This window comes from Mauremys reevesii, linkage group 14 (genome assembly GCF_016161935.1).
Source record: "Mauremys reevesii isolate NIE-2019 linkage group 14, ASM1616193v1, whole genome shotgun sequence".
Classification (NCBI taxonomy): Eukaryota; Metazoa; Chordata; order Testudines; family Geoemydidae; genus Mauremys; species Mauremys reevesii.
The window spans coordinates 25,482,191-25,625,388 of NC_052636.1; the positions used below are offsets into that span (position 1 = coordinate 25,482,191).

A 143,198-nucleotide genomic window follows, 5' to 3' on the forward strand; every position below is an offset into this window, starting at 1 on the left:
GAAAGAGGAGCAGAATTCTCAGCCTGAAAATGTTGAGCCAGTGGGTAAAAACAGAGCATTATTGCAAAGATGGAAAAGGAATGTGTCCAGGAGTCATGAGCAGGGAAAATCCTGGGAGATTCAGCACAGACCAAAAACAGATCAAGGAAACCAGCCAGGGAAGAAAGTGGATAAATTTATTTCCTGTTGGGGAACTCAGAAGGTCCTCATGGAAACCACAACACAGCAGGATATCCTCAGGCGAAAGAGAAAAAATAGATGCACTGAGTGTGGAAAAACCTTCTCTTGCAGCTCAGCCCTTTCTGCACATCAGAGAATCCACACAGGGGACAGGCCCTATGAATGCCGTGATTGTGGGAAAACCTTCAATCGCAGTTCGCACCTTATTAGGCATCAAACAATCCACAGAGGAGAGAGGCCCTTTGAATGCCGTGAGTGTGGGAAATGCTTCACTAGCAGCTCAGACCTTTCTAAACATGAGAGAATCCACACAGGGGAGAGGCCCTTTGAATGCCGTGAGTGTGGGAAATGCTTCACTAGCAGCTCAGACCATTCTAAACATCAGAGAATCCACACAGGGGAGAGGCCCTTTGAATGCCGTGAGTGTGGGAAAACCTTCACTAGCAGCTCAGACCTCTCTAAACATCAGAGAATCCACACAGGGGAGAGGCCCTACGAATGCCGTGAGTGTGGGAAAACCTTCACTAGCAGCTCAGACCTCTCTAAACATCAGAGAATCCACACAGGGGAGAGGCCCTACGAATGCCGTGAGTGTGGGAAATGCTTCACTAGCAGCTCAAACCTTTCTCAACATCAGAGAATCCACAGAGGGGAGAGGCCCTATGAATGCCGTGAGTGTGGGAAATGCTTCACTAACAGCTCAAACCTTTCTCAACATCAGAGAATCCACACAGGGGAGAGGCCCTTTGAATGCCCTGAGTGTGGGAAAAGGTTCACTCAAAGATCAGACCTTTCTAAACATCAGAGAATCCACACAGGGGAGAGGCTCTATGAATGCAATGAGTGTGGGAAATGCTTCACTAGCAGCTCAGCCCTTTCTAGACATCAGAGAATCCACACAGGGGACAGGCCCTATGAATGCACTGAGTGTGGGAAAACCTTCAATCGCAGTTCGCACCTTATTAGGCATCAAACAATCCAGGGAGGAGAGAGGCCCTATGAATGCTGTGAGTGTGGAAAATGCTTCACTAGCAGCTGAAACCTTAGATTTAATTTACCCTGGTTCCTCAACTGTTGCTACAGCTCTAGTACCCATCAATCCAAAGACTGAGAGAAATGGAGAGTTCCAACCATTGTCCTTTTAGTATCTTATTGTTCCTCTCTCTGTTTTTTGTGCTAGCCTTTCTATTCTATCATTTTCTGCCTTTGTTTAGTTGGTAACAGTTGGTTTCCATCACTCACGTTTGTGTGTTTAAATCTCTATCCATTGTTAAATAAATTTTTTGCTTGTTTGATAACTGTACTCAGGTGCTGTGTGAGATACAGTAGCAATGGTCCACAGTAAAACTAGTAACCTGGGATACTTGGGGAAGAGAGGATCTGGGATTTCACCGAGTATATGGTGATCTGGGCTGGACCCCAGAGGGGGACACATTGAAGGAACTCAAGGGTTAAGGTGGCTGCTGTAACTCAGAGGAGGGTCCTTGAGTTCCAGCAGGCTGGTGAGTTTGGTCACTAACATCCAGCTGCCAAATGCAAAACTCCCTCTTCCTTGTGGCAGGTGGCAACAAGGAGACTCACAGTCCTCAGCACCCTGAGAAGGGTCAGTGTGTCTCTATGTTGATCCACCTGTCAAATTCACACAGGGAAAGCTCCCGATAGCACAAAACTCTGCCCTATGAAATCATGGAACATGTGCTCTTTGCTCTGTGAAAGCATGTAAAGAACCCAAGCGCTGGAGGACAGGGTTTGGGTCCAGAGTGCCCTAGACAAATTGGAGGATTGGGCCAAAAGAAATCTGAGGAGGTTCAACAAGGAGAAGTGCAGAGTCCTGCATTTAGGACGGAAGAATCCTATGCACTGCCACAGACTGGGGACTGACTGAGTGAGGGGGGTTTGATAGCAGCCTTCAACTACCTGAAAGAGCAGCAGTATGGGCTTTCTCCTTGCCACTTTACTGGGCTGGGCAGGCATCCTGGAGGCCTTTCTAGAAGAGCATTGGGAACGGAGTTAGAAAATCCAATGTGAAAACCAGAACCTCAGGTTTAGACTCATTCATTTATAATATTAAATCTTCAATTCTAGTGTCACAGTCAATACAATTGCTTCAGCCTGATAGTTGCCCAAAGGGAAACTTAACGTCTCTCCAAGGGGAGTGGAGAGAAAGCACTTTTCAGAGTCCAAGAGAGACAAGGTGGGTGAGGGTAAGAGCTTGCAGAGGACCAACCTCTGTTGGTGAAAGAGACAAGCTGTGGAGCTAACCCAGCACCCTTCTTCAGTTCTGTGTAGCCTGGAAGTTCGTCTCTTCCATAACCAGCAGTTAGAACATAAGAACAGCCACACTGAGTCAGACCAGTTCATCTAGCCCACTCTCCCGAAAGTGGCCAATGCCCGGCGCCCCAGAGGACCCCTGGGTTCAACATGGATACAACACCACCACAAACAAGGTTAAAAGTCAATGCACAGGGGAGAAGCATCTTGTGTTTCATTCCTTATGTCCTAGTCCCATCATGTGGCCATTTCCTTTTCTTCCTTTCTGTTAAAAGCTTTGGTATTTTGCACAGAAACATTATTTCCCCAGGAGAGACCCAGGAGTGGGGGCTGCATTCCTGTACCAAACAGTCACTGGAAGGGGGTAGACAAAGGCCTTTAGGACGAGGCGTCCGTCACTGCCAAAAGATCATCTCCCTCCTGCAGGTCACTGGCAGCCTGAATTTGTTCCTTATCCTCCCAGAGTCTGGGGGCTGGAATCAGCACTACCCAGCCCCTCCGTATGTAGCAGGAACAAACACAAACCTGGTCTTTAAAACAAGCTGTCCCCTTCCTTCTCAGGGAAGATTTTTCTGTGATTGAAGTTGAGCTTCAGTTCCCCTCTCCTAGGGGCGGGGCAGGTGTGGGGCCAGCTCCCAATGAGATCTGTTTTCACCATTGCCCCCTTTCAGTCACTATGGGATCCTAACTCTGCTCCCAGCTGTCAGGCAGCTTCCAGCCCAACCACCCTGCTCACTAACTCTGTGGTCATGTGTCACTCCCTCTGCCAGCACAGAGCCTGCAGGAAAGCTACTCCTGCCAGATGCATTGGTGGTATAGTGGTGTGCATAGGTGCTTTCTAAGCAATTCATCTGGGTTTGATTCCCAGTCAATGCAATAATGGCTTTTCTCTTCTGTTGTTTCCTCATCTGGAAGTGGTTTAATTTCAGTCACATTGTGTTACAATCACATTATCTATAGAATGAAATAATAAATGTGTCAAAGTCCAGCAGGTCATACAGGATGGAGGCACACAAGGGGCTGGAATGTGTCATCTGAGAAAGACAGAACCCTTGGAAACCTGCATCTCCCATCCCCTGGCCTTGCGTGTTATGGTTCCAGCTGCGTGAGCTGTTTGTAGGATGTTCCGGCATGATGGGGAAATGAAGTTTTGAGTCAGTTTTTGCTTCTGCAGATTCCTTTGCTGTTACAGTTATAATGACATGAACAAAAGGGAGGCAAAATAAAAATAAACTCCAAAGTACAATACAGGTGGGGAAAGAGAAGATCACAGTTAAGCCAAACACTTCAAAATAAAAATTAATACTAAAACAGGGGAGGGGGGAAGAGATCAGGTATGTGGAGATCCCCTTGATATTTCAACGCACATTGTTAGAATCAAAGTTCAGACTTGACACTGGAAAACCTGCAACTACCTGTCTCTCTGAACACCTATGATGAGCAAGATGGAGTTGGGACACCTGTTCTGCTTCAATCATTTATTGTCTCTCTGTTCTCTCCTTCTTCTCCCCCCAATTCCTCGTCTCCAATGTCTCTGCCTCTCTCCTCTTGCTCCCTCTCCCCTGCCCTTTCCAGGAACTCACAGTCTACAGCATTTAGGACAAGCCAGAGCTCCCATGTTCTGCACATGAGCCTGTGTCAGAGGACGTGTGATCCAGGTCAGAACCAGTCACCAGAACAATATGACCCTTTATGGGCGACTTCTCTGCCTGCTCGGCAATTTACATCTCCCCCCGCCTGCAAACAGGGTGGGGTACAGCTCTGACAGAGGCCTAACAGGAGAAATTTCAGCTCAAAGACAAATTTGTGTGAAATGCTGAGAAGTGAAGAGCCCCTTCCTCCCCCAAATCCCCAGAACTCTAGTGTCACCCCATGGCACCAGCACAGGGAACCCAGTGAGATGGGGTTACAGAATACAAGGGGAGAGCAGGGAGAGAGGTGACAGGAATCTCTCTCTTTCCTTCTCTCTTCACTTTCTGTTCTTCTCTTTCCTTCCAGGAACTGCAGTCACAGCAGGGAGGGGTTTGTCTCTTTATTAGGGATCCCTCTGTGTCACGGAGGCTGCACAAGTCATAGATTCTGTGGCTTCTGCAGTGGCCACTGTGGCTGACTCCATCGCTGCCCCAGCAGCTGGCCTGGGGACAGCCTGAGCAGTGCTTCAAGGGTGGCAGGAGCAGCCACAGCTCAGTGGCTCCTGGCACCTGTCCCGAGGTGGCCGGAGCAGGGCTGGCCTCTGGGGCTCCCCTCACCTGGCAGCCTCTGAAGTGGCAGTGGGTCCCCGGGGCTTCTCCCCCAGTACATGGTGCCACGGGCCCCCTGGACTCCCTGCGCCCACAGCTGGTGCCACGGACCCCCTGGGCCTCCCTCCCCACGATTCAATGAGGGGTATTTATGGTATAAGTCATGGCCGGGTCATGGGCAATGAGCTTTTGGGTTTTGCCCGTGATCTGTCCATGACATTTACTAAAAATACCTGGGATTAAATCTTCACCTTCCTCATTATCGATCAAATAAATCGAAACGCCTCCACCTGCAAGTGGATTTAGCCCAGGAACCTCAGAGTCAGCAGCTGTTACGCCCCCACTGAGCTCTCTGGTCAGGTGTCCTAGCGCTGGAAGCCTCCTGTTTAGATCCTAAAATAGCGTTTTTGCACCAGGGGGGCTGAAATTTTGGACCGGATATTGTAGCTCCACCGTTATTTTACTGAATTGCTTCAAAACAGCAAGTCAAGAAAAGCAGCAAAGAATCCTGTGGCACCTTATAGACTAACAGACGTTTTGCAGCATGAGCTTTCGTGGGTGAATACCCACTTCTTCAGATGCACCACTTGCATCTGAAGAAGTGGGTATTCACCCACGAAAGCTCATGCTGCAAAACGTCTGTTAGTCTATAAGGTGCCACAGGATTCTTTGCTGCTTTTACAGAACCAGACTAACACGGCTACCCCTCTGATACAAGTCAAGAAAGTCTCCTAAGTGCCAGGCTCTCTGCCATGGAAACAGCTGCCCCTGCTCTGCAGGAGTCTGTGCGTTCCACACAGCAACGTACACACCTGCTCCGCACTGAAGGGGGGTCAGACAGTGACAGGGTTGGTAACACAAATACTTCAGACTATTAACTCCAGGTCCTCCCTTTCTTTAACCCAGGATGTGCCAGTCACCTGGTAACCATGGTGTTATCTTCACCTTAAAATACCTCTCAGTACATTTTCAGCAACCCTCCACCCCCTGCCCTCCCTGCAGCCAGCCTCTGTCTCCAGCCAGCCCCGCACGCCCCGGCTCCAGCCAACCCCTGCTGCATCCCCCTGCCCTGCCTCCAGCCAGCCCCGCACCCCCTGCCCCTGACACGGCATCAGTGAGACTGATAATGGACTACAGCCATAAGTTGTGGTGTCCGTGTTTGGAAAAGATGTTGTGACATTGGAGCTGGGGCAAAGAGCTACCAAATGTTCTGAGGGCTGGAGAAAAATGCCTTCTAGTGAGCTATTGAAAGAGCTCAACCTGCTTAGCTTATCAAAAGAAGATTGAAAGGTGACTTCATTGAAGTCTTGAAGTGCCTTAATGGAGAGAAAATACTGGGTATTAAAGGACTCTTTAAAATAGCAGAGAAAGGAATAACAAGACCCAATGGCTGGAAGGTGAAAAGAGACAAATTCATATTACAACTAAGGCACAAATATTCAACAGCGAGGATGATTCACCACAGGAACAAGCTACCAAGGAAAGTGGTGGATTCTCCATCTCCTGATGTCATTTCATGAAGACTAGATGCCTTTCTGCAATGTGTTTGCCCCCAAAATAGCTCTTGTGTCATACAGGAGGCCTGTGATATGCAGGGGGTCAGATTAGATGCTCTAATGGTCTCTTCTGGCCATAAAGTCGACTCATTTCTGAAAAACTGAGTGTAGCATTGGGAGCAGCATCTGATGTTTCCCTGTCTAGCCGGCTTGCTGCCTAGAACGAACGCTCCTTGAGTGGGGTGATCCACAGGGAGTAGCTCAAACCTGCAAAGTGCCTGGCCAGGGGCAGGACATTGGCACAGCAAGGGAGGGGTGTGGCAGTGACATCACAAAGGCCTTTTGCAGGCCCTCAGACTATTGGTCAAAGGTGGTGGGAAGGTGGTGACCTCACAGAGAGATGCTGACATCAGCCAGGCAGGACCGGGACGAGGGGCCAGGGAAACCTCAGAGACCCCTGTGGCTTTGCTCCAACAAGTCTCCTTCTCCAGGTCTCTCTTTGAGGACTGAGAGAGTATTTGGGTTCACGGACGTGAGCGCCAGGAGGAACCTCTTTCGAGTTTTCTCCTTCCCTTTTAGTGATTTTACTAGAAAACAGCCGTCCCTGTTTAGAAGGTAAGAGCCTCCTGGAGGTTTGAAACCTGTTCAGTCTGATCCATCTGGTGACAGGTCACTTCCCTTCTCTATACCTCAGGCTCCTCCCCATCTGCCCAATGGGAACAGGGAGAGTTCTCAAACTCTGGGCAGTCCTGAGCCTGAGTGAGATAAGGGGCGATAAAACCCTCTGTGAAGGAGAAAGGGGAGTTTCACGGTGTTTAACACCAAGGAAATCTAAAGTTTGCTAAAATGTCTAGTCTGCGGAAACAAGAAATGGTCGGGGCCAAACTTTTAAACCACTGCCTTTTCTAAAGCACATTCAGGGTGTGAGTCCCTGTCTTTTAGGTACCTGGGGTTCTTTGCCAGCAGGAGAGAAGAGGTTCCTGCCTCCATTTTTGTGGCCTTAACAAACCAGGTGTTGTGCCCCAGTTCTCATCTGAGATCCCTGAAAAAGAACATCTTCCCATCCATGAACAAGACAGGACCTATCTTTCAAAGGGGAACAAAGAGACCCCTGGGACTTACAGACTAGCTAGCCTCACTTCCATAGCTGGAGAGATACTGCAATACATTCTTAAACAGTTTGTCAGCAGCACCTACAGGATAATTTGGTTCTTAGGACGAGGGAGCATGGATTTGTCAAGAACAAATCATCCCAAACCAATCCTCTTTCCTTCTTTGGCAGGGTTCCGGGCCTAGTGGAGGTGGGTAAACAGTAGATGGGATCTATCTTAGGGTCACTAAGGCTTTTGACACAGTCCCGCAGGACATTCTCACAAGCAAATGAGGGAAATGCGGTCTAGATGCAATAAGTGTCATGTGGGTGCAGAGCTAGTTGAAAGCCCAGACTCCAAGGGCCCTTCTCCAGGTTTGGCTGTCCAAGGGAGAGGGGGCACCTAGTGGGTCCTGCAGGGATCAGTCCGGGGTCGGGTACTATTCAATAGTTTCATGAATGATTTGGAAAATGGAGTGGAGAGCATGCTTCTAAAATGTGCAAATGACACCAAGCACTTTGGAGCTCAGGACTGGAATTCAAAACGCCCTTAACAAATTGGAGACTTGGTCTTCTTGAGCCAAACCCCATGGCTAGGCCCCTCTCTCTAGACTGGGCTGAAGTGAAACCCCAGAGCCAAACACTCCTCCTCCTGGGCAGTGCGCTCTGACCTTGAATGGTCAGATGCTGCTTAGCGCTGTCAGAACAGCTTTGGCTGGGGGATTCTCCCAGCACTTTCCAATAGCGGGAAGGTACGAAATCCCCATTTGCCTGCTGGGGACGGAGCCCTAGAGGGGGGAGCAACTTGCCCAAAGTCCCACCGGAAAAGGAAAACAACCAGCAGTGGAACCAATACGGGTGTCAGGATCTTGGAGGCGCTGTCACCCCCACACTAGGGCGGTGTTATGCACCCCCTGCAGCTGGCCGAGTTTCTCCGTCTCTTGGCAATAAGACAGCCTAGAACCCCAACCAGGGTTATTCTATCTGCTACCCAAGATCCATAAACCTGGAAATCCTGGATGCCTCATCATCTCAGGCATTGGCACCCTGACAGCAGGATTGTCTGGCTATGTAGACGCTCCATCATCATTCCACACAAAGATGGACTACAAGCCGTCAGGAACAGTATCCCCGATAATGTCACAGCTGAACTTTGTGACTTTGTCCTCACCCATAACTATTTCACATTTGGGGACAATGTTTACCTTCAAGTCAGCAGCACTGCTATGGGTACTCACATGGCCCCACAGTATGCCAACGTTTTTATGGCTGACTTAGAACATTTCCTCAGCTCTCGTCCCCTAATGCCCCTACTCTACTTGTGCTACACTGATGACATCTTCATCATCTGGTCCCATGGAAAAGAAAACCCTTGAGGAATTCCACCATGATTTCAACAATTTCCATCCCACCTACAACCTCTGCCTGGACCAATCCACACAAGAGATCCACTTCCTGGACACTACTGTGCTAATCGATGGTCACATAAACACCACCCTATACCGGAAACATACTGAACGCTATACTTACCTACATGTCTCCAGCTTTCACCCAGACCACATCACACAATCCATTGTCTACAGCCAAGCTCTAAGATACAACCGCATTTGCTCCAACCCCTCAGACAGAGACAAACACCTACAAGATCTCTATCAAGCGTTCTTACAACTACAGTACCCACCTGCTGAAGTGAAGAAGCAGATTGACAGAGCCAGAAGAGTACCCAGAAGTCACCTACTACAGGACAGGCCCAACAAAGAAAGGAACAGAACCCCACTAGCCGTCACCTTCAGCCCCCAACTAAAACCTCTCCAGTGCATCATCAAGGATCTACAACCCATCCTGAAGGACAATCCCTCACTCTCACAGATCTTGGGAGACAGGCCAGTCCTTGCTTACTGACAGCCACCCAACCTGAAGCAAATACTTACCAGCAACCACACAACAAAAACACTAACCCAGGAACCTATCCTTGCAACAAAACCCGTTGCCAACTCTGTCCACATATCTATTCAGGGGACACCATCATAGGACCTAATCACATCAGCAATGCCATCAGGGGCTCATTCACCTGCACATCTACCAATGTGATATGTGCCATCATGTGCCAGCAATGCCTCTCTGCCATGTACATTGGCCAAACCAGAGAGTCTCTACATAAAAGAATAAATGGACACAAATCAGACATCAAGAATTATAACATTCAAACACAGCCAGAGAACACTTCAATCTCCCTGGTCACTCGATTACAGACCTAAAAGTCGCAATATTATAACAAAAAACCTTCAACAACAGACTCCCACAAGAGATGCTGAATTGGAATTAATTTGCAAACTGGACACCATTAAATTAGGCTTGAATAAAGACTGGGAGTGGGTGGGTCATTACACAAAGTCAAACTATTTCCCCATGTTTATTTGTCCCCCTACTGTTACTCACACCTTCTTGTCAACTGTTGGAAATGGGCCATCCTGATTATCACTACAAGTTTTTTTCTCCTGCTGATAATAGCTCACCTTAACTGCTCACTCTCATTATAGTGTGGATGGCAACACCCATTTTTCATGTTCTCTGTGTATATATATATCTTCCTGCTGTATTTTCCACTGTATGCATCTGATTAAGTGGATTTTAGGCCACGAAAGCTTATGCTCAAATAAGTTTGTTAGTCTCTAAGGTGCCATAAGTACTCATTATTTTTGCAGATAAATTAATGGAGGTTAAGTCCATAAATGGCTATTAGGCAGCCTGGGTAAGGAATGGTGTCTCTAGCCTCTGTTTGTCAGAGGGAGGAGATGGATGGCAGGAGAGAGATCACTTGATCATTATCTGTTAGGTTCACTCCCTCTGGGGCACCTGGCATTGGCCACTGTTGACAGATAGGATATGGGGTTGGATGGACCTTTGGTCTGACCCAGTCTGGCCATTCTTCTATTCTTATGAAGGGAGGGGGAAAGCTCTGTAACAGAGTTTCTGTAGTGTAGTGGTTATCACGTTTGCCTAACATGCGAAAGGTCTCTGGTTCAAAACCAAACAGAAACATGATGGCTTAATTTTTCCCAACTCCAAGTGGCCTGTCCCTGCTGTTGTAGGAGCAGCAGTGATTTCTATGCTTAATAGGTCTGTTATACTTCCCCCATTCCCATTTTTGTCTCCTCTCCCTCTCTGAATGCCTGTGAAGTGGCTTTCCCCCTCTCCCTCCCGCTCCCTCCTGCAATGCTTGTGGGATGAATGGGCTCGTTGAACGGCTGGAAGATCAGAAGAGCTCCTAGATAGACAAGGTGTCTGGGACTCTAATTAGGCAGCGATCGCACACCCAGAGCATGGACACTACATGGACACTGGCTGAGGTGGAGTGTGACCCACCAGATGCAGCCAAGTCATCTCCAGTCGCAGGCCATGAGGAGCAGGTCCTTAAAAGGGGAAGGGGCCCTGTGCTCAGGAGTCACTCACAAGCTTGTACCTCCAGTGACTACCCTTCGCCCCGACCACCTGGCCAGTGGTTCGCTGCATTGCAGTTCATTGTGCCTCAGGAAGACTTACCTTCATCACACCGTCCATCGCGGTGCTCGGGGACACTTACCTTGCAGAATCCTGTGCCTGCCTCTTGGCTTCCCAGGGGTGGCTACTTGCAGCCCAGGAGAAGAAGGATGGTTCTGGTAAAAGAAAGACAAGCAAAGCACTGGGAGGAAATTTGGGTGTGGGCTCTGCGCTGGGGGTGGGGTGCAGGAGGGGTGGTGCAGCTCCCAAAGTGACCAGTACACACAACCCTCTGGCAGCAGCTCCTAGGTGGGTGGGGCCAGGGGATCTCCATGTGCTGCTGTCTGCAGGCGCTGCCTCCAGAGCTCCCATTGGCTACAGTTCCTGGCCAATGGGAGCTGCGGAGTTGGTGCTCGGGGCAGGGGCAGCACGTGGAGACACTCCCCCCCACCCCAGGGGATGCTGGGACATGCCAGCCACTTCTGGGAGCGGCACGGAGGGACGGATGTAGAGTGGGCATGGAGCCACCTTAGTGCTGCTGGCACATCTCTGCACACCCCTTGTGGGGGGAGGGGAGCAGAGGGCCTCCATGTGCTGCCTGGGGTAGGGGCAGTGCACAGAGCTGCCTCCCCTCCCGGGTCTATTCCAGGAGTGGGTGGGTGGGGTCTTTTGGCCTGCAAGGTGCAGCAGGTCGGACTAGATGATCACACTGGTCCCTTCTGACCTTAAAGGCTCTGAGTCTAAAAGGGAGAGGGAAGTAAAGGAAATTAAAAAAAAATAAACCAAGCATTGTAATACCAGGATGACTCCAACTGCTCATTATATAGTCCCACCCCTTTCTTCCTCCACTGGGTGTTTAATGACCTGTTGGGATTTGGGACACTGATTCTCTCATTCCCTTGATAAACTGATACAATATGACTGAAATTAAACCAATTCCCAGTGGAGGAACCATCATATCATTGCATTGGCTGGGAATCGAACCCAGGTCAACTGCTTGGAAGGCAGCTATGCTCACCACTATACCACCAATGCATCTGGTGAAAGTCTCTGATTTTTCACACTTGGTGATTGGTCACCTTACTTCTCAGCATGAGGCAAATGTCTCTGTGGTCTCTGCCATTCATTGTGGGGAGTTTCCCCACTGATAACAGTTCTTGCTGGGTTGGGGATGGGAGACAGAAGAGGCGTTTATTCTGTTTCATTCCTCTCCATTTTCTGTTCCTCCCCTTCCCTTCCAGGGTCCTCCCTTCCATTTCAGACTGTGCAGTGACACCCTCCCTGCACCCAGGACTCTCGAGCCTCTGGAGCAGCACGATCCCATGAGATCCTCAGTGACCAAGGGTCTTTTCCAACTTCCAGGAGACCCAGCTTGAATCTAAAGGAAGCTCTGTTCCTTCCTGGGGATCCTCTCTCCCTTCATGGAGATCAAGAGCATGAAGCCTCTGCCTTGCCTCCTGGGTCTGAATTAATGTCCCATTTCCCACTATGTGCTCGAAAGAAACAAATGTTTCTAACCCAGGTGAGCGGCGTTAATTCAGCTGGAATCCTTCACCCACATTCCTTAGGAGATACAGACTCTCTGTGACACAGACTGACTGGGGTTCATCTCTGCATGTCCCCAATGGGGAAGGAAAGACACTGAGGGCGAAGGAAGAAGATGAACAGAAGGAGTCAAATGGGGCTAGACCAGAATAGGACATTTTCTGCCTGTTAAAATGTACTAGACTCTAATTGCTTAAAACAAAACAAAACCCCACCAGCTTCTGTTTGAACCATCAGCTTTTCACAGAGCAGCCAAAGTGGTGAAGCACAGACACACATAACCACCTACAGCCCAAGTTTGTCTAAGAAGCACCTATAGTGGCTCATGCAGGGGGAAATACAGCTGTGGGTGTGAGTTCAGGCCTCACCCAGAGCATTGGTTTTCATTAGCCACGGAGCTTCCCTACTTGCTTTGTCTCAGTCACATGGAAAGTGCCATAAGGGGTGATGAGAGTAAATTCTAAACTCTGAAATGCGGAGGTTGGCCCAGAGATTGGGATAAGGGGTTTGAAGAGAAAAAGCTCTAAGAGTATAAAACCAGACAGTCTCCAGGGGCAGGTTCGGTACAACGCCTCAACAGGGAGCCATTCGGGGGGAGGGGGTTTCACTCCCTCTGTTCAATGTCCTGAGAGGTATTTGAAGATGAAGATAACACCATGGCTAACAGGTGACTGGCATGTCCTGGGTTAAAGAAAGGGACCTGGGTTAATAGTCTGAAGATTTGTGTTACCGTCACTGTCTGACCCCCCTTCAGTGCGGAGCAGGTGTGTACGTTGCTGGGTGGAACGCACAGACTCCTGGAGAGCAGGGGCAGCTGTTTCCATGGCAGAGAGCCTGGCACTTAGGAGACTTTCTACACTTGCTGTTTTGAAGCAATTCAGTAAAATAACAGTGGAGCTACAATGTCTGGTCCAAAATTTCAGCCCCCCTGGTGCAAAAACGCTATTTTAGGATCTAAATCGGAGGCTCCTGGCACTAGGACACCTGACCAGAGAGCTCAGTGGGGGCGTAACAGCTGCTGACTCTGAGGGTCCCGGGCTAAATCCACTTGCAGGGGGAAGTGTTTTGATTTATTTGATGGCTAATGAGCACCAGCTACCAGGGGAGAAGCCCTGAGAGTCGCTGCCACTCCAGCTGCTGCTAGGGCAGGGGGGAGCCCCAGGGGGCCAGCTGCTGCTCTGGCCACCCCAGAAGTGCTGCCAGAGGCCACCAAGCTGTGGCTGCTCCTGCTGCCCTCGGGACCACTGGTCAAGTGGTCCCCGGGCCAGCCGCATTGGCCGCTGCTTGGGCGGTCCCTGGAGCCAGTTGATTGAGTGGCCCTGGAATCAGCCACTGTGGCCACTGCAGAAGTCACAGAGGTGGCAGGAAGTCACAGAATCCATCACTTCCACCACCTCCGTGACAGACACGGAGACAAACCCCTCCCTGCTGTGACTGCAGATCCTGGAAGGAAAGAGAAGAACAGAAAGTGAAGAGAGAAAGAAAACGAGAGATTCCCTGTCACCTCTCTCCCTGCTGCCTCCCCCCTTGTATTCTGTAACCCCATCTCACTGGGTTCCCTGTGCTGGTGCCATGGGGGTGACACTAGAGTTCTGGGGATTTGGGGGGCTCTTCATTTCTCAACAGTTCATACAAATTTGTCTTTGGGCTGAAATTTCTCCTGTTAGGCCTCTCAGTCAGAGCTCAAGTATCAGAGGGGTAGCCGTGTTAGTCTGGACCTGTAAAGCAACAAAGAATCCTGTGGCACCTTATAGACTAACAGATGTTTTGCAGCATGAACTTTCGTGGGTGAATACCCACTTCTTCGGATGCAAGTGCTTGCATCCAAAGAAGTGGGTATTCACCCACAAAAGCTCATGCTGCAAAACGTCTGTTAGTCTATAAGGTGCCACAGGATTCAGTCAGAGCTGTACCCCACCCTGTTTGCTGGGGGTGGGGAAAGAGGGGAGATGTAAATTGCAGAGCAGGCAGAGAAGTCGCCCATAAAGGGTCATATTGATCTGGTGACTGGTTCTGACCGGGGTCACACGTCCTCTGACACAGGCTCATGTGCAGAACATGGGAGCTCTGGCTTGTCCTAAATGCTGTAGACTGTGAGTTCCTGGAAAGGGCAGGGGAGAGGGAGCAAGAGGAGAAAGGCAGAGACACTGGAGATGAGGAATTGGGGGGAGAAGAAGGAGAGAACAGAGAGACAATAAATGATTGAAGCAGAACAGGTGTCCCAACTCAATCTTGCTCATCACAGGTGTTCAGAGAGACAGGTAGTTGCGGGTTTTCCAGTGTCAAGTCTGATATTTGATTCTAACAATGTGCACTGAAATATCAAGGAGATCTCCACATACCTGATCTCTTCCCTCTCCCCTTTTTTAGTATTAATTTTTATTTTGATGTGTTTGGCTTAACCGTGATCGTCTCTTTCCCCACCTGTATTGCAATTTGGGGTTTATGTTTATTTTGCCTCCCTGTTGTTCATGTCATTATAATTATAACAGCAAAGGAATCTGCAGGAGCAAAAACTGACTCAAAACTTCATTTCCCCACCATGCCGGGACATCATACAAACAGCTCATGCAGCTGGAATCATAACACGCAAGGCCAGGGGATGGGAGATGCAGGTTTCCAAGTGTTCTGTCTTTCTCAGATGACACATTCCAGCCCCTTGTGTGCCTCCATCCTGTATGACCTGCTGGACTTTGACACATTTATTGTCTCATTCTATAGATAATGTGATTGTAACACAATGTGACTGAAATTAAGCCACTTCCAGATGAGGAAACAACAAAAGAGAAAAGCCATTATTGCATTGGCTGGGAATCAAACCCAGATGAATTGCTTGGAAGACACCTACGCACACCACTATATCACCAGTGCATCTGGCAGGAGTAGCTTTCCTGCAGGTTCTGTGTGCTGGCAGAGGGGGTGACACATGACCATGGAGGTAGTGAGCAGGGTGGTTGGGCTGGAAGCTGCCTGACAGCTGGGAGCAGAGTTAGGATCCCAGAGTGACTGAAAGGGGGCAATGGTGAAAGCAGAGCTCATTGGGAGCTGGCCCCACACCTGCCCTGCCCCTAGGAGAGGGGAACTGAAGCTCAACTTCAATCACAGAAAAATCTTCCCTGAGACGGAAGGGGACAGCTTGTTTTAAAGACCAGGTTTGTGTTTGTTCCTGCTACATACGGAGGGGCTGGGTAGTGCTGATTCCAGCCCCCAGACTCTGGGAGGATAAGGAACAAATTCAGGCTGCCAGTGACCTGCAGGAGGGAGATGATCTTTTGACAGTGACGGACGCCTCGTCCTAAAGGCCTTTGTCTGCCCCCTTCCAGTGACTGTTTGGCACAGGAATGCAGCCCCCAACTCCTGGGTCTCTCCTGGGGAAATAATGTTTCTGTGCAAAACACCAAAGCTTTTAACAGAAAGGAAGAAAAGGAAATCGCCACATGATGGGACTAGGACATAAGGAATGAAACACAAGATCCTTCTCCCCTGTGCATTGACTTTTAACAGTGTGGCTTGTGGAGAGATAGGAGTATTACAAGAACTAATAGTGGGAACAATAATACCCTGTTGCAATAAAGATTCTATAACCGGAGCTATGCCTGCCACTGCTTCAGGACGCAGTGGGTATTGTGGAATCCTCGGCAAAAGCTTAGTAGGGTCCACAAGAATCTTAACCAGTTCGGCAGTTCTAATCTGTCCCACTTCATTTGCATGACGAGACCAGAGATGGGGGGGCACTTGTGACAACAAATGTACAAGGTCAGGGCTGAGTGGAGACTTCGACGCAGCTGGCTCGGATATATGGAGTGTGGCCAACACCAGGTTAGTATTCTCACCAGGAACCTGTAAGAATACGCCATCTGGTGTACAGTAAATGGTACAACCTAATTTACACAACAGATTCACAGGAGAAGTAGAACTGAGTAGAAAGGAATGTTTATCTTCTAGAGGGCCAAGACAAATTTCAAGGGGTACTGAGACAGGATGCGAAACAGGACAGTTTGAAATGCCCACAGCATTAACAGACAAAGTGGACAAAGGAACAGAGGGAAACTCTGAGGATTTCAGAGCAGATCTACTAGCCCCAGTGTCCACAAGACAAGTAACAGATTTACCAGCAATAGTACAATCAACAAATGGACCTTCTTGATTAATAGGAATTAAAGGATTCATGATGCAGTTACGTTTCCTCAGGCTGTCCTAGTAAGGGGTTCCTTGTGGGGAGAATACAGGAGCTTCAGGATTTGGGAACTGAGTAGGATTTTGAGCTAACCGATTTGGACACTCATTCCTCCAGTGACCCTCCTGACCACAAAAGTGGCATGCAGTGCTCCCAGTCGGGGCAGGATTCTGGGCAGGATATGAGGAACCCCTTCCCATATCTCTCCCACGACCTCGTCCCCGTCCTCTTCTCATTCCCCCACGACCCCTAAGCTGATAAGTTTGTAACTGTAAAGCCATAAGTTTTGTTTCACTAGTTTCTTTCTTCTGGTCTATGCAAGCCGTACAGTGATTTGCAACTGTCACCAATTCTGAAAGGGGTTTAGTCTGCCAGCCAATACAAATAGTTCTCAATGGTTGCTGAACCTTCGGCAAGAGTCCCTGAACAAAAGCAGCTCCTACCGCTTCCCTGGCATTATCAGCTGGATCAGTAATTCCTGAATGCTGTTCAAAGACCTTTGTTAGTCTATCAAGATAATCAGCAGGGGATTCTCCCTTATTTTGTTTACAATTTGCAATCTTGGTCCAATCTGTTTTCTTAGGACAAACTTCTGAAATAGAGGTCAAGAGACGATTCCTAGCCTCTGTCAAAGCATCCGCAATACCAGGGTCGGCATCAGGCCAAGCAGCCTGTCTATTAAGGCGTTGTTGAACTTCAGCGGGCAGGACAGCTCGTAAAAGCTGATTAATATCTGCCCAAGATGGATTATAGCACTGAATCACTGTCTGGAGCTCCTCTCTAAACTTTACCGGCTCCTCCCTGATTTTAGGAAATTCTTTCACCAAGTTTCTAAGATCCCCAGGCGTCCAAGGGGCATGGACCTTAACCAACCCCCCTACAGCCCCAGCTCCAGGCAAGTCTCTTAAAGGAGCCTGGAGTGCCTGTGTCGTGCTTCTAAGAAAGTAGCCGGCATTGTTACCAGCAGAAGCAGGGTTAATCGGACTACTGGTGTCAGTGAGCAAGGAAGAAGATAATTCTTCCGAAGAAGGAGAATGAACAACTTGTGCCCTTGATACTTGTGGCTGGGAAACAATCACTGCCTGCACAGCCCGAGAAGGGGTGTGGGGGCGGGCAGCGGCTGTGGAATGCTACTAAAAAAATCCACTATGTCTTCTGCAGTCTCTTCTTCACTGTCAGGCTTAACTAACTGAGGATAAAGAGAAGCAGAGGGCTGCACTGAAGCAGGAATACCTTTGGATGTCTTACATTTAAGTTTTAAATCCTGTACTTCAAGTTTTAATTTATCTTGGGAGTCCTTCAGACTCTGCACTTGAGACTCATGGAGCCTCTTTGTTGCTTCCTCCCACCAAGACAGAAACTGCTCGCACTGCGCAGCAGAGGCGTGTGATTTAAGGGTTTCTCGGAGGTATGTAAGTTTACCTAAGTCAAAGGTACCTTCTAATGGGCATTGTTTAAATGAATTTTCACGCGTGTATAGAGTCCAATCATTTAAATACCTGCAGGTTTGAGGACCATAATGTACGTACATGTAATATGCAGGGGTACCCTTAGGGGGTAAGGTGGAAAGTTTAGACTGTCCCTCCCCCATGTTCCAATCACACAAACTCAGAGGGGTTCCCTGTCCGCGCTCGCGGACCAGAATCTAAGGAGTTCTCCCTACAGGGTACTCACATACAGGAGAGACTCACAAGAAAGACTACGACCCTCGTACACGTCCTTTCAGCAAAGAGCGTCGGCTAAAGACTCCATTTCCGGGAGATAAAGCCGCATACTCTAATTGCTTACAGGGAAACGATCAGATTGTCAGTAGCCCACACAGAAGGGAAAGGGAGGGAAGATGGGTTCACACACTCCTAGACCCAGGCAGCTTCCTCGCCGGACTATGCCAAGCTGAGTCAGCCCACCGTGGGTCGGATCTCCTACAGATCCACTAGTTACTGGGCTTGCATTAGACTACTCCTGATCATTAGCAATCGCTTCACAGGGCAATCTGGGCGTCTTCCAGCAACAAACACTCACACAGGTAAACACACACACACACACCAAGGCCTCTTATCCCTTTTTTTTTAACCCTTTTTTAACCTTTTTATCTTTTTTTAAATTTTTTTTAACCAAGATGCATCGTTACCTGGTCCGGACCAATACTATGAGGCGGTATGACAACCCCTCTTGAGGCAGTAAAACAAAACCCCTCAGCACCGGTGCATTCTAATGCATTACCTTATGCATTAACTCATGCATTACCTGTTGGCCAACTCAGCAGTTCCCAGTACTGCTATAAACTAACCTTATTGGGGCCTCTCCCCAATACCACTCTGCATTTGATCCTGCTGCACAGTCAATAAGTTCAGATGGCGTGAGCCCAGCAGAAACAGACGTCCCCCACAGACAGTCCTCCTCCGATACCCCAATAGAGATTTCAAAAGGTCTCTTACCTCTATTGTGGCGCCATGGGGTTCGAAGGGGAACGATCTGTAGCAGCCGTCTGTGTGTCCGTGGGCGTTGCCATCCCGGACGAGCCCCCAAATTGTCGAAGAAAAACTCAGTTCTCACTTTTATGTTTAGGTGCAGAAGAAACAAATACTTTATTATAATACTCTAGTGATCACAAGAGGGAGAGAGAGTCAGGAGCTAGGTTTGCCCCTTGCCCTGGACGGATCTCTCACCCTTAGTAACAATCATAACAATCTTTATACCTTTCTAGCAGACCATGGTTAGCATACTTGCAGACAGTCAAAGTAAACATTTGCATTTGTTTCTACATAAGCCTATTCGTTATCTTATTTGTCTGCAATACTTAGAACAGAAAACAAGACTGCAATTCACAAGGTCGTAACGACTTTTCACACAATTCACTCTGCACCAGATACAGGGTAACATCTTAACCTCTGCTAATTAGCTAACATACATTAAGATCCCTTCAAACCTCTATTAATTAATTCTTGGCCTCCACAGGCTGTTCTTATGTTCTAACTGCTGGTTATGGAAGAGACGACCTTCCAAGCTACACAGAACTGAAGAAGAGTGATGGGTTAGCTCCACAGCTTGTCTCTTTCACCATCAGAGGTTGGTCCTCTGCAAGCTCTTACCCTCATTCGCCTTGTCTCTCTTGGACTCTGAAAAGTGTTTTCTCTCCATTCCCCTTGGAGAGACGTTAAGTTTCCCTTTGGGCAACTATCAGGCTGAAGCAATTGTATTGACTGTGACACTAGAATTGAAGATTTAATATTATAAATAAATGAGTCTAAACCTGAGGTTCTGGTTTTCACATTGGTTTTTCTAACTCAGTTCCCAGTTCTCTTCTAGAAAGGCCTCCAGGCTGCCTGCCCAGCCCAGCAAAAGTGGCCAGGAGAAAGCCCACACTGCTGCTCTTTCAGGTACTTGAAGGCTGCTATCAAATCCCCCCTCACTCCGTCAGTCCCCACTCTGTGGCAGTGCAAAGGATTCTTCCGTCCTAAGTGCAGGACTCTGCACTTCTCCTTGTTGAACCTCCTCAGATTTCTTTTGGCCCAATCCTCCAATTTGTCTAGGGCACTCTGGACCCAAAACCTGTCCTCCAGCGCTTGGGTTCTTTACATGCTTTCACAGAGCAAAGAGCACATGTTCCATGATTTCATAGGGCAGAGTTTTGTGCTATCGGGAGCTTTCCCTGTGCGAATTTGACAGGTGGATCAACATAGAGATACATTGTGACCCTTCTCAGGGTGCTGAGGGCTGTGAGTCTCCTTGTTGCCACCTGCCACAAGGAAGAGGGAGTTTTACATTTGGCAGCTGGATGTTAGTGACCAAACTCACCAGCCAGCTGGAACTCAAGGACCCTCCTCTGAGCTACAGCAGCCACCTTAACCCTTGAGTTCCCATCAATGTGTCCCCCTCTGGGGTCCAGCCCGGATCACCAGATACTCGGTGAAATCCCAGATCCTCTCTTCCCCAAGTATCCCAAGTTACTAGTTTTACTGTGGACCATTGCTACTGTATCTCACACAGCACCTGAGTACAGTTATGGAACAAGCAAAAAATTTATTTAACAACGGATAGAGATTTAAATAGATAAACATGAGTGATGGAAACCAACTGTTACCACTAAACAAAGGCAGAAAATGATAGAATAGAAAGGCCAGCACAAAAAACAGAGAGAGGAACAATAAGATATTAAAAGGACAATGGTTGGAACTCTCCATTTCTCTCAGTCTTTGGATTGATGGGTACTAGAGCTGTAGCAACAGTTGAGGAACCAGGGTAAATTAAATCTAATGTCTGAGCTGCTAGTGAAGCTTTTCCCACACTCACGGCATTCAAAGGGCCTTTCCCCTGTGTGGATTCTCTGATGAACAGAAAGGGCTGATCCTTGAGTGAAGCTTTTCCCACACTCACGGCATTCAAAGGGCCTCTCTCCTCTGTGGATTGTTTGATGCCTAATAGGGTGCGAACTGCGATTGAAGGTTTTTCCGCACTCACTGCATTCATAGGGCCTGTCCCCTGTGTGGATTCTCTGATGTACAGAAAGGGCTGAGCTGTGAGAGAAGGTTTTTCCACACTCCCTGCATGTATTTTTTCTCTTTCGCCTGAGGATATCCTGCTGTGTTGTGGTTTCCATGAGGACCTTCTGAGTTCCCCAACAGGAAATAAATTTATCCACTTTCTTCCCTGGCTGGTTTCCTTGATCTGTTTTTGGTCTGTGCTGAATCTCCCAGGATTTTCCCAGCTCATGACTCCTGGACACATTCTTTTTCGATCTTTGAGATAATGCTCTGTTTTTACCCACTGGCTCAACATTTCCAGGCTGAGAATTCTGCTCCTCTTTCTCACATGCTATTGCATCACCTGCTGTGACAGAGACAGAAACCTCAAACAGGGATGGAAAGGAGAAGACCAAACAAAAACAAGTGCTGAAGACAGGTCAAATAAAAATCAGGAGCTGAACTCCCCCAAACTCTTCCCCCAAATAGGAGAGAGGAGGGGGATGAATTCAGCCTACACATCCCATCCAAATACGCAGGGGGAAGGGAGGAAGCTACTGCCTGGTGTCTGCTAGGATCTATAGGATGCCATGAACTATATTTACCCTGAGGATATGACCCCTGCTAGGGACAATAATGAACTGAGAGATCTCCCCAAGAGCTTTTTTGGGAATTCCAGATGTTTCCTTCAGGCACTTACAGATTCTGAGGTGGTTTAATGTTTCCTCACCTGTGCAGGGAGATATCAGGATCTCTCTTTCCTCTGAACCCTGGAGGTCTGGGACCCATGGCTCTTCCCCTTGTTCCAGCTGGGAGATCACATCACGTTGGAAAACTAGAAACCCTGCTCAGATGAAAGAAAACAAAGGAGTTCAGTTGATTTCATAAGACTTGGTCATAAAAAACCAAACATTCTATTAATTTAACTTCAGTGCCTAGTGTGACCTGGTGGGCCAGGGGCAGTTCTCACTGAAAATGCCAAAGTTCTTACTTCTTACACCTAACAATGAGATAAAAAAAAGAGCACAGACAAACCTTGTCAGTAATGGCTAATGTCCCAACTGGGAAGCATGTGAGCTTGTTGCAGAGCTGCTGCTCAGGGACGGGAACCTCCTGGCACCCCAGCCTCCAAAATCTCTCAGGCTGCACTTTCTGCACGACTAGGTGCTGGCTGAGGGGGGCGTGGGAATTGGTGGCCTCTGCTGCAGGTGATGGGACTCTCTGGTATTTAAAGCCATGGCCTAGAGGAGGGAAGTGCCTAACTCCAGAGTCTGCAGCTGCCTAGGGCCAGGGCTGAGGATTTAGAGTCCCTAGTGCTGCCGTTGCAGGTTCAAGCATGCTCAGCCCTGGCATTGCCACCCCTCCTGCGGCTAGTAGCTGCAGCTGGCTAAGGCTGGCCTCTGGGAACTGGCCCCATGGCTGTAGCCAGAGAAGCTGCAGGTGGCTCTGTGACTCCTGGGGCCATTAAGCTAGAGCAGCTAAAGACACTGGAGTTCACCTCAAGAAACAGAGGTCACCAGTAGGACAGGAATGTCAAGGGGAACAGGGAAGGAGGGAGCAGGTCAGGCTGGCAGAGGGAGCTTCCAGCTGGGTGGGAGCATGTCCAAAGTGGAAAGGAAACAAGTGTGGGGAGAGGTGGTGGTGACCAGGTAGCAGACTAGCATGTAGATGGGAGCAGAGGGAGAGAGGCTGGTGGCTTCAGATTCCCAAGGGCTAAGTCCTGACTTTGGGGAGATGGTGTTTGCAGGTGGCTGGCTCACATGGCAGGATGGGGGCTGCGGGGAGGGATCTGTCAGAACTGATCAGGTGTCTGCTGGCTTTAGAACTGAGCTGAGACTAGGACCACATGCCGTAACTGGTGACATGGGGGGTACTGGAGACATGGCTAGAGAAGGTCTGAATGAGAAAGGAGATAAATCTGCGGGGAGTTTCCTTGATCACTATGAAAGTTCTGCTCACTGTTGACACTGGTAAACCCACATGGGTGTACAGCTCAATAAGAAAACCCGGGGGTTGAGGGAGCTGTGTAGGGCAATGCATACAGTCATCGAGAGGTGTGTGATCAAAATGAAAAATGTCTCTGAGGTTCAGTACCGGGTATGCTATGGAACCAATGGCTCTGCCCCACCAGGCCCACACTCGGAGCCCACAGTGACTACATAGGGGCCCACAGATATGTTTGGTGCTGGGACCCACAGAAGGTTAATCCGGCCCTGAGTGCCTGAGCACTGTTTCAGCCCCACATTTTTGGGTGGACCTCCCACAGTGGGAGCTGTAGAGCACTCCTCCGCAACACACACACACACACACACCTGCTGTTGGGAGGGGAACAGGAGAAAGAACAAAAGAAGCAAGAGACGAAGAGAAAGGAGGGAGGGAGGAAAAGGTGAAACAAAAAGGACAAACCCTAATGTCCCCGGTGATTCTAAGGGACAAAATCTCACGAGCACAATAAAATTCTGCCTCCTTAAGCTCATGTTTTCCATGCCTAGAATCCAACTGTCACCAGATGGATCAGACTGAACAGGTTTCAAACCTCCAAGAAGCTCTTACCTTCTAAACAGGGATGGCTGTTTTCTAGTAAAATCACCAAAAGGGAAGGAGAAAACTCGAAAGAGGTTCCTCCTGGCGCTCACGTCCATGAACCTGAATACTCTCTCAGTCCTCAGAGAGAGACCTGGAGAAGGAGACTTGCTGCAGCAAAGCCACAGGGGTCTCTGAGGTTTCCCTGGCCCCTCGCCCCTGTCCTGCCTGGCTGATGTCAGCATCTCTCTGTGAGGTCACCACCTCCCCACCGCCTTTGACCAATAGGCTGAGGTCCTGCAAAAGGCCTTTGTGATGTCACTGCCACACCCCTCCCTTGCTGGGCCAATGTCCTGCCCCTGGCCAGGCACTTTGCAGGTTTGAGCTACTCCCTGTGGATCACCCCACTCAAGGAGCGTTCGTTCTAGGCAGCAAGCCGGCTAGACAGGGAAACATCAGACGCTGCTCCCAATGTTACACTCAGTTTTTCAGAAATTACTCAACTTTATAGCCAGAAGAGACCATTAGAGCATCTAATTTGACCCCTGCATGTCACAGGCCTCCTGTAGGACACAATAGCTACTTTTGGGGCAAACACATTCCAGAAAGGCATCTAGTCTTCCTTAAATGACATCAAGAGATGGAGAATCCACCACTTTCCTTGGTAGCTTGTTCCTATGGTGAATCATCCTCGCTGTTGAATATTTTTGCTTTAGTTGAAATATGAATTTGTCTCTTTTCACCTTCCAGCCATGGGGTCTTGTTATGCCTTTCTCTGCTAGATTAAAGAGCCCCTTAATAGCCAATATGTTCTCTCCATTAAGGCACTTCAACACTTCAATGAAGTCACCTTTCAATCTTCTTTTGATAAGCTAAACAGGTTGAGCTCTTTCAGCTCACGAGAAGGCATTTTTCTCCAGCCCTCAGGACATTTGGTGGCTTTTTGCTGCCCCAGCTCCAGTTTCACAACATATTTTTCAACTGAGGACACCAAAACTGGAGGCTATTCCAGTATCAGTCTCACTGATGCCGTGTCACCTCCTGTGACGTTATTGACATAATCTGTAACTCTATAGATCACCGTTGTGACTGCTGTTCTATATTTGCAGCCAATATTGTAGAAAGGTTGTCGTGTAAGGGGTCTATGGAGAGGTTCTGATTGGCTGATTATAATGATGCCATCTCTAGATGTGTATCATTTTTGTAGTTGACCTTATAAGTATTGGCTCTGTTCTGTCCATATTTCAAACTTGTGCTCTGCTTCCGGGGAACACCCCAGACAAGTTGGTGTCAGTTCTGCCTAGCCTGCTTGATGGCCCATTAAGGACCATCAGCTACACAATCGACCCACTGAGAGAAGGCAGATACGCCTTGTGACTCAGCAAGGTATGCAGGGACCTGCCTATGGAGAGAACGCTAAGGTTTTTCTATGCCACGTGCTGGACAGAGTGTCCCTGGGACAAAGAAAGCAAAGACCACATGGCAAGAGACTATAAAGGCTGATGCCTCATCTCCATCTTGTCTTCAATCCTGCTTCATACCTCTGGAGGGACTTTGCTACAAACTGAAGCTCTAGACAAAGGACTGAATGGCACATCCCAGCGGGGGATGTACTCCAAAGACTTGATTTGAACCTGCAGTTTATTCCATCATTGCTACAAGCCTGAACCAAGAACTTTCCCATTACTGTATGTGAAGGGTTAAAATCCATGTGCATTTTATATAACAACCTGGTCTATGGATTGTGCCAGCTCTTTTCCAGACCCGAAGTCCAGACTATGGTCTAGCCCACTATGACTCTTTTGATGGTTTAAATTACACTCACAGGCACTGATGATAGAGTTACTGAAAGTTTGGGAGTTAGGAGCTGGTAGGTCAGTGGCCCAGTCCCCTCACAGATGACCCCGACCCTCTGGGACAGGGGCAGGTCTGAGCTCTCACACCAAATGTTCATTGTGGCTGCCAGAATCTATGGGCTGCTCATTTAGTTTACACTGAGGGTTGAGTCCTGCGTCGTGCACCATGTGTGAGAATGAAAATCCTAAACCGCCCTTTGAAATAACAAAAGCAGCAGGACATGTTATTGTCCCTGCCCCAAAGCAGACAGACCGATGGAGAAATGCCATTGAGACCAGGGTAATACTCCACTGCCGTTCTACCTTTTTTACTTGCTAAGCTCCCTCCCAGCCTGGTGGGGTCTCAGAGCCCGGTATTGAGCCTGAGCCGAGATGTCTACACTGCAAATTTACCACCCCACAGCCCAAGCCCCGGGAGCCTGAGCTGGTATGGGGCAGCCCTGGGTGTTTCATTGCAGTGTGGACATAAGCCTGTTGTGTTTCTTTTCTTAGGTTCTGCTGCCATCGTGTGGCCATTTCTTTCCCCTCCTTTCTGTCCAAAGTGCAGAGCCCAGTTCCTCCAGAGGGAGAAGGACGTCTTTCTTCTTTCCTTCCTCAACAGCCCCCTTCCCTGGAGAGCCTTTTGCTGGGGTCTGTGGGGGGAACAGCCGTTTCTGAGGATTAATTTCATATTAATGGTGTTGATCTATAGATTTTACAGCCAGACTAGATCACTAGGTACCTCTGCTCTGACCTGATTCAGAACAGAGTCCAGAGAATTTTACCCAGTGACTCCTACATCCACCCCAAGATCTTCTGGCTGAAGGAGGAGGGTTCATTCAGAAAGTCATCGTGTTTGGGTGTAAAGGTGTGAAATGATGGGGAAATTGGCCCCTCTTTCAAGTTTAAATGTTGTCACTTCTACACCTAGACCGGGGTGGCCAACCTGAGCCTGAGAAGGAGCCAGAATTTCCCAGTGTAAATGCCAAACGTGCACCTTTGTATGCAACTACTGAGTCAATTGTGAACCTTCCCATCATTGTCCTTTGCTCTTAATCCCGAGGCTATTGCCCCATCATGGGGCCATTTCCCGCCTCTCTTTCATACAGAAGCACAATTTTCTTTGCACAGACACAGGAACAGCAAGATCTTTCTCTGTCCCTTGTGCAAAGACGGGGGCCAAATTCCATGGAAACAATGGACAAGCAGGGGGCTCTGGGCACATCCAGCCCTGTCCGTGAGATGTTCCCTCCCCTCTTTCTTTATGCTCCTGTTGTTATTTCATGGATTGTCTGGGATGGGGAAAAGCTGAGTTCACTGCAGGTGGAGGGGAAAAGAACCCTGAATATCTCAGGACCCAACCTTGCTCACAGGATCACTGAGGTGCTGGGAATCTGCCTGGGAAAGGGACTGTGTGAATTGTCAAGGTGGGGAACGAATAACAATCTACAACTAGATCCACCTCATTAACCACCGACACAGGCTAATCCTGCTGGCAATAGAAGGAAACTGGGAGTGATTCTTTGCTGTTCAGCCATGGAAACAGTGACCCAATTGCTCCGCAGTGAATGTGCTGGGGAAAGCTGGAGTTTACAGGCAGGTGGAAATAGCAGATCCTAGAAACACCTGGAGCTCCCCACACCACTTCTGCCACCAGGGTGAGGTGTTGAGCTGCTCACAGCATCCCCCACTATGACCTTGCAGCAGGGGATTGCCGCCCCCCCAACCCAATGCAGGGGAGATGGCTGAGTGTATCTCTGCACCCTGAGACCAGGGCACCCACACTCTGTGCCCCACACATAGAATCTGGCCCTGCTGATAAGTGACCCCTATGAACAAGTCACCTCCAGAAGAGCAGGATTGGTCCTCAGAGAGGGGAATGGGCTTCTCGTGAAGCTTATAGGTCACTGGATGCTCTGGAAACAGGAGGGCTCTGAGTGTAACCCATAGCAAACACAACCTGCTAGGGGATGTAGCTCAGTGGTTGAGCACATGCTTTACATATATGAGGCCCTGGGTTCAATCCCCAGCATCTCCATGATCATTTTTTCACCCTGCTACTTTGCTCATGCCCAGAGGGGATGTGGCCCACCAGTCTCCCTGCACCAGTTTCAGTCCTGCTCAGTGAGGGGCAAGTGACAATTGCATGGAAGGTCTGGGGGTGGGTTCTGCTCCTAAGTCACCTCGGTACATTTAAGATTCCCACCCGCTGTGCTGCTTGGAACAATGGTAGATGAGAAGGGCGAATCGTCCAGCACTGGAGGGAAAGGTCCCATCTGCACAGACTGAGAGGCAAGGAAACAGAGGGGCAGGGTTGAGAGAGGTCAGTGATTTACTCCCAGCAGGGGACACTGTCTTTTTGAGTATCAGAGGGGTGGCCGTGTTAGTCTGGATCTGTAAAAGGCAACAGAGTCCTGTGGCACCTTCTAGACTAACAGACGTATTGGAGCATGAGCTTTCGTGGGTGAATCCCCACTCCGTCAGATGAATGAAGTGGGAATTCTGTGCCTGGCTTGCCAACTACAAAAGCAGTTTCTCCTCCCTTGGTGCTCACACCTCAACTGCTAGAGGAGGGTCTCATCCTCCCTGATTGAACTAACCTCCTTATCTCGAGACTGCTTCTTGCCTGCATATTTATACCTGCCTCTGCAAATTTCCACTACATTCATCTGACGAAGTGGGATTCACCCACGGAAGCTTATGCTCCAATACGTCTGTTAGTCTATAAGGTGCCACTGTACTCTGTCTTTTTGAGGCGACTGCTGCTGGCTTGAGATGGTGCTGACGATGGATAGAAAAAAGGCTGGAGTCAATGGCAGATGGGACCACAGAAGGGGAAGGGGAATGGCAGCCCCACAGAAGGTCCTGGGTGCTCAGATGCCCCCAGTTATTGCACCCTGGCCTGTCCTAGAGAGAGAAAAGACATAGAGGGACCCAGCCCCCCTACAGTGATCCCATGGACAAGAACCTGGTTAGGAGTGGGGTGAAGGTTCCCTCTGGGCAAAGGGGAGCTGAAATCCCTCCGTGTCCTGGAATTTAAGCAATGAACGCTTCAAACCCTGCACGGGTGTGGGCTGAGGTGCATCAGCAGAAGGTTGGGCTGGACAGGGGTGGCAGGTTTGCATAATTTTTGGTGGTGCCCAGAATGGGACCAAGTCCTGCCCCACCTGCCACACACACCTGCCTAAGGCTCTGGGAAGGAGTTTGGGTGTGGGAGGGAGAGGGGTTGGGCTCTGGGAGAGTTTGGGTGCAGGGTCTGGGCTCAGTCAGAGGGTTGTGGCGAAGGAGGCAGTGTGGGGGGCAGGCTCTTGGAGGGAGTTTGGGTGCAGGTGTGGGGTCTGGGCTGGGGCAGGGGTTGCAGGAGAGGGTGAGGGGTGCAGCATTTACCTCGGGCATCTCCCGAAAGCAACCCGCAGCCCCTAAGCTGGAGGGCCGGGGGCGTCTCTGCGCACCGCTGCCCGCAGACTCCACCCCTGCAGCTCCCATTGCCACAGTTGGCAGTTGGGGCGGGGGCAGCATGTGGAGACCCCCACCACCACCACAGTTGTTCTCACAGTTGGCTGATTGGGGGCAGCAGGGGATCTCCCAAATCTGGGGGAATCTCTCTGTGCCCCACTGTTAGTTCTCCATCCTTTCTCCCCCTAACCACACACACCACTCCCCTCCCCATTATCAGTGTTTTAAAGGAAACCCTCCCTCCCTTTATGGGATACAGACTCTGTGACAGAGACTGACTGGGGATCCTCTCTGCATAGCCCCAGTGGGGAAGGAAAGAGACTGGGGGAGCGGGAGAAGATGGTCAGAAGGAGTCAAATGGGGCAAAGCCAGAATAGAGATTTTCTTCCTGTTAAAATGTACTGGAGTCTCATCGCTGAAAAGCCGCATCTTGACTTAAGTTTGAACCAGCAGCCTTTCAATTACCAGGCAAAGGTATGAACCACAGAGACTGATAATTGCCTGCTTCCCAAATGTGTTTAAAAAACATCTTTAGGGGTGCAACTGGTTAGTGCAGAGGGGCCATCTGTTGGGGTTATGAGTTCAAGCTTTCTCGCAAGACCTTGTTTCTCTTACCTGTGTAGTTTGTTTTGCCAGTTCATATAGAAAGTGCTATACTAGAAAAAGGAGAGTAAGTTCTAAAATGTAGAGGTGGGTGCATACTTTAGAAACATCCCCCCTGTGCTGCCATTAGTTCCAGTAGATTGTTCACTGGAAGGGCAAATTCATTTCTTTGCTGCTGAGAAAGATGCCAGGACAGGTCTGTGGGCACCAGATCTCTCTGCTTCTTCCAGCTCCTTCCCTGCTCCAGTCACTGCTGTAGGAGGATCCTATATGCACTGAGCCTAAACATTTTCCTGGGCCTTCTTAGCATAGTTGGCAGCATGTCAGTCTCATACTCAGTAGGTCCTGAGCTCACACCTCAGAAAAGACAATGGTTTTCTGCTCCCTGCTTCAGATTTTCTAAAGGAAATCAGAAAAGAAGCTATAGGAGAGTGGTTCCTAGACACTCTAACACACACAGATTTATCTAAGGCATTAACTTTTCCTACTCTGTGGCGTTTGTATTCTCCATAGAGCAAAATAAAACAAAAACATGCAAGTCTAAGACTAATACAGTATGAAACTCAATACAGATAAAATCTCACCCTCAGAGATCTTCCAATAAGCTTCTTTTGCAGACTAGACTTATTTCTTGTCTGGGCCCAATCTTTTCACCTGGTATAGTCCTTGTTCCAGCTCAGGTGGGAGCTAGGGGATTTCTCATGAATGCAGCCACCTTTCTTTCTGTTCCACGCCCTTAAACAGCCTTGGTACAAGGCAGGAATCTTTTGTCTCTCTCCTGGGGAAAACCCCCAGGTTTAAGATGGATTCCTGTACCAGGTGACATGGTCACATGCCCTGTGAGACCCCAAGCCTTCATTGTTCCTGGCCTGACTCACAGATGGTGCAGGACAGAGCCATCTCCAGTCAATTGTCCTGGTTAATGGAAGCCATCAGGAGTCCAAACCACTATTAATGGCCCACACTTTGCATCATTACAACAGGACCTCAGAGTTATAGTTCATATTTCTAGCTTCAGATACAGGAATGATCGGTTCATACAAATAGGCTGAACACACACAGTAGATAATAAGCTTTGTAATGATACTGCACAAGAGACCTTTTGCATGAAGCATGTTCCAGTTACATTATATTCACACTCATTAGCATATTTTCATAAAATCATCAACATCACAGCAGGAAGGGTTTACTGCGGCACCTGGGAGCAGTTGAGTTTCATGTTCAGGCTCTGCTATGAGTTCCTCCAGGTTTCCCATAAGCACACAGGGCCCTTAGCGGGTACTCTCGATACAGGAATGGCCCAGATACAATGAAGTGATGGGAATTGCATTTTCCTTTTTCCTTTTGAATTTCCAATGACATTTCTATTTGTGATTTCGTTTTGCTTCGTATAACTGTGTTTTCTCAGGGACTTGATATTTACCAGGCTAACTAACAGCTAATAACGGAGACTTCCAAGCAGGGTGTGGGCGAGCGGAAAGAACTGTAAGAGACGCTGGTTTTTGACCTTGTGTTAGATAAGAATAGAATGCAGACTGTAGCAGAAATTGCTGAGAGAAGTAAGCTATCAGAAAGGAATATGTACAAACAAAATGCAGTTGTTGCTCCTTACTGTATGTCACAAAAGGTATAAATGCTTGCCTTAATTGTTTATCTAACCGAGACCTACCTCGGGAGGAAACTCTGCCTGTCTGTACTCTCCCGAATAACTGCAGTTGCTCGAAATAAACGGCATAATATAATAACATTTAACATCTCTGTGGTGGGAAGAACATCTCAACAGCCCAACACTGTGGCATTTGATTTCAAAAAGGAGAACTATACAAAAATGAGGGGGTTAGTTAAACAGAATTTAAAAGGTACAGTGACTAAAGTGAAATTCCTGAAAGCTGCATGGACACTTTAATGACACCATAATAGAGGCCCAACTTAAATGTATACCCCAATTTAAGAAACACAGTAAAAGAACTAAAAAAGAGCCACCGGGGCTTAACAACCATGTAACAGAAGCAGTGAGAGACAAAAGGACTTCCTTTAAAAGTGGAAGTCAAATCCTAGAAAGGAGCATAAACATTGCAAAATTGTAGGTGACAAATCTGAGGAACTGTCACAGACTGAAGTGTCACTAGAGGAGGTTTTGGAATTAATTGATAAACTCAACATTAACAAGTCACCGGGACCAGATGGCATTCACCCAAGAGTTCTGAAAGAACTCAAATGTGAAGTTGCGGAACTATTAACTAAGGTTTGTAACCTGTCCTTTGAATCGACTTCGGTACCCAATGACTGGAAGTTAGCTAATATAACGTCAATATTTTAAAAGGGCTCTAGAGGTGATCCCGGCAATTACAGACCAGTAAGTCTAACATCGGTACCGGGCAAATTAGTTGAAACAATAGTAAAGAATAAAATTTTCAGACACATAGAAGAACATAAATTGTTGGGCAAAAGTCAACACTGTTTCCGTAAAGGGAAATCGTATCTTACTAATCTATTAGAGTTCTTTAAGGGGGTCAACAAATGTGTGGACAAGGGGGATCCAGTGGACATAGTGTACTGTGACAAAGTTCCTCCTCTCCTTTAGTAGGTCCTGCGCTTATTGGCGGATTTCCTCCCCTCAGTGGTTTTTCCCCACGGATGAAACCGACAGTCTGGATCAACTCCTCCTATGTCTGATTAGGAGTAGCGAGGCTAGGGGAACCGGGCCCGCCCTATACTCCGGGTTCCAGCCCAGGGCCCTGTGAATTGCAGCAGTCTCTATAGTGCTACTTGTAACCGCTGCTTTGACCGCTACAGCTCCTGGGCTACTTCCCCATAGCCTCCTTCAAACACCTTCTTTATCCTCACCACAGGATCCTCCTTGTGTCTGATACTGCTTGATTGTATGATGTTTCCTCAATCCTCCAGTAGTAACCCGCTCAGTTCTTAGCTCCTTGTGTCTCTTGCTCCCAGCTCCTCATACGCACTTCCTTCCTCTGGCTCCTCCTCCTCAGACTGGAGAGAGTTCCCCTTTTTATACCAGGTGCCTTGATTAGCCTGCCCTGATTGGCTGCAGGTGCTCCAATCAATGTAGCTCTCTCCGGTGCCTTCTAGAAAGTTCTTAATTGGCCCCAGGTGCCTTGATTAACCTGGAGCAACTGCCATTTTGGTTCCCATGGTACTAGGGATTTGCTTAGCCTGGGGCTAACATACCTGTTCCTCAGTACTTTCCTGTAGCCATCCGGCCTTGCTCCATCACATAACTTAGATTTCCAGAAAGCCTTTGACAAGATCCCTCACCAAAGGCTCTTACATAAATTAAGTTGTCATGGGATAAAAGGGAAGGTCCTTTCAAGGATTGAGAACTGGTTAAAAGACAGGGAACAAAGGGTAGGAATTAATGGTAAATTCTCAGAATGGAGAGGGGTAACTAGTGGTGTTCCCCATGGGTCAGTCCTAGGACCAATCCTATTCACCTTATTCATAAACGATCTGGAGAAAGGGGTAAAAAGTGAGGTGGCAAAGTTTGCAGATGATACTAAACTGCTCAAGACAGTTAAGACCAAAGCAGACTGTGAAGAACTTAAAAAAGATCTCACAAAACGAAGTGATTGGGCAACAAAATGGCAAATGAAATTTAATGTGGATAAATGTAAAGTAATGCACATTGGAAAAAATAACCCCAACTATACATACAATATGATGGGGACTAATTTAGTTACAACAAATCAGGAAAAAGATCTTGGAGTCATCGTGGATAGTTCTCTGAAGATGCCCACGCAGTGTGCAGAGGCGGTCAAAAAAGCAAACAGGATGTTAGGAATCATTAAAAAGGGGATAGAGAATAAGACTGACTATATGATTACCCTTATATAACTCCATGGTATGCCCACATCTTGAATACTATGTACAGATGTGGTCTCCTCATCTCAAAAAAGATATACTGGCATTAGAAAAGGTTCAGAGAAGGGCAATTAAAATGATTAGCGGTTTGGAATGGGTCCCATATGAGGAGAAATAAATGAGGCTAGGGCTTTTCAGCTTGGAAAAGAGGAGACTAAGAGGGAATATGATAGCGGTATGTAAAATCATGGGTGATGTGGAGAAAGTAGATAAGGAAATGTTATTTACTTATTCCCATAATACAAGAACTAGGGGCCACCAAATGAAATTAATAGGCAGCAGGTTTAAAACAAATAAAAGGAAGTTCTTCTTCACAGCACACAGTCAACTTGTGGAACTCCTTGCCTGAGGAGGTTGTGAAGGCTAGGACTATAACAGGGTTTAAAAGAAAAATGGATAAATTCATGGAGGTTAAGTCCATTAATGGCTATTAGCCAGGATGGGTAAGGAATGGTGTCCCTAGCCTCTGTTTGTCAGAGAGTGGAGATGGATGGCAGGAGAGAGATCACTTGATCATTGTCTGTTAGGTTCACTCCCTGGGCTGCTTCTGCTCTACAACTATAATTGTCTTTTTATACCAGAATCACTAACTTGAGCACCCAATTCCATGTACAGTCCTAGTGGATGTAAGGCACAGGTAACTTTTGCCTCAGGGTAGCTTGTTGGCATCAACCCTCTCTCCCCCACCTGGAGCTGATGAAATTCCTGGCTGGAGGGACACACGCTCCTACAAGTCAAAAGGAAAGGAGCTGATAGAAAAGATCACAGGACTGACCCCAAAGAAGGGTGAGCTGCAAAAGGCAGAGGCAGGCAACTCATCCGGCAGAGCTGAGAGACCACAGTGAAGATGGTGCAAAGATCACTATATTGGAATTAGCAAATGTGGTTTTTTTTTAAACAAATCTTTGGGAAGCCCTAATAAAGGCATTTATTACAGTTCTCTCCCATTTGGATTTTCTGATATCTAATAGGGAATGACATCTGATTGAAGCTTTTCCCAAATGCAGAGCATGTGCAGTGTCTCTCTCCACTGTGGATTCTACGATGTCTGACAAAGTCTGAGTGCTCAGTGAAACTTTACCCGCACTCAGCGCACGTGTAGGGGATCTCTCATGTGTGGATTCTCTGATGTGTGATAAGGATTGAGCGCCGACAGAAGCTTTTCCCGCACTCAGAGCATGTGTAGGGCATCTCCCCTGTGTGGATTCTCTGATGTGTGATAAGGGCAGAGCGGTGACTGAAGCTTTTCCCGCACTCAGAGCATGTGTAGGGCGTCTCCCCTGTGTGGATTCTCTGATGTGTGATAAGGGCAGAGCGGTGACTGAAGCTTTTCCCGCACTCAGCGCATGTGTAGGGCTTCTCTCCTGTGTGGATTCTCTGATGTGTGATAAGGATTGAGCGCTGCCTGAAGCTTTTCCCGCACTCAGCGCATGCGTAGGGCGTCTCCCCTGTGTGGATTCTCTGATGTGTGATAAGGTGTGAGCGCCAACTGAAGGTTTTCCCGCACTCAGCGCATGTGTAGAGCGTCTCCCCTGTGTGGATTCTCTGATGTGTGCTAAGGTTTGAGCGCCGATCGAAGCTTTTTCCACACTCAGAGCACGTGTAGGGCGGCTCCTCTGTGTGTATTCTCTGATGTGTGATAAGGTTTGAGTGCCGACTGAAGCTTTTCCCGCACTCAGCGCACGTGTAGGGCGTCTCCCCTGTGTGGATTCTCTGATGTGAGCTAAGGTGTGAGCGCCGATTGAAGCTTTTCCCGCACTCAGCGCATGTGTAGGGCGTCTCCTCTGTGTGGATTCTCTGATGTGTGATAAGGTGTGAGCGCTGACTGAAGCTTTCCCCGCACTCGTGGCATGTGTAGTGTGTTTCTTCCAAGTTGATTCTCTCATGTGTAATAAGGTCTGAGTGGCTACTGAAGTTCTCCTCTGGCCTCTGCTGAGTCTCAGAGGCTTTTACTGTTTCTCGGAGTGCACAACTCCTGGAAACATTCCCTTTGGGTCTTCCTGATAACGTCCCACGTGGTGCTCCTTGCTCAGCATCTTCCTGCTGGGGTTTCTGCTCCTCATTCTCACGCACCATCCTATCACCTGATGGGAGACAGAGAGAATCCAGGCATAGGTCACTCCCTATGCCTGAGAGAAAGGAAATCTCAGAGACAGGAATTTTAAAAGGGATGAACAAACCAAAATACGTGCAGGAGAGATCAAACCTATCAGGAGCTGATTTACCCCAGAGGCGAGAGGAAGGGATCAGTTTTGGTCTGCATTTCACCAGAACATGCAGGGAAAGTGGGATCAGGTAGGGATCTGCTGCCAGTTGTTAGTCAGGATAGGTGGGAAGCCATGAGTGACATCTGCCTAATTATTCCACATCTGCAGGGAACAATCCTGAACTTGGAGAGCTCACAGGGTCTTTGTAGGGCATCCCAAATGTTTCCTGTATTCATGGACAGTTTCTGACTTGCTTTAACCAAGTCCTCACCTCTGCAGGCAGCTCTCGGGAGCACTTCTTTCTCAGAACCCTGGAGGTCCGGAACCCAAGGCTCTTCCCCTCGTTCCAGCTGTGAGACCACATCAGGTTTGGAATTTAGAAACCCTACACCAGGCAAAGAAAACCAGGAAAGTCAGTGGAATTTGTGGGATACTTGTCACAAAGAATAGTCCATGGTTTTAAGCTCAGATCATTTTTAAGCAGTAACATCCCAAGACCAGATTCCTTGGCTCCAAGTGGCAGGAGAGTTATTATTATTATTAATCATATGCATTACCTTAGTGCCTAAGGACCAACTAACAGTGTGTCTCCGTTGTGCTAGGCACAGTACAAATGCAGAATAGTAGATGGCCCGTGCTCTGAAGAATTTACAGTCTAAATAGACAAGACAGACACAGCATGGGGGAAGGGGTAGAACCCTCTGTTAGAATAGAGATATTCAGGCCTGCCTGCAAAGCCTATATTTTAAGAACTTAGGTGTATTTTTATCACTTAGCTAGTTACAGGAGTATGAAAACAAAGAATCAAAATCACAGTCTGCCTGTGTCTGGGCCTTCTCTCACTAGGATAGTCTGAGGCCTTGTTCTTAGGCTAAGGCCTTTGGGTAAGCACCAGGGGCAGCCATAAGCTGGGAAGCGAAGGGTCACATCCTCACATCCCAAACCAGTCACACTGAAATAAGGTGCTATTGGGCTGTTAGGAAGACAGTCCTGTCTGGATCTTAAGATGGTTAAAGAAACCTTAATTTGATAGCATTCTGTCTGGCAAGAAATCACTTATCAATGCTTGTGGTTGTGAAACCCTCATTTCTGTATTGCTTTATCTTTATGGCCACCACTTTTACATTGTTAATCAGTCTGGTTCTCTAATTGTTTCTCTCTCCTGTATAATTAATGTTGCCAGGTATAAGTTAATTAGGGTAGTGGTTTATAATTGGTTAGAGCAGGAGTAGGCAACCTATGGCGGCACGAGCTGATTTTCAGTGGCACTCACACTGCCCAGGTCCTGGCCACCGGTCCAGAAGGCTCTGCATTTTTAATTAATTTTAAATGAAGCTTCTTAAACATTTTAAAAACCTTACTGACTTTACATACAATAGTTCAATTATGTATTATAGACTTACAGAAAGAGACTTTCTAAAAACGTTAAAATGTATTATTGGCACATGAAATCTTAAATTAGAGTGAATAAATGAAGACTCACACGAATTCTGAAAGGTGGCCGACGCCTGGGTTAGAGAATTATGTCACAATATGTTAGAATTGGTTAGTTAAATTTCAGCACAATTATTGGTTAAGGTATAGCTGAGAATATTACTCTATAAATGGGGTCAAACTGGAGGAAGGAAATTGGAATAATAGAATATCAGGGTTGGAAGGGACCTCAGGAGGTCATCTAGTCCCACCCCTGCTCAAAGCAGGACCAATCCCCAACTAAATCATCCCAGCCAAGGCTTTGTCAAGCCTGACCTTAAAAACCTCTAAGGAAGGAGATTCCACCACCTCCCTAGGGAACCCATCCCAGGGCTTCACCACCCTCCTAGTGAAATAGTGTTTCCTAATATCCAACCTAAACCTCCCCCATTGCAACTTGAAATCATTACTCTTTGTTCTGTCATCTGCTACCACTGACAACAGTCTAGGCCTGGTCTACACTGGGGAGGGGAGTTCGATCTAAGGTACGCAACTTCAGCTACGCGAATAGCGTAGCTGAAGTCGAAAACCTTAGTTCGAATTACTTACCCGTCCTCACGCCGCGGGATCGACGTCCGCGGCTCCCCCGTCGACTCCGCCACCGCTGTTCGCAGTGTTGGAGTTCCGGAGTCGACAGGAGCGCGTTCGGAGTTCAATATATCGCGTCTAGATGAGACGCGATATATCGAACTCCGAGAAATCGATTGCTACCCGCCGATAGGGCGGGTAGTGAAGACGTACCCCTAGATCCATCCTCTTTGGAACCCCCTTTCAGGTAGTTGAAAGCAGCTATCAAATCCCCTCTCATTCTTCTCTTCTGCAGATTAAACAATCCCAGTTCCCTCAGCCTCTCCTCAGAAGTCATGTGTTCCAATCCCCTAACCATTTTTGTTGCCCCCCGCTGGACTCTCTCCAATTTATCCACATCCTTCTTGTGGTGTTGGGCCCAAAACTGGACACAGTGCTCCAGATGAGGCCCCATGAATGTCGAATATTGGTTAGGGGGCGAACGGGAACAGGGACACAGGCAAGGCTCTGCGGCATCAGAGCTGGGAAGGGAACACTGGGGAACAGACTGTATTGGCGTATAGAGATACTCCCGACTGGTGTGAAGGGCTTCGGAATATGTAATCTTATAGGTGTAAAAATTGTACAGACTATACCACCCTGTGACATCATCAACGAAGTGCCCATTTGTGCCTGGGTAGGGGCCCTGCTCTGGGAGGGAGGATGCAGCAAGGACTCAGGATCGGTGGCCGGGGTCGCTGTGCATAGGAGATGGGGAGGTTATGTGAGGAGGGGGGTAATGAGTGGGAGAGGGAGGTCAAGAGTTAAAATAATAATATTTGGGGAAAAAATGTATAATAAAGTGAAACTGAACAGAAATAAAACTGGAGTGGAGGCTCTAAAGCAACAAGGCTTCGGTAGGGATTTGGGGTTAAAGGTCTGGGATCCCCCACAGCTCCAGATCCCCAAACCTCTCCTCCCTCCCACTGACCCACCCACCCCACTTCCTGGGTGCCCTTCCTCCACACTCCCCTCCCTTCTTCCCTTTACTCTCAGCCAGCACCACCTCCCAGCACCTTGGGAACTTCTTGTATTTTCTCCTCGTCTCCCACAGCCTCCTCCCTCCCTGCTGCTGCTTAGCTCTAAGCCTGCACACACCCGCCCCATGTCCTGGCATATCTACTACCCCCCCGTCTCCGTCCCTCCCACGGCTCGCTTATCCCTTCACCCATGGGATCCTGAACGGCAACATTACACGCTCTCCTAAAAGAGCTCATCTGACTGTCACACAAGCCAGGCATGAGTCACACACCTATTTACTCAATTTAGAATTCTACAGGCAGCATATTTTCCTCTTAAAATGAGGAAAAGGCATGAAAGCGACAGTTATTAATGTAGTTATGAATGTATTCATTAAGGATACATTCAATGCAATTTAAAATGACTGACGGCACCAAAAGGCACATGTCCAAAAATGATACTAGTGGGTGGGAGATAAGGCAAAAAAAGGGGGGGGCAAGGAAACTTGTCAAAACTTGTATGACGAACAAATGTATACAGTTATTACTACTCAGGTTCTTCAGAGACCCCACAGCTTCTAATAACCCAGGGGACAGGACTCCTTACCCAGCGAGGTCACCGTCTCATAGTTCTCCTGCATGACATCCCTGTAGAGGGCTCTCTGAACAGGGTCCAGTAGTGCCCATTCCCCCTTGGTGAAATACACAGCCACCTCCTCGAAGGTCACCGGCCCCTGAAAGAGCAAGAGTCCAACACTCAGTACCTGCTGCCCCACTCACAACCCCACTATTCACGGAACAGCAGCACCAGGTAAATGGAAGTTCTGGGAGGCACATGTTAACAGAGTCCCACCCCACCTTGCCTAGAACAGACAGGCGGCATCAGAGGGTAGAAAGAGAGAACCTTTGTGTCTCCCAGCTGACAGACAGAGGCAGGGTCTTCACGTTTATCACATACCTACTAGCCAGAGCTTGATATAGGAGATGGGGCTGGCTCTGGACCCTACTAATGGCTCCCTGGTAGGAAACACTCTCCAAATAAAATATAAGAAAGAAAAGGGAAGTCAGAAGTAAAGAATATTAGTTAGAACAGGGGTAGGCAACCTATGGCATGGGTGCTGAAGGCAGCACGCAAGCTGATTTTAAGTGGCACTCACAATGACCGGGTCCTGGCCACCAGTCCGGGGGGCTCTGCATTTTAATTTAATTTTAAATGAAGTTTCTTAAACATTTTAAAAGCCTTATTTACTTTACATATAACAATAGTTTAGTTATATATTATAGACAGAGAAAGATCTTCTAAAAATGTTAAAATGTATTACTGGCACTCAAAACCTTAAATTAGAGTGAATAAATGAAGACTTCTGAAAGGTTGCTCCCCCTGAGTTCGAAGGTCAGAATTGTAGAAAATTGGTAAGGGAAGTGTGACGTTATTGATATAAATTGGGACCATATAGAACATGGGTTGCAACCAAGGTCCTGTAGTGGCACCAAATCTGATGTAAAGGGGGTCGATATGAGGTGTCTAAGACCAGGTTATGGGTTGCTGGTTATGATTATGCTGTCTGTATGTATGTATCATTTTGTAGTTGAAGTTATGAATATTAGCTCCATACTGTCTGTATTTCAAGCTGGTGCTGTGCTTCTGGGAGACATCGCAGACAAGTTGGTGTTAGCTCTGCCTAGCCTGCTTGATGGCCCATTAAGGACCATCAGCTACACAATTGACCCATGGAGAGAAGGCAGACACCCCTTGTGACTCAGCAAAGTATGCAGGGACTGGCCCATGTGACCCCAGACTCCATTTTGCTGTAATTTTCCACAGTAAGGACAAAGAGGTTCTTACACCTGGAAAAGCCTATATAAGGCTAATGCCTCATCTCCATCTTTTCTTCAATCCTGCTTCTACCTCTGGAGGGACTTTGCTACATGCTGAAGCTCTACACAAGGGACTGATGACCCATCCCAACGGGGGATGTTCTCCAGAGACTTGATTTGAACCTGCAGTTTATGCCACCACTGCTACAAGCCTGAACTAAGAACTTTGCCATTACTGTATGTAATTGATTCCATTTAACCAATGCTACCTCTCATCTCTACCTTTTTCCTTTTATGAATATACCTTTAGATTTTAAAGGATTGGCAACAGCGTGATTTGTGGGTAAGATCTGATGTGTATATTGACCTGGGTCTGGGGCTTGATTCTTTGGAATCGAGAGAACCTTTTTCTTTTATTGGGGTGTTGGTTTTCATAACCATTCCTCCCCGGGACGGGTGGCACTGGTGGTGATACTGGGAGACTGGAGTGTCTAAGGAAATTGCTCGTGTGACTTGTGGTTAGCCAGTGGGGTGAAACCGAAGTCCTTTTTGTCTGGCTGGTTTGGTTTGCCTTAGAGGTGGAAAAACCCCAGCCTAGGGCTGTGACTGCCCTGTTTGAGCAAGTGGTCCTGAATTGGCACTCTCAGTTGGGTCCCGCCAGAACCGCCTCGTCAAGGAAGCTATCAGAAATCAATGACCAATCAATGAAAATAAGAAGGAAGTTTTGAAAAGTATATTAATCCTAACAATGGTAGTGATAAATTACTAGACGGAAATGGCAGAATTATCAAAAATAATGCAGAAGAGGTAAAAGTGTTCAATAAGTGTTCTCTCCTGGATTTGGAGAAAAACAGATGATGTACTCGTATCATAAGATGTTGACGACGACACTCCTTCCATTCCAACAAGAACTCACAAGGACATTAAACAGCAGCTATTACAGTTAGACATGTTTAAATAAGCAGGTCCAGATAACTTGTATCCAAGAGTTTTGAAAGACCTGGTGGAGGAGCGTGGTGGACTATTAATGTTGATTGTAATTAGGACTTGGAACACAGGGAAAATTCCAGAAGACTGGAATTAAGCTAATGCTGTGCCAATTCTAAAAAGTGTAAAAGAGATGACCCAGCTAATTACAAGAGTGTCAGTCTGATATCAATACTGAGCAAAATAATGGAGCAGTCGATACTGGATTTCGTTAATAAAGAATTAAAGGAAGGTAATATAATTAGTACCCGTTAACAAAGGTTTAGAGAAAATAAGGATATCCTTATTAGATGAGATCAAAAGTTTGGTTGCAGTTAATATTATTGATGTAATATATCTAGACTTCTGTAAGGTATATGACTTGATTCAGCACAATATTTTGACTAAAAAACTAGAATGATACAAAATAAACACGGCATACATTAAATAGATTAAAAACTGGGATTGTAAATGGGGAACCATGGTCAAGTGGATTTATTTCTAGCGGGTTCCCACAAGGATTGCTTTTTGCCCGTGTGCTATTTAACATTCTTATCAATGACCTAGAACAGAATATAAAATCATCACAGATGAAGATTGCAGTACCACAAAGATTGCGGGTGGTGGTAACTAATGAAGTGGCAGTAGATTCAGGCTCCAGCACTGGGAGTCAGAGAAGTTTTCCCAGCCCTGTTCCACAAAGAGGAGAAGTTCCATTCCCAAATCCCTTGAAATTAGGCCCTATCTGACACTACACCCCCATATTCATCATAGTGGTATGGTTATAATATGATTAGGACATAATTATGATGCATTTTGTGCAAGATGTGTCATGTGCTGAATATGATTATCCTATTTGTGTGCATGGATCATGTTTGTATTTGAAGTTATGGATATTGACTCTGTATCTGTATTTCAAAGGTGCTTACTCTGGGTAACACCCACAACGAGCCTTTCAGGTACAACAATGAAGAAGCCAGACAGAGCTGATGGCTTATCAACAAAGAGAATGGATCGTGGAAGAGCTTAGCCTTCCTGTGAATGTTTCAGCCAGCCTATGAGTCATGGCTACTATGACTCAGCAGGACATGCTAGGACATGTGACTAGACCACATGACAACGAACTCCATTTTGGTACCTGTATTTTTCCACAAACTGGACTGGGAACTGAGTTTGGAACAAATGGTTCCTGCCATATGGAAAAGCTACATAAGGTGGGGTGTGACATCATCTCTTGGCCTCATTCCCCACACAAGAGAACTCCTGGAAACACTTGAGGAACAAAGACTGAACTGGGGGAACTGCTGGTCCCAGGGTAAAGGGATTTCTAGCTTGTGTATGGAAACTTGGGGGACTGCTTGTACCATCAGTCAGGGTGAGAAATTGCTAATTCAAATTCTATCCATCTAGTATGTTAGGCTTAGTTTGAGTTTTTGGTTATCTGCTAAGTAATCGGCTTTGATCTGTTTGCTATCACTTAGAATTGTTGGGATACGTTAGGGTTCAGTAAAACAGCTGGGAAGCTGCTAATGTGCTGCCATGCATTGGGGACAAAGACATAAGCAGGCAGGAATTCTTTGCTTAACAAATAAGTTGCCATATTTTTCCTTTCTCTGTTGCTTGTAAGAATTGACATTGATGCAGCTGCATGAGAAGTGTAGTTGCTGGAATGAATGTCCTTTGTGTGAAAGAAAGTAAAAGAAATGTTATCTCCCCCTTCCCCTTCCTTTCCCAGCTACATAAACAAGCCCTGGCTTATGGCCCCTTCCTCCCTCCCCGAGAACTGCTCATTGATCCTTCCTCCATACCCCGAGAACTGCTGTTTAGGGAAATTTGTAGCAACACGTTATTGCAAAGAACGGTATTTTCAAGGTAAAAATGCCTCTATGATATGTGTAATACTGTGATAGTGGATAGGGGTGGGTATATTAGTATGAATGTTTACTACTTAATGAGGGGTTTTGGCGTGTTGTAACGGATGTAGGTGTTTACATACAAACTTAGATAAAAGGCATGTGATGTAACTTATCCAGTACTTACTCGATAGTTGGGTCAAGGGGAACAAGTAACACAATAAAGACGCCTGTATTCATATCCGCCTCTGGATCAACCGGCTCCTTTTTTGTTCTAACAATAATTACTTAAAATCTACCTATCTGCCATTAATAAATTTGTTTTATGCTTTATCTTAATCAGTGCATTTTGAATGAAGTGTTTGGGGAAAAGCTGAGCTTGGTTAGCACAGGCTTGTTGTGCACATCTTTCCCATATCGAGGGGAAGGCGAACTATATTAATGAGCTTACATTATACAGATCCCTGTGCACTATAAGATGGTATAATTTACTACAGCAGGTGTGCAAGGTTGGGGAGCTGGGAAATTGGCTGTTGTCGTCTATCTGTCCTTGAGCGGCTTAGGTAAAGCACTCAGGTAGCTTAGTTGGATGCATGGCGCCACCTGCTGTCGTGTTGGGTGATAACAGGCCCTGGAGGCTGGCTGAATCTCCAGCAAAGCAGTGTGAGAAGGGCCAGCCCAGCTTGAGGGTTAGAGGCGCAGCGGTTCCCAGAACCATCCCAGACTGCACCCGGGGTGACAACCCATCACACCCTAAATTACATAAGTTTCAGCAGGTTTGTCACATCCTGTCCCCTCCTTTCTCCACCCGAGATATTTCCTGCCTCCCACCACCTCCAGCCGCTCCTACCCTCCTATGCATTTACTGCTCCTCTCCCTCCAAGCAGAACCCACCACCAGCTCCCTGGTAATCCTTTACCTGAACCAGCTCCATTGCAGCCATTTCCTTCCCTTTGGGAGGATGAAATGATCTGGCGCAAAACGTGGACGTTAACCTGCAGCCTGCCAGGACGAGAAGGGCAATGTGAGAGAATGCAGAGGGGGCTTTTGTCCATTCCACATGCTGATTCCCCCCTGATTTTTCCCTGTTAATGGACATTCTAGGTTCTGCCACACTGTGAAGCACAGAGTGACCTTATTCCAGTACAGGCCTAGCCCCCTCCCACCATGGTGTAACCCTCTGAGACACGGTGAAACCCTCCCAGTAACATCCTCTGTTATACTTACCAAGTTTGCAGACAATACCAAGCTGGGAGGGGTTGCAAGTGCTTTAGAGGATAGACCAGGGAGGGAGAGCTCAGTGGTTTCAGCATCGGCCTGCTAAACCCAAGGCTGTGAGTTCAATCCTTGAGGGGGCCATTTAGGGATTTGGGGAAAAAATCTGTCTGGGGATTTGTCCTGCTTTGAGCAGGGGATTGGACTAGATACTCCAACCCTGATATTCTATGATTAAAATTCAAAATGATCTGGAGAAAAGGCCTGAAGTAAATAGGATGAAATTCAATTAGGACAAATGCAAAGTGCTTCATTTAGGAAGGAACAATCAGGTGCACATGTACAAAATGGGAAATTCCTGCCCAGGAAAGAGCACTGCGGAAAGGGAGCTGGGGGCCATAGCGGATCACAAGCTAAGTATAAGTCAACAGTGCAAAAGGCAAACATCATTCTGGGATGTATTTGAGGGAGTACTGTAAGCAAGACACAAGCAGTAATTCTTCCACTCCACTCTGTGCGGATTAGGCCACAACTGGAGTACTGTGTCCATTTGTGGGTGCCACATATGAGGAAAGATGTGGACAAATTGGAGAAAGTCCAGAGAAGAGCAACAAAAATGATTAAAGGTCTAGAAAACATGACCTATGAGGAAGATTGAAAAATTGGGTTAGTTTAGTCTGGAGTAGAGAGGTCATGATAATAGTTTTCAAGTACATAAAAGGTTGTTACAGGGATGTGGAAGAAAAAATTGTTCTTAACCTCTGAGGATAGGAGAAGAAGCAACGGACTTAAATTACAGCAAGGGCAATTTAGGATGGAGATTAGGAAAAAACTTACTAACTGTCAGAGTGGTTACACTCCAGAACAAATAGCATAGGGAAGTTGTGGAATCTCCATCATTGGGGATTTTTAAGAGCAGGCTGGACAAACACCTCAGGGATGGTCTAGATAATACTTAGTCCTGCCTTGAGTGCAGGGGACTGGCCTAGATGACCTCCCAAAGTCCCTTCCAGTTCTATGATTCTATGAAAAAAGGCCAGAGAAGAGCAGAATCAAAGGAGTCACTCTGGGGATTCTCCCTGTCACTGTCCCCAAGGCAGCTCTCTCAGGTTTACAAAGCTGTTGGATGCTCCAGCCTTTATCCAGTCTCTCCTGGCAGTGCCCCCTTCATGGGCTGGGCCTAGTTTTAGCTTTTGGGAAGCGTGACCCCGGGGGCTCTGAGACTGGGCCTTCTTGCCTCAGCACATCTTGTTCCTTTCTGTGGCTCCCCAGCGAGTCCCACAGCCTCATACAGACTGTGAACATAAGAAGGGCCCACTGCCTCAGACCAATGGTCCGTCTAGCTCAGTGGCTAATGCCAGGTGCATCAGAGGGAAAGAACAGAACAGGTAACCATCAACTGGCCATCCTGTCACCCATTCCCAGCTTCTGGAAACAGAGGCTAGAGACACCATCCCTGCCCAGCCTGCCTGTGACACTGGCAGATGAGGTGTTAGCTCTTACACAAGCCCTTGTGTCTTAACTGAACATGGATAAACGCACAGTGGAATCAGTCTGACTCACCTGTGTTAGTATTGATAAAACAGGTATTAGGATTATAAGAACATCTTTAGACTTCATTAAATGCTTGTGAGTTGCTGCCTGGGTTAATATCTGACTAGTTGCATTGTGAGCCTCTGAGGCTCTGTAAATCACCAGACAGGAGAGAGACTTTACCTAGGTGAAGTGCTGATTGGCAACCGAATGCATTACACCCTGCCTGGCAGGAAAGGTCCATCAACACCAGAGACACTATTATGGGACGTCAAAGAAGACACAAGACTGTTGTTGTGCTCTTGACTTTCCATTAGCTGAGTTTCCAGGACAGAGCACATGGCAGGAAGGGGATGAAAAACCCCATACAGAAGGAACTGATGATCTGTATGCTGCTTGGACTCGGGGGGGCAAAGTTTTTACGCATCAGCACGAGATCCCCAGCTGCCTAGCCGGGGTTAGTCCTAAAGAATATGCAGAGCTTGCTTATTATAGAAGCTTCTATTACCATTTGAAATTTCAGACTGTAACTCATCTGCATCTATAGGATTACCTGCTTTAACTTTGTAAACAACTCTCATTTCCTTTTAAATAAATATTAATACAGGTTATGACAGGACTGACTACAAGTGTTGTCTTTGTTGGAAGATCTAAGAGTCATTTGACCTAAGGAAGTGACTGGCCCTTTGGGACTGGCAGTAACCTGAACATTGCTGTGATTCATAGAATCATAGAATCTCAGGGTTGGAAGGGACCTCAGGAGGTATCTAGTACAACCCCCTGCTCAAAGCAGGACCAAACCCAACTAAATCATCCCAGACAGGGCTTAGTCAAGCCTGACCTTAAAAACCTCTAAAGGAGATTCCACCACCTCCCTAGGTAACCCATTCCAGTTCTTCACCACCCTACTAGTGAAAAAGTTTTTCCTAATGTCCAACCTAAACCTCCCCCTCTGCAACTCGAGACCATTACTCCTTGTTCTGTCATCTTCTACCACTGAGAACAGTCTAGATCCATCCTCTTTGGAACCCCCTTTCAGGTAGTTGAAAGCAGCTATCAAATCCCCCCTCATTCTTCTCTTCTGCAGGCTAAACAATCCCAGTTCCCTCAGCCTCTCCTCATAAGTCATGTGCTCCAGCCCCCTAATCATTTTTGTTACCCTCCGCTGGACTCTCTCCAATTTATCCACATCCTTCTTGTAGGGTGGGGCCCAAACCTGGACATAGTACTCCAAATGAGGCCTCACCAGTGCTGAGTAGAGGGGAATGATCACATCCCTCGATCTGCTGGAAATGCCCCTACTTATACAACCCAAAATGCCATTAGCCTTCTTGGCAACAAGGGCACACTGTTGACTCATATTCAGCTTTTCGTCCACCGTAACCCCTAGGTCCTTTTCTGCAGAACTGCTGCCCAGCCATTCGGTCCCTAGTCTGTAGCAGTGCATGGGATTCTTCCGTCCTAAGCAGGGCCGGCTATACAGTTTTTTCCGCCCCAAGCAGACTGCTGAATTGCCGCCCTGGGCTGGGGGGGGCAGTCCGTGTGCCCTTAGGGTGGCAGGCGCGTTTAAAGGGCTCTGGGCTCCCCGCCGCGGCGGGGAACCCAGAGCCTTTTAAATCCCAGCCGTGGCCGGGAATCAGAGGGCTCCGGGCTGCCCGGGAGCCCAGAGCCTTTTAAATCCCAGCCGCCACTGGGAATCAGAGGGCTCCGGGCTGCCCGCCGCAGCGGGGTGCCCAGAGCCTTTTAAATCCCAGCCGTGGCTGGGAATCAGAGGGCTCCGGGCTGCCCGCCGCGGCGGGAAGCCCAGAGCCTTTAAATCAAGCGCGGCTGGGAATCAGAGGGCAGCGGGCAGCGCAGAGCCTTTAAATCCCAGGCGGCCGGGAATCAGAGGGCTCTGATTCCCAGCGCGGCTGGGATTTAAAGGCTCTCTTGTGACCCGCCGCGGCAGGCAGCCCGGAGCCCTCTGATTCCCGGCCACGGCTGGCGGCAGGGCGGCTCTAGGATTTGCTGGGGGGGGGGGGGCGGCGCTTTGGCGGTTGCGGGTCGGCGGCTCCGGTGGACCTCCCGCCGGCATGCCTGCGGGAGGTCCACCGGAGCCGCCCTCCCCCACGATGCCGCCCCAAGCGCGCGCTTGGCGCGCTGGTGCCTGGAGCCGGCCCTGGTCCTAAGTGCAGGACTCTGCACTTGTCCTTATTGAACCTCATCATATTTCTTTTGGCCCAATCCTCTAATTTGTCTAGGTCCCTCTGTATCCTATCCCTACCCTCCAGCGTATCAACCACTCCTCCCAGTTTAGTGTCATCTGCAAACTTGCTACGGGTGCAGTCCACACCATCCTCCAGATCGTTACTGAAAATATTGAACAAAACCGGCCCCAGCACCGACACTTGCGGCACTCCACTTGATACCGGCTGCCAACAAGACATGGAACCATTGATCACTACCCGTTGAGCCCGACCATCTAGCCAGTTTTCTATCCACCTTACTGTCCAGTCATCCAGCCCATACTTCTTTAACTTGCTGGCAAGAATACTGTGGGAGACTGTATCAAAAGCTTTGCTAAAGTCCAGAAATAGCACATCCACTGCTTTCCCCTCATCCACAGAGCCGGTTATCTCATCATAGAAGGCAATTAGGTTAGTCAGGCATGACTTGCCCTTGGTGAATCCATGCTGACTGTTCCTGATCACTTTCCCCTCCTTTAAGTGGTTCAGAATTGATTCCTTGAGGACCTGTTCCATGATTTTTCCAGGGACTGAGGTGAGACTGACTGGCCTGTAGTTCCCCGGATCTTCCTTCTTCCCTTTTTTAAAGATGGGCACTACATTAGCTTTTTTCCAGTCATCCGGGACCTCCCCCAATCGCCATGATTTTTCAAAGATAATGGCCAATGGCTCTGCAATCTCATCGGCCAACTCCTTTAGCACCCTCGGAGTGGACCATCCTGTCCCATGGACTTGTGCTCGTCCAGCTTTTCTAAATAGTCCCGAACTACTTCTTTCTCCACAAAGAAAAAAGGCAGTCAGCTGCGAACCAGCTGAGCAGCAAACAGCAAAGAGGCAAACAGAAGGAGTTTGCCTGGGATCTGTCGGAGCAGAGGAACGCTAAGTGCTGCATTAGGGGGACTGCGCTGGTGAGTATCTGAGTGTCTGTTGAGGGGACAGTTTGGCAGTTTGACCGTGTGCTTGATTGTTTGTTTGAACTGTGTGATTTGGGAGTGCTTTGTTCCAGCTGGGCCTGACTGTTATAAAAAGGCACTCAGCTGCGAACCAGGGGGTAAGGCAGTGGGGTAAGGCAGGGGTTCTCAACCAGGGGACTGGGGCCCCCTGGGGGGCCGTGAGCAGCTTTCAGGGGGCTGCCTAGCAAGGCCGGCCTCAGACTCGCTGAGGCCCAGGGCAGAAAGCTGAACTCCCAGCGCATGGGGCTGAAGTCAGGGCCCTGAGCCCCACCACCCGGGGCTGAAGCCAAAGCCTAGGCCAGGGGTCTCAAACTCAAACGAGCACGAGGGCCACATGAGGACTAGTGCATTGAACCGAGGGCCGCATCACTGACACCCACCTTTGCTGCCTCCGGCCCTGCCCCCACTCCACCCCTTCCCTGCCCCAATCCAACCCCTACCCCAAAGTCCCCACCCCAACGCTGCCCCCAGGGGGTGCAGAAATGGTGCAGGGTGCGGCGGGGGCTCAGGGCAGGGGGTTGGGGTGTGGGATGTGGCAGGGGGCTCAGGGAAGGGAACTGGGGTGCAGGAGGGGTGTGGGATGCGGCAGGAGGCTCAGGGAAGGGAGCTGGGGTGCAGGAGGGGTGTGGGATGCGGCAGGGTGCTCAGGGAAGGGAGCTGGGGTGCAGGAGGGTGTGGGATGCGGCAGGGTGCTCAGGAAGGGAGCTGGGGTGCAGGAGGGTGTGGGATGCGGCAGGAGGCTCAGGGCAGGGAGCTGGGGTGCAGGAGGGTGTGGGATGAGGCAGGGGCTCAGGAAGGGAGGTGGGGTGGGGGATGGGGCAGGGGGCTCTGGGCCGGGTGCTGGGTTGGGGTTGGGGTGTGGGATGTGGCAGGGGGCTCAGGGCAGGGAGCTGGGGTGCAGGAGGGGTGTGGGATGTGGCAGGGGCTCAGGGCAGGAGCTGGGGTGCAGGAGGGTGTGGGATGTGGCAGCGCGCTCAGGGCAGGGAGCTGGGGTGCAGAGGGGGTATGGGATGCGGCAGGGGGCTCAGGTAAGGAGGTTGGGGTGCAGGAGGGGTGTGGGATGCGGCAGGGAGCTCAGGGCAGGGAGCTGGGGTGCAGGAGGGTGTGGGATGCGGCAGAGGGCTCAGGGCTGGGGTGCAGGAGGGGTGTGGGATGTGGCAGGGGGTTCAGGGAAGGGAGTTGGGGTGCAGAGGGTGTGGGATGTGGCAGGGGCTCAGGGCAGGGGTTGGGGTGTGGGATGCGGCGGGGCTCAGGGCAAGGAGTGGGGAGTGGGATGTGGCAGCGGGCTCAGGGCAGGAACTGGGGTGCAGGAGGGTGTGGGATGAGGCAGGAAGCTCAGGGCAGGGAGCTGGGGTGCAGGAGGGGTGTGGGATGAGGCAGGGGCTCAGGAAGGGAGCTGGGGTGTGGTTTGGGGCTGGGGGCTCAGGGCAGGGCGGTGGGGTGCAGGAGGGGTGTGGGATGTGGCAGGGGACTCAGGGCAGGGAGCTGGGGTGCAGGAGGGGTGTGGGATGCGGCAGGGGGCTCAGGGCAGGGAGCTGGGGTGCCGGAAGGGGGTGGGATGGGGCAGGGGGCTCAGGGCAGGGAGCTGGGGTGCAGGAGTGGTGTGGGATGTGGCAGCGCGCTCAGGGCAGGGAGCTGGGGTGCAGGAGGGTGTGGGATGTGGCAGGGGGCTCAGGGCAGGGAGCTGGGGTGCAGGAGGGGTGTGGGATGCGGCAGAGGCTCAGGGCTGGGGTTGGGGTGCAGGAGGGTGTGGGATGTGGCAGGGGTTCAGGAAGGGAGTTGGGGTGCAGAGGGGTGTGGGATGTGGCAGGGGCTCAGGGCAGGGGTTGGGGTGTGGGATGCGGCGGGGGCTCAGGGCAAGGAGTGGGGGAGGGGGAGGTGGCAGCGGGCGCCGGGGAGGGCTCTGGGGTGGCGGGGGGGTGTGGGATGAGGCAGGAAGCTCAGGGAAGGAGCTGGGGTGCAGGAGGGGTGTGGGATGAGGCAGGAAGCTCAGGGAAGGGAGCTGGGGTGCAGGAGAGGTGTGGGATGCGGCAGGAGGCTCAGGGCAGGGAGCTGGGGTGCAGGAGGGGTGTGGGATGAGGCAGGGGGCTCAGGGCAGGGAGCTGGGGTGCAGGAGGGGTGTGGGATGCGGCAGGAGGCTCAGGGAAGGGAGCTGGGGTGCAGGAGGGGTGTGGGATGTGGCAGGGGCTCAGGGCAGGAGCTGGGGTGCAGGAGGGTGTGGGATGTGGCAGGGGCTCAGGGCAGGGAGCTGGGGTGCAGGAGGGGTGTGGGATGCGGCAGGGGCTCAGGGCAGGGGCTTGGGGTGCAGGAGGGTGTGGGATGAGGCAGGGGCTCAGGCAGGGAGCTGGGGTGCAGGAGGGTGTGGGATGCGGCAGGAGGCTCAGGGCAGGGAGCTGGGCTGCAGGAGGGTGTGGGATGTGGCAGGGGCTCAGGGCAGGGGGTTGGGGTGCAGGCTCCAGCCCGGCGCCGGTTACCTAGAGCGGCTCGGGGTGGCAGCAGTGGGCACCGGGGCCAAGGAAGCTCCTGCCTGCCTGCCCTGGCCCAGCGCTGCTCCATGTCCCTGCAGCCTCAGGGCGGGGGTCAGGGCTCGGGCGTGCGCTCTCTTGCGCTCCTCTACCTACCTCGCGATGCTCCCATTGGCGCGGTTCCCTGTTCCCGGCCAATGGGAGCTGTGGGGCGGTGCCTGGAAGGAGGCAATGCAGGAGCCCTCTGCCTTTCCCCCTCCCCGGCCAGGAGGGCGAGCTGCCAGCTGCTCCAGACAGCGGCACGGGGCTCGCAGCGCCACGGGGCCATCCAGCGGGGAGGCAGAGGAGCTTGGCAGCCACACCCAAGAGCCCGCAGGCCGCATGCAGCCGGGTGTTTGAGACCCCTGGCCTGAGCGATGGAGCTTTGTGGGGGGCCCTGTGGCATCCCCCCTAACGCCAGCTCTGGTTACTGTGGCCCACGTGGGCCGTGGAGTTTTTATAGCATGTTGGGGGCAGGGGGGACGTCAGAAAGAAAAAGGTTGAGAACGCCCAGTGCCAGGGACCATCTGTCACAAAGGTGAGCTCACCTGTGTGGTGAGATCTATGGGATCACCCAAGGGGACTGGCTGTGATCCCATGTTAATGCTGTTACAGAGCCTGAAGCGTTTACACTGGATTCTTGGTTGGTGAAATCTCCATACAGACCTCACACCCTGTCTGGGGTTTGTTCCCTGCTTCTCACCAGTCTGCCTGAGGCCGGTGCTCGTGCTCTCCAGTCACTGGGGACAGCGCTACAGAGACTAACGGGCACAACGCCACCAGCAGCAATTGGCATCAATGCAGAGCAGGCTTCACAGGGACACAGAGTGGGCCAAAGGGTCTGTGGTCTCCACCAAGCCCCCGTTCTCCTCCAGGGCACATCAGCATCCCGGCAACCTTCTAGGAGGGTCCAGGCTGCCACCCATCTCCAGCACTGCAGCGCCCGCGCCCCACGATCTGCCTTGTCTCCTCAGACAGAGGTGAGTGACGGAGGGTACACAAGGGGTCCGGTTCGGGGAGGGATAACAAAACACACCCTCTGGGGTCACCCCTCAGGAAGTGACGGTGACAGGCCCTGTGGTGGCAGTAAAGGGGGAGGGGAGGGCATGGGAGCAGCACCCTCAAAGGCAATGCTGGAAACCCAGTAAACTCTGAAGGGCACTGAGAGTCTCCCAGGGCCCCATATCCTGTTGGGATCTGTCCAAAGTCCCCCCCACTTCTTTTCTTTCATTCCTTTATTTACCCTCGTTTGCTGACAGTCGACTCTTGTGCTGTTTCACCTGGTGCCCGAGAGAGGAAGAAAGGCCCCGCGGCCTCAGGCAGGGTTGACAGCTTAGAACAGGGTCCCCAACGTGGTGCCTGCGGATGCCACAGCGCCCACTAGGGCGTCTAAGTGCGCCCGCATACTGGCCGGTGAACAGAAATTCAGCGGCATTTTGCTGGCAACGCCTCTGGGTGTGTCCTGGGTCAGGAGTAGTCAGTGTCCAGGCATGTGGGGCTGTGCTCCTTGATCATTACTCAAGAACTCACTGATGCGCCTCCCTTCACAGCTGTACTGTTCAGCCAGCTCCAGGCCTCTGTGAGGTCACTGCCCCCCGCTCCCACCACCTCAAACCTTCAAACTGGGACATGGTGCACCAGTGCCAATCAGAGTGCACTAGTGTAACTTCTGTCTACACTAAGGGTTTACACTAGTGCCTAAAACACCAGAGTGGCAGAGACCTTCAGAAACAGCAGTACGGTGGCACTAGAACTGGGCTCTATTTCTAGCTCGGTCACAGACAGCCTGGGTGACCTTGGACACGTCAATGTTTCTCCTCCCAACTTCAGTCTCTTTACCCAGCTGCCACTCACTGGGGTCTCCTCTCTCTCCAGAGCTGCTCACCACTACAATCTGTGTGGGTGTCCCCAGAGCTGAGGCAGGTCAGCTCGGGAATAGTCTTACAAGGGGCTGGGAGTCTCTTCCCCTGGAAGTTTTTAAGAACAAGTAGGACAAAGCTCTGTCAGAGATAATCTACATATACTTGGTCCTGCCTCAGCAGAGAGAGCTGGACTTGATGACAACTTGAGGTCCTGTCCAGCACTACATTTCTAGGATGCCATGAAATATATACGTATAAAACACAACATACAGAGTAAAATCCACCACAACATGATGTCAGGAAACTCAGAAAAACGAACAGAAAAAAGAAACAACAAAAGCAACAGCAGAACATGACAATACAGAGGAAATGAAAACACGCTGCAAACTAACACACCTAGGACAATATTACACAATGAAAAAAAAAAAAGAGCTCATCTCAAACCAGCACAACACAGGCACCAAACATGCTGAGGCAAAACAATGCACCATAAAACTGCTACACAACATGGTGCGATCACAGTTCCAAATGGCACCATGCAAAACAGCTCAGCGTAGAACAGGACACAGCACAAAAGAGAATTATTTCATTGTAGGCCTGGAAGGGATCTTGAGACGTTGTCTCCTCAAGCCTCCTGTGCTGAGGCAGGACCAAGTATCCTAGACATTCCCAGACTGGTGTCTCTCTAACCTGGTCTTAAAACCTCCAATGAAGGAAATTCCACAGCCTCCCTTGGAAGCCAATGCAAGGCAAACACTGACCAAAACAACGCTGCACACACACGCTGGGCCTGGGGTTAAGGAGAGGCAAGAATTCAAACAATCTGGGTTCAGTTCCCAGTTTTGCCCCAAATTCCCCATGCAAACTTGAGCAAATTACTTCAGCTCTCTGAGCTTCAGTTTCCCCATCTGTAAAATGGAGAGTCGCCTCCCACCATTGGCCTATTTAGCCTTTGAGCTTTTGTGGCAAGGCCTCTCTGTCCCTGTGGGCATGTCCACACTGCAGTCAGACACCGGCGGCTGGCCCGTGCCCGCTGACTTGGGCTCACACGGCTCAGGCTGTGGGGCTGTTTAATTGTGGTGTCCATGTTCCGGCTGGAGCTGTAGCCCAAGGTCTGGCACCCTCCCACCTCGCAGGGTCCTACAGCCTGGCCCCAGCATGAGCCCAGACATCTACACTGCAATTAAACAGCCCCTTCGCCTGAGTCACCTGGCATGGGCCAGCTGGGGGGTTTTAACGGCAGGGTAGAGATACCATTGGTGTCTGTTCAGCACCTGTCACAATGGGGACCCTGATCTTGGTCAGTGTCTATGCAAAGCCCTGCAGAACAGGGGCCTGAGCTCAGTCGGGGACTCTGCAACTCCCAGCATTGCAGGATCCCGGATTTTGTTCGGGTTCCCTGCAGCATCTGGCAAATTGTGGGGGCAGGATCTCTGTCAGGGTCTGTGCAGTGCCCAGTACAGTGGTGGGGCATGATCTGGGTCAGGGTCAGTGCAGTGCCAGACCCAACAGGGACACAGATCTCAGTCGAGGTCTCTGAAATGCCCAGCACAATGGCCACAGCAGTTTGGGTCACAGTCATGCGCTGCCTGGCACAAGGGGGGCCATGATCTCGGTCCAGGTCTCAGTTTTACCTGGCACAACAGTGGGGTCTGATCTCACCTGGGGTCTCTTCAGTGGCTGGCAGAACAGGGCCCAGGTCTCAGTTGGGGTCTCTGCAGCAGCTGTCAGAACAGGAACACGCTCAGTACGATAAGAGCCCTGATCTCAGTCACACACCTGGAGAGAAAAGTGGGAAGATTTTTGAGCATTTGATATCAGTATTTCAGAACTGAGGAGAAAATGGGGCACAAACTAAATATTTGCCAATATAAGGGACAAGCATCATGTGGGGAGATTTTATGTCACCATTCAACCACTCAAGAGGAAAGAGGGGAAATTTGAGATTATACAGCGATAGTAAATCAACAACAGAAGGGGATGGATTCTTCTTGCCTCACATTCACGTGGCCGGCAGGGATCCCTGGGTGATGTGGCTTTCACAAGGAAGAGGAGTGGGGCTGGAGTGAGGTCACTGGCTATGGGGAGGGGCTGGCAGTGGGATCTGGGAATGTGACTAGTACAAGGGGTCAGCAACCTTTCAGAAGTGCTGTGCCAAGTGTTCATTTATTCACTCTAATGTAAGGTTTTGCGTGCCAGTAATACATTTTAATGTTTTTAGACTGTCTCTTTCTGTAAGTCTATAATATAGAACTAAATTACTGTTGCATGTAAAGTAAATGAGGTTTTTTAAATGTTTAAGAAACTTCATTTAACATTAAATTAAAATGCAGAGCCTCCCTCGGACCGGTGGCCAGGACCAGGCAGTGGTCCTGCACAGGGGCGGCTCTAGAAATCACGCTGCCCCAAGCAGCGCGGTGCGCTGCGCCGCCCTTCCCCGGTCCTGCGGCGGGTCCCCTCTTCCCGCGGCTCCGGTTGAGCTCCCGCTGCGGCAGGTCGGCGGGCCGGGACAGCGGACCTGCCGCAGGGATGACTGCGGCGGGTGCCGTGGTCCCGCGGCTCCGGTTGACCTGCCGCAGTCATGCCTGCGGGAGGTCCAGCCGAGCCGCGGGACGAGCGCCCCCTCCGCAGTCATGCCTGCGGCAGGTCCACTCGTCCCGGGCTCCGGTCGACCTGCCGCAGCCATGACGGCGGCAGGTCCGCCGGCCCAGCCTCCCGCCCTCCCCAGCGGCAGGGGACGCCCCCTACATTTTGCCGCCCTAGGCACCAGCTTGTTTTGCTGGTGCCTAGAGCCGCCCCTGGTCCTGCAGCATCTGGCAAATTGTGGGGGCAGGAACACGAAAATCAGCTCGTGTGCCATAGGTTGGCTACCCCTGGACTAGCAGTTGGTGAGGGGGGGCTGCTGGGTTGGGCAGGGTGGGGAGGAAGTAGCTGGGAGGAAACCTGGGGCTGGGCCGTCTCCATGGGGGACACTTGCTCCTCCCTCCCCTTCCTGGCCCTTCCCAGGCCCCGTTGCCAGCAGAGAGTGGCCCCCCCAGCGCAGCCCAGAGGTGTCCCTGTCTCAGGGCCCCCCCAGCCTCTGCCCATTCACCCTCTGCCCAGCTCAGGAATCCCTCGGGGGAACCATTTCCCACCCGCACAAGGACAAATCCCTGCAGGTGGAAATGGGGGAAACCCCCAAACCTGAGACCTGAACTGGCCACTGGCGAAGGGGAGAGAAAATGGGGCACAATCGGGGGCAGGGAACTTCTCAGGGGTTGGGGAGGGGTCACCGTGGGCGCGGCGCGTGGCTCTCTAGGGAGAAAGGGGGCAGGACGGGGGGGAGGGGGATCCCCATGGGAGGGGGCAGCGGTAAATCCGAGGGGATCTCAGCCCCCCCCTGTCTCTCCCCGCTCCTCGGGGGTCACCTGCCCCCCCCCCCGGCCATGTCCGGGCTGCACCGACATTTCCCGCCCCCCGCCCGGTCTCACCTCCCCAGCCCCACGCAGGGACCCCAAGGTTAATGAAGGGCTCTCCCGCCGCGATCTGCGCATGCCCAGAGCTCCAACGGCACCAACCCTTCCCCGGCCCGGGAGAGGCTCCAACGGCCCCGCGCGAGCCAGGCAGAACCGCAGCGCCCAACGCTCCTTTGCAGCTCGGCTCCGTCTCCTCTGCCGACGTCACTTCCGCTTCCGGGAGAGTCAGGAACTACATCTCCCAGCCTTCCCCGGCGCCGCTTCCGCCCTCTCCAGCCCAGGGAAGGGAGGGTTTCAGCAGCTGTTACTGCGCATGCTCTGTGCGAGCCCCGCTGGGGCTGGGAGAACAAAGCTGCTGCTGTCGCCTCCGCGTGAGCCGGCCCCGGGCTGAGCCGCTGCTGCTCCCCGGGGGTGGGGGGGTCTGTGCGGGGGGGGCGGAGCTTTCTCCAGCTGGGCCCCGCCCCCCGGGCTCTGCTGAGGCTCCCGGTGACGGAGCCCGGGGGGCGGGGCAGGTCCCGGCTCTGCGCGGTGCCCCCCCCCCCCCCATCGCTGCCCCCCCCCCGGGGGCCCGGAGCTGCGGCCGCGCTGAGGCCGGGAGGATCCTTCCCGCAGCGAGTCTGAGCCGCCCCCCCCGGCTCTGCTGTGCCCGGTACCGGGGGGGTGAAGCGGGTCCCCCCGCCCGGTGCCCCCTTCCCCGCACGGGCGGAGCGGGGCAGCCGCGGGGAGAGACCCCGGGAACGGGGCGGTGACCCCGGCTCCCAGCCCGGGGCAGGGCGCTAGGGGAGGGGGGGAGGGGACGGGAGAGGGTGTGAGGAGAAAGTAGAGGGGGCAGGTGCCCAGATCTCTGACCCCCCCCCCCCCGCACAGTCACTGCAGCCTCCCTGCCCAGGGTCACTTCCCTGTGACCGAGGTGAGGAGCAGAGAGAGGAAGAACCAGCCCCGGACTCTCCCTGCTCCCCCTGCGGCAGGAGTGCGCTGCCCTGGGGGCAGTGTCAGGGGGACCCCCCCCCCCCCAAGGGGCTCCTTTGGGTCTGGTCCGGTCCAGGGTTTGGTTCACACCCTGTTGCTGGGAGGGCTTCAAAATGTCTTGGTTGGTTCCTGCTGCTGGGGGGAGCACAAGGGGGAAAGGAGGGGCCAGGGGCCAGGTCTGTGCTGCACTGTGGGGACTGAGCATGTTCCCAGCCTGGCAGAATCTACAATCTCTGTCTGCAGGGAAAGGGCCTGGGGGAATCGTGATGTGAAATGAACTGAAGCCTGTTCTGAAACCTCCACAACTGCTCTTCTCGCCCTGCCAGGCTGCAGAATGACGCCCACCTCTCGCTCCAGCTCGTCCCAGCCTCCCATGGGACAGGAGAAATGGCTGTAGTGGAGCCAGCTCAGGTAGGGGTTATTGGGGGGTTGCTGGTGGGTTCCTGCTGGAGGGGGAGGGGCAGGAAATACTGAAGAGGTGGCATCTTCTGGGGAGTTAGGGCTGGAGGGGGGCAGGGAATACCCTGGGTGAGGATAGGGAGTGGGGACACAGTGTGACAAACCTGCTGGGACTTGTTAACATGGGCCTAGATCCTCAGAACAAACACTTGGGTGTTGGGGGAGAAAATTCCCTAATTTGTGAAACAGGAAACAGACAAAGCAACTCCCTGGGCGGGGCTGGGAAAACTGACCAGACTTCCAGTGCTGAATCCTCAGCCTGCTAGCCAGGGGCTGGTGTGACATGGAAAGGGGGCACCCAGCAGGGAGGTGTAGGGAAGATGTCCCGGCCCCTCACATCCAGCTGCTGGCAGTGGGGAGGGTGTTGGGTTCCCTACCATGGGGCTGTGCCTGGACCCTACTGGGGACTCCATCTCCTGTATCAGCCTCTGGCTAGTAGGTCTGTGGTGGATCTGCTGGGAGAGACAAGGGGCTCTCACTTCGTCCCCTCACCCAGATGTCTCCTGGCTGCTCTCAGCAGTGTGGGGATAGGACTCTGCTGACTCTCTCAGAGCTTCCATTTGATTGGCTCCTTTCCTCCCTGAATAGTGGGGCTGTGAGTGGGGCAGCAGGTACTGAGTGTTGGGCTCTTGCTCTTTCAGGGGCCGGTGACCTTCGAGGAGGTGGCTGTGTATTTCACCAGGGGAGAGGGGGCTCTGCTGGACCCCACTCAGAGAGCCCTCTGCAGAGCCGTCATGCAGGAGAACTATGAGAATGTGACCTCGCTGGGTAAGGATTCCTGTTCCCTCGGTTTTTAGAAGGAGAAATGCAGCGTTAAGGTTCATGCCACTCCCCCAGTGCCACCTCTGCTCTGCCCTGTTTCAGCATCACCCCGACATGCCAGAGACACCCACACTAGCCCTCTCCCCTCCCCTGTTACAGAGCGCTCTGGGAACAGAGCAGTACAGCAGAATGTCTAACATGTTCTTCTCTTTGCTAAGATAATATTCGGGTTCAACTCAATCATAGCAAACAGAAGCTTCCTCCCCCTGGCCTGCTCTCCAGTACTGAACCTCCTGCACCCAGGCCATCTGAGAGTTGCACAGTGTTACTACCCCCTTGCCCTCAACCTGAGTTTTCCTTTTGAGTCACTGCCTTCACTTACCCCTCACTAAGCCCCACAGATCACTCGAACATATGCCACCAGGGTGCTGACAACCCCCATGGCAAGAACACACCCTTGGGCACCTTTGCTGACCAAGCCTACAACACTCAGCACGGAAATGAGGCAGAATTGCCCCCCAAGTTTCACATGCACCTCTCTGCATAGCACAGGCACAGCTCTGCCCAGCTGCTGCAACCAATCCCTCCATCAGCCAGTCACAGCTACAGCTGGCCCAGTGCACACAGCTACAGCTGGCCCAGTGCACACAGCTACAGCTGGCCCAGTGCACACAGCTACAGCTGGCCCAGTGCACACAGCTGGAGGCATGCGGATAGGTGCTGAGATTCACACCTGTGAGCACAGCACAGACAATGTCTTAGTCTTAGTCTTTCCTCGGGTCGATTATAGGTTCATAGATTTAAGGCCAGATGTGACTATTAGGTTGTCTACTCTGACGTCCTTTATACCACAGACCATAGAATTCATCCCGTTACTGCTGCATTGAGCTGAATACCTGAGTCCCTTTGGCAGTTGGTTAACCTTTGCACGGCCCACACAGAACCATTCTCACTGGTTCTGGCTAGCTACAGGGTTAAGGGTTGGGGGAAAGTTTACATTAACTTTTCCTGGTCTGCAGAGGTTAAAGTTTACTCACCGTCCATATGGTGCAAGGCAGGAGACAGCACTGGGCAACCTTAACTCTGCATTAATGTAGCTTATGAGCATTTAGTTTCCTGTTTTAAAAAATGGATGCTTTTGCCGCTATAGCTGTATCTGTAATTGAGCTTTGGCCAGCAGAGCCATGTTGGATGGTGTGCGTGTGTGCACTTTTTCACAGCCTTAAACAATAGAGCTGGACTGGCAAAGCTTTTAAGAGCTACCTAAGACCTACCTAACTAGTTCCTCGACAGACACCTGAGACGCCACCTTTAGGTGAACGAATATGCGTCTACCTGGTGGGAATCCAAACCCTGCGCCCGGCACCCCCTTGGGTGGGGCACCCGTACGGCCCCCCCTAAAGGCCGGTCCTGGGTGGGGAGCAGAATTGATCCCCTCCACTGTCCCCTGTGGGGAAGAGTTTGGGGGGGGGTTCAGTCCCTGATTTTTATTTTCTGTCTCTCCAGCACTTACTTGGGTTTGTTCTCTGCCTTTCCATCCCCAATTCTGAGATTTCTCCTCTCTTCTAGAGAGCGAGGAGCAGAATCCTCACCAGGAAGATGCTGAGCTCGCCGAAGCGCATGGGGAATTACTGCGAAGAGCCAAAGGGAGTGTGTCCAGCCCCCATGAGCAGGGAAAAGCTGGTGAAAATTACCCCAGACCAGAGAGAGAGCAGGGAAACCACTCAGAGGAGAGAGTGGATGAACCCATTAATTGTCAGGGAACTCACAGGGACCTCAAGGAAACTACATCCCAGGAGAAAATCCTCACGGAAAAGCGAGAGACTACGTGTAGTGAGTGTGGGAAAAACTTCCACTACCGCTCAGCCCTTATTCGACATGAGATAATCCACACGAAAGAGACACCTTACAAATGCTGTGAGTGTGGGAAAAGCTTCAATCGTACCTCAGCCCTTAGTAGGCATCAGCGAATACACAGAGGAGACAAACCCTATGAATGCCGTGAGTGCGGGAAAAGCTTCACTCAGAGATATACCCTTAACTCTCATCAGAGAATCCACACAGAAGAGCGACCCTACGAATGCTGCAAGTGCGGGAAAAGCTTCACTCAGAGATCAGCCCTTATCTCTCATCAGACAACGCACACGGGAGAGCGACCCTACGAATGCTGTGAGTGCGGGAAAAACTTCACCCGAAGCTCAAACCTTACTAGGCATCAGAGGGTCCACACAGGAGAGAGACCTTATGAATGCCGTGAGTGCGGGAAAAGTTTCAGTCACTTCTCCTCCCTTATCTCTCACCAGAGAGTCCACACAGGAGAGAGACCCCATGAATGTTGCGAGTGTGGAAAAAGCTTCTCTCGGAGCTCAAACCTTACTATGCATCAGAGGATCCACACAGGAGAGAGACCCTATGAATGCAGTGAGTGCGAGAAAAGTTTCACTCACCTCTTCTCTCTTATCTCTCACCAGAGAGTCCACACAGGAGAGAAACCCTATGAATGCAGTGAGTGCGGGAAAAGCTTCTCTCGGAGCTCAACCCTTGTCACACATTACACAGTCCACACCGGAGAGAAACCCTATGAATGCAGTGAGTGCGGGAAAAGCTTCACTCATAGCTCAGGCCTTTCTAAACATCAGAGAATCCGTAAAGGAGATAAGCGTCATAAAAACCTTCTCTAGAGCTGTCAGGAGATTTTTTTCTTTAATTCTTTTGACAGTTCCCGGGTAGTGAGTGTTAAGGCTGTTTGCATCTTTTGCACATTGTAGTCCCTCAGCTCCCACACATGAGTTGCCCACTTTTGAAGCTCGCCCGTCTTTGGGGTGGATCCTGTGGTCCTTTGTATCAACTCCATTGTCCTGCGAGTCATAGGAGTGGGTGTCTTTTCTACCAGGAATGTCATCACCCCAGGTGGGGGAGATGGGGGGTGTCTTCAACCAGCTACATTGAGATAAAATCTACCTGGGTCTCATCACTGTGGTTGCCGTGGAGTTAGCTAGCTTGAGTTCACTTTCCTGATGTAATAAGACAGCTATTCTTGCAGTAAAGACATGGGCTATGGATAGTCAGTGGGGTTATCTAGCACATTTCCTCCTGATCTGACCTAATCACCGTCACATTTCCTTGTCTAAACAAACCTGGAGATTCAGATTTGTACTCCTCCTCCCAGTGCAAAGTTATTGTTAGAGACGTCAAGTTCCTCTTTGAGGAGAGATTGTCTCATTCCCAGTTGTTCTCACATTACCCTGGATTGTGCAGAACAGCAGTTATTTTGTTGACTTTTTTTTTCCTCATTTAAAATATATTTAAATATGATGAAGAGCTGGAGCAGTGTCAGGGAAATAAGGGTCGTTTTAGGCTCTGTGACACTGGAAGGAGATGGGGCGACTCAGACATTCCATCCTTCCCCATCACCCCAGAACTGTTACCTTGTGCCTGAGCCATGCACAGTTCACCCCTTCGTATTCCTTCGCTTCCCAACGTGTCTGGTGGGGTCATGTTCTTGGCTGTCCATGCTTGGGAATGGTGCTTGTACGTCTTTGATCCTAAATCAGAGTCAGTCTGGCAGGAGATGAAAGTGTCAGACTTGGAAGGGGATTTCAAATGGATCCCAAGCACCGTTCAAATCCCCTTTTCCCTCAATGGCAAAGCCGCTTCTGGGAAGGTTGGTTGTTTTTTCTCCCGTTATGAAAGTGCTATAACTCCTGTAAATAACACTAATGAGAGAGGTATCAGAGGGGTAGCGGTGTTAGTCTGAATCTGTAAAAGCAGCAAAGAATCCTGTGGCATCTTGTAGACTATCAGACTTTTGGAGCATGAGCTTTCGTGGGTGAATATCCACTTCGTCGGATGCGTGAGAAAGCGCTGGGAGAAGCAGGTTTCAGTGGATCACGGGAGAATCTCTCATCCTGATTCTGAGACATCAGATGTAACCTAGTCTGGAATTTCACTTTAAATTAAAATGAAAGTGTCTTCTACCTCTCTGTGATATGGGTTTTCTATCTTTCATGAAGGCTCCTTGGTCATATAACTGCATGTTAGTTTTGTTTGACAGAATGCAGCTCAGATTTTTTGGGAAATTTCAGACAAATTACCATTTTTTTACTTCAGGTTAGTTTTCCCCCCATCCCTGCATGATGACATGGAGAAAATTCAAATGAAGTTGAGTCAACAGGAGAGAATAGTCCAAGCTGTTGGACATATTATCAAAGAAACAGTCGTATGTTTAACTCTCCACTCTGAAAAGGTGAACAGCAGCAGACCCCAAATGGGTGCAACTGACCGAAGTAAGTGCACATGGTCGCAGGGTAGTTCAGTTGTTTAAGTCAATATTGTCTCAGACGATCCAGGGATAGAATTCCACAGCAAGTGATTCGGAACTAGGAAAACGCCCAGGTATTTGGTTCCCAAGGTATTTGTGACCCAGTCCCTACAGGAGGTTACTCCTGAAGAGATCTCCTAGCTAATCCCCAAATTTGGGAAATGCTGTCTGGGATGAGGTGTATCAACCCTGACCTGGCACTGCTAGGGTTAACCGCACCCTGTGGGCTGAAGAGGCCACACCCCCTCACCCTCTCTGGACATGCTCCGACTGGAGACGGAGTATAAACGGGAGCAGCTCAGCCTGGGCAGACTGGGAACAAACCTATGTTGTTGGCCCGGGGTGGGGGGGGGGAGCCCAGGGCTGGGGTGGCAGGGGGCTGTGGGTGGGGGGAAGCCCAGGGCTCGATCAGCAGGAGCATGTGCTGAGGGATACCAGGGCTGAGGTGGGGGCAGCCAAAATATTTTTTGCTTGGGGCAGCAAAAATCCTAGAGCCGACCGTGACTCCACCCACTGTGAGGTAGGTAGGAGCGGATCATTATTATCCCTACTCGAAAGAGGGAGAAGCTAAGGCTGAGAAAGGAGAATTGACTTGTCTGAGGTCACACAGCCAGTCAGTGGCTGAGTTGGGAATAGGACCCAAGAGCCCTGATTTTCAAACTAACCATCGGATCTTGAATTTCAGACATTGAATGATCTGAATAAAGTGCTCTCAGATGAGCTCCAGACCAACAACAGTGCACAGTAATTATTCAGCAAGTATTTGAGGAGAACTGCAATGTTAGAGAGAATCATGAACTGCTCAGAGACCATTAATGCAGAGAAGCAGCAAAATTCATCAAACACAGAACTGGTTCTGACTTATTTCTTTGGTCTTGAAAGAGAACAACAAGGACCTGAGTCTTGTCCCTGTCAATAACCCCCTGCTCAGCCAATCAGGGGTAGAGACTGAGGACGGGAGGCTGAGGGTTCTCACCAGAGAGCCCAAAGGATGGCCTAGGTTACTGGTGGGAATCACTGCCTGAGCACTATTTCAGCCCCACATTTTTGGGTGGACCTCCCGCAGTGGGAGCTGCAGAGCACTCCCCCGCAACACCCACACACACACACACCCCTGGTGTTGGGAGGGGAACAGGTAAAAGGACAAAGGAAGCAAGAGAAAAAGAGGAGGGAGGAAGAGGGGAAGCAAAAAGAACAAACCCTAATGTCCCCAGTGATTCTAAGGGACAAAATCCCAGGTGCAGAATAAAGTTCTGCCTCCTTAAGCTCGTGTCTTCCATGCCTAGAATTCAACTGTCACCACATGGATCAAACTAAACAGGTTTCAAACCTCCAGGAGGCTCTTACCTTCTAAACAGGGACGGCTGTTTTCTAGTAAAATCACTAAAAGGGAAGGAGAAAACTCGAAAGAGGTTCCTCCTGGCGCTCACGTCCGTGAACCCGAATACTCTCTCACTCCTCAAAGAGAGACCTGGAGAAGGAGACTTGCTGCAGCAAAGCCACAGGGGTCTCTGAGGTTTCCCTGGCCCCTCGCCCCGTCCTGCCTGGCTGATGTCAGCATCTCTCTGTGAGGTCATCACCTCCCCACCACCTTGGACCAATAGTCTGAGGTCCTGCAAAAGGCCTTTGTGATGTCACTGCCACACCCCTCCCTTGCTGGGCCAATGTCCTGCCCCTGGCCAGGCACTGTGGAGGTTTGAGCTACTCCCTGTGGATCACCCCACTCAAGGAGCGTTCGTTCTAGGCAGCAAGCCGGCTAGACAGGGAAACATCAGACGCTGCTCCCAATGCTACACTCAGTTTTTCAGAAATGAGTCGACTTTACGGCCAGAAGAGACAATTAGAGCATCTAATCTGACCCCCTGCATATCACAGGCCTCCTGTATGGCACAATAGCTACTTTGGGGTCAAATACATTCCAGAAAGGCATCTAGTCTTCATGACATGACATCAGGAGATGGAGAAACCACCACTTTCCTTGGTAGCTTGTTCCTGTGGTGAATCATCCTCGCTGTTGAATATTTGTGCCTTAGTTGTAATATGAATTTGTCTCTTTTCATCTTCCAACCATTGGGTCTTGTTATACCTTTCTCTGCTTGATTCAAGAGCCCTTTAATTCCCAAATCTTTTCTCTCCCTGAAGGCACTTCAACACTTCAATGAAGTCACCTTTCAATCTTCTTTTGATAAGCTAAACAGGTTGAGCTCTTTCAATAGCTCACTAGAAGGCATTTTTCTCCAGCCCTCAGAACCTTTGGTGGCTCTTTGCTGCCCCAGCTCCAGTTTCACAACATCTTTTTCAAATGAGGACACCAAAACTGAAGGCTATTCCAGTATCACTCTCACTGATGCCGTGTCACCTCCTGTGACATTATTGGCATAATCTGTAACTGTACAGATCACCATTGCGACCACTGTTCTATATTTGTAGCCAGTATTGTAGAAAGGTTGTCGTGTAAGGGGTCTATGGAGAGGTTCTGATTGGCTGATTATAATGATGCTATCTCTAGATGTGTATCATTTTTGTAGTTGAAGTTATGAATATTGGCTCTCTGCCGGCTCACCCGCCCCCTCGCCACTGCCCACCCACTCGCCTCCTCAGCCCCCCTCCCTCACCTGGTATTGTGTCCCTGGGGGTTCCCCTCAATTTATCTGAGCCTCTGCTGCCCAACTTCTGACTCCATCTGGATCACCCAGGAGCCTTTCCAAACAGTCCTTCTTTCCCTGCCCCCTAATTCTGCTTTCACACCCTGGGCCCATCTCCTCTCTTCATTCTGCTCCGCCCCCCGCCTCAGGTGATTAGAGATGGAGGCAACTTCAGCCACTGGAGACAGCCCCAGCGAGCGCTGCAGCCTGCCCGGGGGTGTGTGCAGACACAGGAAGGGAGCCGCTGGGAGCACGGGGTGCTGGGAAGAAGGAAACAGGAGAACACCTCCCGGGGGGGGGCAGCTCCTGTGGGCGGGGCTCTGGCACAGCCCAGGGGCGGGGCAGCTCCTGGGGGCGGGGCTCTGGCACAGCCCGGGGGCGGGGCATCTCCTGGGGGCGGGGCTCAGGCACAGCCCAGGGGCGGGGCAGCTCCTGGGGGCGGGGCTCTGGCACAGCCCAGGGTGGGGCAGCTCCTGGGGCGGGGCTCAGGCACAGCCCAGGGGCGGGCAGCTCCTGGGGCGGGGCTCTGGCACAGGCCGGGGCAGGGCAGCTCCTGGGGCGGGGCTCTGGCACAGCCCGGGGCGGGGCAGCTCCTGGGGCGGGGCTCTGGCACAGCCCAGGGTGGGGCAGCTCCTGGGGCGGGGCTCTGGCACACCCCGGGGGCGGGGCATCTCCTGGGGGCGGGGCTCAGGCACAGCCCAGGGCGGGCAGCTCCTGGGGCGGGGCTCTGGCACAGGCCGGGGCGGGGCAGCTCCTGGGGCGGGGCTCTGGCACAGCCCGGGGCAGGGCAGCTCCTGGGGCGGGGCTCTGGCACAGCCCAGGGCGGGGCAGCTCCTGGGGCGGGGCTCTGGCACATTGTGGCAGTCGCCGGGCCCAGCTGCTCCTGGTGGCCACGTGCTGCCAGCAGCGCTGGAGCCGCCGGGCCGAGCGGAGCCGCTGTTCTCCGCTGCAGCAGGAGCTGCCCCCGGCCCCGCTGGGCTCCAGGTGGGGCCAGAGCCTGGGGCCTGGGGTTCCCCTGGGTGCGGCTGGCGGGCGGGAGGGGAGGGGAGAGGCCGGAGCTGCAGGCGGGGAAGGGCGGTGGGGCAGGCGGGGGGTTGATCCGTCTCTGGGCACCAGGGGAGCCCCGGGGCAGAGTGTGTGTTTGTGAGTGTCCTGGGCCCAGGCGTGCGCATGGGGGGAGCCCCGGCACCCCAATGCCCTGAGCCCCGGCTGGGGAGGCTGCTCCCCCCCCTCCCGTGGGGTCTCCGGGGGGCAGGGAGGCTGCGGAGGCTGCAGGCGGGTTCTCAGCCCCCCCGGGAATGACCCGCTGCCGGCAGCTTGTGGTGCCTCCTCCGCTGAGCTTTTCCCTGGGGGCGGTAGGACGACACATTGTGCAACACTCCCGTTTTGCAACTAGGTGCAGCTTCTGCCGCACAATGTGACCATCTGGGCCCCTGCTCAGGACTTGCTGCCGCCTGGTCCATGGGGTTGCGAATCAGGAGGGACAGGGTTTGTGGTCGAAAATACTCACATTCTGCTTCCTCCTGCCTAATGTGCCACATTGACCTATTGCAGGGGTCTGGGGGGTTCTGCATTTTAATTTAATTTTAAATGAAGCTTCTTAAGCATTTTAAAAACCTTATTTATTTTATATACAACAATAGTTTAGTTATATATTATAGACTTATAGAAAGAGACCTAAAAATATTAAAATGTATTACTGGCATGCGAAACCTTAAATCAGAGAGACTCGGCACAGCACTTCTGAAAGGTTGCCAAATCCTGATCTTTTGGAAGATTGAGGCATGCTCTTTCACTTTTCTGTGTATGAATACGTGAAAATGGAGGTAAGGTTTGGGGGTACAGAGCACACCCCTAACCCCAAGGTGATAACCAGAGTGGCCATTTTCATTGGTCCGGGGATGGTTGTGCACCTGTCACTGGTCCAGGAATGGTTGCAAATTGGGAGGGATGGGGTTTGTGGTCAAAAACACGATCTGCTTCCTCCTGGCTAATGTGCCAAATTGACCAAATTGGATGATTGAGGCGCGCTCTTTCACTTTTTTGTGTGTGAATACGTGAAAAGGGAGGAAAGGTTTAGGGGTACAGAGCACTCCCCTGACCCCAAGGTGATAACCAGAGTGGCCCCATTCATTTTTTCCACTGGCTTCCTCCTTGCTTATTTCCAATGACTTGGCTGCCTATGCACCTGTCACTGGTCAAGGTATGGTTATGCACCTGTCACTGGTCCAGGGATGGTTGCAAATCTGGAGGGATGGGGTTTGTGGTTGAAAACACTCACGATCTGCTTCCTCCTGGCTAATGTGCTGGCCTTCTACCTGTACCGAACCAGGCAGTTCAGGAAGTCCTTGCAACTATTCGTTGTGTCGGCCAAGCGGATTAGGGGGCACCCAGTTTCCATCCAGCGCATTTCCTGCTGGATCACCTTGTGCATACGCACGTGTTACGACTTGGCAGGGGTTACCCCACCGCCTATAGTGAAGGTGCATTCTACGAGAGCGCAAGCCTCGTCGGCCGCCTATGTCACCCACATCCCTATCCAGGACATGTAGGGCTGCCACATGGTCATCTGTCCACATTTTTACCTTGCACTATGCGATCGTCTCCCAAGCACAGGATGACGCCGGGTTTGGTAGGGTGGTACTCCGTCCTGATAACCCTTAAACTCCTACCCACCTCCATCAGATATAGCTTGGAGTCACCTACTGTGGAATACACAGGAGCAGTCACTCGAAGAAGAAAGGACAGTTACCTGTTCCGTAACTGGCGTCCTTCGAGATGTGTTGCTCCTGTCTAGTCCACATCCCAGCCTTCTTCCCCTCTGTCGGAGTTGTCTGGCAAGAAGGAACTGAGGGTGGGGGGAGTGCGCAGCTCCCCTTATAGCGCTATAGAGGCGCCTCTCCAGGGGTTGCAGCGGTGCTCCAAAAATTTCCGGCACCAGTGCATGTGGCAAGCACGCACACCTACTGTGGAATAGACCGGAGCAACACATCTCAAAGAACACCAGTTACGGAACAGGTAACTGTCCTTTTTAAAGGATGTCTAGATTTCATTCCTGTAGTAACAGAACTGGTGATAGGAAAGCAGGAAGGGGTGTGTGTGTGTGTGTGTACAGCTTAAATTGGTTAAATAGTCTAACTTTCAGTACTCAGTGTTTCAAAAATGTTAGACTGCCAACCTGTGTCATAGCTACTTTAAGGGAAATTACTGCTTTGTCCAACCCTGAAGAGCTATGAGATCTTTGCTCACCAATTCTCATAAAACTTGTATTTGTTATGCCTTTTTGGTGACTTTAGTATTATGATCTATTATAAATAAAGTTCATTTCACTGATTGATTTTAAAATGAAATTAGTAACTGGAAAAAATGGCCAGTATTTTTTTTAAACCTGTGACAATTATAAGCTACTGTATTCTGTCGAATCAAAAGTATATCTAAGTATAATCTAAAGTTCTCCTGCAAAATGCCGGCTGTGCAAATCCTCCTGTGGCTGGATCATTCTTGGGTTTTTATTTTAAGTACAAAATAAATATGTATATAACAAATTTAAACGTATGTAATTAGTAATTTGATATGTTGGGTGGTGCCTCTTTTTATGTGTTTGCTCCCCTGGTGTTAGAACCTGGCTATGCCACTGCTGTAGAGGGCTCATCACCTAGCAGCTGGGGGCCACCATGTGGCTCAGCAGGGCTGCTGGCCACAGGGCCAATGGGTGTGGGTGGGCTGGGTGGCATCTCGGGAGTCACGTCTCAGGGATCTGCCCCGCTCCCCAGCACTGCTCCAGCTCTGAGCTGTCTCCACTGCCTGGGACCTGTGGGGCTCACCTGCCTCCCCCGGGGGAAGAGCCACCTGGGACTGGTGCAGAGGCTGGGCCAGTCTCAGCCACTCACAGGGAACAGTCGGGGGCGGGGGGGGAGGCTCAGCTGGGTCCTGAGAGAGCCTGGCCCGGGTAGGCTCTGCTCCTGCTCCAGCCTGGCTGCTTCCACCACTCCCAAGGGGCTGGAGTTCTCCTGCCCCAGGACCAGCTCTGGCTGCGCTGCCAGCTCAGCCTGGCAGACACAGTCACCTCCCATCAGGGCCGGCTACTGTGGCTGGGGGTTAGGGTGTGGGAGAGAAGGTCTCTTGTGGGTCTGGGTAGGTGCTGGGCACGGGGGGGTGAGGAGATCTGTGTGTGTTGTGGGGTTGTCAGTGGGGGAGATCTGTGTGTGTCAGGGGCACTGGGAAGTGTGGGGGGTCTGTGTGGGGCACTGTGCAGTTGTGGCAGTGGGGGGCCACAGGGCAGTGATGGGATCTATGGGGGGACTCTGGCCTGGTCTACACTACGCGGGGGGGGGTCGAACTAAGGTACGCGACTTCAGCTATGCGAATAGCGTAGCTGAAGTCGAACTACCTTAGTTCGAATTTCCTACCTGTCCAGACACCGCGGGATCGAACTCTGCGGCTGCCCAGTCGACTCCGCCACCGCCGTTCGCGGTGGTGGAGTTCCAGAGTCGACGGGAGCGCGTTTGGAGTTCGAACTATCGCATCTAGATTAGACGCGATAGTTCGAACTCCGAGAAGTCGAACTCTCTGCGTCGACCCGGCGGGTAAGTATGGACCTACCCTCTGGGTGAGGAGGTGCAGAGCACTGTGCAGTTGTGGGAGGGCTGTGGGGGTCTGCAGCTAGGGGGGCACTGGGCAGTGAGGGGATCTGGGGGGGGGGGTTCTGAGTGGGTGGGGGAGTGATCTGGGAGGGCCCTGGCCAGGGATTTGTGGGGTCTCTGGATGGTGCGGCGCTGGGCGTAGGGAGCCGGAGGGGTGCTGGGCAGGGGGTTTGTGGGGGTCTCTGGGTGGTGCGGCACTGGGCGTAGGAGTCGGAGGGTGCAGGGCAGGGGTTTGTGGTCTCTGGGTGGTGCGGCGCTGGGCGTAGGGAGCCGGAGGGGTGCTGGGCAGGGGTTTGTGGGGTCTCTGGTTGGTGCGGCTCTGGGTGTAGGGAGTCGGAGGGGTGCCGGGCAGGGGGTTTGTGGGGGTCTCTGGGTGGTGCGGCGCTGGGCGTAGGGAGCTGGAGGAGTGCTGGGCAGGGGGTTTGTGGGGGTCTCTGGGTGGTGTGGCGCTGGGCGTAGGGAGTCGGAGGGGCGCCGGGCAGGGGGTTGTGGGGGTCTCTGGGTAGTGCGGCGCTAGGCGTAGGGAGTTGGAGGGGTGCCAGGCAGGGGGGTTTGTGGGGGTCTCTGGGGGTGCGGCGCGGGCGTAGGGAGTCGGAGAGGTGCTGGGCAGGGGGTTTGTGGGGGGTCTCTGGGTGGTGTGGCGCTGGGCGTAGGGAGTCGGAGGGGTGCAGGGCAGGGGGTTGTGGGGGTCTCTGGGTAGTGCGGCACTGGGCGTAGGGAGTCGGAGGGGTGCTGGGCAGGGGGGTTTGTGGGGGTCTCTGGGGGGTGCGGCGCCGGGCGTAGGGAGTCGGAGAGGTGCTGGGCAGGGGGTTTGTGGGGGGTCTCTGGGTGGTGCGGCGCTGGGCGTAGGGGGTAGCATGGTGCAGCATGGGCCCGCCCCCAAGGGGAAGAAGCACGATGGCAGTGCAGGGCTGGGCTAGACAGGGTGGGTCTGGCAGCTCCCGGTGTGTAAACAGGGCCCTTGTACTGGGCTGGGTGGAGTGGGGCTGTCTCTGCCGTGCCATGACCCATCTCCCGTTGCCCCAGGCCAGCCCCTCGCTCTGAGGACTCTTCCCCCCTGCCCCATGTCCACATTTCCCCCATGGGGAGCCACAAATATATTTAGCACCAGGCTCACAAAAGGTTAATCCGGCCCTTTTTGGGGGGGCTGGCTGGGGGTGGTTGTGGGGGGGGGGTTGGGTTGCCGGCTATGGGGAGGTTGTGTGTGGGGGGCAGGCTCTGAGCTGGGGGCAGGGGATGGGGGTGCAGGGGGGTTGTGGATACGCAGGCTCTGGGAGGGAGTTGGGGGGCAGGAGGGTTGCAGGCTATGGGGAGGTTGAGTGAGGGGTGCAGGCTCTGAGCTGGGGCAGGGGATGGGGAGAGGGGTGCGGACACACGGGCTTGGGGAGGAGTTGGGGTGCAGGGGTGCAGACACGCGGGCTTGGGGAGGGAATGGGGGCAGGAGGGTTGCAGGCTATGGGGTTGAGTGAGGGTGCAGGCTCTGAGCTGGGGCAGGGATGGGGTACAGGGGGTGCGGACACGCGGGCTCAGGGGAGTTGGGGCGGGAGGGTTGCAGGCTATGGGGAGGTTGAGTGAGGGTGCAGGCTCTGAGCTGGGGCAGGGATGGGGTGCAGGGGTGCGGACACTCGGGCTCGGGGAGGAGTTGGGGGCGGGAGGGTGCAGACTATGGGGAGGGTGAGGGAGGGGGCAGGCTCTGAGCTGGGGCAGGGATGGGGGTGCAGGGGTGCAGACACGCGGGCTCTGGGAGGGAGTTGGGGCGGGAGGTTGCAGGCTATGGGGAGGTTGAGTGAGGGGGCAGGCTCTGAGCTGGGGCAGGGATGGGGGTGCAGGGGGTGCGGACACGCGGGCTCGGGAGTTGGGGGCAGGAGGGTGCAGGCTATGGGGAGGTTGAGTGAGGGTGCAGGCTCTGAGCTGGGGCAGGGATGGGGGTGCAGGGGGCGGACACGCGGGCTGGGGAGTTGGGGCGGGAGGGTTGCAGGCTATGGGGAGGTTGAGTGAGGGGGCAGGCTCTGAGCTGGGGCAGGGATGGGGGTGCAGACACGCGGGCTCGGGAGGGAGTTGGGGCGGGGAGTTGCAGGCTATGGGGAGGTTGAGTGAGGGGGCAGGCTCTGAGCTGGGGCAGGGGATGGGGTGCAGGGAGTGCGGACACGCGGGCTCTGGGGGAGTTGGGGCGGGGTGGTTGCAGGCTATGGGGAGGGTGAGTGAGGGGGCAGGCTCTGAGCTGGGGCAGGGATGGGGTGCAGGGGGTGCGGACACGCGGGCTCTGGGAGTTGGGGCGGGGAGTTGCAGGCTATGGGGAGGTTGAGTGAGGGGGCAGGCTCTGAGCTGGGGCAGGGGATGGGAGGGCAGGGGCGGACACGCGGGCTCGGGGGAGTTGGGGCGGGAGGGTTGCAGGCTATGGGGAGGTTGAGTGAGGGGCAGGCTCTGAGCTGGGGCAGGGGATGGGGGTGCAGGGAGTGCGGACACGCGGGCTGGGAGTTGGCAGCTCGGCGCTGCACCAGGGAAGGGGCTGCGGGGTTTCACACGGACACAGACACTTTCCCACAGTCCCAGGGCGGGAGGCAGAGCCGGGGTGCAGGGGACACGCGGGCTGTGGGAGGGTGTGGGGGGGCCGGAGGGGTGCAGGCTATGGGGAGGGTGAGTGAGGGGGCAGGCTCTGAGCTGGGGCAGGGGATGGGGGTGCAGGGGGTGCGGACACGCGGGCTCGGGGGAGTTGGGGCAGGAGGGTTGCAGGCTATGGGGGTTGAGTGAGGGGGCAGGCTCTGAGCTGGGGCAGGGGATGGGGTGCGGGGGCAGACACGCGGGCTCTGGGAGGGAGTTGGGGCGGGAGGGTGCAGGCTATGGGGAGGTTGAGTGAGGGGGCAGGGGATGGGGTGCAGGGGGGCAGACACGTGGGCTGGGGGAGTTGGGGGCAGGAGGGTGCAGGCTATGGGGAGGTTGAGTGAGGGGGCAGGCTCTGAGCTGGGGCAGGGGATGGGGTGCAGGGGTGCGGACATGCGGGCTGGGGAGGGAGTTGGGGCGGGAGGTTGCAGGCTATGGGGAGGTTGAGTGAGGGGGCAGGCTCTGAGCTGGGGCAGGGGATGGGGGTGCAGGGGGGGCGGACACGCGGGCTGGGGGGGGAGTTGGCAGCTCGGCGCTGCACCAGGGGAAGGGGCTGCGGGGGTTTCACACGGACACAGACACTTTCCCACAGTCCCAGGGCGGGAGGCAGAGCCGCGGGGGCGGGGGGGTCTGGCCGGTGTGTCCCGCACTCGGGCTCCCGGCCGGAGCAGGGCCGCCCGCAGCGCTGGCACAGACCGAGCGGCGCTGCGGGGTCGGGGCTCGGACAGGCGGGGCGGTGCCTGGAGCCCCGGGAACCCGCCGGGCTGACACGCGGCAGAACCGAGACAGCCGGTGCCCCGCCCGGCCCCCGGATCTGCGCGCGCAGCGGGGGCTCGGCCGAGGGGCCCCTGTTCCCCAAACGGGGCTTTGTCCCGCACAGGGTCTGGCAGCGCTCCCCATTGCCCCCGGCCCCTCCCCGCCGCCCCTGCAGCAGCTCCACCCCGGCCAGTGAATTTCTGCCCCGCTCGGCCCCTGGCAGCCCCTCCCCCCCGCTGCGATTTGCCCCCCGGGGCTTTTCACCCCCCCGCGGAGCGGGCAGCGAAGCGCCGGGAACGGTGAGGGCAGAGAGCGGGCAGCGGCGACAGCGGTGGTTACTGCGCATGCTCCACTCGTCTGCGCATGCTCAGTGCCGGCCCAAGCAGCGCATCCGGAGCGGTGGCCGTTTCTGGCGTTACACCGGCCCCGTCACGTGACTCCTTCCCTGTCCCCCGCGGGTTGCGTCACTTCCGGCAGCTGCGGGGGGAGGCTCCGGGCGCGCGGTGGAACCGGTAAGAGCCGAGCGGGGTGTGGGGAACAGACACCTGGGCTCGAGACCCCCCCCCCCGCCCTGGGCCGGGAGCTGGGGCGGGGGTCCCGGTGCGGCCTCCGTAGCGGGGGGGGGGGGTGAGTGTGTGTCCGTGTCTCGCACCTGCCCCTCCCCCCCGGGCTCCCCGCGGCCCGTGTGAGGGGGGGGAACCGTCACTGCCCGCGTGCGCTGGAGCGTCCCGTAAAATCCCCCCCCGGGGCCCCCTCGCGCCGCCCCTCCCCCGCCCCGCGCTGGGGGTTTGTCTCCCCGCTGCCGGGGGCGGAGTCTGTGACCCGTTTTCCCCCCAACGCTCAGACCCGGCTAACAACCCTCCCAACCCCCCCCCCCCGCCCCGTTCTCCCGCCGCCGCTGCTGCCGCCGGACCGGGCCGAGCGCGGGGCCCCGCCTCGGTAACGGGACCGCGCGAGCCACCGCCCGGATCGACCCTGAGCCCGGGTCCCCCCCGCGGGACGGGGCCTTGGGGGCCAACGGCGCCGCTTTTCCCCCCGCTCCTCGGCCAGACCCTGGTGGGAAACGCTCAGATCTTATCCCTGATCGACACCTGCCCCCCCCCGTGTGTGTGTGTGTGTGTGTGGGGGGGGGGGGGTTGGTTTTCCCTGAATTGCCTGACGTTATGTTGTGGTGGGTTTTATTCTGTGTGATTTGTTTTCATACGTATCTATTGTAGGGCAGCCTAGTGCCTTCAGCTGCCATGTCCCTGTCCAGCTCCCCCTGCTGAGGCAGGATCCGGTCTCTGTAGATTATCTCTGTCCTGCCTGTTCCTAAAAACTTCCAGGGACAGAGACTCCCCAGCCCCCTTGTAAGACTATTCCCGAGCTGACCTGCCTTAGCTCTGGGGACACCCACACAGACTGTAGTGGTGAGCAGCTCTGGAGAGAGAGGAGACCCCAGTGAGTGGGCAGCTGGGTAAAGAGACTGAAGTTGGGAGGAGAAACATTGACGTGTCCAAGGTCACCCAGGCTGTCTGTGACCGAGCTAGAAATAGGTTCTAGTGCCACCGTACTGCTGTTTCTGAAGGTCTCTGCCACACTGATGTTTTAGGCACTGGTGCAAACCCTTAGTGTAGACAGAATTTACACTAGTGCACTCTGATTGGCACTGGTGCACCATGTCCCAGTTTGAAGGCTTGTAGGGGATAGGGGAGGGGGGGCAGTGACCTCACAGAGGCCTGGGGCTGGCTGAACAGTGCAGCTGGTCAGGGAGGGGCAGCAGTGAGTGCTGGAGGTATGAGCCAGGAGCACAGCTCCACAGGGCTGGACACTGACTTCTCCTGACCCATGACCCACACACCCAGCTGTGTGCAGGGACCGCAGCTGAGCTGCCTGCCAAGACAGCCTGTGCATCCATGGACAAACCACCTCTTCCTGCAGCCTAATACAGTGGGGTCTGGGGACCTTTCCAAGCTGCGGGTGACGGGGCTCTGGCGTTACCGGGGTCTGTTCCTGGCTCTGTCCCTGACCTGCTTGGTGACCTGGGGGAAGTCACAGCCCCTCTGTGTTTTCCTCCTACACATTGTATACTTGGATTATGATCTCTTTGGGGCATGGACGGCACTGGTTGGTAAAGGTGTTAGTTAAAGCAATTTGGTGGAGGTGTGATTGTGATATGAGAAGATCTGTGTCTGAGTCCCCCATTGTGCGATGAAAGGAGAGAGGTGCATGTGTACCTGGAGCTTCCAGTCTGTCTCGTTTCTGCACTGAGCGGTGCATGTTGTCAGGAGGAAATGGGACTGTTTGCCATGGGAATGGTCAGCAGTGAGATGGGATGTGAGAGCAGTCTGTGTGCTTCACGATGGGTGGGTGAATGGAGACTGTTAAGTGGAACATCTGTGAGTAAGGATGAAAGAGTTGTAAAAAGGGGTGAAGGGCTGTTCAGTTGACCAAGTGTGCGGCTGTTTCTGGGGAGCAGGCCCAGTATCTGAGTGTAGAACAGGTGTTGGTAGCTCCTGTACAGCGCAGCTCACCTAAAACCACATTCTGCCTTAGCAGAGGTAAGCTCTGTCCCCTTCTGTTTGCTTCTGAAAGTTGCCTTTCCAGGGCTTTGCTGCCTTTGTGAATTGCAGAATTAGGATTACATTGGTGTGTACTTTTTCTGCCTTTCCTGATTATTACAAGTTTGAGTTTTGCTGATCTCTCTTCTGGAGGGGCACCAGTCAGCTTCGGGCAACCTTAAATCCTGCTTTCATAAAGTTTTAATACGTGAATTTCCTAGCTCTCTGCACAGAGCCATGTTGGCAGGAGGAGTTAGCAGCGCTATAGGCAGTTCTGGGTCTCACACAAGTTTGCAATCAGAGGCACAGGGAAGTGCAATGACTTACCCAAGGTCACCCAGCAGGCCCGTGGCCGAGCCAGGAATAGTCTGGGTCCAGTGCTCTCTCCACCTAGGTGCTGCGTGATTCTGAAGTTTTGCTCCCCTCTCCTGTACTTTTTGTTACGGTGGAATGGGAATAATGGTCATGCTTTCAAGTGTCTCTCCTCCTCCTGACACCATTTGCAGCTCGGCCTCCCCTTCTTTCAAGTGTTTGCCGTGGGCAGTGGTAACAGAGCCAGCGAGAGAAATCTCTGACATGGTCTGTGCCCCAGCTGGGCCTTCTGCTCCTGGTCCAGCCGTGCCCTAGCTCTGCCCCTCCTCCAAACAGGCCCCTGCCCTATACACTCTGGCCTGCCCCTGCACCCCATATACGTGTAACATGTGCCTTGAAACTATTCCTAGTTTGGATTTGGGATGATTAAATTTGTTACCTTCAGCTCCCCCACACTCCAGTTTCCCTCACACTCCCCCACCTTCAGCTCCCCCACACTCCAGTTTCAGTTGTTTGATGGTGTCCAGATGGTTTTCCACTGATAGTTTGGAAGGGAGCAAGGCTGGACAGTTGAGTTTATAAAGTAGATGTTCAGCGTCAATGCTTTGTTCCGTACATATGACCCATACGTTGATCTCTCTGTCACTGAGTCTTGACCAGTGATGAGCTTTCTGTAGACACCTCGCAGGACCCTCCTCCAAGCGATGTGTTTGGTGTGGTGGGTTTGTCAGGTCTCAGGTGAGAGCTGCTGGCAAAGACCAAGTGACCCTTTGCCAAGGGGTCTCTGTGTCACTGTCTGACCCCCCTAGGCCAGGGAGAGGACGACTTTATGCCAATGGCCTTCAGGACGGGTGCTGAGTTCACTGCAGTGCCCCATGTCCCCTCTCCGTTTGCCTTCTCGCTGTGCTGTCTGGGACGCTGCCCCGCTTCCTGCTCCCCAGGCCACCCCGTGTCTACTCCATGTGCCAGGCTGCTGGCAGCCCCCAGGGAGAGGCCATCCAGCCCCTCAAACTGGTGCCCAACTGCTGGGCCTCAGGCCTTCTGGGGTGCAGCTCTGAGAGTCCCATTGGCCCCTGCCCCAGGGTGCTACGGGGGCACGTCCTTCTCGGGGCACCAGGTGAAACAGCAAAAGAGCCGACTGTCGGCAAACAAGGGTAAATAAAGGAATGAAAGAGAAACGGGGAAAGCCCTGTGGACAGCTCCCATCAGGATCTGAGCCCCTCTTACTGCTGAGAGCCCTGGGAGCGTCTCAGTCCCCTTCAGAGTTTAGTGGGTCCCCAGCACAAGTTTTAACCTGCTCCCCCTTTGAGCTCCGGGATCCCCACCCGCCCTCAGTGAAGGCCAGAGCCCATGCTGCCAGCCCTCTCCTTGGGGCTGGAAATGCTCCACAGACTGTTCCCTTCCCAGGGTTGCCCCCAGAGTAGAGTAGGTCTCTCCTGTTAGCTCCTGCTCTAGTCCTGACAGGCCAGTCCAGACTAAAGCAGCAGTTTAACCCCTTCTATGCCAGTGTGGGGTTTATATAGCCCTTCACAGGTGCCCAGGCCCAGGAATGGCCCCTATCAGCCCCAGGCCTGAGGTGGTGGGGAGACCCACTGGCAGCATTGCCCTTGAGGGTGCTGCTCCTCCCTCCCCTCCCGTTTACTGCCTGTCACCTTCACGTCCTGAGGGGTGACCCCAGGAGGTGTGTTTTGTTATCCCTCTCCCTGCCCCCTGGATCCATTCTGCCCCCTCCGTCACTCACCTCTGTCTGAGGAGACAAGGTGGGTCATGGGGTGCGGGTGATGCTGTGCTGCAGATCCATCATCACTGGAGGGGTGGCAGCCTGGACCCCCCCTTGAAGGTTGCTGGGGTGCTGACGTGCCCTGGAGGAGAACGGGGGTTTGGTGGAGACCACAGACCCTTTGGCCCACACTGTGTCCCTGTGAAGCCTGCTCTGCAGTGCTGCCAATTGCTGCTGGTGGCGTTGTGCCCGTTAGTCTCTGTAGCGCTGTCCCCAGTGACTGGAGAGCACGAGCACCAGCCTCAGGCAGACTGGTGAGAAGCAGGAACAAACCCAAATTGGGTGTGAGGTCTGTATGGAGATTTCACCAACCAAGAATCCAGTGTAAACACTTCAGGCTCTGTAACAGCATTAACATGGAATCACAGACAGTCCTTTTGGGTGATCCCATATATCTCACCACGCAGGTGAGCTCACCTTTGTGACACATGGTCCCTTCCTCCAGGGGTTTTCAACCTTTTTCTTTCTGAGCCCTCCCCCCACACACGCTATAAAACTCCACGGCCCACGTGGCCACAATAGCTGGTTTTCTGCATATAAAAGCCAGGGCTGGCGTTAGGGGGCAGCAAGCAGGGCAACTGCCTGGGGCCCCATGCCACAGGGGCCCCCACAAAGCTACATTGCTCAGGCTTTGGCTTCAGCTCTGAGTGGTGGGGCTCAGGGCCCTGGACTTCAGCCCCATGCGCTGGGACTTCAGCTTTCTGCCCTGGGCCTCAGCGAGTCTAATGCCGGCCTTGCTTGGCAGCCCCCTGATAACTGCTCACGGCCCCCCAGGGAGCCCCAGACCCCTGGTTGAGAACCACTGCCTTACCCCATGAATCACAGCAATGTTCAGGTTACTGCCAGTCCCGAAGGACCAGTCACTTCCTTAGGTCAATTGAATCTTAGATCTCAGAAGAAAGACAACACTTGTAGCCAGTCCTGTCATAACCTGTATTAAGATTTATTTAAAACCAGAGTTGTTTACAAAGTTAAGGCAGGTTAAAGCAGATGCAGACGAGTTACAGTCTTAAATTTTAAAAGGTAACAGAAGCTTCTATAATAAGCAGGTTCTACATAGCCTGGGTTAGTCCTAAAGAATAAGGAGCTGGGGATCTCTTGCTTATGCCTAGAAACTTTGCCCCCCAGAGTCCAAGCAGCATACAGATCATCAATTCCTTCTGTATGGGGGTTTTTACCCCCTTCCTGCCATGTGCTCTGAGCTGCAAAGTCAGCCAGAGGGAAGTGAAGAGCACAACAACAGTCTTGTGTCATCTTTAACATCCCATAATAGTCTATCTGGTGTGGATGGACCTTTCCTGCCAGGCAGGGTGTAATGCATTCGGTTGCCAGTCAGGCACTTCACCTAGGTAAAGTCTCTCTCCTGTGTGTTGATTTACAGAGGCTCACAATGCAGCTAGTCAGATATTAACCCTGGTAGCAAATCACACGCATTCAGTAAAGTCTAAACCCATTGTTATAATTCTAATACCTCTTTTAACAATACTAACACAGGTGAGTCACTGATTCCAGTGATGCGTTTGTCCTTGTTCAGTGAAGACATGGGGGCTTTTGCAAGAGCTAACACCTCATCTGCCAGTGTCACAGACAGGCTGGGCAGGGATAGTGTCTCTAGCCTCTGTTTGCCAGAAGCTGGGACTGGGCGACAGGGGATGGATCATTTGATGGTTACCTGTTCTGTTAGTTCCCTCTGAAGCACCTGGCACTGGCCACTGAGCTAGACGGACCATTGCTCTGACGCAGTGGGCAGCTCTTATACTCATAGTCTGTATGAGGAGTATCTACTCATTGGGACTCACTGGGGAGCCACAGAAAGAAACAAGATGTACTGAGGCAAGAAGGCCCCATCTCAGCGCCCCCGGGGTCACGCTTCCCAAAGGCTAAAACTAGGCCCAGCCCGTGAAAGGGGCACTGCCAGGAGAGACTGGATAAAGGCTGGAGCATCCAACAGCTTTGTAAACCTGAGAGAGCTGCCTTGGGGACAGTGACAGGGAGAATCCCCAGAGTGACTCCTTTGATTCTGCTCTTCTCTGGCCTTTGCTTTATAGAATCATAGAACTGGAAGGGACCTCGAGAGGTCGTCTAGTAAGAACCGTTTGTGTACTGGCAAATTGTGATCATGTCCCCTCTCAGTCTTCTTTTCTCCAGGCTAAACAAACACAATTTTTTCAATCTTCCCTCATAGGTCATGTTCTCTAGACCTTTAGTCATTTTTGTTGCTCTTCTCTGGACTTTCTCCAATTTGTCCACCTCTTTCCTGAAATGTGGCCCCCAGAACTGGACACACTACTCCAGTTGAGGCCTAATCAGCGCGGAGTGGAGCGGAAGAATTACTTCTCGTGTCTTGCTTTTTTTGGAACAGTCTAACACTGTTGACTCATATTTAGCTTATGATGCACTGTGACCCCCAGTTCCCTTTCCGCAGTTCTCCTTCCTAGGCAGTCATTTCCCATTTTGTATATGTGCAACTGCTTTTTCCTTCCTAAGTGAAGTACTTGGGATTTGTCCTTATTGAATTTCATCCTATTTACTTCAGACCATTTCTCCAGTTTGTCCAGATCATTTTGAATTTCAGTTCTATCCTCCAAAGCACTTGCAACCCCTCCCAGCTTGGTATCGTCCACAAACATAAGTGTAACAGAGACTCTGCTGCTGGGAGGGTTTCACCCTGTGTCAGAGGGTCACACCCTGGTGGGACGGGGCTAGGCCTGTACTGGAATAGGGTCACTCTGTGCTCCACAGTGTGGCAGTACCTAGAATGTCCATTAGCAGGGGAAAACCTGGGGGGGAATCGGCTTGTGGAATGGACAAAAACCCCACCTGAATTCTCTCACCTTGCCCTTCTCGCTCTGGCAGGTTACAGAATAACGTCCATGTTTCGCTCCAGGTCATCCCCTCCTCCCAGGGGGAAGGAAATGGCTGCACTGGAGCTGGCTCAGGTAAGGGATTCTTAGGGAGCTGGTGGTGGGTTCTGCTTGGAGGGAGAGGAGCAGTAAATGCATAGGAGGGTGGGAATTGCTCAAGGTGGTGGGAGGCAGGAACTATCTAGGGTGGAGAAAGGGAGGGGACAGGATGTGACAAAGCTTCTGAGACTTGTGTAATGTAGGATGTGATGGGTTGTCAGCCCCGGGGTGCACTGTGGGGGGCTTCTGGGAACCGCTGTGCCCTCTAACCCTGAAGCTGGGCTGGCCCTTCTCACAGTGGTTGGCTGGAGATTCAGCCAGCCTCTCCAGGGCCTGTTATCACCCAACACGACAGCAGGTGGCACCATACACCCAACTAAGCTACCGGAGTGCTTTACTTAAGCCGCTCAAGGACAGAGAAGACAACAGTCAATTTCCCAGCAGTAAGTGATAGCAAAGCGATCAAAGCAGATTACTTAGGCTTAGTTTGAGTTTTTGGTTATTTGCTAACGTACTAGATAGAATTTGAACTAGCAATTTCTCACCTTTACTGATGATAGAAGCAGTCCACCAAGTTTCAATATACAAGCTTGAAATCCCTTTACCCTGGGACCAACACTTCCTCCAGTTCAGTCTTTGTTCCTCAGGTGCTTCCTCAGGTGGAGAAAGTGAATAAGGAAAAGTTATTTACTTGTTCATGTAATATAAGAACTAGGGGCCACCAAATGAAATTAATGGGCGGCAGATTTAAAACAAATAAAAGGAAGTTCTTCTTCATGCAGCACACAGTCAACCTGTGGAACTCCTTGCCTGAGGAGATCCTGAAGGCTAGGACTATAACAGCGTTTAAAAGAGAACTGGATAAATTCATGGAGTTAAGTTAAGTCCATTAATGGCTATTAGCCATGATGGGTAAGGAATGGTGTCCCTAGCCTCTATTCGTCAGAGGGTGGCGATAGATGGCAGGAGAGAGATCACTTGATCATTACCTGTTAGGTTCACTCCCTCTGGGGCACCTGGCATTGTTCACTGTCAGTAGACAGAATACTGGGTTGGATGGACCTTTGGTCTGACCCAGTATGGCCATTCTTATTCATAGATCCATAGATTCTAGGACTGGCAGGGACCTCAAGAGCTCATCGAGTCCAGTCCCCTGCCCTCGTGGCAGGACCAAATACTGTCTAGACCATCCCTGATAGACATTTATGTAACCTGCTCTTAAATATCTCTAGAGTTGGAGATTCCACAACCTCCCTAGACAATTTATTCCAGTGTTTAATCACCCTGACAGTTAGGAACTTTTTCCTAATGTCCAACCTAAACCTCCCTTTGCTGCAGTTTAAGCCCATTGCTTCTTGTTCTATCCTTAGAGGCTAAGATGAACATGTTTTCTCCCTCCTACTCATGACACCCTTTTAGCTACCTGAAAAATTCTATCATGTCCCCTCTCAGTCTTCTCTTTCCAAACTAAACAAACCCAATTCTTTCAGCCTTCATAGGTCATGTTCACTAGACCTTTAATCATTCTTGTTGCTCTTCTCTGGACCCTCTCCAATTTCTCCACATCTCTCTTGAAATGTGGTGCCCAGAACTGGACACAATACTCCAGTTGAGGCCTAACCAACACAGAGTAGAGCGGAAGAATGACTTCTCGTGTCTTGCTCACAACACACCTGTTAATGCATCCCAGAATCACGTTTGCTTTTTTTGCAACAGCATCACACTGTTGACTCATACTTAGCTTGTGGTCCACTATAACCCCTAGATCCCTTTCTGCCGTACTCCTTCCTAGACAGTCTCTTCCCATTCTGCATGTGTGAAACTGATTGTTCCTTCCTAAGTGGAGCACTTTGCATTTGTCTTTATTAAACTTCATCCTGTTTACCTCAGACCATTTCTCCAATTTGTCCAGATCATTTTGAATTATGACCCTGTCCTCCAAACCAGTTGCAATCCCTCCCAGTTTGGTATCATCTGCAGACTTAATAAGCGTACTTTCTATGCCAATATCAAAATGGTTGATGAAGATATTGAACAGAGCCGGTCCCAAAACAGACCCCTGCGGAACCCCACTTGTTATACCTTTCCAGCAGGATTGGGAACCATTAATAACTACTCTGAGTACGGTTATCCAGCCAGTTATGCACCCACCTTATAGTAGCCCCATCTAAGTTGTATTTGCCTAGTTTATTGATAAGAATATCATGCGACTGTATCAAATGCTTTACTAAAGTCTAGGTATACCACATCCACCGCTTCTCCCTTATCCACAAGGCTTGTTATCCTATCAAAGAAAGCTCTCAGATTGGTTTGACATGTTTTGTTCTTCAGATACAGAGTCAATATCCATAACTTCAGATAACAAAGATGATCCATGCACACAAATAGGATAATCATATTCGGCCAATCACAACTTTTCCAATGACACTGCACATGACGCATCTTGCACAAAATGCCTAATAATTATGGCCTAATCATTTTATACTCCTACCACTATGCTGAATGTGGGGTGTAGTGTCAGATAGGGCCTAATTTCAAGGCACAGGAGTTGGGAATGAAACTTCCCCTCTTTGTGGAACAGGAAATAACCCCCCAGCCAGAGCTGGGACAACTTCCCAGACTCCCAGAGCTGGAGCCAGAATCCACTGACACTTCATTAGTTACCACCACCCCCAATCTTTGTGGCAACTGTAAACTTTATCACTGATGATTTTATGTTCTCTTCCAGGTCATTAATAAGTATGTTAAATAGCACAGAGCCAAGAACCAGTCCTTGTGGGAAGTCCCTAGAAAGAAATCCACTCGACCATAGTTCCCCATTTACAATCCCAGTTTTTAATCTATTTAATATATGCCCTGTGTATTTTGTATCTTTCTAGTTTTCTAGTCAAAATATTGTGCTGGACCAAGTCATATGCCTTACAGAAGTCTAGGTATATTACATCAATACTATTAGTTGCAACCAAACTTTTGATCTCATCCAGTAAGGATATCCAGTTGGTTTGACAATCTATTGTGTCTAAATCTTTGTTAATGGGTACTAATTATATTACCCTCCTTTAATTCGTTATTAATGAACTCCAGTATCAGCTGCTCCATTCTCTTGCCCAGTATCGATTTTAGACTAACACTCTTGTAATTAGCTGGGTCATCTCTTTTACACTTTTTAAATATTGGCACAGCATTAGCTTTATTCCAGTCTTATGGAATTTCCTCAGTGTTCTAAGTCCTAATGAAAATCAACACTAACAGTCCTCCACGCTTCTCCACCGGGTCTCTCAAAACTCTTGTTATCTGGACCTGCTGATTTAAACACATCTAACTGTAATACCTGCTGTTTAACATACTCATGAGTTGTTGTTGGAATGGAAAGTGTCGTCGTCAACATCTTATGATATGAGTTACATCATTTGTTTTTCTCCAAATCCAGGAGAGAAATATTTCTTTAACACTTTTACCTCTTCTGCATTATTTTTGATAATTCTGCCATTTCTATCTAGTAATTTACCACTACCGTTGTTAGGATTAATTTTGTACTTAATATACTTTTAAAAACTTCCTTCTTAATTTTCATTGATCATTGATTTCTGATAGCTTCCCTTACCAATTTTCTACAATTCTGACCTCCTAACTTATAGTCTTTACTATTGACTTCCCTTTCTTCCATATATTTTATTTGGAGAGTGTTGGGATTCCTATCAGGGAGCCACCAGCAGGGTCCAGAGACAGCCCCATCTCCTGTATCAAGCTCTGGCTAGTGGGTATGTGATAAATATGAAGACTCTGCCTCCGTGTGTCAGCTGGGAGACACAAAGGTTCTCTCTTTCTACCCAATGATGCCTCCTGGCTGCTCTAAGCAAGATGGGGTGGGACTCTGTTAACATGTGCCTCCATTTACCTGGTGCTGCTGTTCTGTGAATAGTGGGGCAGCAGGTACTCAGTGTTGGATTCTTGCTCTTTCAGGGGCGGTGACCTTCGAGGAGGTGGCTGTGTATTTCACCAGGGAAGAGGAGCTCTGCTGGACCCCACTCAGAGAGCCCTCTACAGGGATGTCATTCAGCAGAACTATGAGAATGTGACCTCGCTGGGTAAGGAGTCCTGTCCCCTGAGTTATTAGAAGCTGTGGGGTCTCTCAAGAACCTGAGTAGTAGTAATTTTATACCTTTATTTGTCATACAAGTTTCCTTACCCCACTGTTTTTGCCTCATCTCCCACCTACTAGTATAATTTTTGGACATGTGCTTTTTTTGGTGCTGTCAGTCATTTTAAAACTGCATTGAATGTATCCTTATTGGCTACATTAATAACTACATTAATCACTGTAGCTTTCATGCCTTTTCCTCATTGTAAGAGGAAAATATACTGCCTGTAGAATTCTAAATTGAGTAAATAGGAGTGTGAGTCATGCATGGCTTGTGTGACAGTCAGATGATAGCTTGGTGGTTTGAGCATTGGCCTGCTAAACCCAGGTTTGTGAGTTCAATCCTTGAGGAGGCCACTTAGGGATCTTGGGCAAAAATTGGTCCTGCTAGTGAAGGCAGGGGGCTGGACTCGATGACCTTTCAAGGAAGGTTAAAAATGTCTCTGTGGGCTTAGCCCGGCAGGAGGAGCCAGGTCTACACTGTAATAACATGCTTGATCTCTTTCCCAGGATGGCAGAATCTAGGATGCCTGTCTGCAGGGAAAGGGCCTGGGAGAATCATCCTGTGAAATTAACTAAAGTCTGTTCTGAAACCCCCACAACTGCCCTTCTCCCCCAGACAGGTTGTAAAATGACGTCCATGTTTCGCTCCAGCTCGTCCCATCCTCCCATGGGAGAGGGAAGAGAAATGGGTGCAGAGGAACCTGTTCAGGTAGGGATTATCGGGAGGTTGCTGGTGGGTTCCTGCAGGGGGGAGAGGGACAGCAAATACACCAGAGATGGGAAGATTTGCACAGTCGAGGTTGGAGGTGGGCAGGAAATGCACAGGGTGGGGAAGGGAGGAGGACAGCTTGAGATAAACCTGCTGGGTGTTGTTTAATAAGTGGCCTAGATTCTAGGAACAGACCCATGAGATTAGGTGGTGGAAATAGCCCACCTACAAGGAGCTAGTCTAACTGACCAGACTCCTAGTGCTGGAGCCTGACCTGACTGACCAGCGGCTGCTGTGAGATATGAAGTGGGCACCCATCAGTGAGGTTTAGGGGAGCTGCCCCGCCCTTCATATCCAGCTCCTGACAATGAGGAGGTTATTGGGCTTCCTACCAGGGAGCTCTCCTGCGCCCTGCTAGGGCTCCATCTCCTGTATCAGTCGGTGGCTAGTAAGTGTGTGATGGATCTGCTGGGAGAGACAAGGGCTCTCTCTTAGTCCCCTTACCGTGGTGTTTCCTGGAGGCTTTGTGCCGGGTGGGGGTGGGACTCTGTTGACTGCGATCCACCCAGAGCTTCCATTTGATTGGCTCCTTTCCCCCACGAATAGTGGGGCAGCAGGTACTGAGTGTTGGATTCTTGCTCTTTCAGGGCCGGTGACCTTCGAGGAGGTGGCTGTGCATTTCACCAGGGAAGAGTGGGCTCTGCTGGACCCGCTCAGAGAGCCCTATACTGGGATGTCATGCAGGAGAACTATGAAAATGTGACCTCGCTGGGTAAGGATTCCCGTCCTCTTGGTTCTTGGAATAGGAAATGAAGAGATAAGGTTCATGCCAGCCCCACAATGCCACCTCTACTCTGTCCTGTTGCAGCATCACCCCAATATGCCAGTGACACACACGCTACCAGAGACCCTCCTGCTGCAGAACACTTTGGGAACAGAGCACAGGAGCATCGCAGTGTCAAATAGCTCCTGTTTGCTCAAGTAAACTTCTTTGAGATGGGCGACCACATCTGCAGAGTATTTGAGATGTGGGCGTCCCATGGATTTGTGTAGAGGCAATATGATATTTTATGTCTTATTATCTATCTATTTCTTAATGATTCCCAACATTCTGTTCGCTTTTTTCACTGCTGCTGCACACTGAGTGGATGTTTTCAGAGAACTATCCACAGTGACTCCAAGATCTCTCTCTTGAGTGGTAACAGCTAATTTAGATCCCATCATTTTGTATGTATAGCTGGGATTATGTTTTCCAATGGGCTGCACTATGTGCTATCCTGTCATCTAGTACTGCTGAAATCCTGCATTCAGTGATATCCCTGCCCTTCCTGTTCCCTTTCTCCACTGAACCCCACCAGCCCATGCTTCCTGTTCCCAGCTTCCCCAGGACTCTCTCACTGTCCCTGAACCTCTCTGTCAGCAGAAGCAGTGCCAGGAGACTTGCCCGCTCTCTGGAGTCTTTGATTTCTGGGACATGGATTTACTTTCTCTGTGTTTTAGGAACTCTTTGAAATTGAGTGTCTGTGATATTAACCACAGTGCAACCTGGACTGTTGAACAGCTGTGTGACTCAGTTCTCCAAGCTGGGGTGCCTTTTACACTGCTCTACTGTGAGAACAGCCACTCCTGGGCAGGTAACGCACAGTCTCCAGCATGTAACTCGCTCCCAGCTACACAGTATTGAGTGCTGCTAGTCAGTGACTTATAAGTTACAGTGCAGCACAGGAGAACCCCAGAAAATTCTCTGCTCCCAGACTTCTCCCAGAAATGTGCATCTTTCCCTGTCCAGCACACTCCTGAACAACGCAAGCTCATATGAAGTCTGTCATTTCATCAGTGGAAAATGACATGTGCCAGCCTTGTTATCCCAGATGGAGTTTCCAACACACTTTAATACAAACACACTGGTTAGATAAAGAATAAAACAAGATAGTTAACAATCAAAAAAAATATTTTAAGATACAGATAATGAGGCATAAAGCTCAGAATTGTTTACAAAAGAAATGCAAGATAAAACACAAACTAATGTCTAAGTTAACAAGCTGAAACAAGGCAAATGTTTCTCTCGCCATGTGCTGAGACAGGCTGGTTTTCTTTTCAGCCTGGACTTGGCCTAACCCACCCGTGCCGCCCGTTCAGTTCTTCAGGAGTTGTCATGAGCAGAGGGAAAGGGAGAGAGAGAGTCTCATGCATTTTCCTCACCTCTTTTATAATTCAGTCTTTTGTACTAGAAACAACTTCAGTTCTCAGCTGAGTCATGGTGCCAGGCTGTCTGTCGAAGATACGAGAATTGTGAGGGAAAATCTACAGAAAGAGCTTTGGAGCTTTGGTCAAGCTAGTAGGCCTGAAGTATTAGCTGAGCTTGCTTCTCTGTGTAAAGGGCATAGAAAGGCAAAGTGGAATGGAAAATCCCCAAAATTGGGGAACAAGTAAAAGCAGGGGGCTGGACTTGATGACCTTTCAAGGTCCTTCCAGTTCTAGGAGATTGGTATATCTCCAATTATTTATTTTAATTTAAATCCCCCAAATTAGGGAACCAATGGCTTTGTGTGCGTAAGGGGCCTAAGTAGGTGAAGTGGAAAGTCCCCAAACACACTGATTTGCAGTAACCGAGCTTGTGAAACATAACCACAGTGGAAGTGTTAGAAAAGTCAAACCACGAACTAGACTAGGAATAACAATAACAGGAAAGGCTGAATATGGAAAACTGATTGTTCAGCTTGCTTTTGACCTGCATCATATTTTGCAATATATTCCAAATAAGGAAATTAACGTGCAACGTATGTGCCATTGATTGTGGTTTTAAGCTTTAAAAGGCTTGTGTGGTTTTTAGCTCAGGGGGACAGTATTCCAATAGCTGTCGCCCCCTGCGCACTTTTAACCAAGAAAAGAGCCTCAGGCTGAGCTGATTCAAAATCATGTGGTCGTTTTCCGCAACAACTTCTAGAGGTCCCTGTGATGGAATGTAAATGTCTTCACACCTTCCCGCTGCAGGAGAATGGCTGTTTGACCAGCTATTTGCCTTGCTGTCTCTGAGGAACTGCTCTGTGGGTGTTCCCCAGAATTGTAACTTTTTCTGTAATCTCATACTGTAAAATCTCATAACTTTACATACAGTGTTACTACACATTTTAACAGGAGGATAATATTCAGTAGATGATGCGTTTTCAAATGATACCTCACAAGCCATACTGCGTACAAAATGGATCATAATTTTCTAGAAGAGTGAACACAGGGGTATAGACTGACACAGTGTCTATGTGTGTGTTCCCAGTAGATATGTGGGTATTTCAATCCCTATAAGCACAGTGTTCGGCATCTTCAAGGACCTGGGGAACTAGTCCTGGGAATTCACTGGTTTACCAAGTGTGACACTGTATGGGATTGAGAGACACTTTGGTATTAATAATAAAATAATATAATCTTATCAAATTGCAATGAATCATGCTAGATATGCCATGTAAGGTGTCAGGGGAAATGTTACGATTTTCCAAGTATGATCATTTAGTTTCTATGTTTGTATCACCTTTGTATTGTGAGTTATAGATATGTAGGGTATATCTGTATTTCCAGACTTGTGCAGTGTTTCTGGGTGACACCCCCAGACATATTGGCATCAATACTGCCTAGCCTGTTTGATGGCATATTGAGGGTCATCAGCAGTACAATGAGCCCATGGAAAGGACCAAGAGGATACATGCCATGTGCTGTGAATCTTGTGTTTGGGACACAGGAAGTATAGGCCACATGGCAAAAGGAATGTAAAGGGCAGCTGCATCATCCCCATTTTGTCTTCAATCCCCTTTCCTGCCTCTGGAGCAACTTTTCTACAAACTGAACCCTGGAACAAAGGATTGAATGACCCATCTAAGCTATGGATGTGTTCCAGACGGACTTTCAAGCCAGCAACTCACCAATACTGCTAAGAACCTGATATATCCATTTTGGAATGTGTCTGACGGCTTTTCCATTTAACTTCTTTCTGTCTTTCTTTCGTTTAAACCTTTAGTTTAGATGCTAAGGATTGGCTGGCAGTGTGGTATTTTGGGTAAGATCCAAACCTATACTGACCTAGTAACGTGGCTGACCTTTGGGGTCAGAAGATCATTTTGTTTATGTGAGCAGAGTTTTGAAATAACCTCTCACTGTACTGGACCTAAGTGCTGATTAGGAGTCAGAGAACTGGGATGCAATCAAGGGGGCTGTGTGATTTCTTTTTTCAGCTTCTTGATAACCCATGTGGGTGATCCCTTTTTCAGCCTGCCCTAATCTTGGCATTCTCAGTGAGAACTGCCTCTGGCCCACCAGGTCACACTAAGCACTGACGTTAAATTAATAGAATGTTTTTTTATGACAAAGTTTTATGAAATCAACTTAACTCCTTTTGTTTTCTTTCATCTGAGCAGGGTTTCCTGTTACCCAGCCTGATGTGATCTCCCAGCTGGAACAAGGGGAAGAGCCATGGGTCCCAGACCTCCGGGGTTCAGAGGAAAGAGAGATCCTGAGATCTCCCTGCACAGGTGAGGAAACATTAAACCAACTCAGAATCTGTAAGTGCCTGAAGGAAACATCTGGGATGCCCAACAAAGCCCTTGGGAGGTCTCTCAGTTCATTATTGTCCCTAACAGGGGTCGTATCCTCAGGGTAAATATAGTTCATGGCTTCCTATAGACCCTATCAGACACCAGGCAGTAGCTTCCTCCCTTCCCCCTGCGTATTTGGATGGGATGTGAAGGCTGAATTCATCCCCCTCCTCTCTCCTATCTGGCGGAAGAGTTTGGGGGAGTTCAGCTCCTGATTTTTATTTGACCTGTCTTCAGCACTTGTTTTTGTTTGGTCTTCCCCTTTCCATCCCTGTCTGAGGTTTCTGTCTCTATCACAGCAGGTGATGCAAAGGCATGTGAGAAAGAGGAGCAGAATTCTCAGCAGGAAAATGTTCAGCAAGTGGATAAATACAGAGCATTATCGCAAAGATCGAAAAGGAATGTATCCAGGAGTCCTGAGCAGGGAAACTCCTGGGAGATTCAGCACAGACCAGAAAGAGATCAAGGAAACCAGCCAGGGAAGAAAGTGGATAAATTTATTTCCTGTTGGGGAACTCAGAAGGTCCTCATGGAAACCACAACACAACAGGAAATCTTTAGGCGAAAGAGAAAAAGTACATGCACTGAGTGTGGGAAAATTTTCACTCACAGATCAGACCTTTCTAGACATCAGAGAATCCACACAGGGGAAAGACCCTATGAATGCCGTGAGTGCGGGAAAACCTTCAATCGCAGTTCGCACCTTATTAGGCATCAAAAAATCCACAGAGGAGAGAGGCCCTATGAATGCAGTGAATGTGGAAAATGCTTCACTAGCAGCTCAGACCTTTCTCAACATCAGAGAATCCACACAGGGGAGAGGCCTTATGAATGCCGTGAGTGTGGGAAAATTTTCACTTACAGATCAGACCTTTCTAGACATCAGAGAATCCACACAGGGGACAGGCCCTATGAATGCACTGAGTGTGGGAAAACCTTCAATCGCAGTTCGCACCTTATTAGGCATCAAACAATCCACAGAGGAGAGAGGCCCTATGAATGCCGTGAGTGTGGAAAATGCTTCACTAGCAGCTCAGACCTTTCTCAACATCAGAGAATCCACACAGGGGAGAGGCCCTATGAATGCCGTGAGTGTGGGAAAAGCTTCACTTACAGATCAGGCCTTTCTAGACATCAGAGAATCCACACAGGGGACAGGCCCTATGAATGCCGTGAGTGTGGGAAAATTTTCACTTACAGATCAGACCTTTCTAGACATCAGAGGATCCACACGGGGGAAAGACCCTATGAATGCCGTGAGTGTGGGAAAACCTTCAATCGCAGCTCGCACCTTATTAGTCATCAAACAACCCACACAGGGGACAGGCCCTATGTATGCAGTGAGTGTGGGAAAACGTTCACTCAAAGATCAGCCCTTCCTGCTCATCAGAGAATCCACACAGGGGACAGGCCCTATGAATGCAGTGAGTGCGGGAAAACCTTCAATCACTGCTCAAACCTTATTACCCATCAGAGAATCCACACAAGGGACAGGCCCTATGAATGCAGTTTGTGTGGAAAAACCTTCAATCGCAGCTCAACCCTTGTTAGCCATCAGAGAATCTGCAAGGGAGATAAACATTGTAAAAATCTCTAGGGCTATCAAGACTTTCTTTTCTTTAATACTTTTCCTGATTCCCACATAGTAACTTTTAAAGCTCTTTGAACTGTTTACACCGTTATCCCTCAGCTTGTCCAGATGAGTGGCCCATTTTTGCCTTTTGCAGTTCACCCTCTTTTGAGATGGACCTATTTGTCCTTTCTATTGTCCCACAAGTAATTGGAGTGTGCCCTTCCTATGAGGAACCAGGGAGCGTCACGTTTATACCATTCCTCCTATTGCAAAGTTATTGTTAGAGTCACCAATGATACAGATTGTATCCTTGCCAGTTGTTCTCACGTTGCTCTGGGTTGTGCTGAAGAGCAGTTACATTGGGAATTTTTCAAATTATATGTAAATGAAGAGGAATAGGGGCAGGAAAAAAGTATAATTACAGCTTCTGTGACACTGGAAGGAGATGAGGTGACTCAGAGATTCCCTCCTTCCCCTTCACTGCAGAACTCTTACCTTTTGCCTAAGCCAGGCAGAGTTTATCTTCATCACGTTCTATCCATCCACTTCATAAGTGTCATGGGATGAAGCATTCTCCGTTGTCTGTGCTTGCAGATGATGTTTTGACTTCTTTAATCCTATATCAGAGTCGCTATGACTGGAGATGAAAGTGTCAAAGACCTGGGAGGGGAATTCAAATGGATCCCAAATACAGTGTGATCATTTAGAGTTTAAATTCCAGGTTCCATCTATTGTAAAGCCACTTCTGGCAAGAGGGCTGTTTTTCCCTCATTATGGGAATGCTGGGATACTAAAACATTTGTAAATAACATAACTGACTATTGAGACAGGTATCAGGGAAGCAGGTTTGAATGGATCAGAGGACAGTGTGGTGGGAGAATCTCTTGTCCCGATTCTGAATAATCAGATGTAACCTGCTCTGGAATTTCACTTGACACTTTCTTTGTAATGTATTCTCTCTCTGTGATGTGGGTTTCTATCTTTCCTGAAGGCTGTTTGGTCACCCAATTGGATATTAGTTCAGTTTGATAGGATGTAGCTCAGATTTATTGAAGAATTTAAGACAATGACCCTTTGCTAAAGTCCTCATTTATGATTTCAGCTTTGCTTTTTCCCCATCTTCCATTATGACATGGTGGAAGCTGAAGTGCAGTTCTATCAACAGGAGAGAACTCTCTAATTTACTGGCCAGGCTAACAAAGAAACAGCAGTGATTTAAAATCTCCACTCGGAAATGGTGAACAACAGCAGAACCCCAACTAACTGAAGGAAGTGCATCTGATCACAGTGTATTTCAGTTGTTTAAGGCAGTATTGTCTCCGATGATCTGAGAAGAGAATTCGATGGTAAGTGGTTTTGAACTAGGCAAAATACCCATGTGTTTGATTCTCAAAGCATTTGTAACCCAGGCCCCACTGAAGATCTCTCCTAGCTAATCCTATAGTATGGGAGATGCAGCCCTTCATGACACAGATGTTGAGGAAATGGAAGTGGAGTTTTGTTGAATTTATCGTTTGTAGGTGCTAAAGATGTGTATAAAATGAAACCAGTGTTGAAAAATTAATAGCTTCAGAAAAATAGCCATTTTTTAATAGAATCTCCAGCTCTGGTAACTAACGAAGATTCTGATCCAGGCCTGTATCCAGTCCCTTCCCTGGAACCTGTGCCACCGAATTAAAGAAAAGCTGGGCATGTTTCAGGAAGCCATTCCTCATTAACACTGCTGAGATTTTAAGTGGTTTTGTAAAGGATTCTACTTCAGAGAACTGTAACTTTACCCTATCCAAGACCAAGGATTTAGAAAGAGCTGAAGTTGAAAGAGTCCACACAGTTCTTGGTTTCCACCCCAGTAAAGGAAGCTATGGTGACCCAAGGAAAATTGTTTGTACAATTCCACTTCCTAGTTCAGTGTCACTGATTACACTTCCAAAGTATGCCAGGGTTAGATTGAGAACAGTCATCCTTCACTATTTTGATGCAAAGAGAGAGTGCTTCATAGGACAGTCCTTCCCTGTGGATCCCAAACTGGCTGCCTGATTGGGTAACAAGGACTTTCAGGCTGTAGAAATGATGGTAACCAATGAGGCAACAAATGTGTCAGCCTCCAATTTCAGACTTCGGATACACGCATGTTGAGTCCTGATTCTATGGTTTTGTGTCTGACGCTGTGGCTACACAATTAAGCTGATGTTGGCACAGCTGCACCAATGTAGCTGTGTTGCTGTAGCACTGCTATAACAGATGCTCTAAGCCAATGGGAGAGATTTCTCATCAGACTTGATTCGCCAGCCCCGCAAGCGGCGGTGGCTATGTTGGCAGGAGAAGCTCTCCGCTCATGTAGCACTATCTACACAGGGATTAGGGCTGTGTAACTACGTTGCTCAGCTGTGTGGATTTTCACACCCCTAAGCAATATAGTTATCCCGATAAATGTCTTTAGTGTAGACCAGACCTTAGTTTTCTCTTGTGTTTTATGCATTTACATTACTTCTTTACCTCCTCCTACTTTGAAAGATTAAAAAATGTGAAAAGAGAGGTATTTTTCTCCATAATGCAAACATTCCGACATAGAAGACTCCTTCTACCGACACATATGCCAGAAGATCCTGAGATATATGAACTCACAGAAGTGGTTGGGACCTACGTTGGGACAAACCACAATAAGAACAAGGGTTCAGTTATTGGCAATGGCGATTAAAAGCAAACTAACATATATGACAAGAATTTGTGATCTTTGAATATGTTATTGTTACCAATTAAAATGAAATTATAGGTGAAGTTATTGGTTAAAGAGTAAGAGACTGTGTGATAATGTGAATTATTTTGGAAAACTGAAAGTTGTCTTGGTTTTGTGTTTTGTTAGTCGTACAGGAAATGATGGCTAATCTTGAAAAGATAATTAGATTTAATTTACCCTGGTTCCTCAACTGTAGCTACAGCTCTAGTACCCATCAATCCAAAGACTGAGAGAAATGTAGAGTTCCAACCATTGTCCTTTTAGTATCTTATTGTTCCTCTCTCTGTTTTTTGTGCTGGCCTTTCTATTCTATCATTTTCTGCCTTTGTTTAGTGGTAACAGTTGGTTTCCATCACTCATGTTTGTTTGTTTAAATCTCTATCCGTTGTTAAATAAATTTGTTGCTTGTTCGATAACTGTACTCAGGTGCTGTGTGAGATACAGTAGCAATGGTCCACAGTAAAACTAGTAACCTGGGATACTTTGGGGAGAGAGGATCTGGGATTTCACCGGGTATCTGGTGATCCAGGCTGGACCCCAAAGTGGGACACATTGAAGGAACTCAGGGGTTAGGGTGGCTGCTGTAGCTCAGAGGAGGGTGCTTGAGTTCCAGCAGGCTGGTGAGTTTGGTCACTAACATCCAAATGGAAAACTCCCTCTTCCTAGTGGCAGGTGGCAACAAGGAGACTCACAGCCCTCAGCACCCTGAGAAGGGTCATAATGTGTCTCTATGTTGATCCACCTGTCAAATTCACACAGGGAAAGCTCCCTATAGCATAAAACTCTGCCCTATGAAATCATGGAACATGTGCTCTTTGCTCTGTGGGTACGTCTAGACTACCCGCCATATCAGCGGGTAGCGATCGATTTCTCAGGGATCGATATATCGCATCTCATCTAGATGTGATATATCGATCCCTGAAAGTGCTCTCGTCGACTCCGGAACTCCACTAGCGTGAACAGCAGTAGCGGAGTCGTCAGGGGAGCCGCAAACGTCGATCCCGCGCCATGAGGACAAGAGGTAAATTGATCTAAGATACTTCAACTTTAGCTACGCTATTCACGTAGCTGAAGTTGCGTATCTTAGATCGATTTCCCCCCCACCCCCAGTGTAGACCAGCCCTGTGAAAGCATGTAAAGAATCCAAGCGCTGGAGGACAGGGTTTGGGTCCAGAGCGACCTAGACAAATTGGAGGATTGGGCAAGAAGAAATCTGAGGAGGTTCAACAAGGAGAAGTGCAGAGTCTTGCACTTAGGACGGAAGAATCCCAGGCACTGCCACAGACTGGGGACTGACTGAGTGAGCGGGGTTTGATAGCAGCCTTCAACTACCTGAAAGAGCAGCAGTGTGGGCTTTCTCCTGGCCACTTTTGCTGGGCTGGGCAGGCAGCCTGGAGGCCTTTCTAGAAGAGAATTGGGAACTGAGTTAGAAAAACCAATGTGAAAACCAGAACCTCAGGTTTAGTTTCATTTATTTATAATATTAAATCTTCAATTCTAGTGTCACAGTCAATACAATTGCTTCAGCCTGATAGTTGCCCAAAGGGAAACTTAACTTCTCTCCAAGGGGAGTGGAGAGAAAACACTTTTCAGAGTCCAAGAGAGACAAGGCGGGTGAGGGTAAGAGCTTGCAGAGGACCAACCTCTGTTGGTGAAAGAGACAAGCTGTGGAGCTAACCCCACACACTTCTTCAGTTCTGTGTAGCCTGGAAGGTCGTCTCCTCCATAACCAGCAGTTAGAACATAAGAACAGCTACACTGAGTCAGACCAGTTCATCTAGCCCACACTCCCGAAAGTGGCCAATGCCTGGCGCCCCAGAGTACCCCTGGGACCAACATGGATACACCACCACCACAAACAAGGTTAAAAGTCAATGCACATGGGAGAAGGATCTTGTGTTTCATTCCTTATGTCCTAGTCCCATCATGTGGCCATTTCCTTTTCTTCCTTTCTGTTAAAAGCTTTGGTGTTTTGCACAGAAATATTATTTCCCCAGGAGAGACCCAGGAGTGGGGGCTGCATTCCTGTGCCAAACAGTCACTGGAAGGGGGCAGACAAAGGCCTTTAGGATGAGGCGTCCGTCACTGTCAAAAGATCATCTCCCTCCTGCGGTCACTGGCAGCCTGAATTTGTTCCTTATCCTCCCAGAGTCTGGGGGCTGGAATCAGCACTACCCAGCCCCTCCGTGTGTAGCAGGAACAAACACAAACCTGGTCTGTAAAACAAGCTGTCCCCTTCCTTCTCAGGGAAGATTTTTCTGTGATTGAAGTTGAGCTTCAGTTCCCCTCTCCTAGGGGCGGGGCAGGTGTGGGGCCAGCTCCCAATGAGCTTTGTTTTCACCTTTGCCCCCTTTCAGTCACTCTGGGATGGTAACTCTGCTCCCAGCTGTCAGGCAGCTTCCAGCCCATCCACCCTGCTCATTACTTCCATGGTCATGTGTCACTCCCTCTGCCAGCACACAGAGTCTGCAGGAAAGCTACTCCTGCCAGATGCATTGGTGGTATAGTGGTGTGCGTAGGTGCTTTCCAAGCAGTTGATTTGGGTTTGATTCCCAGCCAATGCAATAATGGTTTTTCTCTTCTGTTGTTTCCTCATCTGGAAGTGGTTTAATTTCAGTCACAATGTGTTACAATTTCATTATTAATAGAATGAGACAATAAATATGTCGAAGTCCAGCAGGTCATACAGGATGGAGGCACACAAGGGGCTGGAATGTGTCATCTGAGAAAGACAGAACCCTTGGAAACCTGCATCTCCCATCCTCTGGCCTTGCGTGTTATGATTCCAGCTGCGTGAGCTGTTTGTAGGATGTTCCGGCATGATGGGGAAATGAAGTTTTGAGTCAGTTTTTACTCCTGCAGGTTCCTTTGCTGTTACAATTATAATGACATGAACAAAAGGGAGGCAAAATAAACATAAACCCCAAATTGCAATACAGGTGGGGAAAGGGGAAGATCACGGTTAAGCCAAACACGTCAAAATAAAAATTAATACAAAAAAGGGGAGGGGGGAAAGAGCTCAGGTATGTGGAGATCCCCTTGATATTTCAACGCACATTGTTAGAATCAAAGTTCAGACTTGACACTGGAAAACCTGCAGCTACCCAGCTCTGTGAACACCTGTCATGAGCAAGATGGAGTTGGGACACCTGTTCTGCTTCAATCATTTATTGTCTCTCTGTTCTCTCCTTCCCCCAATTCCTCATCTCCAATGTCTCTGCCTTTCTCCTCTTGCTCCCTCTCCCCTGCCCTTTCCAGGAACTCACACTCTACAGCATTTAGGACGAGCCAGAGCTCCCATGTTCTGCACATGAGCCTGTGTCAGAGGACGTGTGACCTCAGTCAGAACCAGTCACCAGATCAATATGACCCTTTATGGGCGACTTCTCTGCCTACTCTGCAATTTACACCCCCCCCCCCACTGAAGGGGGTGGGGTACAGCTCTGACTGAGAGGCCTCACAGGAGAAACTTCAGCCCAAAGACAAATTTGTGTGAAATGCTGAGAAGTGAAGAGCCCCCTTCCCCTCCCCCAAATCCCCAGAACTCTAGTGTCACCCCCATGGCACCAGCACAGGGAACCCAGTGAGATGGTGTGACGGAGCGATTCTGGCAGGACCCAACTGAGAGTGCCAAATCAGGACCAATTGCTCAAACAGGGCAGTCACAGCCCTAGGCTGGGGTTTTTCCACCTCTAAGGCAAACCAAACCAGCCAGACAAAAGGGACTTTGGTCTCACCCCACTGGCTAACCACAAGTCACACAAGCAATTCCCTTAGACACTCCAGTCTCCCAGTATCACCACCTGTGCACTCGTCCTGAGGATAAATGGTTATGAAAACCAACACCCCAATAAAAGGAAAAGGTTCTCTTGATCCCAAAGGATCAAGCCCCAGACCCAGGTCAATATACACATCAGATCTTACCCACAAATCACGCTGTTGCCAATCCTTTAGAATCTAAAATCTAGAGGTTTATTTACAAAGGGAAAAAGGTAGAGATGAGAGGTAGAATTGGTTAAATGGAATCGATTACATACAGCAATGGCAAAGTTCTTAGTTCAGGCTTGCAGCAGCGATGGCATAAACTGCAGGTTCAAAACAAGTCTCTTGAACATCCCCCGCTGGGATGGGTCCTCAGCCCCTTGTGTAGAGCTTCAGTTTGTAGCAAAGTCCCTCCAGAGTTAAGAAGCAGGATAGAAGACAAGATGGAGATGATGCATCAGCCTTATATAGGCTTTTCCAGGTGTAAGAATCTCTTTGTTCTTACTGTGGAAAATCCCAGCAAAATGGAGTCTGCAGTCACATGGACAAGTCTCTGCATACCTTGCTGATTCACAAGGCGTGTCTGCCTTCTCTCCATGGGTCAATTGTGTAGCTGATGGTCCTTAATGGGCCATCAAGCAGGTTAAGCAGAGCTAACACCAGCTTGTCTGGGATGCTTCCCCCAGAAGCACAGCACCAACTTGAAATACAGACAGCATAGAGCCAACATTCATAACTTCAACTAAAAATGATACAGACATACAGACAGCATAATTATAACCAGCAACCCATAACCTGGTCTTAGACACCTTATATGACCCCCTTTACTTAAGATTTGGTGCCACTACAGGACCTTGGTTGCAACCCATGTTCTATATGGTCCCAATTTAGATCAATAACGTCACAGATGGGGTTACAGAATACAAGGGGGGAGGCAGCAGGGAGAGAGGTGACAGGGAATCTCTCTTTTTCCTTCTCTCGTCACTTTCTGTTCTTCTCTTTTCTTCCAGGAACTGCAGTCACAGCAGGGAGGGGTTTGTCTCCGTGTCTGTCACGGAGGTGGTGGAAGTGACGGTTTCTGTGACTTCCTGCAACCGCCATGACTTCTGCAGTGGCCACAGTGGCTGACTCCAGGGCCACTCAATCAACTGGCTCCAGGGACCGCCCAAGCAGCGGCCAATGCGGCTGGCCTGGGGACCACTTGACCAGTGGTCCCAAGGGCAGCAGGAGCAGCCGCAGCTCGGTGGCCCCCGGCAGTACTCTTGGGGTGGCTGGAGCAGCAGCTGCTCCCCTGGAGCTTCCCCCTCTGGGGCAGCAGCTGGAGTGGCAGCAGCTCTCAGGGCTTCTCCCTTGGTAGCTGGTGCTCATTAGCCATCAATTAAATCAACACGCTTCCCCCTGCAAGTGGATTTAGCCCAGGACCCTCAGAGTCAGCAGCTGTTACGCCCCCACTGAGCTCTCTGGTCAGGTGTCCTAGCGCTGGGAGCCTCCTGTTTAGATCCTAAAATAGCGTTTTTGCACCCGGGGGGGGCGGGGGGGGGGGCTGAAATTTTGGATCGGACATTGTAGCTCCACCGTTATTTTATTGAATTACTTCAAAACAGCAACCCAAGAAAGTCTCCTAAGGGCCAGGCTCTCTGCCCTGGAAACAGCTGCCCCTGCTCTGCAGGAGTCTGTGCGTTCTACCCAGCAACGTACACACCTGCTCCGCACTGAAGGGGGGTCAGACAGTGATGATAACGCAAATCTTCAGACTATTAACCCAGGTCCCTTCTTTTCTTTAACCCAGGACGTGCCAGTCACCTGTTAGCCATGGCATTATCTTCACCTTAAAATACCTCTCAGGACATTGAACAGAGGAAGTAAAACCCCTTCCCCCGAATGGTTCCCTGTTGAGGCGTTGTACCGGACCTGCCCCTGGAGACTGTCTGGTTTTATACTCTTAGAGCTTTTTCTCTTCAAACCCCTTATCCCATCTCTGGGCCAACTTCCTCATTTCAGAGTTTAGAATTTACTCTCATCACCCTCCTATGACACTTTCCATGTGTATTGGGCAAAGCAAGTGGGGGAAGCTCCGTGGCTAATGAAAACCAATGCTCTGGGTGAGGCCTGAACTCATAACCCCAGCAGTGCGCCTACCTCATTAGCCAGTTGTACCCCTGTAGGTGCTTCATAGACAAGCTTGACAGAGGCATAGACAGTTACCTGTGTCTATGATTAACAACATTGGTGGTTAATGGAAAGGCTGATGGTTCAAACCCATGAGAAAATAGAGGTAGTTTTTTTTTGTGAAGAGAATCAAGTACATTTTAACAAGCAGGAAAACGCCTCAATTCTGATCTAGCCTCATTGGGCAAGCATAAGCAGTACTTTTGCCAGCTGTGTTGGTGGTATAGTAGCAAGCATAGCTACCTTCTAAGCAATTGACTTGGGTTTGATTCCCAGCCAATGCCGTGAGGTGATCTTTTTCTCAGCTGGGAATTAGTTTAATTTCAGTCACATTGTATCAGTTTATCAATGGAATGAGAGAATCAGTGTCCTGCAGGTCATTAAACACCCAGAGCATTGGTTTAACACTGGTATTACAATGTTTGGCTGTTGTTTTTTTCCTTTACTTCCCTCTCCCTTTTAGACTCGGAGCCTTTAAGGTCAGAAGGGACCAGTGTGATCATCTTGTCTGACCTGCTGCACCTGGCAGGCCAAAAGACCCCACCCACCCACTCCTGGACTAGACCCGGGATGGGAGGCAGCTCCGTGCTCTGCCCCTACCCCAGGCAGCACATGGAGTCCTCTGCTCCCCTCCCCCCACAAGGGGTGTGCAGAGATGTGCCAGCAGCACTAAGGTGGCTCCCTGCCCACTCTGCCTCCGCCCCTCCGTGCCGCTCCCAGAAGTGGCTGGCATGTCCCAGCATCCCCTGGGGCGGGGTGAGTGTCTCTATGCGCTGTCCCACCTTGAGTACCAACTCCGCAACTCCCATTGGCCAGGAACTGCAGCCAATGGAAGCTCAGGGGTCAGCGCCTGCAGGCAGCGGCGCACAGAGACCCCCTGGCCCTGCCCACCTAGGAGCTGCTGCCGGAGGGTTGTGTGTACCGGTCACTTTGGGAGCTGCAGTGCCCGGGGTAGCGCCACCCCGCTGCACCCCAACCCCTCCCCAGCGCAGAGCCCGCACTCCACACCCACATCTCCTCCCAGAGCTTTGCTTGTCCTTTCACCAGAACCATCCTTCCTCTCCTGGGCTGCAAGGAGCCACCCCTGGGAGCCAAGAGGCAGGCACAGGATTCTGCCTCCCAGCAGCCAACCACACCTCCCCGGCTTTGCAGAACAGATGGTGACGCTCTACTAACCCCATTTAGCCGCACTGATGTGCTAACTTTCTGCCCTGCCTTTCTCAGCTCGACTTTCCTCTTTTGCCCCATTCCTGCCTCACTTCCTCCTTTGGCAAGTCACACAGAGGAGGCCAGCAGGAAGACCCGGCCTCCACCGGCCAACCTCCCAGGGCAGAGGAGGCCAAGCCACAAGCCTCCAAAAGGTGATTGGCCCAGAACCTCTAGCTTTCCCCTGCTGAGGCCAAGGCTCTTTCTCAGCTCATTTCACCACCCTCTGTCCTGCAGGGGTTGGGGTTATCACAGGTGTTACCCGAAATAGGGCCAGCTAGTCAGCGTAGGGAGGACTAATGACCCACCAGAGTTTGGCAGAAAGCAGCACGTTTGTTATACTGACAGCTAAGCTCAAAAGAAGGCGGGGGTCACACTCACACTCCCATACTCATGCTCCCAGGACTGGCTCAGCAATGGGGATGTCAGGATTCTGCAAGGTAAGTGTCCCCCAGCACCGAGATAGACGGTGCGATGAAGGTAAGTCTTCCCGAGGCGCGATGGAATGTAACGCAGTGAACCACTGGCCAGGTGGTCGGGGCGAAGGGCATTCACTGGAGGTACAAGCTTGTGAGTGACTCCTGAGCACAGGGCCCCTTCCCCTTTTAAGGTCCTGCTCCTCATGGCCTGTGACTGGAGATGACTTGGCTGCATCTGGTGGGTCACACTCCACCTTGGGCAGGGTCCCTGCTCTGGGTGTGTGATCTCTGCCTAATGAGAGTCCCAGACACCTTGTCTACCTGGAAGCTCTTCTGATCTTCAACCAGCCCATTCATCCCACAAGCATTGCAGGAGGGAGGGGGAAAGCCACTTCACAGGCATTCAGAGAGGGAGAGGAGACAAAAGTGAGGGGGGGGGGAAGGATAACAGACCTTTTGAGCATAGAAATCACTGCTGCTCCTACAACAGCAGGGACAGGCCACTAGGAGCTGAGAAAAGGAAACCATCAGGTTTTTGCTTGGCTTTGAACTAGGAACCTTTTGGGTGTCAAACAAATGTGAGAACCCCTACACTACAGAAACTCCATCACATAGCTGTGCCCCTCCCTTCATAAGAACATAAGAATGGCCATACTGGGTCAGACCAAAGGTCCATCCAACCCCATATCCTGTCTGCCAACAGTGGCCAATGCCAGGTGCCCCAGAGGGAGTGAACCTAACAGGCAATGATCAAGTGATCTCTCTCCTGCCATCCATCTCCACCCTCTGACAAACAGAGGCTAGGGACACCATTCCTTACCCATCCTGGCTAATATCCATTAATAGACTTAACCTCCATTAATTTATCTGCAAAAAGAACAAGGAGAACATGTGGCACTTTAGAGACTAACAAATGTATTTGAGCATAAGCTTTTGTGGGCTAAAACCCACTTCATCGGATGCATGCAGTTAAAAATACAGTAGGAAGATATATATACACACAGAGAACGTGAAAAAAATGGGTGTTGCCATACACACTATAACGAGTGATCAATTAACGTGAGCTGTTATCAGCAGGAGAAAAAAATCTGGTGTTGGGAGGGGAACAGGAGAAAGGACAAAGGAAGCAAGAGACGAAGAGAAAAGAGGGATCATACAGTTGATGGAGCAAGAGGTGAAACAAAAAGGACAAACCCTTATGTCCCCAGTGATTCTAAGGGACAAAATCCCAGGTGTGCAATAAAATTCTGCCTCCTTAACCTCGTGTTTTCCATGCCTAGAATTCAACTGTCACCAGATGGATCAGACTGAACAGGTTTCAAACCTCCAGGAGGCTCTTACCTTCTAAACAGGGATGGCTGTTTTCTAGTAAAATCACTGAAAGGGAAGGAGAATACTCTCTCAGTCCTCAAAGAGAGACCTGGAGAAGGAGACTTGCTGGAGCAAAGCCACAGGGGTCTCGGAGGTTTCCCAGACCCCTCGCCCCGTCCTGCCTGGCTGATGTCAGCATCTCTCTGTGAGGTCACCACCTCCCCACCACCTTGGACCAATAGGCTGAGGTCCTGCAAAAGGCCTTTGTGATGTCACTGACACACCCCTCCCTTGCTGTGCCAATGTCCTGCCCCTGGCCAGGCACTTTGGAGGTTTGAGCTACTCCCTGTGGATCACCCCACTCAAGGAGCGTTCGTTCTAGGCAGCAAGCCGGCTAGACAGGAAAACATCAGACGCTGCTCCCAATGCTACACTCAGTTTTTCAGAAATTAGTCGACTTTATGGCAAGAAGAGACCATTAGAGCATCTAATCTGACCCCCTGCATATCACAGGCCTTCTGTATAACACAATAGCTACTTTTGAGGCAAACACATTCCAGAAAGACATCAGGAGATGGAGAATCCATCTCTTTCCTTGGTAGCTTGTTCTTGTGGTGAATCATCCTCGCTGTTGAATTTTTGTGCCTTAGTTGTGTGAAAGTAGAATGAATTATTGTAAAAATAAGAATGGATTAAAGAAATGTTGTATGTACCTTTAAGCAGAAATAAGAAATGTTGAAATACAGGTGCCAGGAAAAGAAACATTAGGCATAAACAATGGTTCTAATGGCGAAACATTAACAGAAGATGGGTAATAGTTAAGTAAGGAAATAAGATATGCATGCCTAGCCCAGGTAAACTTATCTGATTCTGCCTCCTTTGTTATCTTGTTAAGTTCTCACCCTTTTATCTGTATAAATAAGATAGTTTGTGTCTTGCATGGTGCTCACATTATCTGGGTGTTATTAGCAGAGCACTGTGCTAATAAAACAGAGTGGTCTGACAAACTGTGAGTCCTGAGTCTAACTTTGACAGTTGTAATATGAATTTGTCTCTTTTCACCTTCCAGCCATTGGGTCTTCTTATGCCTTTCTCTGCTCGATTAAAGAGCCCTTAAATACCCAATCTTTCCTCTCCATTAAGGCACTTAAATGAAGTTACCTTTCAATCTTCTTTTGATAAGCTAATCAGGTTGAGCTCTTTCAATAGCTCACTAGAAGGTATTTTTTCCAGTCCTCAGAACATTAGGTGGCTCTTTGCTGCCCGAGCCCCAATTTCACATCTTTTCAAATGAGGACACCAAAACTGGAGGCAGTATTCCAGTATCAGTCTCACTGATGCCATGTCACCTCCTGTGACGTTATTGACATAATCTGTAACTGTATAGATCACCGTTGCGACCACTGTTCTATATTTGCAGTCAATATTACAGAGAAGTGGTCATATAAGGGGTCTATGGAGAGGTTCTGATTGGCTGATTATAATGATGCTATCTCTAGATGTGTATCATTTTTTGTAGTTGACATTATGAATGTTGGCTCTATGCTGCCTGTATTTCAAACTTGTGCTCTGCTTCAGGGAATGATACCTTTTGTTTAATTGATGAAAACATAAACTAGACACTTAGAGGATTGGAACTGATTTCAGCTGATGGACAGCTTTGCTAGGTTTTTATGCATTTGGACAGTGAAATGTTGAGTGTTCACATTCATTTCAAGCATCCTCGTATGGTGGAGCTCCTGAACATAATGGAAATGAAAATGTTTTTCCTTTTCTTTAAGAGGGCACCTGGATTTGAACAAAGGACCACTTGATCTGCAATCAAACACTCTACCACTGAGCTATACCCCCATTACAACAGGAGTATGGAATCGTGATCTCCAGGACTTTGAAGGACAGACCCTGCTTCATTGAGCTCCTTTGCCATTCCCAGACCACAGGTGGTTTTAAAAATGGGGTTTGATTAAACTTCTTAAATGTGGTAAACACCACAGCTTGCACCCCCACTGATATAGCTTCTCCCCATGGCAGAGCTGCCACCTCCTGGGGAAGTGGATTGACTACACCAACAGGAAAACTCTCCCCCCTCAGCATGGAGCAGTGGTTCTCAAGCTGTGGGTCAGGACCGCAAAGTGGGTCGTGACCCTGTTTTAATGGGGTCACCAGGGCTGGTATTAGACTTGTTGGGTCCTGGGGCTGAAGCCAAAAGTCTGAGCCCCCCCACCCAGGGCTGAATCCCTCAGGCTTTGGTTTTGCCCTCCCCCCACTGGGGCTCAGTCTTTGGCACTTCCCCCCACTCCACAAGTGGAGGGACTTGGTCTCTCTTTCCAGGGCTATGTATTAAGTTATTTTGGCAGAAGGAGGTTGCAGTGAAAGGACGTTTGAGAAACCCTGGCACAGAGCATCTCCATTACTGAGCTGCAGCAGCATAGACTCACTGTTTGAAACATTGACCTGGCCTTAGCCTCTGAATATGTCTAGGCTTGGCTCCCTATGGCACCGTGGGTGATCAGACCCTGGAAGTACAGCCATGGAGACACCACACACCAGCCTTGCCTAGCTGGTAAGGATCAAACCTCCACAGAAAGACACCCATGGTTTTCTAGCCCAGCTACCTAAGGCCTCAGCCACAACCACTTAACACAGGGGCCTTTCTACACTCTGGTTCTCTTCTCACTGAAGGGTCATTACAAATTGTTTGCTCAGACCAGCTTCCCCAGCACACTCACTGCTGTGCAGCTCTGTACGTGTGGCCATGGCTGAACAGCAAGAATTCCTGCCCATTTCCCTACTGGCTGGAGCATGATGAGGGTGTGTTTGTGGTTAATGATGTTGCTGTAGATTGTTCATTCCCTGCCCTGGAAATTCAGACAGTCCCTTTTCCCGTTGTATTGCCAGCACCTCTGTGAGTCCAATAACAGAGGCAGGTTTTCTCTGGGCGCTGAGATTTTTGAGAGCATTGGTGGCTCCTTTCTTTCCTCACCCTGGAGTAAACTCAGCTTTTTATTCCATCCTTGATGACTCATGGAATAACAGCAGTAGCATGAAGAGGAGAGTGAATATCTCACTGCCAGGGGGAAGGTGGACGCATTCCCTCTGTCTGACCATTGCCATTGCAGGAGAGAAGGTTTCAGTGGAATCGAATGCCCTGGCTCAGACAATAGACACAGGGAGGTTTTGCTGTTCATGGATCTGTGCAAAGGAAATTGTGTGTCTGTGTGAAAATGAGGAGGGATATGAAATGCCCACGTGGTGGTGCCTAAGGCAAAAGGGAACCCTAGAGGATTAGAATAGGATAAGTTCTCAAGCAACATGTTTCTTACTTTGCCCATCTGTTAGTTTTGATGATTATCGATGGAAAGATTTTGCCATTGGGTTGTGTTTTTACACAGAAATTGACATTTACCAACAAATACGTAATTCTTCCAAGTCTGCTGGTGGTGAGTTTAGAGGGACACACTCACTCCTCCCACCCCCCATGCCAGGCCTGTGCTCTCCAGAATGTCAACTTCCCACAGAGCTGGGATCCTTCCCTCATCTCCCCCCAGGACCACTGCCCCACCCCCACTTCTGGGGTCCCCTTCCAACACTGTCCAACTCCCCTGCTGGCAGGATCCCTTCCCATTCCTTTCATTTCCTGCCTCCCCTCTGAGCAAAAGCTCTGTATTGTTCCCACACTGGGAATTGAACCCAGGCCGCCTGGGTGAAAAACCAGGAATCCAAATCATGAGAGAGATAAAGCCTAGCAAATGTCTCTCCTTTTATCATGTCCTTTCTTCCCTCATGGCTTTGCCCCCCGCCCCTTCAGAGTCAGGTGAGCATCACTGCGTCTCTCCAAGCAAGTCTGAGCAATTCCCCTGGGGTGTCCTCATGCAGGTGAGTCATTGCATTGTAGCTCCCTTGCTGGACAATGGCTGTCGATGGGTTGTTTGACACCCTGTCCGGGTGTTGGTTATTTTCCTTGCTGTTGCCACTAGGGAGCTAATATTTGGCTGACTCCCCCACCTTGCAGCACAGTGACAACCACACTGCACAATTCTCATGACTTCATATGCATGAGTGGTCTACATCTATGGGTAGAGAAGTGACTTTCAGCCGATCATATCCTTTCCCTGATACCTTACAAGTCATGCTCTATATGTAAGATCACGATGATTATGGGGTTACAGCCGCTCCCGAAGGTATAGAATGTCACACTGAGATTCTATTTTCCTTTGTTCTGTAACAGCATTACAGAGATCAATGACTGACCAATGGCATTTCCAAGTGCTAAAATAGCAAGCCATGTCGGTCTCTCATTGGCCATCAGCGACTGAAGATGTGGTTTAATGAGCCGGAGCTTCAAGACGAGGGTGGCTCTGTGCACTGCCTTCCGTTGCGCTGCTGGGCCCCAAGTCCCTGGTGGCCAATGTGTGACGCTGGGAGAAGAGAGTGGGGTGGCAAGTGGCGGCAGGACTTTTGCCACCAGGGTCTAGCTGCCCAACTTCCTCCTGGTATTGCTGGCTCCCCATTGCCTTCGGGTAACCCAGGAACTAAGGCAGGAATAGGGCGAGGAAGCAAGTAAAGCCGAGCAAGGAAGGCAAAAGTGAATCTTGTCTGCATGGGCCGCTCGCAATGACGTCCTTTTTCTGTGCCACAGCTGACAACAACATCCCAGACAGAAAAGCAGGAGGCCAAAAAGAAACTGAGCAGCTGCTGAAGTAGCTCAGTTGGGAGCATGCTAGACTAACACGCTCGTCTATCCCCCTTTGTGCACGGGTGGGATGTTTTCTGAAAGTGCAGCAGTTCCTTTAACTGCCACGAGTCCCTCATTTCAGGCTATGCATCAGGAAAAGACAGCATGGGCTTCTGCACCGAGTTGGCCCACCTGACCTTTCATTCTTCTCTTGCTCTTTGTCAGCAAGGGGAAGAAAAAGAAGCTCTCCCTCAAGCTGGAGTCACAAGGGCGACGTAAGGACGACTTCCTGAGCGCCGGCTCCAGTGCTCTGCTCTGCCAGCTGACCCATCGAAGGGCTGCCACCACTTTCTCCAGGTTTGTCCATCGGTCTGTGCCAGGGTGAGCAAGAACCAAACAGATGGCGTTTCTGTAGTGTAGTGGTTATTGCATTTGCCTAACATGCAAAAGGTCCCTGGTTCAAAACCAGGCAGAAATATGCTGGCTTCCTTTTCCCAGATCCCCTTGCTGTTCAGGAAGGCCTCCTCCTTCTCCTAGTGGCCTGTCCGTGGGATAACTCCAACCCCCGCATGAGAGAGGGTGCTGACAGCAGTGGAGAAAGCACCTTGGCATCAGTCTGGAGAACCTAGAGGAGTGCGGTGTGTCACCTTTTGGAGGCTTGTGGCTTGGCCTCCTCTGCTGTTGGAGGTTGGCCGGTGGAGGCCGGCTCTTCCTGCTGGCCTCCTCTGCGTGACTTGCCAAAGGAGGAAGTGAGGCAGGAATGGGGCAAAAGAGGAAAGTCGAGCTGAGAAAGGCAGGGCAGAAAGTAAGCACATCATTGTGGCTAAATGGGGTTAGTAGAGCGTCACCATTCATTCTGCAAAGCCGGGGGAGGTGCTGTTGGCTGCTGGGAGGCAGAATCCTGTGCCTGCCTGTTGGCTTCCCAGGGATGGCTCCTTGCAGCCCAGGAGAAGCGGGGTACTGTGGGGAAGGAAAAGCAGCAATGGTGAGGTTGAGTGGGCTCCTTTGTGGCCCAGATGGTGGGCTGTGGTGGGGCGTTGGGAGTTGCCTGTAAGCCATAGGTGGACTTGGTGCAGTGAAAACCGCTGCTCCATTCTGGCTGACCTGGGGGCGCCATTGATGACATGGGAGTGGGGGCAGGGCGCTGGCTGTGAGCAAATGGGATCCAGGAAGCCCCAGCCTGCCCCTCCAGGGGCCCAGTCTTCTTCTTCTCTCCTGCCATGGGGAGCCCGGCCTTAAGCCTGCCCAGCATGTGCTGCAGCTCGAGCATTAAGCCTTCCTGCGTGGCCTGTGCTGGAGCTGACCCTGGACCCCGTGGGGCACTGTTGGGGGAAATCCCAACTGCAAATAATTCTGGCCACAAGATCAACCCATTGGGTCGAATGGGGCAAGCTGGAGGCCTGGTGCCTTAGTCCGTGGGGCCAGCAGGTCAAGCCATTTTCCTGCATGTGGGGGGGGAGGCAGCCGCTGTGGTTTGCCCTTCCTGCTCCCTGTGCTGCTGCACCCTAAAATCCCTGTCGGCCGGCAAGATGGGCTGGGAGCCTGGAGAGAGGAGGCAAAGGGGTGGCCCGAGCCCCCTCGGCCCCTGCCCCCGGCAGCCCACAGGGACCTGATGCCTCCCCAAGTGACACACGGAGATGTGCCAGCAGCGCTAAGGCAGCTCCCTGCCCACTCTGCCCCCTCCCTCCCTGCCACATTGCTCCTGGAAGTGGCCGGCATATCCCTGCAGCCCTGAGTGCAAACGCCACAGCTGACCCGCCCCCGTATCCCACTGCCTAGGAGCCACTGCCGGAGGAGTGTGTGCCAGTCACTTTGGGAGCTGTTCTGCCCGAGGTAAGCACCTCCACCCCCGACCACCTCCTGCACCCCTACCCCTGCCCCAGCACAGAGGCTCTCTGTGTCTTGAACAAGCACTTTCAAGGATTGGCCAAGAACTTCTGCTCTGTTTCTGTGAAAGAGACACAAAAAAGGGAGCCCAACGGACAAGTTTAGTTCATAAGCACAAACTGACAGGGCCAAGCCTGGATCTCTCAGTTACGCAGAAGGCTCTTCAGCCAGCTCTCCCCAAAGGCCAGTCTCTAGAGGCTTTTGTGACATGATGTACTTCAAAATAGCTCCCTGTAGCTCACATAGTCATCATTCATATATGGCTGTGATATGTCCTACAAACCATTCCATGTAAGTTATCATATGAAAAGTCATGATCTGCTGAAATCGGTTATTCTGTCCAAATATGTATAGCATGAGGGTGTGTGAAGTTATGCATTTTGCTGTATGGTTGTTACTGAAATAGGCTATAATTTTGCTAGCGACCCCTGCTGAGGAGGGTGTTCAACAGCCATGAATCAGCAGAGGAATTGTAATTAAGGGATTTCCAATTCAGTGACAGATGCCCAAACACAACACTGTGGGGACTGCTCAAGTCTATGACTCAGTTGCACAAGACCACACCAGGAAGATTCCCCAACCTAGTGACTCAGCAGAGCCCATCCAGACACTTCTGGGCAAGTGTCTGCTAGACACTTGAACTAAGGATATAAAATAGGAGACTGTGGCATCATGTTTTGCCTTTTCCTCCCACATCTATGCTGGAAGCAGCAGGAATCCTGAGAAAATGAAGGTCATCTGAGGACAATAATCCAGGTTTTAGGGGGAATTCTATGTATTAAGGAGGGTAACATCCAGTAGGATGAGAAAATTGCTTGACCTAACAACTGCCTAGTGTAATAAGGTGTAAAGTTTAGATTTTGCTGTGGTTGTACAGTGCTTACTGCTCTGCGTTCTGGCCTCAAGAGCCATGGATGCATGTTGAGTTACGATGACCTTTTCCTTGTCTCCACATTTCTTATGTGCTTCCTTCTGACACTTGAAACCAGTTGTTTTCTAACTTTTGCAAGCATTTGCATTGCAAGGCAGAGGCAGTCTTCTCTGTTTCCAAAAGATTCACCAAAAGGTGGGAAGAGCAGACACATTTGTTAAGGCACTACTGGGAGCTGCATCCCTAACTCCACTTTACCTGGCAGGTGAGTCACCCAGCTTAGCCACGGTGCGACTCTCTGGGACTTTTCTCCCAACCGCTCCATTTTCATCAATGACAATCAAAAGGAAGGTGACATGACATCTGTGTGTGAACATCTCCAGGGAATCACAAGGATGTGTGGTGCAGGCTCTCGTGTTGCAGCAATTGCAGTCGAAGCAACCGCCATGCCAATGTCAGTCATAGCAGCGTTTTCATCAACTCCAGGTTTGTGATTTGATTGTTTCCAATGCTTCTCTCCAAAGAAGCCTTTTCCTTAGCAAGCAATGGCTTGGATACCAAGGGAGGCCTCTTCTGTTTCCTAGGAAGACACAGGAAAATGTGAGCAGAGGAGACAAAAGCCATACACCAAGGCACCACCGGGAGTTGAACCCAGGATCTCCTGTTTACTAGACAGGTGCTTTAGCCAGCTAAGCCATGGTGCCTGCCTGAAGAAAGTATTTGCAACTGTTTCATTTCATGGTTCAAGTCAACACCCGCAAATTCTAAAGTACAGACATTCCCCATTTCCCTCAAGACTTGCAGACCTTGAGGTGTCTGGCTCTCTGTGCACAGAAAGCCACAGCTGAGTAGACAGAGGGCTTCTAACATGTGTCTCTCCCACCAGTCATTGTGATCATATAATGGTTAGTGATCTGTGTTTCAGTCGCAGCAACCTCGGCTCAGTTCTGAGTCATGGTAACCTTTCCTTCAGCTCCAGACTTCTCATTTGCCACTTTCCATGTGTGGTGGGCTGTCTGCCCCAAACAAGCAGGAGAAAGATTAAGGCAGCCTTGAAGAGGCTGTGCAGAACCCAGCCTATCAAGAAAGGGCTTATTGGGAGAGCCAATCAGGAGAAGGCTTGCTGGAGCAGCCCATATATAAAGAGCTGCTCAGCACAGCAAGAGTTAGTCATTCCTTGGAGTTTGAGGAGGGAGGATTGGCTGCTGTGAAGGAAGGAAGGCAGGAGCAGGGAGGGCACCATGATCAGAGTAGTGCTGGGGTAAGGGGTGCATGAGTGACCTCCTGGCTGACTACTGCCAGACTAAGGCCCTGATACAAAGGTGGAGGAAGGTTCTAGGTCTGTTGGGAAATGGTCCAGGGAAACAGATGGCAGGGTTGGAGGTTCACACCTTTTGCCTCAGTAGCCACTGGCACAGGTGGCTACACCCTGGACTGCAGCCGGCCACTGAGGCAAGTGTCTGGGTAGAGGACATCCCAGCAGGGGGGAGAGAACTGAGTGGGGCACAGCCAGAGGGCTGTGTCCATAAGAGGACACTGAAGTCCTGAGAGCAACAAGGGTCCTAATGATAGAACCGATGGTGGCCAGATGCTACTAGATGAAGGCGCACCGGTGAACCAGAGCTAATTGCTAGGATGGTCAGCAGGAGGTGCTGCAGTGAGGCATGCCCCGTGGCACCAAGACTTAGCCGCAAGGAAGGCTCTCTGTCTTAAACAAGCACTTAGAAGGATTCTGCTGACAGATCTTTTCTTTTTCTGAAAAGAGCTACAAAAAAAGGAGCCAACAGACACACTAGGTTCGGCAAGGAAGAACTGTCGGGCCAAGCCAGGCTCTCCTGGTTAGTAGGAAGGTTCTTCAGCCAGCTCTTCACAAAGATCACTGTCTAGAGACCTTTTAATAGCCACTGCAGATGTTCACCACAAAAGAGATGCCAAAATGGAGTTCTCCACTGTCTGCAGCCATCACGCTACCAGGAGTTCTGTGCACAGAGAGGCCCCTGCTGGTGGCAAAAGGCTTTGGTAGAGACTCTTCTGACACCAGCCGTTCTCATATAGTGTTTAGCGCTCTGTTGTGGCTTCAGCATCCACAGATGCCAGTTGAATTGGGGGCATTTTCCTGTCTCCACATTTGTCTAATGGCTCCTTTCAACACTTGTCACCAAAAAGACCTGTTTCTTTTGCAAGCGATGTACAGCTAGGCAAAGGCAGTCTTCTCCATTTCCTCAAAAGATCACCAAGCTGTGGGGAGAGGAGACACATTCAGTCAAGCTGGATGCTGAATCTCCTCTTTATTCAGCAGGTGTCTGTGAAGGACACAAATCTACACCGTGTAGAGGTCAAGAATAGGAGTTTATTACACACAGTGCTGGCGGAGTGGGCTTATTAGGCTCAGAGACTCTGTTAATTAATTAATTATAATAGAATATATAGATTTTCCATGGGTGGGGGAAAGTGACGGGGTAGGCAGTTCCACACCCCAGGACAGGTTTTGCAGCAAGACAAGATAGCACATTAGCCAATGATTAACAGATTAGATAATGTCTCCACCCATGGTCTCAAGTTAGCAAGTTAACATTTCATTAATACTTTGATAAAATGTTATTAGTATAAAATATATATGTTGAATTCTGATTTGGGATCCATAGGAATGGAGCAACTCCTTTGATTGTCCAACAGGTACATTCCTAGGGGTTAAAGCAAAGAAAGAGTGAAAGTATATGGCAATAAAGATTGTTTTCTGTGTGTCTTAAGCAGGGGTGGCTCTAGACCCCAGCGCGCCAAGCAGGCGCGTGGGGCGGCCCTTTCCTGGGGGGGCGGCATGTGGCTCCGGTTGAGCTCCCGCAGGCATGACTGCGGCGGGTCCCCTCTTCCCACGGCTCCGGTTGAGCTCCCGCAGTCATGCCTGCGGCAGATCCGCTCGTCCGGGCTCCGGTGGATCTGCCGCTGGCATGCCGGCGGAGCTCAACCGAGCGCGGGAAGAGGACCCGCCGAGACCGGGAAGGGCGGCGCAGCGCACCCCGCTGCTTGGGGCAGCCTGATTTCTAGAGCCGCCCCTGGTCTTAAGGCAGGCATTGGTCCCGTGGAAGGGAGGTGGAAGGATGCCATATCTTATACTGACGTGCCAACTTTTCATAAACTCAAGGTTGGATCTGTGGGAAGAATGTCTCCCTAGAGAAGAAACAAACACAATAGGAATAGGGATTCTTTGTTCAGTCTGCAATTCTGAATAAGACACAATCATTTAGTTCTTAGCTCCAACACCTGGCAATTTGCTGACCGGGCCTATCTTAGCAAGCAAGGCTTTCTGTTTACCCCAGCTTTCTCTTAGCTGATCACGATTTCCTAGGCCTCTGGTCCTTGACCATACTCTGGACTTTGGGTCTGGAAAAGAGCTGGCACAATCCATAGACCAGGTTGTTATATAAAATGCACATGCATTTGAACCCTTCACATACAGTAATGGCAAAGTTCTTGGTTCAGGCTTGTAACAGTGATGGAATAAACTGCAGGTTCAAATCAAGTCTCTGGAGTCTATTCAAAGCTAGGATGGGTCATTCAGTCATTTGTACAGAGCTTCAGTTTGTAGCAAAGTCCCTCCAGAGGTATGAAGCAGGATTGAAGACAAGATGGAGACGAGGCATCAGCCTTTTATAGTCTCTTGCCATATGGTCTTTGCTTTCTTTGTCCCAAGGACACTCTATCCAGCACGTGGCACAGAAAAACCTTAGAGTTCTGTCCATAGGCAGGTCCCTGCTACCTTGCTGAGTCACAAGGCGTATCTGCCTTCTCTCAATGGGGCGAATGTATAGCTGATGGCCCTTAATGGGCCATCAAGCAGGCTAGACAGAACTGACACCGGAAGCAGAGCACAAGATTGAAATACGGGCAGCATAGAGCCAATATTCATAACGTGAACTACAAAAATGATACGTATCTAGAGATAGCATCATTATAATCAACCAATCAGAACCTCTCCCCCTTGCACGACACCTTTCTACAATATTGGCTGCAAATATAGAACAGTGGTCACAACGGTGATCTGTACAGTTACAGATTATGTCAATAATGTCACAGGAGGTGACATGGCATCAGTGAGACTGATACTGGAATACTGCCTTCAGCTTTGGTGTCCTCATTTGAAAAAGATGTTGTGAAATTGGAGCTGGGGCAGAAAGAGCCACCAAATGTTGTGAGGTCTGGAGGAAAATGCCTTCTAGTGAGCTATTGAAAGAGCTCAACCTGTTTAGCTGATCAAAAGAAGATTGAAAGGTGACTTCACTGAAGTGTTGAAGTGCCTTAATGGAGAGAAAAGATTGGGTATTAAAGGGCTCTTGAATCTAGCAGAGAAAGGAATAACAAGACCCAATGGCTGGAAGGTGAAAAGAGACAAATTCATATTACAACTAAGGCACAAATATTCAGCACCGAGGATGATTCACCACAGGAACAAGTTACCAAGGAAAGTGATGGATTCTCCATCTCTTGATGTCATTTCATGAAGACTAGATGCCTTTCTGGAATGTGTTTGCCCCAGAAATAGCTATGGTGTCCTACAGGAGGCCTGTGATATGCAGGGGGTCAGATTAGATGCTCTAATGGTCTCTTCTGGCCATAAAGTCGACTAATTTCTGAAAAACTGAGTGTAGCTTTGGGAGCAGCATCTGATGTTTCCCTGTCTAGCCGGCTTGCTGCCTAGAACGAACGCTCCTTGAGTGGGGTGATGCACAGGAGTAGCTCAAACCTCCAAAGTGCCTGGCCAGGGCAGGACATTGGCACAGCAAGGGAGGGTGTGGCAGTGACATCACAAAGGCCTTTGCAGGACCTCAGCCTATTGGTCCAAGGTGGTGGGGAGGTGGTGACCTCACAGAGAGATGCTGACATCAGCCAGGCAGGACAGGGCGAGGGGCCAGGAAACCTCAGAGACCCCTGTGGCTTTGCTTCAGCAAGTCTCCTTCTCGATGTCTCTCTTTGTGGACTGAGAGAGTTTTGGGGTTCACGGACGTGAGCGCCAGGAGGTACCTCTTTCGAGTTTTCTCCTTCCCTTGGAGTGATTTTACTGGAAATCAGCCATCCCTGTTTAGAAGGTAAGAGCCTCCTGGAGGTGTGAAACCTGTTCAGTCTGATCCATCTGTTGAGAGTTGAATTCTAGGCATGGAAAACATGAGCTTAAGGAGGCAGAATTTTATTGCACACCTGGATTTTGTCCCTTAGAATCACTGGGGACATTGGGGGTTGTCCTTTTTGTTTCACCTCTTGCTCCATCCACTGTCTGATCCCTCTTTTCTCTTCGTCTCTTGCTTCCTTTGTCCTTTCTCCTGTTCCTCCCAACACCAGGTTTTTTTCTCCTGCTGATAACAGCTCACGTTAACTGATCACTCTTGTTATAGTGTGTATGGCAACACCCATTTTTTTCATGTTCTCTGTGTGTATATATATCTTCCTACTGTATTTTTAACTGCATGCATCCGATGAAGTGGGTTTTAGCCCACAAAAGCTTATGCTCAAATACATTTGTTAGTCTTTATGGTGCCACATGTTCTCCTTGTTCTTTTTGCAGATAAATTAATGGAGGTTAAGTGCATTAATGGCTATTAGCCAGGATGGGTAAGGAATGGTGTCCCTAGCCTCTGTTTGTCAGAGGGTAGAGATGGATGGCAGGAGAGAGATCACTTGATCATTACCTGTTAGGTTCAGTCCCTCTGGGGTACCTGGCATTGGCCACTATTGGCAGATAGGATATGGGGATGGATGGACCTTTGGTCTGACCCAGTATGGCCGTTCTTATATTCTTATGAAGGGAGGGGCAGACCCCTGCAACAGAGTTTCTGTAGTGTAGTGGTTATCACGTTTGCCTAACACGCAAAAGGTCCCTGGTTCAAAACCAGGCAGAAACATGAGGGCTTAATTTTTCCCAGCTCCTAGTGGCCTGTCCCTGCTGTTGTAGGAGCAGCAGTGATTTCTATGCTCAATAGGTCTGTTATACTTCCCCCATTCCCATTTTTGTCTCCTCTCCCTCTCTGAATGCCTGTGAAGTGACTTTCCCCCTCCCCCTCCCGCTCCCGCTCCCTCCTGCAATGCTTGTGGGATGAAGGGGCTGGTTGAACAGCTGGAAGAGCAGAAGAGCTCCTAGATAGAGAAGGTGTCTGGGACTCTCATTAGGCAGCACTCACACACCCAGAGCAGGGACACTGCATGGACACTGCCCAAGGTGGAGTGTGACCCACCAGATGCAGCCAAGTCATCTCCAGTCGCAGGCCATGAGGAGCAGGTCCTTAAAAGGGGAAGGGGCCCTGTGCTCAGGAGTCACTCACAAGCTTGTACCTCCAGTGAATGCCCTTCGCCCCGACCGCCTGGCCAGTGGTTCGCTGCATTGCAGTTCATTCTGCCTCGGGAAGACTTACCTTCATCGCACTGTCCATCGCAGCGCTGTGGGACACTTACTTGGCAGAATCCTGTGCCTGCCTCTTGGCTTCCCAGGGATGGCTACTTGCAGCCCAGGAGAAGAAGGATGGTTCTGGTGAAAGAAAGACAAGCAAAGCACTGGGAGGAAATTTGGGTGTGCGCTCTGCGCTGGGGGTGGGGGTGGGGTGCAGGAGGGGTGGTGCAGCTCCCAAAGTGACCGGTACACACAACCCTCCGGCAGCAGCTCCTAGATGAGTTGGGCCAGGGGATCTCCATGTGCTGCTGTCTGCAGGCGCTGCCCCCAGAGCTGCCATTGGCTACAGTTCCTGGCCAATGGGAGCTGCAGAGTTGGTGCTCGAGGCCGGGGCAGCACGTGGAGACACTCCCCCCACCTCAGGGGATGCTGGGACATGCCAGCCACTTCTGGGAGCGGCACGGTGGGACAGATGTAGAGTGGGCATGGAGCCACCTTAGTGCTGCTGGCACATCTCTGCACACCCGTTGGGGGAGGGGAGCAGAGGCCTCCATGTGCTGCCTGGGGTAGGGGCAGTGCATAGAGCTGCCTCCCCTCCCGGGTCTATTCCAGGAGTGGGTGGGTGGGGTCTTTTGGCCTGCAAGGTGCAGCAGGTCAGACTAGATGATCACACTGGTCCATTCTGATCTTAAAGGCTCTGAGTCTAAAAGGGAGAGGGAAGTAAAGGAAATTAAAAAAATAAAATAAACCAAGCACTGTAATACCAGGATGACTCCAACTGCTCATTATATAGTCCCAACTTTCTTCCTCCACTGGGTGTTTAATGACCTGTTGGGATTTGGGACACTGATTTTCTCATTCCATTGATAAACTGATACAACATAACTGAAATTAAACCAATTCCTAGTGGAGGAATCATCACATCAGCTAGGAATCAAACCCAGGTCAACTGCATGGAAGGCAGCTATGCTCACCACTATACCACCAATGCATCTGGTGAAAGTCTTTGATTTTTCACACTTGGTGATTGGTCACCTTACTTCTCAGCATGAGGCAAATGTCTCTGTGGTCTCTGCCATTCATCGTGGGGAGTTTCCCCACTGATAACAGTTCTTGCTGGGTTGGGGAGGGGAGAGAGAAGAGGCGTTTATTTTGTTTCATTCCTCTCCATTTTCTGTTCCTCCCCGTCCCTTCCAGGGTCCTCCCTTCCATTTCAGACTGTGCAGTGACACCCTCCCTGCACCCAGGACTCTCGAGCCTCTGGAGCAGCACGATCCCATGAGATCCTCAGTGACCAAGGGTCTTTTCCAACTTCCAGGAGACCCAGCTTGAGTCTAAAGGAAGCTCTGTTCCTTCCTGGGGATCCTCTCTCCCTTCCTGGAGATCAGGATCATGAAGCCTCTGCCTTGCCTCCTGGGTCTGAATTAATGTCCCATTTCCCACTATCTGCTCGAAAGAAACAAATGTTTCTAACCCAGGTGAGCGGCGTTAATTCAGCTGGAATCCTTCACTCACATTCCTTAGGAGATACAGACTCTCTGTGACACAGACTGACTGGGGTTCATCTCTGCATGTCCCCAATGGGGAAGGAAAGACACTGAGGGCGAAGGAAGAAGATGGACAGAAGGAGTCAAATGGGGCTAGACCAGAATAGGACATTTTCTGCCTGTTAAAATGTACTAGACTCTAATTGCTTAAAACAAAACAAAACCCACCAGCTTCTGTTTGAACCATAAGCTTTTCACAGAGCAGCCAAAGTGGTGAAGCACAGACACACATAACCACCTACAGCCCAAGTTTGTCTAAGAAGCACCTATAGTGGCTCATGCAGGGGGAAATACAGCTCTGGGTGGGAGTTCAGGCCTCACCCAGAGCGTTGGTTTTCATTCGCCACGGAGCTTCCCCTACTTGCTTTGCCTAAATCACATGGAAAGTGCCATAGGAGGGTGATGAGAGTAAATTCTAAACTCTGAAATGTGGAGGTTGGCCCAGAGATTGGAATAAGGGGTTTGAAGAGAAAAAGCTCTAAGAGTATAAAACCAGACAGTCTCCAGGGGCAGGTCCGGCACAACGCCTCAACAGGGAGCCATTTGGGGGTTCACTCCTCTGTTAAATGTCCTGAGAGGTATTTGAAGGTGAAGATAACGCCATGGCTAACAGGTGACTGGCATGTCCTGGGTTAAAGAAAGGGACCTGGGTTAATAGTCTGAAGATTTGCGTTACCCTCACTGTCTGACCCCCCTTCAGTGCGGAGCAGGTGTGTACGTTGCTGTGTGGAACGCACAGACTCCTGGAGAGCAGGGGCAGCTGTTTCCATGGCAGAGAGCCTGGCACTTAGGAGACTTTCTACACTTGCTGTTTTGAAGCAATTCAGTAAAATAACAGTGGAGCTACAATGTCTGGTCCAAAATTTCAGCCACCCTGGTGCAAAAACGCTATTTTAGGATCTAAATCGGAGGCTCCCGGCACTAGGACACCTGACCAGAGAGCTCAGTGGGGGCGTAACAGCTGCTGACTCTGAGGGTCCCAGGCTAAATCCATTTGCAGGGGGAAGTGTTTTGATTTATTTGATGGATAATGAGCACCAGCTACCAGGGGAGAAGCCCTGAGAGTCGCTGCCACTCCAGCTGCTGCTAGGGCAGGGGGGAGCCCCAGGGGGCCAGCTGCTGCTCTGGCCACCCCAGAAGTGCTGCCAGAGGCCACCAGGCTGTGGCTGCTCCTGCTGCCCTCGGGACCACTGGTCAAGTGGTCTCCGGGCCAGCCGCACTGGCCGCTGCTTGGGCGGTCCCTGGAGCCAGTTGATTGAGTGGCCCTGGAGTCAGCCACTGTGGCCACTGCAGAAGTCACGGAGGTTGCAGGAAGTCACAGAATCCGTCACTTCCACCACCTCCGTGACAGACACGGAGACAAACCCTCCCTGCTGTGACTGCAGTTCCTGGAAGGAAAGAGCAGAACAGAAAGTGACGAGAGAAGGAAAAAGAGAGATTCCCTGTCACCTCTCTCCCTGCTGCCTCCCCCCTTGTATTCTGTAACCCCATTTCACTGGGTTCCCGGTGCTTGTGCCATGGGGGTGACACTAGAGTTCTGGGGATTTGGGGGGAAGGGAAGGGGACTCTTCACTTCTCAGCATTTCACACAAATTTGTCTTTGGGCTGAAGTTTCTCCTGTGGGGCCTCTCAGTCAGAGCTGTACCCCACCCCCTTCAGTGGGGGGGGGTGTAAATTGCAGAGTAGGCAGAGAAGTCGCCCATAAAGGGTCATATTGATCAGGTGACTGGTTCTGACCGGGGTCCCACGTCCTCTGACACAGGATCATGTGCAGAACATGGGAGCTCTGGCTTGTCCTAAATGCTGTAGACTGTGAGTTCCTGGAAAGGGCAGGGGAGAGGGAGCAAGAGGAGAAAGGCAGAGACATTGGAGACGAGGAATTGGGGGGAGAAGGAGAGAACAGAGAGACAATAAAGGATTGAAGCAGAACAGGTGTCCCAACTCCATCTTGCTCATCACAGGTGTTCAGAGAGACAGGTAGTTGCAGGTTTTCCAGTGTCAAGTCTGAACTTAGATTCTAACAATGTGCGTTGAAATATCAAGGGCTTCCACATACCTGATCTCTTCCTCCTCACCTTTTTAGTATTAATTTTTATTTTGATGTGTTTGGCTTAACCATGATCTTCCCTTTCCCCACCTGTATTGCAATGTGGGGTTTATGTTTATTTTGCTTCCCTGTTGTTCATGTCATTATAACTGTAACAGCAAAGGAATCTGCAGGAGCAAAACTAACTCAAAACTTCATTTCCCACCATGCCGGAACATCCTACAAACAGCTCACGCAGCTGGAATCATAACACGCAAGGCCAGGGATGGGAGATGCAGGTTTCCAAGTGTTCTGTCTTTCTCAGATGACACATTCCAGCCCCTTGTGTGCCTCCATCCTGAATGACCTGCTGGACTTTGACACATTTATTGTTTCATTCTATAGATAATGTGATTGTAACACAATGTGACTGAAATTAAACCACTTCCAGATGAGGAAACAACAGAAGAGAAAAGCCATTATTGCATTGGCTGGGAATCAAACCCAGATCAACTGCTTGGAAGACACTTACGCACATCACTATACCAGTGCATCTGGCAGGAGTAGTTTTCCTATAGGCTCTGTGTGCTGGCAAAGGGGTGACACGTGACCACAGAGTTAGTGAGCAGGGTGGATGAGCTGGAAGCTGCCTGACAGCTGGAAGCAGAGTTAGGATCCCAGAGTGGCTGAAAGGGGGCAAAGGTGAAAACAGATCTCACTGGGAGCTGGCCCCACACCAGCCCTGCCCCTAGGAGAGGGGAACTGAAGCTCAACTTCAATCACAGAAAAATCTTCCTGAGAAGGAAGGGGACAGCTTGTTTTAAAGACCAGGTTTGTGTTTGTTCCTGCTACATATGGAGGGGCTGGGTAGTGCTGATTCCAGCCCCAGACTCTGGAAGGATAAGGAACAAATTCAGGCTGCCAGTGACCTGCAGGAGGAGATGATCTTTTGACAGTGACGGATGCCTCGTCCTAAAGGCCTTTGTCTGCCCCCTTCCAGTGACTGTTTGGTACAGGAATGCAGCCCCACTCCTGGGTCTCTCCTGGGGAAATAATGTTTCTGTGCAAAACACCAAAGCTTTTAACAGAAAGGAAGAAAAGGAAATGGCCACATGATGAGACTAGGACATAAGGAATGAAACACAAGATCCTTCTCCATGTGCATTGACTTTTAACCTTGTTTGTGGTGGTGGTGTATCCATGTTGGTCCCAGGGGTCCTCTGGGGCGCCGGGCATTGGCCACTTTCGGGAGAGTGGGCTAGATGAACTGGTCCGACTCAGTGTGGCTGTTCTTATGTTCTAACTGCTGATTATGGAAGAGACGCCCTTCCAGGCTACACAGAACTGAAGAAGTGTGTGGGGTTAGCTCCACAGCTTGTCTCTTTCACCAACAGAGGTTGGTCCTCTTACCCTCACCACCTTGTCTCTCTTGGACTCTGAAAAGTGCTTTCTCTCCACTCCCTTTGGAGAGAAGTTAAGTTTCTCTTTGGGCAACTATCAGGCTGAAGCAATTGTATTGACTGTGACACTAGAATTGAAGATTTAATATTATAAATAAATGAGTCTAAACCTGAGGTTCTGGTTTTCACATTGGTTTTTCTAACTCAGTTCCCAATGCTCTTCTAGAAAGGCCTCCAGGCTGCCTGCCCAGCCCAGTAAAGTGGCCAGGAGAAAGCCCACACTGCTGCTCTTTCAGGTAGTTGAAGGCTGCTATCAAACCCCCCTCACTCCGTCAGTCCCCAGTCTGTGGCAGTGCCTGGGATTCTTGGGTCCTAAGTGCAGGACTCTGCACTTCTCCTTGTTCAACCTCCTCAGATTCCTTTTGGCCCAATCCTCCAATTTTTCTAGGTCACTCTGGACCCAAACCCTGTCCTCCAGCGCTTGGATTCTTTACATGCTTTCACAGAGCAAAGAGCACATGTTCCATGATTTCATAGGGCAGAGTTTTGTGCTATCGAGCTTTCCTGTGTGGATTTGACAGGTGGATCAACATAGAGACACATTGTGACCCTTCTCAGGGTGCTGAGGGCTGTGAGTCTCCTTGTTGCCACCTGCCACAAGGAAGAGGGAGTTTGCATTTGGCAGCTGGATGTTAGTGACCAAACTCACCAGCCTGCTGGAACTCAAGCACCCTCCTCTGAGCTACAGCAGCCACCTTAACCCTTGAGTTCCTTCAATGTGTCCCCTCTGGGGTCCAGCCCGGATCACCAGATCCTGGTGAAATCCCAGATCCTCTCTTCCCAAGTATCCCAGGTTACTAGTTTTACTGTGGACCATTGCTACTGTATCTCACACAGCACCTGAGTACAGTTATCGAACAAGCAAAAATTTATTTAACAACGGATAGAGATTTAAACAAACAAACGTGAGTGATGGAAACCAACTGTTACCAACTAAACAATGGCAGAAAATGACAGAATAGAAAGGCCAGCACAAAAAACAGAGAGAGGAACAATAAGATACTAAAAGGACAATGGTTGGAACTCTCCATTTCTCTCAGTCTTTGGATTGATGGGTACTAGAGCTGTAGCAACAGTTGAGGAACAAGGGTAAATTCAATCTAAGGTTTGAGCTGCTAGTGAAGCATTTTCCACACTCACGGCATTCATAGGGCTCTCCTCCGTGGATTGTTTGATGCCTAATAAGGTGCGAACTGCGATTGAAGGTTTTCCCGCACTCAGTGCATTCATAAGGTCTGTCCCTTATGTGGATTCTCTGATGTCTAGAAAGGACTGATCTTTGAGTGAAGCTTTTCCCACACTCACGGCATTCAAAGGGCCTTTCCCTGTGTGGATTCTCTGATGTTGAGAAAGGTTTGAGCTGCTAGTGAAGCATTTTCCACACTCACGGCATTCAAAGGGCCTCTCCCCTGTGTGGATTCTCTGATGTTGAGAAAGGTTTGAGCTGCTAGTGAAGCATTTCCCACACTCAGTGCATGTATTTTTTCTCTTTCGCCTGAGGATATCCTGCTGTGTTGTGGTTTCCATGAGGAGCTTCTGAGTTCCCCAACAGGAAATAAATGTATCCACTTTCTTCCCTGGCTGGTTTCCTTGATCTGTTTTTGGTCTGTGCTGAATCTCCCAGGATTTTCCCTGCTCAGGATTCCTGGACACATTCCTTTTCCATCTTTGAGATAATGCTCTGTTTTTACCCACTGGCTCAACATTTCCAGGCTGAGAATTCTGCTCCTCTTTCTCACATGCCATTGCATCACCTGCTGTGATAGAGACAGAAACCTCAAACAGGGATGGAAAGGGGAAGACCAAACAAAAACAAGTGCTGAAGACAGGTCAAATAAAAATCAGGAGCTGAACTCCCCCAAACTCTTCCCCCAAATAGGAGAGAGGAGGGGGATGAATTCAGCCTTCACATCCCATCCAAATACGCAGGGGGAAGGGAGGAAGCTACTGCCTGGTGTCTGCTAGGATCTATAGGAAGCCATGAGCTATATTTACCCTGAGGATACGACCCCTGCTAGGGATAATAATGAACTGAGAGACCTCCCCAAGAGCTTTGTTGGGCATCCCAGATGTTTCCTTCAGGCACTTACAGATTCTGAGGTGGTTTAATGTTTCCTCACCTGTGCAGGAAGATCTCAGGATCTCTCTTTCCTCTGAACCCTGGAGGTCTGGGACCCATGGCTCTTCCCCTTGTTCCAGCTGGGAGATCACATCACGCTGGAAAACTAGAAACCCTGCTCAGATGAAAGAAAACAAAGGAGTTCAGTTGATTTCATAAGACTTGGTCATAAAAAAACATTCTATTCATTTAACTTCAGTGCTTAGTGTGACCTGGTGGGCCAGGGGCAGTTCTCACTGAAAATGCCAAGATCAGGGCAGGCTGAAAAAGGGAGAGCAGATGCTCCCAAAACTGCTGGTTAACACAGAAGTTAAACTCACCAACCAGTCACCAACTGTGCTTCTGATCCCCCACACGGGTTATCGAGAAGCTGAAAAGAGAAATCACACAGCCCCCTTTATTCCATCCCAGTTCTCTGGCTCCTAATCAGCAACTAGGTCCAGTACAGTGAGAGGTTATTTAAAAACTCTGCTCACATAAACAAAGTGTTCCTCTGACCCCAAAGCGTCAGCCACATCACCAGGTCAGTATAGGTTTGGATATTACCCAAAATTCCATCCTTCCAGACAATCCTTTAGCATCTAAACTAAAGGTTTAAAGGAAAGAAAGACAGAAAGAAGTTAAATGGGAACGCAGTCAGATACATTCCAAAATGGATATATCAGGTTCTTAGCAGTATTGGTGAGTTGCTGGCTTGAAAGTCCGTCAGGAACACATCCATAGCTTGGATGGGTCATTCAGTCCTTTGTTCCAGGGTTCAGTTTGTAGAGAAGTTGCTCCAGAGGTAGGAAGGGGGATTGAAGACAAAATGGAGATGATGCAGCTGCCCTTTATATTCCTTTTGCCATGTGGCCTGTACTTCCTGTGTCCCAAACACAAGCTTCACAGCACATGGCATGGAAAAGCCTTGGAGTTCTCATTACACAGGCATACCCCGGCATGTCTTGCTGACTCAATAGGTGAGCCTTGGTCCTTTCCATGGGCTTATTGTACAGCTGATGACCCTGAATGGGCCATCAAACAGGCTAGGCAGTGTTGATGCCAATATGTCTGGGGGTGTCACCCAGAAACACTGCACAAGTATCGAAATACAGATATACTCTACACACCTATAACTCACAATGCAAAGGTGAGACAAACGTAGAAACAAAATTATCATACTTGGCAAATCATAACATTTTCACTGACACCTGGCATGGCATATCTAGCACGATTCATTGCAATTTTATCAGATTATATTATTATTTTATTATTAATACCAAAGTGTCTCACAATTCCATACAGTGTCACACTTGGTAAACTAGTGAATTCCCAGGACCAGTTCCCCAGGTCCTTGAAGATGCCCAACACTGTGCTTATAAGGGATTGAAATACCCACATATCTGCTGGGAACACACACACAGACACTGTGTCAGTCTATACCCCTGTGTTCACGCTTCTAGAAAATTATGATCAATTTTGTACACAGTATGGCTTGTGAGGTATCATTTGAAAATGCATAACCTGCTGAATATTATCCTCCAGTTAAAATGTGTAGTAACACTGTATGTAAAGTTATGAGATTTTACAGTATGATATTACTGAAAATGTTACAATTCTGGGGAACACCCACAGAGCAGTTCCTCAGAGACAGCAAGGCAAACAGCTGGTCAAACAGCCATTCTCCTGCAGGGGGAAGGTGTGAAGAAGACATTTACAGTCCATCACAGGGACCTCTTGAAGCTGTTGTGGATAACAACCACACGATTGATTTTGAATAAGCTCAGCCTGAGGCTCTTTTCTTAGTTAAAAGTGCGCAGGGGGCGACAGCTATTGGAATACTGTCCCCTGAGCTAAAAATCACACAAGCCTTTTAAAGCTTAAAACCCCAAACAACGACACATATGTTGCACGTTAATTACCTTATTTGGAATATATTGCAAAATATGATGCGATCAATGTTGGAAATAATTAAGAAAGGGATAGATACAACAGAATATATCATATATCATATTTGTAAAAACAGCAAATAAATCCATGATAGACCCACATCTTGAATACTGCATGAAGATGTTGTCGCCCCATCTCAAAAAAAGATATATTGGAATTGGAAAAGGTTCAGAAAAGGGCAACAAAAATGATTAGGGATATGGAACAGTTATGCCAGACCTAACCCCCAGTTTCACTTGAGCAAACAGGAGCTATTTGACACTGTGTGATACGGCTCCTGTGCTCTGTTCCCAAAGTGTTCTGCAGCAGGGGAGGGTCTCTGGTAGTGTGTGTGTGTCACTGGCATATTGGGGTGATGCTGAAACAGAACAGAGTAGAGGTGGCATCATGGGGCTGGCATGAACCTTTTCTCTTCATTTCCCCTACCAAGAACCGAGGGGACAGGAACCCTTACCCAGCGAGGTCACAGTCTCATAGTTCTCCTGCATGACATCCCAGTAGAGGGCTCTCTGAGCGGGGTCCAGCAGAGCCCACTCTTCCCTGGTGAAATACACAGCCACCTCCTCGAAGGTCACCGGCCCCTGAAAGAGCAAGAATCCAACACTCAGGATCTCTTTCCCCACTCACAGCTCCACTATTTGTGGCAGAGAGGAGCCAATCAAATGGAAGCTCTGGGTGGATCCCACTCAACAGAGTCCCACCTCGGCCCCGCTCAGCGTATCCAGCAAATACCAGGGTGAGGGGACGAAGAGAGAGCCCCTTGTGTCTCCCAGCAGATCCATCACATGCCTACTGGCCACCGACTGATACAGGAGATGGAGCCCCTAGCAGGGTCCAGGGACAGCTCCCTGGTAGGAAGCCCAATAACCTCCTCATTGTGAGGAGCGGGATATGAAGGGAGAGGCAGCTCCAATAAGCCTGACTCATGGGTGCCCCCTTCATATCTCACAGCAGCCGCTGGTTAGTGAGCTCAGGCTCCAGCACTGGGACTCTGGTCAGTTTGACTAGCTCCATGTAGGTGGGCTATTTTCTTTCTTCACAAATTAGGGCATTTCCACCTCTCAACCTCCTGGGTCTGTTCCTAGAATCTAGGGCACTTATTAAATAACTCCCAGCAGGTTTGCCACACCCTGGCCTCCCCCTTTCCCCACGCTGTGAATTTCCTGCCCCGCTCCAACCTCCAAACCAGACTGTGCAAACCTTCCCATCTCCGGTGTATTTGCTCTCCCTCTCCTCCAGCAGGAACCCACCAGCAACCCCCCGATAATCTCTACCTGAGTTGGCTCCACTGCAGCCATTTCTCTTCCCTGTCCCACGCCAGGCTGGGATGAGCTGGAGGAAAACATGGACGCCATTCTGCAGCCTGTCTGGGGGAGAAGGGTAGTTGTGGGCGTTTCAGAACAGGTTTTAGTTAATTTCACATCAGAATTCCCCCAGGCCCTTTCCCTGCAGACAGACATCCTAGATCCTGCCATGCTGGGAAATGCTCAATCTGTTTATTACAATGTAGATCTGGCCCCTCCTGCCAGGCTAAGCCCACAGAGACATTTATAACCTCCCTTCTCCCTCCCCTCACCCTGTAACAAGTCTTTGAACAGAAGGCTAGAAAAGAGCAGAACCAAAGGAGTCACTGTGGGGGATTCCCTCGGACACTGACCCCACGGCAGCCACACCCCAGCAGGGGGAATATGGAGTCAGGAACTGGCTTTTCCTCTGTCTGATCCTTGTTTTGTTCACTGGAAAGTGGTTCTGTCCAGGGATGGAGCAATACATGTCTCTGGGTGGACTAGAGAGCTGGAAATCTCTCCCCCACCTCATTTCTCCCACTGCCCCTTTCAGTCTCTCCTTCCCCTGTCCTCTCTCCCTGCCCCTCTGGCTGGGAAAGTCCCATTCCTGGGGGCTTTGCTCTCCCAGGCCTGGATTTTCTCCTGGCAATTGCTACTGGGAGTAGAAATGAGGAGGGGCTGTTTGTGCAGAGTCACTTTCTTGCCAGTCCCCAGCACTTTCCCTGAGGTCTTTCAGTTACCTGGAGACTCTGGCTCAGAATTTAGTATTAACAGGGCCCAGGGCTGCCCTAGGGGGCTAGGACCAGCTGGAGAAAGTCATCCCCTGGGCCGGGCAGAGAAGCAGCTTTAATTCAGGTCACTTCCCAGCACAGAACCCCGCTGATCTCCCAGATCACAATGGAGGCTGCAGCGTCTGACCCAGGAAGCTGAACCCCAGTATCCTGAGGAGAGAGGGACAGGCGTTTTGAGCAGCCCCCTCCTTTCTCTCTCTGGAGAGCAGCTAAGAGCCCTCCTCCTCACAGGAATTGTTGATCCTATTTTGCCCCACTGTCGATCCGGAGTCACTCCTTGTCTTTCCATACATTGACTCTGGATTAACAATGGTCTCAATGAAACCAGAGTTCAGAAAGACTGAGTCCAGAACGCTGGGGAAGGGACCATTGTGTGGCAGTGCTGACCCCGCTCCCACCTCCCTCATCCCCCAGATCCAGGACAAGGACTGGACAATCTAGGACAATGGAACTGGAAGTTCCTGCAGTTTTCAAGAGGGGAGAAGAGGAAAAATCTGTGATTTCACCTCACAGGGTTTGATAAGTGGCTAGAAAGTTATCACGGTGACTGGGCCTGGCCGGGGAATGTCGGGCAGTGCTTGGAGCCAGGATTCTGGCATAAGCTAATCAGGGAGAAGAAGAAAGGTCAGGAGCAGCCCCCAGAGCCCCAGCCAGCCCCCAACCCAGATATTCCCTGGGACCCAGCCCCCAGAGTCCCTGGCCAGGGACCACAGATACCCCACAGAGCCCCACCGGCCAGAGAACCCCACCAGACCATCATTTCCCGGTTGGGAATCTGAAAGGGTTTTCCCCTCACCCCAAGAGACCCCAACAGCCAGAGACCCCCCAACAGGGACCCCCACTGGGAACTCAGTCCCTCACTGCCTGCCTAGGATCCCCCCGCCCTCCAGCAGGATCTGCCCTGCCCTTTGCCTGGCACCCCCTCCTCCCCCCTGCGGGATCCCCTGGTGCTTTACAGGGGCACCCCCTGGCCTAGCGCCGGGGATTCTCCCACACACACTCTGTGCACTGGGCTCGGCAGCGATCCCAGGAGTCTGCGGGGGAAGCCCAGACAGAGCCCCTGGCACAGCACCAGGCTCCCTCTAACCCCCTGTCCCGCCTCCCCAAGAGACGCCCACCCCGGCTGTTCTGCAGCCACCAGGCCCCCAGCGATACCCACCTCCAGGACCCACAGCCTCAGGGCTGGGCACATCACACCCACCCCCTGAAACCCCAAATCTCCAGAACCCACCAACCTCACTAGGGTACCCCCTGCCCAGCCACCCAGAGGCCTCCCCCCACCACAATCCCCCTTCAGCTGCATTCTCCCCCCACAGCCCCACCCCCACCCAGCAACACTGTTACCTCACAGTGCCTGAGAAGTGGATAGAAAGTGACCACCGCCCCCTGCTGGCCAGTCACTCAGGCAGAGGGAGCCCTGGGGGATGTCTCTGGAACTGAAGTATGGAAGGCCTGGAGGGACAAAATAGGTAAGAAATGTCCACGGCCTGTCACTAGCAAATAATAGCCACCCTGGATCCACCCCAGAGGTGGCTACATCTTAGCACTGTGGGAAGCAACCCCTCACAGAGGCCATTTGTCATGGGGTTTGGGATACTTCTGGACCCACACTGCACTCAGAGTGACCTCTTCATCCCGTGCCAGCTGGAGAAAAGAAAAGGGTCCAGCCAACTCTGCCATTAATAGCTGGGAACCACTGAGCCCCAAACAGGGGGAGGCCTCTGACTTTGATGGGTATTAAATATGTGGCTGGTCTCTTTCTTCGGCAAACATTTTAACAGAGGTAAAGGAGGGAACAAATGATTCACAAAGGAGTCGGGAAAGATGATCTCTGGGCAATTTAACCCCCTACAACATCCAGGATGGAGAAGAAGTCAGGGCAACAGGTTCCCTCGAAGGAAGAAATTGCTGGGATTTAGAAACACGGGGAACAGCCCCAAACCCGAGAGGATTTTTAACTGACATTTGATAATGACATAGAAAGAGGCAAAACCTGAGCTTTGAGAGCAATGTTCAGAAATGAAAGAGAAAGGGTGGAAATCTGAGAGATTTTGGATCCATTTTGCAAATTAGAGAGAGGAAAGTGGAAAATCAGAGGGATTTTATATCAGTTGTTGATAGGAGGTAAAATCTGAGTGTTTCACATGAATATCTGATAAATGAATAAAGAGGAAATGGGCAACATTTGCAAACATTTTATATCCAGGTTCAAGAATCTGAGCAAAGGTGTAAACCTGAGATTTTCTTGGTATTTTATAATTAGAGAGACGGGAAAATCTCAGGGCATATTCAATTAGAAAGACAACTAGAGAGCAGTGGGGCAAATGTTTAGGGTATTTTATATGAACCTTTGAGATTTGCACAGAAAATGTGTCACAAACTGAGTATTTGATAACATGAGAGAAAAACACCAAGATCTGAGGGGATTTTATATAGCTGTTAACGAACTAGTGGAAAAGGGGGACTGTTGGACTGGATTTTATACGACTGTCCAATACATGAACACAAAGTAATGGTTCCCCCACCCCCACAATTCCCATGGGCAGCAGGGAGCCCTTTGAGGAGCTGATTAAAAGGGCAAGGGAGGCGGAGCTGGAAGGTCCCTGGATAAAGGAAGGGGGCAGCAGTGGGGGACGGGTGGGTGACTGGCAACTGATGGTTGGGGGTAACTGTGTTGGTAGTTAGGGGGCAGCAACTGGGATTGGGAAACGGGGGTCTGGGCAGTCCCCATGGGGGACACGTGCACCTCCCTTCCCTGCCCTGGCAGAGACCCGGCATCTCCTAGAATATCAGGGCTGGAAGGGACCTCAGGAGGTGTCTAGTCCAACCCCCTGCTCAAAGCAGGGCCAATCCCCAACTAAATCCCCAAATGGCCCCCGCAAGGAGTCAGCTCCCAGCCCTGGGTTTAGCAGGCCAGTGCTCCAACCACTGAGCCATCCCACCCCCACTCCAGGGGCAGCCATGTGCTGGGGAATGACTCAGGGCAACAATTTCCCACCTACACAAGGACAAATCACTGCAGATAAAATGGGTGGGAAAATGCCCCTCACTAGAGAAGATTTTAAACTGACGTTTGAGACTCATGGGGAGAACAGGGGAAATCGGGGGGGGATGGGAGAACTGATCATTGGAGGGGAAAGGGGGGGAATCGCCCCAGATTTTATAGCCCCGTGTGAGACACTGAGAGAGAAAAGGGGCAGAACTAGAGAGAATTTGTATCGGGGGCGAGAGGCAAGTGGCACAAACAGGGACTGGATGCAATTAACTCACCTCCCCCCTTGGCCCGCCCGCCACTTCCCCCCCCGGGAATTTCCTGGCTGCCCAGAGACAGTTCAACCCCCCGCGTCCCACTGACCTTCCTCCCCCAACTCCAGCTTCTCCCCTCCTGCCTGACACCCCCATCTCCCCACACCACAGGGGATCCCCACCAGGCCCCAGTCTCTGCCCCCCAAATCCCACTGGGGCTGAGGCAGCTCTGAGGCTTCTCCCAGGTTCCCCGGGGCAGAGTCACTTTCCTGCCCAGCCCCAGTGCCCCCCCCGGGGTCTCTCACTCCCCGGGGGGCTCCGTGGGAGGCTGGACACCAGGGATGCAGGACGGCAGGAATGGGGGTGACAGGCCTCCTGTGCCTCAGTCTCACGGCGGGACCCAGGGGGTTCGTCGCTCTCCGGCTCGGGAGCGCTGGGAAGACCCGACCGTGGAGGGGCCGTCGCTGGGGGGGGCGGCCCCGCGCAGGCGCTGAGCACGTCCTTATATCACTTCTGTGGCGGGAAAAGTGCTGAGGAGACGGAACGCTGAGGGCTGGTTTTGGCGGGAAAAACCGGTTTGGACTGGTTTGAGCCTGTGTCCTGATGGTAAACAAGTCCCCTCTCAGAGCTGGAGTCCAGGGGTCAATAGTTCATATGCTCCAGATTGGATCTTATTTTAAAGCCAGTGATTTACCTCATAAACATCTTATTAACCAACTAATTGAACATATTGAACAGTTCATACTTCTCACACCTAACAAAGCGATAAAAAAAAGAACACAGACAAGCCTTGTCAGTAACGGCTAATGTCCCAGCTGGGAAGCACGTGAGCTTGCTGCAGAGCTGCTGCTCAGGGACGGGATCCTCCTGGCACCCAGCCTCCAAAATCACTCAGGCTGCACTTTCTGCGTGACTAGGTGCTGGCTGAGGGGGGCGTGGGAATTGGCGGCCTCTGCTGCGGGTGATGGAATCGCGGGTATTTAAAGCCATGGCCTAGAGGAGGGAAGTGCCTAACTCCAGAGTCTGCAGCTGCCTAGGGCCAGCGCTGAGGATTTAGAGTCCCTAGTGCAGCCGTTGCAAGGTTCAAGCAGGCTCAGTCCTGGCATTGCCACCCCTCCTGCGGCTAGTAGCTGAAGCTGGCTAAGGCTGGCCTCTGGGAACTGGCCCCATGGCTGTAGCCAGAGAAGCTGCAGGTGGCTCTGTGACTACTGGGGCCATTAAGCTAGAGCAGATACAGACACTGGAGTTCACCTCAAGGAACAGAGGTCACCAGTAGGACAGGAATGTCAGGGGGAGCAGGGAAGGAGGCAGCAGGTCAGGCTGGCAGAGGGAGCTTCCAGCTGGGTGGGAGCATGTCCAAAGTGGAAAGGAAAAAAGCGTGGGGAGAGGTGGTGGTGACCAGGTAGCAGACTAGCATGTAGATGGGAGCAGAGGGAGAGAGGCTGGTGGCTTCAGATTCCCAAGGGCTAAGTCCTGACTTTGGGGAGATGGTGTTTGCAGGTGGCTGGCTCACATGGCAGGATGGAGGCTGAGGGGGGGATCTGTCAGAACTGACCAGGTATCTGCTGGCTTTAGAACTCTGAGCTAAGACTAGGACCACATGCCGTGACTGGTGACATGGGGGGTACTGGAGACATAGCTAGAGAAGGTCTGAATGAGGAAGGAGATAAATCTGTGGGGAGTTTCCTTGATCACTATGAAAGTTCTGCTCACTGTGGACACTGGTAAACCCACTGGGTGCACAGCTCAATAAGAAAACCCGGGGGCTGAGGGAGCTGTGTATGGCAATGCGTACAGTCATGTAGGGGTGTGTGATCAAAATGAAAAATGTCTCTGAGGTTCAGTACCGGGTATGCTAAGGCACCAATGGCACAGCCCCACCAGGCCCATACTCAGAGCCCACAGTGACTACATAGGGGCCTACAAATATGTTTGGTACCAGGACCCAGAGAAGGTTAATCCGGCCCTGAGTGCCTGAGCACTATTTCAGCCCCACATTTTTGGGTGGACCTCCCACAGTGGGAGCTGCAGAGCCCTCCTCCGCAACACACACACACACACACACACACACACACACACACACACACACACACACACACACGCTGTTGGGAGGGTAACAGGAGAAAGAACAAAAGAAGCAAGAGACGAAGAGAAAGGAGGGAGGGAGGAAAAGGTGAAACAAAAAGGACAAACCCTAATGTCCCCGGTGATTCTAAGGGACAAAATCTCACGTGCACAATAAAATTCTGCCTCCTTAAGCTCATGTTTTCCATGCCTAGAATCCAACTGTCACCACATGGATCAGACTGAACAGGTTTCAAACCTCCAGGAGGCTCTTACCTTCTAAACAGGGACGGCTGTTTTCTAGTAAAATCACCGAAAGGGAAGGAGAAAACTCGAAAGAGGTTCCTCCTGGCACGCACGTCCGTGAACCCGAATACTCTCTCAGTCCTCAGAGAGAGACCTGGAGAAGGAGACTTGCTGAAGCAAAGCCACAGGGGTCTCTGAGGTTTCCCTGGCCCCTTGCCCCGTCCTGCCTGGCTGATGTCAGCATCTCTCTGTGAGGTCACCACCTCCCCACCACCTTGGACCAATAGGCTGAGGTCCTGCAAAAGGCCTTTGTGATGTCACTGCCACACCCCTCCCTTGCTGTGCCAATGTCCTGCCCCTGGCCAGGCACTTTGCAGGTTTGAGCTGCTCCCTGGGGATCACCCCACTCAAGGAGCGTTCGTTCTAGGCAGCAAGCCGGCTAGACAGGAAAACATCAGACGCTGCTCCCAATGCTACACTCAGTTTTTCAGAAATTAGTCAACTTTATGGCCAGAAGAGACCATTAGAGCATCTAATCTGACCCCCTGCATATCACAGGCCTCCTGTATGACACAATAGCTACTTTGGGGGCAAACACATTCCAGAAAGGCATCTAGTCCTCATGAAATGACATCAAGAGATGGAGAATCCATCACTTTCCTTGGTAACTTGTTGCTGTGGTGAATCATCCTCACTGTTGAATATTTGTGCCTTTGTTGTAATATGAATTTGTCTCTTTTCACCTTCCAGCCATTGGCTCTTGTTAGGCCTTTATCTGCTCGATTAAAGAGCCCTTTAATACCCAATCCATTCTCTCCATTAAGGCACTTCAGCAATTCAATGAAGTCACCTTTCAATCTTCTTTTGATAAGCTAAACAGGTTGAGCTCTTTCAATAGCTCACTAGAAGGCATTTTTCTCCAGCCCTCAGAACATCTGGTGGCTCTTTGCTGCCCCAGCTCCAATTTCATTGATGCCGTGTCACCTCCTATGACATTATTGACATAATCTGTAACTGTATAGATCACCGTTGCGACCACTGTTCTATATTTGCAGCCAATATTGTAGAAAGGTTGTCATGTAAGAGGTCTATGGAGAGGTTATGATTGGCTGATTATAATGATGCTATCTCTAACTGTGTATCATTTTTGTAGTTGACGTTATGAATATTGGCTCTATGCTGCCTGTATTTCAAACTTGTGCTCTGCTTCCAGGGAACACCCCAGACAAGTTGGTGTCAGTTCTGCCTAGCCTGCTTGATGGCCCATTACAGACCATCAGCTCTACAATAGACCCACTGAGAAAAGGCAGATACACCTTGTGACTCAGCAAGGTATGCAGGACCTGCCTATGGACAGAACACTAAGGTTTTCTATGCCATGTGCTTAGGGAGATGTATTTTCCATGCCTGGTTCTCGCTGACCCAGAGAGAACAAAGGAACACGAAAACAAAAACCTTCCCCCACAGATTTGAAAGTATTTTCTTCCCGTATTGGTCCTTTGGGTCATGTGCCAACCAGGTTATCTGAGCTTTTTAACCCTTTACAGGGTATTTTATGCTACCCGTAGCCAGTGGTGAGCTGCAGCCGGTTAGCACCCGATCAGCGCGAACCGGTTGTTAAATTCAAGCCCCCTTTAGAACCGGTTGTTCCCGGAGGGACAACTAGTTCCAAAAGGGCTTTTAAATTTAAGAAAAGCTGTAGCAGCTCCCTGCCCTTCCCCCAGCCCCAGCTCACCTCACTCCGAATCAGCTGTTCGCGCGGGAAGCCTGGGAGGGCTGAGAAGAAAGCAGCGGCTTCCTGCAGGTGAGCTTGAGCTGGGGTGGGGATGCCAGCGGGAGGGGAGGTCTCCAGGCGCTGCGCCGCCCGGCGAGGTCGCAGCCGGACCCTGGGGATGGGCGGCGCGGCTCCTGATTCCCGGGTCCAGCTGTGACCTCGCCGGGCAGCACGGAGTGGCTCCTGCCCGGCCCCCAGGTCCAGCCGGGCGGCGCAGCTCCTGCCTGCCGGGGTCGGGTCCAGCGGGGCGCGGCTCCTGCCTGCCCGGTCGGGTCCAGCGGGGCGCGGCTCCTGCCTGCCCGGTCAGGTCCAGCGGGGGCGCGGCTCCTGCCTGCCCGGGTCCGGGTCCAGCTGGGGCGGCTCCTGCCTGCCCAGGTCGGGTCCAGCCGGGTGGGCGGCTCCTGCCTGCCCGGTCAGGTCCAGCCGGGGTGCGGCTCCTGCCTGCCCGGGTCGGGTCCAGCCGGGGGCGCGGCTCCTGCCTGCCCGGGTCAGGTCCAGCCGGGGCGCGGCTCCTGCCTGCCCGGCCCCGGGTCCGGGTCCAGTGGGGCGGCTCCTGCCTGCCCGGCCCCGGTCCGGGTCCAGCGGGGCGGCTCCTGCCTGCCCGGGTCCAGCGGGGCGGCTCCTGCCTGCCTGGCCCCTGGGTCCGGGTCAGCCGGGCGGTGCAGCTCCTGCCCGGCCCCTGGGCTGGCCCAGGTCCAGGTAGGATGGTAAGGGAACAGGGAGGGTGTGTTGGATGAGGGCAGGGGAGTTGTGGGGAATGGATTAGTGTCAGAGCGGTCAGAGGGCAGGGAACAGGGGGATTGAACGGGGCAAGCGGGGGGGAGGCAGTCAGAAAGGAGAAGGGGTTGAATGGGGCAGTTAGGGGTAGGGATTCCAGGGACAGTCAGGGGACAGAGAGAAGGGGTGGTTGGATGGGGTAGGGGTCCCAGGGTGCCATCACGAATCAGAGAAGGGGTTGGATGGGGTGGCAAGGGGCAGTCGGGACAGGGAAGGTGGATAGGGCATGGGTCCTGGGGTGGGGGCTGTCAAGGAACATGGGGGTTGAATGGGGCAGGAGTCCCGGGGGTGCATGACCCCTCATGGGGTGAGGAGGAGGGAACCGGTTGTTAGCATTTTGGCAGCTCATCACTGCCCGTAGCTATACATTTATGACACCCTGTAAATAGCAATCTGCAGAATCTGATTCTGAGAAAGGGCAGGGTGAAGGGAAGTGGCTTCAGCAGATTTACTGAGCATGCTCAGTGCACCATAAGTAGCAAATTCCTACACGCAGCAGTTTCTCACACTACACCTGAGGCAGCATGAGGCAGGGGCTCCATCGCTGTCAGACCCCACCCAGAGCAGATCCCAGGGGCTGCGAGACCCTCAACTTCTGGGACCTGTGTGTGGAGTCTCTCTTCTGCCCACCCAGGGCTGCCCCTGGGATCCCTCTGGCCCCTGGTGCCTGCAGCCTCTGGCCACTGCTCCAGCCCCTTCCTGGCTCCTTCAAGCCCAACCCAGGCTGCAGCTGTCACACTCACCGGGCCAAGGACTTTCTGAGGTGGGAACTAGCCCCATCTCTGCCAAAGCCCCGCCCCCAGGAGCTGCCCCGCCTCTAGGCTGTGCCAGAGCCCCGCCCCCCGGAGCTGCCCCGCCCCTGCTCTGTGCTAGTGCCCCGCCCTGCTCTGTGCCAGAGCCCTGCCCCAGGAGCTGCCCGCCGCCAGGCTGTGCCAGCGCCCCACCCCCTGGTGCTGCCCCGCCCCCGATCTGTGCCACAGCCCCGCCCCCAGGAGCTGCCCCGCCCAGTTTGGTTTGTTTTTTTGCCGGGGTGTGTGTGTGTGTGATCCAGATGGAGTTAGAAGAAGTTGGGCTGCAGAGGCTCAGGGAGATTGAGGGGAACCCCCTGGGTGTCCCAGTGTTGGCCAGGGATTGTACAGCACCTAGTGCAATATGGGGTCCCAGAGCTGTAACTAGCTATTTTGCACTCAAGCAAGAATATAAAAGTGCCTCCCCCCACTGTGCCACCCAGCCCCCTTGAAACACCTCCCCAGCACCGCGCGCCCCAAAGAAACAAACCCTCCTTCCCTAGCGCCGCCCCACTGAAACAGGTGTGGGCCAAAAAGGAAGGTTGGGGGGAGGGGGAAGAAATGGCCCCATGGGGTGACCAGATCACAGCAGTAAAATAGGACCTGCCCCCTCCGCTCGTCCCCATCATCACACCTCTTCAACCTAGCTCCCCGCTGGCCTGCTGCGTTCCTCCTAGTCAGTCCCCCACCCACCACTCGCCTCCTTTCACCTCCTCCCTCCCGGCCAGAAACCCCATCCCTGCCCCTTGAGCCCCTGCTGTCACTGCTCACCTCTGTGCCCACCTGCCACTTGCCAACCCGCTCGCCTCCGACTCGCCCGCCCCCAGTATAAAGCCTCATTCAAAGACCCAGGGTCACCATATTACTGCACCCAGCAGTCACTCAGTGCAGTTGTAGATAAATCTCTGCATTATGCATTTTTGTATAACTTGCCTATGACTTTGTATTGAACCTTGGTAATATGTTATAGGGGGCCCCTAAGGTAGTGTAATTAAGGTAATAGAAAAATGTCTTTTTGCTAGAAGTAGAATAAGATCTTCCCCCCACTTTGTAATCAGTTGCCCTGTGGAGTGAATGAGGTGGGACTGAGGAAGGCAGCACCTCCAGACAGCTGCACCCCTTGGAGAGGGGCTGGGAGCCCGACCAAGGCCAATCAGACTTGGCAAGTGGGCTGGCTAGAGAAGAGCCGACACACTGACGGCCTCGGGGGTTAGGAGCAAGCACCTTCCTGTGGGAACCCCTCTGTGCAGCACTGGGACAACCCCCAGCCCAGAGAAAAGCAGCAAAAAGGACCAACAGACACTGTCCCAGATTTTGAATCTGAGAGATTTGCCCCTCTCCATCCACCGACTCATGGCTGACCTCCTCACCGCCCCAGAGTATGGACCCCAGGGGTCACTATATTACTGCACACAGCAGTCAATCACTGCAGTACCAAACATTAAAATACTGAAAATGGCGCCCTCCATCCACCGACTCGCGCTCGCCTCCTCACCCCGCCCCAAGTATCAGTGGCAGCAGGTTTGTAGAAGTTTTGGTGGTGCCCAGACCACTCAGAGCCGCCCCCGAACTCTTCCACACTTGCCTAAGGCTCTGCAAGTGAGTTTGGGCTGGGGAGGAGGTCTGGGAGTGCAGGCCCTGGATTGGGGCAGAGGATTGGGGTGTAGGATGGTTGAGAGGTTGTGCTCTGGGATGGAGTCAGGTGCAGGCTCTAGAATGGAGTTTGGGTGCTGGATGCAGGCTCGGGCAGGGGCACAGGGTGGGGTGGCTCTAGGCACCAGTAAAGCAAGCAGGTGCCTGGAGCAGCCCATTTGCAGGGCGGCAGCCGGCAGGATCCAGCCTGGGAGCGGAGAACCAACCGGGAGCCCTGAGGCTGTAGTTCCTTGGTTAGCTCCTGTCTATAGAGCCAGCCCTGGAGCAGGGAAAGAACCAAATTTCCCAGCATTCCCTTGGCTGCTATCAACAGGAAAGGGAGGGGAGGAGTATGGTAGCCGAAACCTCATGCTGCACCTCGCTGTGAATGGAGAGGGGGTGGCACTGTGAATGAGGAACAAATGTGCCCAAGGAGTAGGCTTTGGCCCAGAAGCAGCAAAATTCATCAAACATACAACTGGTTCTGACTTATTTCCTTGGTCTTAAAGAGAACAACAAGGACCTGAGTCTCCTCCCTGTCAATAACTCCTGCTCAGCCAATCAGGGAGAGACTGAGGACAGGAGGCTGAGGGTTCTCACCAGAGAGCCCAAAGGATGGCCCAGGTCACTGGTGGGGATCACTGCCAGAGCACTAGTTCAGCCCCACATTTTGAGCACTCTCCTGCAACACACACCCCTCTCCTGGTGTTGAGAGAACAGGAGAAAGGACAAAGGTGAAACAAAAGGACAAACCCCAATGTCCCCAGTAATTCCTAAGGACAAAATCCCAGGTGCAGAATAAAATTCTGCCTCCTTAAGCTCGTGTTTTCCATGCCTAGAATTCAACTGTCACCACATGGATCAGACTGAACAGGTTTCAAACCTCCAGGAGGCTCTTACCTTCTAAACAGAGATGGCTGTTTTCTAGTAAAATCACTGAAAGGAAGAAAACTCGAAAGAGGTTCCTCCTGGCGCTCACGTCCGTGAACCCGAAAACTCCCTCAGTCCTCAAAGAGAGACCTGGAGAAGGAGACTTGCTGAAGAAAAGCCACAGGGGTCTCTGAGGTTTCCCTGGCCCCTCGCCCCTGTCCTGCCTGGCTGATGTCAGCATCTCTCTGTGAGTCACCACCTCCCCACCTTGGACCAATAGGCTGAGGTCCTGCCAAGGCCTTTGTGATGTCACTGACGCACCCCTCCCTTGCTGTGCTAATGTCCTGCCCCTGGCCAGGCAATTTGCAGGTTTGAGCTGCTACCTGGGGATCACCCCACTCAAGGAGCGTTCGTTCTGGGCAGCAAGCCGGCTAGACAGTGAAACATCAGACGCTGCTCCCAATGCTACACTCAGTTTTTCAGAAATTAGTCAACTTTATGGCCAGAAGAGACCATTAGAGCATCTAATCTGACCCCCTGCATATCACAGGCCTCCTGTAGGACACAAGAGCTACTTTTGAGGCAAACACATTCCAGAAAGGCATCTAGTCTTCATGAAATGACATCAGGAGATGGAGAATCCACCACTTTCCTTGGTAGCTTGTTCCTGTGGTGAATCATCCTCGCTGTTGAATTTTTGTGCCTTAGTTGTAATATGAATTTGTCTCTTTTCACCTTCCAGCCATTGGCTCTTGTTAGGCCTTTCTCTGCTCGATTCAAGAGCCCTTTAATACCAATCTTATCTTTCCATTAAGGCATTTCAACACTTCAGTGAAGTCACCTTTCAATCTTCTTTTGATAATCTAAACAGGTTGAGCTCTTTCAATAGCTCCTAGAAGGTATTTTCCAGTTCTCAGAACATTAGGTGGCTCTTTGCTGCCCCAGCTCCAATTTCACAACATCTTTTCAAATGAGGACACCAAAACTGGAGCAGTATTCCAATATCAATCTCACTGATGCCGTGTCACCTCCTGTGACGTTATTGACATAATCTGTAACTGTATAGCTCACTGTTGCGACCACTGTTCTATATTTGCAGCCAATATTACAGAGAAGTGGTCGTGTAAGGGAGTCTATGGAGAGGTTCTGATTGGCTGATTATAATTATGCTATCTCTAGATGTGTATCGTTTTTGTAGTTGACATTATGAATGTAGCTCTATGCTGCCTGTATTTCAAACTTGTGCTCTGCTTCAGGGAATGATACCTTTGTTTAATTGATGAAAACATAAACTAAACACTTAGAGGATTGGAACTGATTTCAGCAGATGGACAGCTTTGCTAGGTTTTTATGCATTTGGACAGCAAAATGTTGAGTGTTCATATTCATTTCAAGCATCCTCATATGGTGGAGCTCCTGAACATAATGGAGAATGGAAATGTTTTCTTTTCTTTAAGAGGGCACCTGGGTTTGAACAAAGGACCACTTGATCTGCAATCAAACACTCTACCACTGAGCTATACCCCCATTACAACAGGAGTATGGAATCGTGATCTCCAGGACTTTGAAGGACAGATCCTGCTTCATCAGGCTCCTTTGCCATTCCCAGACCACAGGTGGTTTTAAAAATGGGGTTTGATTAAACTTCTTAAATGTGGTAAACACCACAGCTTGCACACCCACCGATATAGCTTCTCCCCATGACAGAGCTGCCACCTCCTGGGAAGTGGATTGACTACACCAACAGGAAAACTCTCCCCCCTCAGCATGGAGCAGTGGTTCTCAAGCTGTGGGTCAGGACCACAAAGTGGGTTGTGATCCTGTTTTAATGGGGTCACCAGGGCTGGCATTAGACTTGTTGGGTCCTGGGGCTGAAGCCAAAAGTCTGAGCCCCCCAACCCAGGGCTGAATCCCTCAGGCTTTGGTTTTGCCCTCCCCCCACTGGGGCTCAGTCTTTGGCACCCCCCCTGCCCCCCCGAGTGGAGGGGCTTGGTCTCTCTTTCCAGGGCTATGTATTAAGTTATTTTGGCAGAAGGAGGTTGCAGTGAAAGGACGTTTGAGAAACCCTGGCACAGAGCATCTCCATTACTGAGCTGCAGCAGCATAGACTCACTGTTTGAAATATTGACCTGGCCTTAGTCTCTGAATATGTCTAGGCTTGGCTCCCTATGGCACCGTGGGTGATCGGACCCTGGAAGTACAGCCATGGAGACACCACACACCAGCCTTGCCTAGCTGGCAAGGATCAAACCTTTACAGAAAGACACCCATGGTTTTCTAGTTCAGCTCCCTAAGGCTCAGCCACAACCACTTAACACAGGGGCCTTTCTACACTCTGGTTCTCTTCTCACTGAAGGGTCATTACAAATTGTTTGCTCAGACCAGCTTCCCCAGCACACTCACTGCTGTGCAGCTCTGTACTTGTGGCCATGGCTGAACAGCAAGAATTCCTGCCCATTTCCCTACTGGCTGGAGCATGATGAGGGTGTTTGTGGTTAATGATGTTGCTGTAGATTGTTCATTCCCTGCCCTGGAAATTCAGACAGTCCCTTTTCCCGTTGTATTGCCAGCACCTCTGTGAGTCCAATAACAGAGGCAGGTTTTCTCTGGGCACTGAGATTTTTGAGAGCATTGGTGGCTCCTTTCTTTCCTCACCCTGGAGTAAACTCAGCTTTTTATTCCATCCTTGATGACTCATG

The 143,198-nt window shown here is 50.8% G+C and overlaps 1 protein-coding gene and 5 non-coding genes across 6 annotated transcripts; 3 read left to right on the plus strand and 3 right to left on the minus strand.

Moving 5' to 3' along the window:
• Window positions 1-271: 271 nt before the first annotated feature.
• On the plus strand, window positions 272-61,660 carry LOC120381760 (zinc finger protein 420-like; the record flags this gene model as incomplete). Its single annotated transcript, XM_039499872.1, has 2 exons — window positions 272-1,182; window positions 60,850-61,660. Coding segments are annotated over 2 exons (1,722 nt in total), but the record flags the coding sequence as incomplete, so codon positions are not given.
• Window positions 11,721-11,792, minus strand: TRNAG-UCC. Its single transcript has one exon. It is a non-coding gene; the product is annotated as a tRNA-Gly (tRNA).
• On the plus strand, window positions 27,267-27,338 carry TRNAV-UAC. The gene has a single exon. It is a non-coding gene; the product is annotated as a tRNA-Val (tRNA).
• Window positions 61,661-105,914: 44,254 nt separating the features above from the next.
• On the minus strand, window positions 105,915-105,986 carry TRNAC-GCA. Its single transcript has one exon. It is a non-coding gene; the product is annotated as a tRNA-Cys (tRNA).
• A 6,212-nt stretch (window positions 105,987-112,198) lies between these two features.
• TRNAT-AGU lies at window positions 112,199-112,272 on the minus strand. Its single transcript has one exon. It is a non-coding gene; the product is annotated as a tRNA-Thr (tRNA).
• Window positions 112,273-117,389: 5,117 nt separating this feature from the next.
• TRNAV-AAC lies at window positions 117,390-117,462 on the plus strand. The gene has a single exon. It is a non-coding gene; the product is annotated as a tRNA-Val (tRNA).
• Window positions 117,463-143,198: the final 25,736 nt, after the last annotated feature.